At 43.1% G+C, this 122,749-nt stretch overlaps 8 protein-coding genes and 1 non-coding gene across 11 annotated transcripts; 7 read left to right on the top strand and 2 right to left on the bottom strand.

Annotated features, from left to right (window-relative positions):
• Positions 1-21,175: 21,175 nt before the first annotated feature.
• LOC113017459 (histone H2A.Z) lies at positions 21,176-22,928 on the bottom strand. Of its 2 annotated transcripts, none has more exons than XM_026160612.1 (5): positions 22,807-22,928; positions 22,430-22,507; positions 22,172-22,285; positions 21,965-22,094; positions 21,176-21,738 (listed from the first exon to the last, which is right to left on the bottom strand). In XM_026160612.1, exons 1-5 carry the CDS (start codon positions 22,915-22,917, stop codon positions 21,677-21,679), a joined length of 495 nt encoding a protein of 164 aa, XP_026016397.1. In that variant the 5' UTR covers positions 22,918-22,928; the 3' UTR covers positions 21,176-21,676. The 2 variants fall into 2 exon arrangements, with proteins under 2 accessions (XP_026016397.1, XP_026016401.1); XM_026160616.1 differs by having other exon boundaries at positions 22,790-22,874.
• Positions 22,929-33,152: 10,224 nt separating this feature from the next.
• lrch4 (leucine-rich repeats and calponin homology (CH) domain containing 4) lies at positions 33,153-61,482 on the top strand. Of its 2 annotated transcripts, none has more exons than XM_026160631.1 (18): positions 33,153-33,552; positions 48,332-48,476; positions 49,286-49,415; positions 49,610-49,715; positions 49,958-50,204; positions 51,059-51,155; positions 51,297-51,390; positions 51,466-51,557; positions 51,650-51,702; positions 54,367-54,522; positions 54,686-54,754; positions 54,885-54,948; positions 55,033-55,096; positions 55,392-55,493; positions 55,570-55,667; positions 55,824-55,961; positions 56,420-56,497; positions 60,946-61,482. In XM_026160631.1, exons 1-18 carry the CDS (start codon positions 33,381-33,383, stop codon positions 61,054-61,056), a joined length of 2,016 nt encoding a protein of 671 aa, XP_026016416.1. In that variant the 5' UTR covers positions 33,153-33,380; the 3' UTR covers positions 61,057-61,482. The 2 variants fall into 2 exon arrangements, with proteins under 2 accessions (XP_026016416.1, XP_026016409.1); XM_026160624.1 differs by lacking the exon at positions 60,946-61,482 and adding an exon at positions 56,688-60,298.
• Positions 61,483-62,054: 572 nt separating this feature from the next.
• senp3b (SUMO specific peptidase 3b) lies at positions 62,055-83,169 on the top strand. The gene is made up of 12 exons (XM_026160643.1): positions 62,055-62,291; positions 63,623-63,765; positions 65,294-65,968; positions 66,360-66,473; positions 68,511-68,622; positions 70,010-70,157; positions 72,714-72,761; positions 76,989-77,066; positions 80,195-80,332; positions 80,752-80,835; positions 80,962-81,012; positions 81,899-83,169. Exons 2-12 carry the CDS (start codon positions 63,678-63,680, stop codon positions 82,007-82,009), a joined length of 1,647 nt encoding a protein of 548 aa, XP_026016428.1. The 5' UTR covers positions 62,055-62,291; positions 63,623-63,677; the 3' UTR covers positions 82,010-83,169.
• Positions 83,170-85,437: 2,268 nt separating this feature from the next.
• eif4a1a (eukaryotic translation initiation factor 4A1A) lies at positions 85,438-90,180 on the top strand. Its single transcript, XM_026160652.1, has 11 exons — positions 85,438-85,518; positions 86,693-86,735; positions 86,835-86,967; positions 87,067-87,206; positions 87,321-87,489; positions 87,902-88,011; positions 88,115-88,258; positions 88,344-88,481; positions 88,569-88,658; positions 89,268-89,347; positions 89,501-90,180. The coding sequence occupies exons 1-11, from the start codon at positions 85,496-85,498 to the stop codon at positions 89,643-89,645; spliced, it is 1,215 nt and encodes a 404-aa protein (XP_026016437.1). The 5' UTR covers positions 85,438-85,495; the 3' UTR covers positions 89,646-90,180.
• On the top strand, positions 87,612-87,752 carry LOC113019819 (small nucleolar RNA SNORD10). Its single transcript, XR_003272124.1, has one exon. It is a non-coding gene; the product is annotated as a small nucleolar RNA SNORD10 (small nucleolar RNA).
• Positions 90,181-94,239: 4,059 nt separating the features above from the next.
• On the top strand, positions 94,240-98,689 carry sox19b (SRY-box transcription factor 19b). Its single transcript, XM_026160660.1, has 2 exons — positions 94,240-95,456; positions 97,021-98,689. The coding sequence occupies exons 1-2, from the start codon at positions 94,795-94,797 to the stop codon at positions 97,280-97,282; spliced, it is 924 nt and encodes a 307-aa protein (XP_026016445.1). The 5' UTR covers positions 94,240-94,794; the 3' UTR covers positions 97,283-98,689.
• A 3,437-nt stretch (positions 98,690-102,126) lies between these two features.
• Positions 102,127-107,598, bottom strand: mpdu1b (mannose-P-dolichol utilization defect 1b). Its single transcript, XM_026160670.1, has 7 exons — positions 107,387-107,598; positions 105,452-105,517; positions 103,972-104,104; positions 103,770-103,855; positions 103,348-103,466; positions 102,921-103,031; positions 102,127-102,742 (listed from the first exon to the last, which is right to left on the bottom strand). The coding sequence occupies exons 1-7, from the start codon at positions 107,511-107,513 to the stop codon at positions 102,623-102,625; spliced, it is 762 nt and encodes a 253-aa protein (XP_026016455.1). The 5' UTR covers positions 107,514-107,598; the 3' UTR covers positions 102,127-102,622.
• Positions 107,599-111,415: 3,817 nt separating this feature from the next.
• Positions 111,416-114,126, top strand: mblac1 (metallo-beta-lactamase domain containing 1). Its single transcript, XM_026151555.1, has 2 exons — positions 111,416-111,895; positions 113,361-114,126. The coding sequence occupies exons 1-2, from the start codon at positions 111,476-111,478 to the stop codon at positions 113,601-113,603; spliced, it is 663 nt and encodes a 220-aa protein (XP_026007340.1). The 5' UTR covers positions 111,416-111,475; the 3' UTR covers positions 113,604-114,126.
• Positions 114,127-115,753: 1,627 nt separating this feature from the next.
• LOC113011804 (lysophosphatidic acid receptor 6) lies at positions 115,754-120,009 on the top strand. The gene is made up of 2 exons (XM_026151571.1): positions 115,754-115,871; positions 118,486-120,009. The coding sequence occupies exons 1-2, from the start codon at positions 115,770-115,772 to the stop codon at positions 119,446-119,448; spliced, it is 1,065 nt and encodes a 354-aa protein (XP_026007356.1). The 5' UTR covers positions 115,754-115,769; the 3' UTR covers positions 119,449-120,009.
• Positions 120,010-122,749: the final 2,740 nt, after the last annotated feature.

Genomic DNA, 122,749 nt, shown 5'->3' on the forward strand with positions numbered 1-122,749 from the left:
AGTTGCCCAGCAGCTCCACTACACACTTCTCATCAAACCTCCACCTAGGCGAAGGCTTAGTTCCATTTGAAGGCTTCAGATGACAGTTAGTTCCTTTACAAAGAGGTGGAGGTGGTGGGGCCACAGCACCATCATCACTGAGTGCCATAGGACACTTAACCTTTGTTTCCATATGCTGGGAACTTCCTGTTGTTCCAAGGAGGACTGGAAAATGTGTGAAAATCTCCCAGTCAGTTCCTCACAGCACACTTCAATCATTTCCCTCCCACAGCATCAGGACCAGGGCTTTTTCTCTCTTTGGTCCCACTAAGAGATTTCCACACAAACACCTCATCAGTGGGACTCTCAGAGCTACCAGCCCTTCGCTACAATCACAAAGCTCTTCATTGAAATCAATGATATCAAAGCTGGAATCAAATGAGTCCAAGTCTTCTGCTGATTCAGCCATCACATTCATCTTTGCTCCTTGTTCTGCATCCCCACCATGGACTTCATTCCTTCCAAGCCAGCCTTGAGTGTCCTTTATTCAGCTCATCCTCTGCTTTACTTTTACACCTGATTTTAGCTGCTTTATCTCTCTTTCAACAAGTTTCTGTGCCTCAATCTTTTTCTTCTCTCCCTCATAACAAGACAGCTTCTTCTGCCTGAGAACATGTTGGAGTGATTTACTAATCCAGGGCTGCTTATTGGGGAAAATACTTCCTGTTTCCAAAGTAATCCCCATTTTTCCCAGAAAGAAATGTAAGTAGAAATCGATGATCTAAGTGAGAACATGAGCCTTTAAAAAGTCCCAGTGGGTGCAGTCAAAGCAGTCCCTCAGTCCCAGTATAGAGTCTTTGGTCCAGACTGGAACAACTGTGTGCCCAGTTTGAGCTCTCTTCAGTGCTGTGACCTGACAGACCCAGAGGGGCCATCACATCACATTTAGAAGCTCCCCTAATGGAGCCACAACACATGTCCAACACTTAGTCTGTCTTGTTGGACCAACTGGAAGAAATGATTCAAGGACTTAGTCACAGAACAGAGATTCAAATCTCCAAAATCCAACTGGCTGCATCAGGACATATAGTCTGAAACTCTGCACAGTTTCCTGTTTGAAGCTGCTTCCTGTTGGCTTCAGCTGTTTGGAGTTTCCATTTTCTAAACTTCTACATTCTGAACCTTCTTCAGCTCTGAACAGATGATGAAACACTGAATGATTTCAAGCTCACACTTTGTCTAATAAACTTACATCTTTCATTCTTTATACAGATTGTGGGGCTGTGGTTTGTCAAAGATCAGCTGTGATTATCTGGCAGCAGCACTGAAGTCCAACCCCTCCCATCTGAGAGAGCTGGAGCTGAGAGTAAACAACCTGAAGGATCCAGATGTGAAGCAGCTGTCTGATCTTCAGCAGAGTCCAGACTACAGACTGGAGACTCTGCTGTAAGTAGAGTGATGGAGTGAGTGGGTGGTGCTGTCAGCAGTATTGTACTAAACACAGTCAGTATGAAACAAAGATCCAGTGTTTCCTGTAAAGCTGCAGCTTCTCAGTGAAGCTGTGAGAGGAGAATGGTGACAGGCTTCAGGATTGGACACAAACACTTCCTGTTTCTGACCTTTATGGTCACCATAGTAACGGCTGACACGCTCTGATCAAACACTGTCAACAGCCAATCAGCTCTCTGAACAAAGCAGCACGCAGACCAATGACTGCATTCATTTCCAAGTTTAAAGCAGTGAAGAACACAGTCTGTAGGTGAGGAAGAATTTAGTGAGAGCAGATGTTTGGATGGAATTCCTCCAGTTAACAGCTGGAACCGTCCATCTGGATTGTTGGGCTTGTTGTTGGGGTTCCTACAGAGCTCAGAGTGGACACACCAAGGTTCTTCTAATGAATGAAAGTCCAAACTCAAACTAGGAGGGAAAAACATTTTCATCAACTTCAATAAAAATCCAAAGATTAGAAAAAGTGAAGCAACAATGAGTCCTAGTACAGTCCCAGCACTGAAGTCCCTGCTGCTCTTTATACTGGATGTGCTGCATCACTGACTGACAGCTGATGAAGAGTCTCTGGAAACACTCGTTTATCTCCTCTGCTCTTCCTTCTTCTCTCTGCAGGTGGAGGTGATGATGGTAAACAGGACGGTGTGTGTGCTGAGAGAGGAGGAGCTGTGTCCTGATGATCCAGAGAGGTTGAAGCAGCAGCAGCTTGTGTGTAGAGACGCTCTGACTGGGCCATGTTACTGGGAGGTGGAGAGGAGAGCTTCATCCAGCAGTGACTGACAGAGGAATGAGAAGAAGTGCAGATGACTGTCAGTGCTGCAGAGTGAACTGCTCTGAGAACAGCTCCACTGTCAGACACAATGTAGAGTCCAGCATCATCCCTGTGTGTCCCTCTGGATCTGACAGAGGATCATCAGTGTATCTGGACTGCTCTGCTGCTGCTCTGTCCTTCTACAGTCTCTGCACAGTCTCTGTCTGACTCTGGCTACATTTTTGGCATTTATATTCTTGGTTGCTCTCTTTATATTTTTCACATTCAAAATGTGCCCATCTTTGGCAAGATTCATACTGCACCTGGAAAGGAAAAATAAATGGCTCATATTCTGTTTGGTGAATACTATTACTCAACATTTTAATTATGATTGGCAAGTAATGATACTAAGACTTATGTGTTTCTTTTGTTTTGTTTTGTTTTACCATTTCAATCATGCTGCGGTCAGCGTTAGCATCTAACATGGAGCAAACAATGCAGTAGTCCTCAGCGTTCCCTGAAACACAATCATAGTTAGGTTTTAATCAAACATTATTTATTGAATAATTAAAAAATAATAGTACATTTTTTCCAAATATACTTCCTGGAAAATTAGTCTAAATTAGACTTTGAGAAGGGTCTTATCTGAAAGTGTTTGAAGAGCACTATTTGTACTGTGCTGTTTGAAAAGCACTATTTAAATTGGAAGTACGCACTAACGTGATAAGGACTTTACTGGACTTACCTCGATTTTCAAGTAGGGTGCAAGCTATCTGCATTCGCTCCAGCACAACTGGCTCTGTAGTGGTTGACACCTCACTGACCTCTCCAAAATCAAGGTAGTGTTCTGCAAACTGTGAGATTGATCATAATTAGAATGTAAAGTCTTAATTAGGTAAAGGATAGGATAATTATAAGCCACAAGGCTTCAGCCTATTCCTTTTTCAGTTACTGTATGATTAAGTACTTCTATGTAAAATGATCATCTTTGTTGTTGTTGACCGAAATAACTTTCACTTCACTTAAATTCACTTAAAGTCTTAATTCTAGCTAACAAGAAACGGAATCATTTGAATAAGGGTTACCTTTAACAGTAAAACTCCACAACTGCTGGAATCCTGTCGCTTGTTGTGTTGCATAGTCTGTAACTGCCACTCCATGGTGTCTTCATGCCCTCTCATCCTCAGAAAATTCCTAGTTGAACAAAAGTGTTTGTAATGAAACAAGATTTTTTTTTTTTAATCTAAGAATAACACCTCAGTATCATACATACCTCCAGTTGCGCAGAATTTTCCTGTCATAAACACCTTCATTCCCATGGGGTCTATGAGCAGTATTTTCTGTGCAGAAATGTTGACAATCTAAAGAAAAAGTTAAATTAAAAATTACAATAGTTTGTGCCACTGAAAACTTATTTAAAAATAACACTTTGTGCAAGAAACTGCTTCACAACAAATTATGCAAATTAATAACAAAATGAACACATACAACAAGAATCCAGTGTGTACCAAAGTTCACAGGGCACAGCCACGTCTTCAACTGGGAACTTCATCTGTGGGATTGGAAGTGCAGAGTAATTTGGATTTACTTAGGTACCATGCGTCTCAGGGTGTTTTCAAATATAGTCTTCTTTAAAGGAACCGAACTCTTTCCTCAGCAACAGAAAGGAGTCAACTGTTTGGACCACTTCTGAGCTTTCAACATACCAGTTGAGGCATCTGAACTGCCCAGAAAACAACGAGCTTGCAACTACTGAACAGAGCAGGTGTGCAGCATTCTGTACAAGTATACAAAAATGTTATAGAACAGTAAATAGGTTTTTTTTTTTTAATTTCAAAATTAGTAGGTAAATGACATTTCTTACTTACCTTTCGTCTGTCAATAACACGGTGCAGATATGCATCAATGACCTGTTTTGAAAAATCTGAGTTTATACAACAACAGCAACAATTTTTGAAGTAACTGCTTGAGTGCTGTACACAAAAACATCTAAAGGAATAGAATTGCTGATAAAGGTTCTTTCTGCATATACTGGAACTGGGTATTATGATGTCACAACATCTGTGTTGTGGTTGATAACATTTTTTCCTATTGAAGTGAATGGGTGAAACCTTATCAGAGTTTTGCTATATAAACCCCCCGACCTACCCGCACATTTTAAACTATTAATGGTCTCTGCACTGCAAATGCTTCAGAAGGAGCAGAACCTCGAAATCAGACTCAATAATGATAAGTTCTCTTACCTCATCAGAAAGCCACCGTGACCCCTGCAGTGTTCGAAAAATAACTTGTATGGTCCAACAGCTGCCTCCAAGCGCCCAGTATCCTTTGCACGCCATAGCCTCTTTACTAAAAGAAAAATATGATAAGTTAGCTTAGGCATGCATGAGATTTCTAGTGGATACGCTTGGTAAAGGCCGACGGGCCACAACAGGAAAAAGTCAATACAATAGGCATGCATTTACACGCAGAGAAATAGGAAAGGTACAGCGGGTGGGCAAAAGAGAAAATTACTGACAGGCAGATCCATTTCCAGACTTCCACAAGCTCAGTGCACGTTGCATGTTTCTTTATATCTAATATGAGTTGAAGACTTCAAAATGCAAACAAAGTCATGCAACAGTCAATTAAGTTGCAACGCCAAACTGGCAACAAATGACCAACTGGTCAAAAAGAGTTGTTCACTATGTCACCTTCATTTTCTAAGCTTTGTTTCTGGGAGGGAAGTTCTTGTTCACGCGTTTCTGGTCCTGGAACACAATTAAACTCCTTGTGTCAGCCGTTTTGGGTGCATAATGAATCCTCTGGACTTTGCTGGCACTGAGGGTTAGCAGTAGGATGGCAGGGAGGCATCTTCAGGTCTGTGCTGCTGTTCACCGTCTGACTGCGAGTTGGGTATTTTTAATTGTCACTGATATTTACATGGTGGCTTCTTCTGTACGGCTTGATATGGTCAATGCTGTAGTGATTTCTTAAAGTTGCTCCTTCTGTGTTTTTTAATCTCACACATTTGCCAGCGATGTCTTGAATGGTGTAGGGTCCTGAAAAATCTGGATGAAGTCTTCCTCCCTTCCTTCCACGTTTCGTGTTCAAGAGAAGAACTTCATCTCCAACGCTGTACACAAGGTTTCTGTACTTCTGGACTCGTCTAGCATAAGCTTCCTTTTGTAAGTCTTGGGACTTTGCCATATTTTCCTCTACAGTTTTTTTTTAAACTTGCTCTTGTGCGTCTCTTGTAGAAGATACAAAGTCACCGTAACTCGACTCCTCAGGGAGAATGATGGAGGACAGCTAAAATTTTCACATTTTAAATTACAATTAGTCCACCACCAGCACCTTTGTTTTGGCCACATTCAGTTTCAGGTGATTCTCCTCACGAACCGACCAATCAGTCCTCTGTACTCCTCTTCCCTTCCCATTCCCTCTTTAATCCAGGATCTCAACCAGTTTGTTATGTTCTCTCTTATAACTCAACTGGTAAAGTAACAACACATTTTTGGTTGTTAGTAACTTACTTTATTAACCTTGTTGTGGAACGGCACAGGCATATCAATGCGCACATACACCACGCTTGGTGTTCTCTACTTTACCACAAAATATAGACTGATTTTACTAAATACATCACAGTTCCTCCCATCCAGCTTTGATGAACACATTAAGTATCAAACAATCGAGATATTTTCAGGTAAATGCCGTAACCCAATAATTGTACTTAAACTGAAATATGACACCTACTCAGTGATTTACAACATAGAGGTAGGTTGTTTCCTCTTAAACATTTTAACTGCTTTCCTTACAAAATGAACTGGAAACCTATAAGTTCAGTCTCTGAGGTGCTCTGCGATTTCTCTCAGGGTAACGTCTGCCTGTTTGGTCAGAGTCCATAGTGCTCTGTGTGGAAAGTTCAGGTGTTTGAACATTGGTGGTTTCACGTAAACCCTGAACCTCAGGTGGTGAAGCGAGGGCAAACTCTTCTGAATCTTGAGGTGTAGATGTGTCCTCTCAGGTTGCTCTGGAACCACGTGACATTCTGCATCTAGAATCTGATCAACATGTCTACGCCAGACTAAGTTGGCTCCAACATTTATGGTGTATATCAGCGGTCCGGTCCGTGAACGAATCGTGCCAGAATGCCATTTCTGACTTGGGTCTCTGTAGTCTCTGGCGAGAACTCTTTGTCCAACATTGAAGAACCTGGTTTTGTTTCTTGTTGCTTCCACCATGGAAGACTGTTTATCTTGGACATCCTTGCGAATGTCTGGTTTCAGCAAATCTAGATGTGATCTCAGATCTCATCCCATGAAGAGCATTGCAGGTGTGTGTCCAGTTGTTGCATGAGTGGTAAGACAGTAAAAAAATTGTCAATTTTCTGTTGTAGCGGTTTCCCCTCTGTGCGACTGGCTGGTTCAGCTTTGTTGCAGGATGATGGTGAGCTGAAGTGATATGTCGTATGCCGTTACTCCTAAGGAAACACTGGAACTCCTCTCCAGTAAACTGATGACCATTGTCACTTACGAGCTGTTGTGGCAGACCTGTGCGTGCAAACGGTGACCAAAGACTATTGATCGTGCTGGCAGCTGTTGCTTGCTTTACGGGGAAGATTTCTGGCCACTTTGAGTGGGCATCAACCACAACCAGGAACATTTGGTCCATAAATGGGCCAGCATAGTCTATATGAATGCGTTGCCATGGAGCGGATGGCCACTCCCACGCGTGTACAGGTGCTGTTTGAGGCTGGCGCAGCGTCTGCTGGCAAACAATGCAGGATTTAGCCATATTCTCCATTTCACAATCAGTGCCTGGCCACCAAACATAGCTTCTAGCAAGACCTTTCATCTTAACACCCAAATGTCCATCGTGCAGTGAGTCCAGTACCTTTGTACGTAGTTTGGGTGGCAGGATGACACGAGTTCCCCACATGACACATCCTTGGCAAACGGATAGTTGGTCTTTGTGGGTGGAGTACGCAGAGAACTGAGTGTCACTACAGGACGGCCAACCATTCACAGTAAGATCGTTTGACAAGATTGTGTTTTGGCTCGTTTCTCTTTTCACCTGAGCACTTGTGACAGGTAGGGGTTCCATTTGTGTAACATGAAACACAGTAGCTGGAGCAGTCATTTCTTCGGTGGGTTGCATGTGTGGAAGACGTGAAAGTCCATCTGCATTTCCATGTAGCTTTGTCCCTTTGAACTCAATGGTGTAGGTGTGTGCACCCAGGAACAAAGCCCAAGCAAGCGTGCCGCAGCCATGGTTGGAATACCTTTCTGAGGGTTAAAGATGGACACCAGCGGTCGGTGGTCTGTGATCAGGGTGAAGTGTCGTCCATATAAATACTGATTAAACTTCTTCACTCCCCACACTAGACCGAGTGTTTCTCTGTCTATCTGCGTATAGTTGCGCTCGGCTGCATTTAGGGACCTTGAGGCAAAGGCAAGTAGTCGTTCGGATCGATCAGGCATTTTGTGAGATAGCACGGCACCAATGCCATATGGTGAGGCATCACAGGCGAGGTGAAGTGGTAGCTTGGGGTCAAAGTGTGTCAGAATCTCCTCTGATGTAATGAGCTGCTTAACTTAACTAAATTAAATGCCTCTTCATAGTTTGTCCATTTCCATTTGACATTTTGTTGCAGCAGAGAGTTCAGCGGGTGCAGGACTGTTGAAAGGTTTGGTAGAAACTTGTGGTAATAATTAATTAAGCCCAAGAATGAACGTAGCTGACTCACATTTTTAGTGTCTGGTGCCTTCAGGACTGCTTCAACTTTGTCCTCGGTTTTGTGGAGCCCATGTCTGTCGATCTTGTGTCCACAATACTCAATGGCATCCTTGAAGAACTCACATTTGTTTTTGTTTGCTCTCAATCCATATTTTTCTAGCCTGGCCAGGACTGCTGTTAGGTTAGCCAGATGAGTCTGACCGGCTGGAGCAGCATCTAATAACCAACTCACAAAATAAAGAAAAATAAAAACAAACCAACAAACACAAAAACACCAGGCATCATGATACAGACTTATAATTTGCACCAATGTTTTTTCGAAATTCTATACACGAAAGTGAGCGCGAGAGCCCTCGGTGCGCCTGCTCGCTGCCAAAGTCAAAGTAAACTTTATTGTCATCTCCGCTACAGACAGTCCAGTATACAGAGATATGAGATGACGAGGCTCCAGTTACAGCAGTGCAAGTAAACAAACAATAAGAAGAGTAAGAAAATAAATATACACTTCAGGACCAGGGGTAAAGGATCAATAACAATTTAAATTTACAGTTTGAGGGGAGGGGGCCCCTGCTGCTTCCAAAAAGAGCACATTTCATTTATAATGTTGTAAATCCAAGTCCATTATGTATTCATGATTTGAATCCTGGGTTGTGTGAAATCTCAGAAATGCACCCTAGATGAAGTGAATCTGTGAACTAAGGTGTAGGTCTATTAGATCATGTTGTGGTGATCCTTGTGTTGGGGGATTTGTGTTCATACTGGAGTGCAAAATTAAAACCAATGGAAGATGGACAAGAAAAGTTCAAAGCCATCATGGTGCTCAACTTAGAAAAAATAGAAAAGAAGAGGAGGAGAAACGAGCAAAAGATGCAGGTAAGCAGATGTGTGACTGGATAATGGCAGGTCATCCTGAAACTATCAGAATCAGAGTGAGTCAGAAATTATGTGCGTTACAGTTGCTCCAAGAAGAAATGGTAAAAAAACAAACAGTAACAGACTAAACTCCAAACAATACATTATGTTACAGATTTAAATATTAATTAGTCCTTGTCAATTGTTGATTTGTCCTGTTCTCATTGTATGACGAATTATGATGGCTGTTTGGTAGCCGTCTGCATACAATGCATACTCTCTCTCTCTGTGTGTGTGTGTGTGTGTGTGTGTGTGTGTGTGTGTGTGTGTGTGTGTGTGTGTGTGTGTGTGTGCAGCAGCTTTATGTTAATGTGTGTAAGGATTTGTGTCTGTGTGTGTGTGTGGGGGGGGGCGCCAGAGGGATTGTTCGCCCAGGGTGCCAAACAGGCTAGGACCGCCACTGCCTGCAAATAAACAACATTAACATCAAAAGTTTTACATTTCCTAAATGTATCCCACAATCTGAATATAACACCCACTTCCCCACGTTTGATCCGCTGTGTTAAATATGATTAAGAACAGAATGCAATCATTTGCAAATCCTATAAACCAGTATTTTAAACAAAGTGAGAAAATGAAACATTTAAAGAAAAATATTAGCCCATTTTGAATTTGATGGCAGCATCCTCTCTCCATAAACTAAAGGCTTTACGATGTTTAGTGCTGGACCATGTTGGTTAATGTGTAAACTCAACAGTTTCCATTTTGATTAACCTGACCAACATCTAACATAGAACACCTTTGAAGTGGACCTCGCACCCTGTGGATAACTTCAAACACGTCGAGGTCTTCAGAGGCTGAACTTTGACCCAGCATCACAAGGAGCGCCATAAACACTTGTTACAGTTATTAGAAGGAAGCCAGCCTTTAGACATCCCCACAATGACATCGTGACCAAGGGTCTGTTGCATGATTTTTAACATGGCTACAATGTGTCGTCTGCTGAGTCATCGTTTAATACAACAACGTACTGAAAGAGAGCATTCAGCATCTGACTGAGCTGGACTAACCTTCCCTTTCAAAAGTGAAAACTGCAACATAAAACTGGAATACAACCAACTTCTAATGAAATGTAACATTTTATAACATGAACACAGATTCCAGGTGAGCTATGTCTTCCAGGACTGGATTTACCAGAACAGGTATGAGGACGGTGCCTGACGGGCATGTACGAGCTGGAGTGGATCCCAGCTAACACAGGGTGAGGAGACAGACGACCGTTCACGCTCACACTTATTCACCAGTTAACCTAACCCCACTACCTGAATGTGTGTGAACTGTGGGAGGAAGCCAGAGTCCCCTGAGAGGACCCACACAAACACGGGGAGAACATCCAACCTCCACAGAGACTCTCTCTGCACTAAAAGCACAAAATAAAAATCACACCGTCATGTAATTCAAGAAACTGGTCTTAAAAACAGTTAATCTAATATGTCCACATGGAGCCCGTGTTAAGGTCCGTACTGGGCTTCAGAACATCAAGTGAACAACGTCAGATGGGACCTGGGTGCGTTGTCTCCTGATAGAAAGTGCTGAGGATCAGAAGGACTCAGGGACAACACGATATCTGTCCAGCAGAGGGCGGCATTATTCCAAACGGCTCATCGAACTATTAAACAAATGCACAGACTGCACAAACACAATGACTGCAACTCACAACGAATTACACCAATTACTACACCAAACTACAACATCGGCCTATGGCATCAATTAGTGCATAAAACATACATCAAGTTACAGCCAAAAATGCATCAAAATGACTCAAGCTGGGGTCAACAGGTTTCCCCTCATGCTCACCCGACCTTTCTGCTCATCAGGTGAGTGCAACCACATTTATCACCTAACACGCCCACGAGTCACGCCCCACACCCGTGCACCAATACAAGGTGTGCATTTAAACCAACCCTCTTAATCCAAAACAAAAAGGAACAACTCATATGGCTCCTACACTTGTGCTCAAGAACTCAGTCCTATATTTTAGGTTATTCTGAATAAATCGTTCATGCCCTCTCTTGGGAAAGAAGCTGTCGTGGTTCCTGGTCCTAAATCTAGTCGTCCAAAAGTTCTAAACCAAATCAAATCAAATCAAATCACTTTTTATTGTCACATCACATGTGCAGGCACACTGGCGAGTGAAATTCTTGTGTGCGAGCCCCACAAGCAACAGAGATGTGCAAACACAACAACACAAATGAGCAAAATACAAGAATGGCCAACCTGAAACTAATAAATATATGTACAATATATAATAGTGTATGCATTTCTGGATGTGTATACTAAATATTTTCCTACGTGTGTGTGTGTGTGTGTGTGTGTGTGTATGTATACACATTTTTACAAATTAAATAGTAAAAAAATAAAATAAAATAATAATAATAATAATAAAATATATAAAATAAAATATACAGAGTTGAATATGTGCAAAACAAGTGGCATTTATATACAGTGTGGAGTGCATAATGTTGAAGTTCCAGTAGTGAAGCTGAGGTGTCTATGACGTGTTCAGCAGTCTGATGGCCTGGTGGAAAAAGCTGTCTCTCAGTCTGCTGGTACTGGACCGGATGCTGCAGAACCTCCTTCCTGATGGAAGCAGTCTGAACAGTTTATGGCTGGGGTGACTGGAGTCCTTGATGATCCTCCCCGCTTTCCTCAGGCAGCGCTTCCTGTAGATGTCTTGGAGGGAGGGAAGCTCACCTCCAATTATCCGTTCAGAGCACCGCACTACTCGCTGGAGAGCTTTGCAGTTGTAGGCGGTGCTGTTGCCATACCAGGTGGTGATGCATCCAGTGAGGATGCTCTCAATGGCACAGTGATAGAAGGTCCTGAGGATGCGGGGGCTCATGCCGAATCTTTTCAGTCTCCTGAGAAAGAAGAGGCGCTGCTGCGCCTTCTTCACTGTTTTGTTTGTGTGTACTGACCACGTAAGATCCTCAGCCAGGTGTACGCCAAGGAACCGGAAGCTGCTCACTCTCTCCACAGCAGCGCCGTTGATGGTGATGGGGGTGTGTACTTCTCTGCACCTCCGGAAGTCCACTATCAACTCCTTTGTCTTTGCGACGTTGAGTGTGAGATGGTTGTCTTGACACCAGTGGGTCAGGGCGCTGACCTCCTCCCTGTAAGCCGTCTCATCACCGTTGGTGATAAGACCCACCACTGTAGTGTCGTCCGCAAACTTCACAATGATGTTGGAGCTGTTAGTGGCTGTGCAGTCGTAGGTGTAGAGTGAGTACAGGAGAGGGCTCAGTACACACCCCTGTGGAGCACCAGTGTTCAGTGTGATGGGGGATGAGGTGATGCTGCCCAGTCTGACCACCTGGCGTCTGTCAGACAAGAAGCTAAGGATCCAGCTGCAGAGGGAGCTGCTCAGTCCTAGATCCTGCAGTTTCCTGTCCAGCTTCGAGGGAACGATGGTATTGAATGCTGAGCTGTAATCTACAAACAGCATCCTCACATACGTGTCTCTCTTCTCCAGGTGTGACAGGGCAGTGTGTAGTGTCAGGGCTATGGCATCATCAGTGGACCTGTTGTGGCGGTATGCAAACTGTAGAGGGTCCAGTGAGTCGGGTAGTGCAGAGCAGATGAAGTCCCTGACCAGCTTCTCGAAGCATTTGCTTACGATGGGGGTCGGGGCTACAGGTCGCCAGTCGTTCAATGAGGAGATGGTGGAGGATTTGGGTACAGGGACGATGGTGGCCATTTTGAAGCAGGCTGGGACTACAGACAGAGAGAGGGAAAGGTTGAAGATGTGCGTGAACACTCCAGCCAGCTGAGCCGCGCATGACCTGAGGACGCGGCCGGGAATCCCGTCCGGACCAGTAGCTTTGCGTGCGTTCACCTTCCTGAAGCACCTCCGCACATCCTCCTCAGACACAGTGTGCGCACTGACGTCATCCGCGGTGCGCACACTGTCCGGTCTCATGGTGTTCGCTGTGTCGAATCTAGCGTAGAATACGTTTAGATCCTCACACAGAGAGGCCGTGGTCTGCGGTGTGCTGGTTTTCCCTCTAAAGTCTGCGATCGTGTTTAGTCCCTGCCACATACTCCGAGGGTTGTCAAACTGTTGTTCCACCCTGTCCCTGTACTCACGTTTGGCTGCTTTGATCGTCTTCCGGAGTTGGTAATGTGCGTGTTTGTAGTCCGATGTGTTCGCGGAGGCAAAGGCGGTGTTCCGTGCCGCCAGTGCCGCGCGAACATCTCCGTTAATCCAGGGTTTTTGATTTGGGAAGGATTTGACTGTTCTGGATGGGACGACATCTTCCACGCATTTCCTGATAAATCCACAAACTGAGTCTGTGTACTCATCAATGTCTCTGGCGGCCACGTGAAACATTTCCCAGTCCGCGTGATCAAAACAGTCCCGCAGCGCAGACTCCGATTGGTCCGTCCAACAGTGCACCGCCCTCCGGGTTGGAGCTTCCAAACGACTAAACGACTTCAGGCCTGCTGCCCTCACCTCAGTCTTTGAACAAATCATCAGAAATGTGATTATGGAAGACACTGAACTTCAGCTTGATTCAATGCAGATTGCACATGAGCCCAATAGAGGAGTGGAGGACGTGCTTTTGATTCTACTTCACCTGATTGTCAAACATGTAGAGAGTAAAGGACTTCAGTTCATCGATTTCTCTGCTGCTTTCAATAACACAGCCCCAGATTTGAATCAAAAGACTTTTAGAACAGTTTGAAATCCGGACAAACCTGAGCAAGTGCAGTCATATAAATATCTTGGGGCCATTGAGTCTGTTTTATCATGAGAATGATGCAGGACAAAGTCTTATAAAAGCAGCTTTGTCCCTGCTGCCGTCACTAAACTTAATAACTAATAACTGTTTTTCTGATTTGATTAATCGCGTCTAATTTCCAAATATGTGTCTGTCAGGTTTAAATCGATGTGTGTGTTTGTGAAGGGATGACAAACGCTATTATTTTTCTGTAAAGCAAATTTACGTAAAAGTAAAGTAACCTTGATATGTCAGGATGTAGATGTCCCTCCCAAAAACGTCATCAGCCCTGAAACATCGGTACTGTTCCAGGCAGCATTGCTGTCCACACGTCCATCAGAGTGTTAGAGGTGGCTGTCACAGATGTTGCAGTCTGCTCTCTGTTTCCATGAAACAACCACACTTGAAATGATCATTAAAGCTACCTGTACTAAAGGAAGCTGAGAACATGGCAGACGTGGGACTGACTGTGATCAGACTGTGACGATTGTTCTTGAGCAGATCTACAGGTCAGCTGTTCCACATCATGTTTCTAGGATGGAGCCGTTTGGAATAATGCCGCCCTCTGCTGGACAGATATCGTGTTGTCCCTGAGTCCTTCTGATCCTCAGCACTTTCTATCAGGAGACAACGCACCCAGGTCCCATCTGACGTTGTTCACTTGATGTTCTGAAGCCCAGTACAGACCTTAACACGGGCTCCATGTGGACACATTAGATTAACTGTTTTTTAAGACCAGTTTCTTGAATTACATGACGGTGTGGTTTTTATTTTGTGCTTTTAGTGCAGAGAGAGTCTCTGTGGAGGTTGGATGTTCTCCCCGTGTTTGTGTGGGTCCTCTCAGGGGACTCTGGCTTCCTCCCACAGTTCACAGACATTCAGGTAGTGGGGTTAGGTTAACTGGTGAATAAGTGTGAGCGTGAACGGTCGTCTGTCTCCTCACCCTGTGTTAGCTGGGATCCACTCCAGCTCGTACATGCCCGTCAGGCACCATCCTCATACCTGTTCTGGTAAATCCAGTCCTGGAAGACACAGCTCACCTGGAATCTGTGTTCATGTTATAAAATGTTACATTTCATTAGAAGTTGGTTGTATTCCAGTTTTATGTTGCAGTTTTCACTTTTGAAAGGGAAGGTTAGTCCAGCTCAGTCAGATGCTGAATGCTCTCTTTCAGTACGTTGTTGTATTAAACGATGACTCAGCAGACGACACATTGTAGCCATGTTAAAAATCATGCAACAGACCCTTGGTCACGATGTCGTTGTGGGGATGTCTAAAGGCTGGCTTCCTTCTAATAACTGTAACAAGTGTTTATGGCGCTCCTTGTGATGCTGGGTCAAAGTTCAGCCTCTGAAGACCTCGACGTGTTTGAAGTTATCCACAGGGTGCGAGGTCCACTTCAAAGGTGTTCTATGTTAGATGTTGGTCAGGTTAATCAAAATGGAAACTGTTGAGTTTACACATTAACCAACATGGTCCAGCACTAAACATCGTAACGCCTTTAGTTTTTGGAGAGAGGATGCTGCCATCAAATTCAAAATGGGCTAATATTTTTCTTTAAATGTTTCATTTTCTCACTTTGTTTAAAATACTGGTTTACAGGATTTGCAAATGATTGCATTCTGTTCTTAATCATATTTAACACAGCGGATCAAACGTGGGGAAGTGGGTGTTATATTCAGATTGTGGGATACATTTAGGAAATGTAAAACTTTTGATGTCAATGTTGTTTATTTGCAGGCAGTGGCGGTCCTAGCCTGTTTGGCACCCTGGGCGAACAATCCCTCTGGCGCGCCCCCCACACACACACACACAGACACAAATCCTTACACACATTAACATAAAGCTGCTGCACACACACACACACACACACACACACACACACACACACACACACACAGAGTATGCATTGTATGCAGACGGCTACCAAACAGCCATCATAATTCGTCATACAATGAGAACAGGACAAATCAACAATTGACAAGGACTAATTAATATTTAAATCTGTAACATAATGTATTGTTTGGAGTTTAGTCTGTTACTGTTTGTTTTTTTACCATTTCTTCTTGGAGCAACTGTAACCCACATAATTTCTGACTCACTCTGATTCTGATAGTTTCAGGATGACCTGCCATTATCCAATCACACATCTGCTTACCTGCATCTTTTGCTCGTTTCTCCTCCTCTTCTTTTCTATTTTTTCTAAGTTGAGCACCATGATGGCTTTGAACTTTTCTTGTCCATCTTCCATTGGTTTTAATTTTGCACTCCAGTATGAACACAAATCCCCCAACACAAGGATCACCACAACATGATCTAATAGACCGACACCTTAGTTCACAGATTCACTTCATCTAGGGTGCATTTCTGAGATTTCACACAACCCAGGATTCAAATCATGAATACATAATGGACTTGGATTTACAACATTATAAATGAAATGTGCTCTTTTTGGAAGCAGCAGGGGCCCCCTCCCCTCAAACTGTAAATTTAAATTGTTATTGATCCTTTACCCCTGGTCCTAAAGTGTATATTTATTTTCTTACTCTTCTTATTGTTTGTTTACTTGCACTGCTGTAACTGGAGCCTCGTCATCTCATATCTCTGTATACTGGACTGTCTGTAGCGGAGATGACAATAAAGTTTACTTTGACTTTGGCAGCGAGCAGGCGCACCGAGGGCTCTCGTGCTCACTTTTCGTGTATAGAATTTTGAAAAAACATTGGTGCAAATTATAAGTCTGTATCATGATGCCTGGTGTTTTTGTGTTTGTTGGTTTGTTTTTATTTTTCTTTATTTTGTGAGTTGGTTATTAGATGCTGCTCCAGCCGGTCAGAGAATCCCCCGCCCTCTCCTCTCAGTGCCGCAGGCAGCAGGCGCACCTTGCAAACGGAGGGCGCCCTTACTCCCAAAACTGATAGGTGCGTATGCAGTTCCCAATATGCGCTGGCTGACGTCGGGGCAGCATGAGTACGAGCAACTTTTTTTTTTTTTTTGCCGATGCCCATGATGCCGCCCCGGGCAACCGTCCGTGTCGCCCGTATCTGAAACCGCTACTGTTTGCAGGGTTTAAAAATGTGTTTACTGTTTGAAACTCATACTTGGCCTTCTACTCTTCATGGCTGCTTAACGAAGCTAACAGGGTGGACAGTCTGAGGAGCTGGGAAAGAAAAGTGTCTGAACTGCTTTAAATTTCTTGAAGACGTTTTATCCAAGAAGTTTCTTCAGTTCTGAGAGCGACTGTGGAGAATCCCAGGTTTAGGTCCGGTGTGAGTGTCCCCCTAAGAGGGTCATGGACTCCCTATTGATCCTCTGCCTAATCACGCAAGCCAAGGTGTGAAAACGGGTGTAGGTCACAATCAGCCAAGGGCTGTATCCCAATTCAGGGTCTGAAGCCTCAAAGGCCGCATTTTAAGGACGATTACGTCACAGCGACGCGACGAAGGCTGTCCCAATTCAAAGGCTGCTCGAAATGCGGCCCTCAAATGCGTCCTTCATTTCCCTGAATTTTAAGGATGTGGCAGTGTAGACTTCATGACCCAACATATCCCAGACTCCATAGCGCGGCGGTGGGTGTGGATAATTTTGCTAAAAAAACGGCGGAAGAGGGGCGGCTGAAGAGTAAACTTTCAGAAGTAAGTACTGAATATTATGTCACTTATTTATGTGCAAATGTTTAATAATGAAGAACATTAAAACATTCCTGTTGGCCACATGTCGGCAAAGTTATGTGACATTAGCGATGTTTGTACTTTCAGCGTTTACTTGGTTTTAAAGCCTTTACTTTAAAATATACGCCGTTCAATAGATGATTTTAATCTTACAGAGAATGTGATGATTTTATGGATAATTAAAGTCAGTCATATATCCACAAACACAACAAGCTGAAAGTCAGTGATGCTGCTCGGTTTGCAGTCCTGAACATCACGGCACAAGCAGGATTCACTGCACTGTTAATGTTAGCTATGTTATATTGCTGCCTCTGTTCGGTGGTGTCGAGCCAAACGGACTTTAACGTGTGTTTGAACGAGCTGACGGTTCACTCGTTAAGCTGAAAGAAAGATGCTTTAATCACAGCAGTCACACATGTGTCCACTGCACCATCTGGGAACTCTTCTTGTTTAGCACTCATAATGACACAAACACTAAATCCTCCTGTTTGTAGCAGTGTGTACACCTGAGACTGTCACCTGTCTGTCTGTCCTGCACTCTCTCTCTGTTTCTTTCTCTCTGATTGTGGAATAAAAGTATGAACATGTGTTTATAAGTTACACTTGTGTTTGAATCCTGCAGCTTATCACACATTTGATTTCCATGTGTGACGACTGCAAGTGTCCAGAGTGAGGACAGACTGAGGGACCCACTGCTGCACATCATCTGTGAGGCTTTGCAGCCCTGATGATCCACCAGGACAAACTCAGCAGTGTGTGAGGAAGAGGAGGAGGAAGAGCCAGCAGCAGCTGACAGATGGAGAGAATAGACAGACTGTTCCCTGTTTGTGAAGGACTGCTAGGAAAGTTTAACATAACTGTCTGTGCTGAATCAGTCTTATTAGGTAATGTTCAAATAATGTTATCCTCCCAGTGTTTTCAGTGTGGGAGAAAGTACTCAGGGCCTTCAAGTTACACACTATGAAAGGCAGCAACAAGTTTAATGTTCAGAAACCTAAAGTCTGTATCAGCAGCAGAATGGAGCTAAAAATAAATGTTTGTTTCAGTTCTATGAAGCTTTGAGTATATCTATTCTGTGTGACTTACAGCAGTTATGACATGGTCTGATTTTCTCACCCAATAAAGGAATATTTCATTTATCAGTCTACTCTTCATTCTATCAGACACAGTTATCACAGCTCGTACATTTGCTTTTTACACATATATGTAAGCACTAGTGATGGGACGTTCTGTATCGAGGCTTCGAAGCTTGTGTCGAGTAATGGAGGGGGCGTTTCCGCGAAGCGCGTATCGAGGCTTGCTTCATTTATGGGAGGAGCTGAAAATGATGACGTCCGAAGCCTCGCTGCCCGGCTGTACCACGTGACTGGTTCATGAAGTGGTTCGAACTTTGCCGCGAGATATGACAGCGATATAAACCCCTCAGACTTCATTCAAAAATGTGGGTGTTTGATGGAGAGTTGCGGTTAGTGAGAGTTTGGAGACAGTTTGGAGGTTTATGAGAGTGAGGAGAGTCAGGAGAGAATGGAGCCAGCTAAGAAGAGGAGGATGTCCTCCCCTGTGTGGGAACATTTTGATTTTATTCCTCCCAACAAGGTATGTAAATTTCTACAGAAGATGTATTTTAATGATACTGATGGTGCAATACAATTTATGTTGAGCTGTCTTGACTTTTGTACAAGGTGAAGTGTTTGCTATGTGCCAGGGAGCTGGGATATAACAACAACACTTAGGCACTACAGAGCTTTGCATGAGAATAAGGGGAACACCGATTGTGGAGCAAGACCAGGTGAGCCATCAAATGCCATGATAATATAGCATGCAGTAATGTTACTAAATGATATAACAATATTATACAACTGTAATAAGTTACGTGTGTGATATTTATATTTGTGCTTTGTCTTTATTGTCTTTCCTCAGGAGAACAATCTCCAATAGATGAAGACCTGGTCAGCATGGTGATTGAGGACTCCCAGCCATTTAGCATTGTGGAGGACAAAGGATTCAAAAGATTTGTTAAATCATTAAATCCTAGCTATGTTCTCCCCACTAAAAAGGTCGTAAAAGCAGTGAAAATTTAGTTTTTACAGAATAAAATGTGAACAGTCAGGACTGAGGCTCAAAGCCTCAGTGTGTAGCTGTCCATACCTCAACGTTACAAAAGCACAACTACTGTCCACACCCCAACCACACCTCACCTCACAGTAAATGATCATTTCCATTTCAAGCATTTCCAAATAATCATTTCCCATACTGCCAGTATAAATATACACAGTATACTGCCATCACTACAATATACATGTTTTACACACTCCTTTTGTTGTTGACATTTACAGGCTGTGTGCAAAATGCCACACTCTTCAAATTCATGCCAGCTATTATTTTTACGTCCAGTAGGTGTCCTGCTAGAGCAAATGAAGCTTCATGAAGCTTCGCGTTGGGGTGAACCAATTGGATGAAAAGCTTCAGTGTTTCATGGGGCTTCATCTGCCCATCACTAGTAAGCACTGAGCCACATTTAGTAATGCCAACATATTAAAAGAACAATATTTGTCTCTTGTATGTAATACATCTATATACACACTGTCACAGACACTTGTCTTTGAGTGAAGATTTAAGGTGATAGGAAATATAAATAAATGCAACTTGAATCTTTACTGAAGCTCAGAGTTCATGTTCACTGCTGTAATAACTAATAATGATTAATATAGTGACTATAATATTGGCCATATTATATTTACATTACCACAGTGAGATGACTTTAGTCTCATGAACAACATTAACTAATTGTTATTTACTAGCTAATCTTAAACGACTGTTCAGTACAGAAATGAAGCCCAACAATCATGTTTTACAGTCCTGTGGTCTCAGCCTCAGATACTTATCACATCACACAGAGCTCATGTAGAAAGAAATGTACAAAATACGTCCTCCTTCATTTCTGTCAAACAAAGCTGTATGAAACGTTTTCAGCTGTTACTATCATGGTTGCTAGGCAACCTGGGCAGCGCTACGAAGGTTAGACAGTACTTTAAGGTTGCAGACCCTGAATTGGGATACAGCCATGGTTTCAGGTGAACCCACTGTGAAACGTAGCCCCACCCTATCATGTGACTTACTGAGGTCAGAAGGCCCAGGATGTGAGTGGGCAACAGTGGACAGTTCAATTACAATTAAATGATATCTTGCTGTTAGCTTTCTGTTTTAATTTCTATGAACATTTTACTCAGTAAACTTTAATGCATTAGAAAGCATGTATTCAATATCAGGTATGGGTGCTGCATTGAAGAACCTTTTAAATGCAGCAGAGACCAGTCTAATATGTTTGCAGTAATGGGAAATGTCCAAACGCTTCTTTGGTTTCTAAAAGTAAACTTGAGGCACCTTCAGTTTTAAAAACAATCAGAATTCTTAACATTTCAGTGAAATGAAATAAAAACGTGGTCTCCCAGTTGTTTCTATGAAGTGAATCATATACTACAATTGGGTTTATGATGTTACGCCTGCAGTATATCATTTTAAAAACTCACATGTACAACACTCCTGTAACTCTGAACACAGGCAAAGACAGAAAACTCTTGCGTGTTGGCACTGCAGCACTTTAAAAAGCCACCGAGTGCACTAGACCACAGATGTTTAGGTCACTGCAGTAGGGACGTCAGGGGGATGAACCCTGACAGTTTAAAACTTGGCCGTTTATGCAATGAAAATAAAGATGAAATCTATAACACTGCGTGAAGCCACCTCACCTAACTGGTCCATTAGCATTCCTCCAATTTTGTGTAAAACTGAACAAAGGTGGAATGAAAGTCAAAGCTTCACATTACACCACCTGTAGTCATACATCACTGCATGATTAAGACGAAAGCCACAGCACTCTGTTCAAAGAGAATAAGACAAACTAGGGGAAACACTCAGACTGTGCCAAATCCAGTCTTTATTCAGGAATCCAAAAATACCAACAAGGTTATGAACCGGTCCATGACAGTCCAGTGGTAAAGAGAATGAACATGCTTTGAAATACAAGTCTGAAATGGATGGTCTGCATTAAAGGTACATACAAAGCACATAAGCACATCTTGAGTTTTCACAAAAGCTATGCACATCCTGTACTCTGTATCGACTAGGTTTGGTGGCTGTGAGCTCCTTTCAAAGCTGTGAAGATTAAAAACAGAAAGGCCAAATACACGTATACATCCAAGACAAGCCGGCTGGAGCCGCCCCCCGCCCCCAAAAACCTGCAGGAGAGGGGAGGGGCCCACTATTAAAAAAACAAAACAAAAAAAACCCAAAACAGACCCCACCCAGAGTAGTAAATGCACACTACCATAAAATAATGTAAGATTACTAATCTAAGACATTTAACCACTTGATGCAGACTTCATCCTGAGATGGCACAACTTGCTGAACCCTTCAGGTTATACAGTCTTCTGCTGGCCCTTCTTCCCGATCAGAGACTTGTGGATGTGTGGGATCACGCCTGAAAAAAATCAATGTTATAACAGTTTATATACTTGAACAGTTAAGTTTTAATTTCAGTAACCACTTTCAGCTGCTCCCTTGTAACAAAGAGTTGCCACAATAGTGTTGATGTTACAGTTTTACACCAGATGCAACACAAAAGGGATTTGTGCCTCAACAAAATGTGTAAACCCCTAGAGTACGAGAGTATAAGACCGTAACACAGTTCTCTGTAATGTTCGTACCTCCGCCTGCAATAGTGGCCTTGATAAGTGAATCCAGCTCTTCGTCTCCTCTAATAGCCAGCTGCAAGTGGCGTGGGGTTATACGCTTTACTTTAAGGTCCTTTGATGCATTTCCTGCCAACTCTAGAACCTGAAAGAGAGACAGCCTTTACAAAAAGATCAACACTTCAAGCGACGAAGTGCAAGATAAACGGAGCTTAGGGTCACCTCAGCAGTAAGGTATTCGAGAATAGCCGCGCTGTACACCGCCGCGGTGGCTCCTACTCTGCCGTGGCTCGTTGTTCTGGACTTGAGGTGTCTGTGGATACGGCCTACCGGGAACTGCGGGGATAATGACACGAGTGAACAGAAGCAAAGCCGTGCTGGCCGCCCGATGAGAGCCCGCCACCGACAAAGAGCCACTGACTTTTGGCTAATAGCTCGTGCTTGTGCAACCGAGAAAATGAATGAAATTTGGGGACAAACCTGCAGTCCTGCTCTCTGAGAGCGCGAAATCGCTTTGGTCTTGGTCTTTCCAGAGTCTTTACCAGCTTTACCACCAGCCTGTAAAACACCAGTACTATTAGTGTGCCTCCGCCGAAACGCGCCTTATTGTAGCCCAACATTAACTTAAGGTCCGCTTAATATTCGCTAGCCATGCTAGCGCTTCCCCAGTGAAGCCAGTGGGTATTTAGCATGCTAATCCACTACACCAGCCAATGCTAGCGGCCAACTGTTAACTAATAAAGAAAACGCAACGCTACCAAATAAAGATTTATTTCAAATAAACTACCTAAACAGAGTGTGTCGTTATAATATTTTGTTAATACGACATATAATACGTACCATATTTAAAAACTTACAAAGAAACTCTGACTCGGCAGCCAAAATAATATCCTCCGTCTACACTGAATATCGACTGTTGTTTGAACTAGACCCCCTCCCCCCCACCGCGGGTCGTTATATACAGCCATGGCTACCCGGATGACGGCAGTCACGTGATTACCGCTGAAGCTTTTCAGCCAATGAATGAGCTCTCTGTGCGGTTCCGTTCTAAGAGCTTATGGGTAATGTAGTTTATGTGGCGTATCTCTTTCCCATTTTATATCGAAATGAGCTGGCTTTAGTTTTTCTTTCACATGGCATTAACTTTTAATTTAGTATAGATAGAAGTCCCCACATACATTCATCTTCTTATCTGCTTATCCAGTTTAGGGTTTAGCAGGCAGAAACCTATCAAAGTTGATGGTAAAATTAAATAGCCCCATTTGGTCAAGCCTCGCCTCAGTGCGCCCCAGGGCAGCCGTGGCTACAATGTAGCTTGCCATCACCTGTGTGTGAATGTGTGGATGACTGAATGTAGTGTGAAGTGCTTTGGGGTCCATAGGGACTAAGTAAAGCGCTATACAAATACAGGCCATTTACCATGTAGTTTAGTATATGAAGCACAGCAGAGTGCTCACCCCGCCTCCCCCACGTACCAATTATCAGGGTCTTGCACGTTACCTCTTTTCTAAAAACACATATGTACTCGAGCAGAGGTCAGTGCAATAGCCTGGAAATCTAATTGCTCTGAATATCATTTAACTCTAAGGTTGGGAAATTGCTGCTATTCTTGTATAACTGGAAGAACTTTGCTGTAGCAGCATGATCAAATGTTTAAAATAATGGGATTCCCTGTGCTGACTGGGACAACTGGCCACACCATCAACAGGATAAAGCAACCAGCCACAAGCAGACAAAGAAAGCAAACTGAAGAAAAAGTTGGTGCTCTGTGTTTGAAGTAATTTAATTACAGCCTGCATCAATCCATCCATCCTAAATGAATGTTGAATGAATCTCTGTGTGTTACATAGATGTCACAAGCTACCTGTAAAAATTCCCAGGCAGAAAGAGAGAGAGACAGAGCAACGGCCACTCATAAAGATCAGCCAGAAATCTATCACTTCCTACAGCTGTGGCTCAGATATGCAAGATTTTAGCCAAAGACTGGGTGTAGACTCTGTTCCACTCAGCCTTGATAAGGAAATGGCTCGAGCATCATAATGATCTTTTACACCACTTGTTCCAACCACCCCAGATGATACAGGAAGAGGTGAAAAGTCTGCTGTGAGCAGGGATATACTGTAGATGATATCAAAGTCTCTGCATGTTGAAATGAATATGCCCACAGGGTATGAACTTTGTCTGATCCAGAAGTATGATTTTGGCAGTATAAGTTTTCAGATGCTTAGATCTTGGTTAGTCGTTTTGCTTGGACTGAGAGGAGAGATACAGGTCTGTACTATGAGATGAAAGTAGGGTCACAGTTCTGTTTCAAAATCAGAGCGATCCTGGCCAGATAAAGTGAATCCAGTACGATGCCCACTTCTTTAGACTGATTTAACATTCAAAGGACCGGGGACCAATAATATGCTCTATGCTTGTAACAGAAGGACCTGTCAGTCTGTTTGTGCAGCTTTCCAGCTGTCACACTCCAGCTCAGTCCGGCACTGCTCGCAACAGCCGGCTAAAAGAGAGGAGGGATGATTAGCTGATGGAGATCTGCTGTGTTGGTCAGCGTCCTCTGACCCCACCCCCACCCCCCTAAGCAGGAGAGGAAATCAGCCATGGGTCTGCTGGGGGATGTGTGGTGTCAGGGGAGGCTGACTAACACAGCAGATGGACTTTGAAAAAATAAATAAATAAATCATCAGAACTTTTTGTAAAGTCATAAGAAGAGCTGTCTTGTTGGCTCTTTGTTGTACATGGCTGCATCACAATACTGTAAAATCAGTAATATTGTAGTGTGAGCCATCATGTCCTGGTTATGGAGAGATCACATCCACATGAGGGAAATACTGAGTGTAGGAGAGAAAGAGAGGGACAGCTCAGAAGAAAAAGGCATAAAGAGCGTGAGAAGCGCTGATGTCATTTTTCCTGCTGGGACTTGAGCGGAAGCAAAAATAGAAAATAAATAAACAAAATCTTTGGTGGGAAAATAGTGCAGCTGGAGAGTAGCTGACTGGGTCACTGATGAAAGACAAAAATGAAAGACAAAAATAGCTCAATGTGTTGAGTGAACTAATCCATTGCGCTAGTTATTACCAGCCAACACGGGAAATTCAACCTTTAAAGAGTGCTGAAGGAATGAGCTTTACAAACCCAACGTTATTATTTGGCATTGGTTCAATATCCATCCATCCATTCGCTTCCGCTTATCCTTTTCAGGGTCGCTGGAGCCTATCCCAGCTGTCATGGGGCGAGAGGCGGGGTACAACCTGGACAGGCCGCCAGTCTATCGCAGGGCCAACACACAGGGACAGACAACCTACTGGCAATTTGGATTAACCAATTCACCTATCCCCACAAACTGCATGTCTTTGGATGTTGGGAGGAAGCCAGAGTTAACCCACGCAAACACGGGGAGAACATGCAAACTCTACACAGAAAGACCCCGGCCTGATGGTGGAATTGAACTCAGGAACTTCTTGCTGTGCAGCAACAGTGCTAACCACCGTGCCACCGTGCTGCCCCTATTTTTCAATTATTACTGAGCACTTTTTCTCTGACTCGACCCCAAGCAATATCAAAGTAAATGGTAAATGACCTGTATTTGTATAGCGCTTTACTAGTCCCTAAGGACCCCAAAGCGCTTTACACATCCAGTCATCCACCCATTCACACACACATTTTACAAGTCCTTTTACAATTGTAAACTTTTATATTTCGGTCACTAAAATGCCACCAAAGCCGACTAAATGAGGAAACCTGATCCAGCCTCGCCTCCAGCTTCTCCTGATGAGCCCTTGACCTGTCCTGAGTCGGGGACTGGGGCCCAGGCCACCGATAGTAACCGTGTCAGCGCTCTCAAAGTAGAGTAGGAGAGTTTCACCTAACTAAAAGTAACGGTTACCGAGATGCAGCAATCCCTGTCCACCTGTACTGACGACATCATCAGCCTCCAGAGAAAAGTGGACCATCTAACTAAGGCGGTGGCCAAGTTGGAGGATAAATATGAAGATTTGGAGTCCCGGTGTCAAAACATCCGCATCATTGGTGTTCTGGAAGACGACCAATTGTCAGCGTCCACGGATGCCGATTCGCAGTTGCTAAATGTTTCCGGTTTATACTTCACGTTTTGAGGAGTGTATTTTTCTTTCTCTTGGGTAACTTTATCTTTGATGTTCAAAAAATGTAGACTTTAAATGTTAGTTTCGTACTGGTTTACCTCAAAGCCAGTATTTTCACCGCAGGCATTCTTGGTTCCTGAGAATAGTGCCTAATGTATATTTTCATTCTATACTGCATGTCTAGTTCTGTCGGATTCACCCAGTACTTAGAGGTGTTTTTTCATTGCGCTATCTAGCTGTAAGCATAAGTTTGTCAGTGACTCCCATAGGAGTCTGCAGTGTTCCTTTGTTTGAGGAAAGACAGAGTGAAAGCAAGGGGAGCTGAGCTCCTGGACCAGGTACGCACTGCTCGTTTTTTCACAACACTGGATTTGACCACGGGCTGGCTGGGTACTACTGTCAGTTCATGCCAGGCTTCACGGAACTGATCAGCCCGTTGACTGATCTCGCCCCAGGTCTGGTCCAGTGGACGAAGCAGTGTCAGGCAGCGTTCGTACAGAGAAGGCTGTGGCGGAGATGTGGTCCCTGCCTCAGCTGCAGGGGAGGGGTGGTGCAGCGAGCTCAAGGGGCAGTGGCAGTAGGGTTGGAGGGACAGGTGTGCATGATAAAACTAATGAGGTTTCTCTCCTTTATATAGTGAAGCTGGAGACCACTGTACTGGGTACTGAAAGAACACTCCCAATGTGACAAGCATGACAGGGTGTCGGGTCGGTCGTCACATTACTCTGTGGGGAACCCCTGCTCTACACTCCAAGTAAAGGGGATCAGCTGCCCGAACATTTACATGAGCAGGAAACTGTCAGAGCAGGAGGCCAGATACACATCAACTCTCTTTATTATTACCTCCTGGGCCGCCCTCTGTTCGGATGCACTGGCTCCACTGCATGAAGGATGCCAATGCCCAGAGTCTATCTGTAAAATTAGCGGTAAAGTAGTGAAATTAGGATAAAGTGATGCTCGTTTTGGCAGCACGGTGGCACGGTGGTTAGCACTGTTGTCACACAGCAAGAAGGTCCTGAGTTCAATTCCACCATCAGGCCGGGGTCTTTCTGTGTGGAGTTTGCATGTTCTCCCTGTGTTTGCGTGGGTTCTCTCCGGGTACTCCAGCTTCCTCCCACCGTCCAAAGACATGCAGCTTGTGGGGATAGGTTAATTGGATAATCCAAATTGCCACTAAGTACGAATGGTTGTCTGTCTCTGTGTGTTCGCCCTGCGACAGACTGGCGACCTGTCCGGGTTGTACCCTGCCTCTCGCCCCATGACAGCTGGGATAGGCTCCAGCGCCCCCCGTGACCTTGAAAAGGATAAGTGGAAGCGACTGGATGGATGGATGATGCTCTTTTTTATTTTCAGGCATTTTCCATGTTAGTCAATGAAATGTTTCAAACTTGTCCACAACTTTAGCCTCATGTGTGCTTTCCCTGGCAGTAGTAAATGCATAAAAATAAAGCTGTTATGATAACACTGAACAAAAACTTGCTTCCTTAAAAAGACATAAAATAAACTATATACAAAGTGTCTTTGTGCATGTAGCCATGGTTCATTGTCTGGGTGTTTAAATTAGTCTATTATTATATTATAATTCCCAACTTGTTTGAGCTGCTGTGCACCACAAACAAGTACAAGCAGAATGGACTTTAACAGCGTTTCCTGCTGATAAAAACCTCCCTTATTGGCCTTCATACTACAAAAAGTCATTAAGCTATAAACGGGTAAACGACAGAAAAATGTCTCTTTTTTACTTTCTACTATACAATTAAAAAAAAAATTCACTGTAGTAATTTTTATGACCACAGTTACACACAGCAACACAGCATGATTGAAAGATGTGCCCTCAGGCCCCCTCCTCGATTCAGAGATGGTCTTTCCCTTTTCACGTAAATGGCCTCCTTGACTCCGCCCTCAAACCAGCGTTCCTCCCTGTCCAGGATTTTACATCCTCATCATTGAAAGAGTGTCCACTGGCCTGCAGGTGTAAATAGACTGCAGAGTCCTGGCCTGACGAGGTGGCTCTGCTGTGTTGTAGCCAAAGGTTGTTTGGTTTCCCCGATGTATAAATCCTGCCAATCGTCCTGCACTTAACAGCTACACTATGTTACTCTGTTTGTGTCGGGGGACCCGATCCTTGGTGTGGACCAGTTTTTGGCGCAGCGTGTTTTGGGGTTTAAAAGCCACAGAGACCCGGTGTTTAGAAAAAATGCGTCTCAGTTGCTCCGATACTCCTGACACATATGGGATAGCTACAGGTTTTCGCTTGGGCAGCGGTTGTCCTTCTCTCCTGGATCGGCTGGAGCTTTCTTTAGGCGTTTTTCCAGCTTTGACAAAAGTCCAGCTGGGATAACCACATTTACTCAGGGCCTTCTTGCTGTTCTTCTGCCTCCCTGGCTGCTGTGTCTGTGGGGATGGTGTTCGCTCTGTGTTGTAGCGTCCTGATGACACCCAGTTTGTGGGTGTCCTTAAATACTGATCCGTATATGTAGGTTTATGGTACACGTCAGCTTTTAGATGTCCCCCATTACTGATGGAAATCTCACAGTCTAAGAAGGCTAACCTGCCACTTTTCATATCTTCCCTGGTGAATTTGATGTGTCGGTCCACAGAGTTAATGTGATCCATGAATTGTGGAACATCCTGAGATTTGATTTTCACCCAGGTGTCATCCACATATCTGAACCAAAGGCTTGGTGGTGTTCCAGGGTAGGATAGCAAAGCCCTCTTTTTTGCTTCTTCCATGTACAAATTGGCCACGATGGGTGAAACTGGGGAGCCCATGACACACCCATGTTTCTGCCTGTAGTACTGACCCTTGTATGTGAAGTAGGTGGAATGAAGACACAGTTCAAACACACTTGGTCGATGCTGAGAGTGGTCCTGTTGCTGAGGTTGGGGTCATCCTGTAATCTCTTACGAACTACCTCCAACACTTCTGTGACTGGGATGCAAGTGAAGAGAGATGTAACGTCGTAGGAGACCATGGTTTCATCTGCCTCCATCATGACATCTCTCACCTTCTCAACAAAACCCAGGATGTTCTGGATGTGGTGTTCAGAGCTGCCCACCAGCGGGTTGAAGATCGAAGCCAGAAAATCTATCACCTTCTTCCTGTAACCACAACCTGGGTCTGGTTTTAAGGCCTCATAAGTATTTTTGTCTATTTCTCAGGACAGTCTTTCTGGTTTAGCAGAGCTGTGCACCTACCCTTGTCTGAAGGATGATAATATTGTTGTCATTACTAAGTGATGTGAGTGCCTTCCTCTCCTCCATGCTGCATGGCTCTGTCTTCTCCATTTGGATCAGTTTTGGGTGTCCTCTACGGCGAGATTGGTGATTGCGTCCATCCACCGCTTCTTCGGTCTTCCTTGCAGTCGGCAGATCCAGGGTCAAGTCAGAGGGCTGTTCTTGACACCAAATTCTCCTCACTGCACATGACGTGTCCATACCACTGTAGGTGCGCTTGCCTCATCTTCTTTTCAATTGGGGCAACTTCGAGTTGTTTTCAAACACCTTCATTCGTCACATGATCCAGGCGGGTTACGCCCACCATCCACCTGAGCATCTTCATCTCCATCTTCTGCTCCTATAGGGCCACCGGCCGTATGACTCTCTTGTTGATCTTAGCTTTGAGGTGTTTGGGCATCCTCTTAACGCACTGGATGCCAGTGGATTCGCACCATTTAGGCCATGCTGTGTAGGCTCGTGAGCCTACATCCGGAGGGTCTGGTGAAACCCCAACACCACCTCCTCATGGTGCCAGCTGGAAACAAGGATCCTTGGTCCTGGGCCAACGGTGTGGGTCCCTGGCGACACATGACGTGACACATCGGTCAGGGCATCTTTTGTCACATCACATGGAACGTCAGCTCGGTTTGGATCAACATGCTAGGGTGTCCCCCCGAGGCGACTCGCGACGTGACTAATATACAAAGGCAGACAAATGGTTAGTATGACACAACAAAGAACTGAAGTGAGACAAAGGATACAACTCTTATATGGCGCTTTTCTACTGTCACTGAGCACTCAAAGAGCTTTATACAACTCGTGCATCCACCCATTCACACACTTTATCTAAGGTTTTTAGTGCTTCTATCTAACATCCACTCACATTCATGCTCTGATGAATGCATCGGAACATGGGCGTTGCCCAAGGCATGCAGACTAGAGCAGACGGGGATCGAACCACTAACCTTCCGGTGAGTAGGTGACCCGCTCTACCACCTGAAATGAAAAGCACAATGTGCACATTTTGTGCACAGCTGGAACAGGTAAAACAAAACACAGGACACAAAGCTAAATACAGTGCACAGGAGGGAAGAAGCTATAATAAAACAGGAAATAACGAAACGTGAACATCTGACACCAAAGCTGACTTAAGAACAGGGAACAGGGTAAGAAGATTGAAGAGTAGGGAATGACTTTAACTGTGGATAAAAGTAGGGAAATCAGAGAGTAGACTCATGAAAAATAAACTCAGATTTAAACTTAAATACAAACTTCAAAGGATGTAAATGAAGAGCAGACTATGTGGAAAACGTCATATTAAACAGAACTAAAACATTATGCTATGCTCAGAATCCAGGACCATGACAAAGTTATGGTGGAGAATAAACAAACATTATTTACACTGTAATTATCAACGATCAGTCAGAGAACTGAAACAACACATTGCCAGCAGAAATAAAGGGATAAGAAACTGCATTTCTTTAATAATGTAAACTATTTTACAACCATCACACTTTAAAATGGGGACATTGAATGTAGATTAAAGAAGGACAAACCTATGATTCCTGCAGGATGATGAATCCTCCATATCAACTATTTATAAACCCAAACAACCCTCCAACAAGAGCCACACACTGCAAACCGGAATGCATCCGAATCACAAACACACAGTGAATCACTCTATAACTATAGCTATAGTATGTCTCATATGGATGCTTAAAACATGAAAATACTGGACACAGTAATATTGAATTTAATCCCGACGGTACTACAATGAAAATGAAAGATTAAAGAAAATTTCATTAACTTCTGCCTTCGTTTGGAAAAAGCTTGTGTGTGATTATGATTGTGTTGTAAAAAGTTTACACTCTGAAACTTTAATGTAGATATAAATACATTTATTATATTAACAGGCTTCACATAGTCTCCGCCTCCTCAGTCTGCCTCAAAAATACTTTCATTGAGGCGACGCCCATGCTTCCCTCTACCCTCGCGTTGGCCGCACCCCTTATAACCCCCGTGAAAGCTACGTCGACAAACACAGCGTTGCTTCACTTCCGGTCAATCCTAACAAAATAAAACCCAGAATAGGCAACATAACTGCGTTCTAACGCTTAATAGACAAAGTTAATTCAAATGGCCATTTCATCTGTCTTAGCTCAAAGCGATTAGTTTTTCAAGACTTTTGAATAATTACAGATTTAACCAGGAGTGCTGTGACTGCACAGAGGCTTTAAATTAATCCTTCATGGACACTGATTTGACTTTTGTTTGGCAATATTAGTAAATGAACACCAACAGGCACGTGATTTCTGTACTCATTAATAGGGGTCAACTGGCAGATAAAGTCTGCAGGGATATTTGTGAACTGAGCAGTGTCTACATTAAATTTCCCAGCGCTGCTGACCAAGTCGACCACGGTGTGGGAGGTCGCCAAGAATGAGTATTTGTGTAGGTGGCTGTCATGTTTCCATCAGCTGCCCATCAGCACCTGGTGCTGAGGGTTATGCAACCATACAACTGGATTTCAGTCATCACGGTGAGCGTATGTAGTCGTAATTTCTACAAAGATCATTCTAGTTGGAAAGGTGGAACTTGTGATTCAATATTTCTTTTTAAATTCTACGCTCGGTTTCAGAGAGGATTAAATGGTCACAGTAACCTTTTTACTAATTCTATATCTCAGTTCAACAATGAGCAGCAAATATTCAACAGAAATCATTTCTGCACAGTTTTCATTTAATATATGTATTTTGAACCCATGAATACTTTCAGCACTATGTATGATTACTTATCCTTATGAGGTTTAACCCACGTGTTCTAATTTAACCTTACTTAACTCAGTCCTGATTATTGTAGAGTTTAAGCCACATTCAGGAAGGACACTTAAATATTCTGTAATGAGTATAGATTAGGGCCTCCTCCTGTACTCCTGGACCAAACCAAGCCTTGTTCAGCAGCAGCTACACTTCCTCCGTGTCCTGAGGAAGAATAACCTGGACCAGAAGCTGATGCTGGCCTTCTACTGCATCCCTTGCATCCCTCTGGCCATTCAGACTGTTAACAAACACTATCCCTCCCACACCCCACCCCTACCCACCCACTTACCAATCTGAGCCATGGTCTGATTAACCTTCATCAGTTTCAAAACTGTAATGTGCGCCCTCCTCCTGTTTTGTATATGGTTCTCTTGTTTGTATGTACTCCTCTTGGCTGTTATTAATTCTTTCTATACAACTGTTTATATTTTATTCCACACACACATTCACCAGTGTGTGAATGTGTGTGTGAATGGGTGGATGACTGGATGTGTAAAGCACTTTTACCATTTACCATTTCATGCACAGTTAGTGTGGAGCACCCACAATTTCACCGTACATGTACAATGACAATAAAAGGCTATTCTACTTTTCATGTAACCTATCAACATTTATTTCTCTATATATTTCTTTGTGATGGACCGTACATCATTTGACATGTAAAGCGAATAGATATGTGCTGTAAAGCCAGTTCATTCTAAACTGAACCCTTATGATAGTGCCAGTGTTACAGTTCCCAACATTTTGCAATTCTTCTTCATGTAACGAGGAGCCTAGAAGTCAAAATCTGAACCTAAAATTATCACAACTGACGATAAAATGTCCAAACCATATCATCTATCGCTAAAAATGAGTTTAGTTAGTTACTTAAAATATGCACAGTTGTCAGGATTGTGAGCTCTTTTATTGGTGCAATGTTATTTTTCTGTTTGCTCTGCTAAAAGCCTGCCACATACAGAGCAGCACTCATAACCGTCGGAGGTTTACTACACTATTTTATTTTGGTTCTGGTATTTTATTTTGAAGGAGAAACCCGGGCTTCCCGTAAAACAGTTGCGACATTTTGTAGCTTGGCGCGACTTCCTGGAAGATTGACAGCCCCTGGTTCAGTAACGGAATCGAGAGCTTCCGTTGTTGAGCGAAGCCTGCGTTAAAAAAAGAAATAATTCCCTGCTTTGAAAGTGTCCACGAAGAACGCCCACTCTGGATTTTACACGGACCTAGAGGGTATGAACGTGGAGTGGACGCTTCAAACAAAGTGTAAGAGGAGGTAGACCTGTACGTTTGATGGCTGCTGGGGATGGAGCCCAGCTGCCTGCCACAGTAGCGGCCAGTCGTAGCGTGGAAAAAGCGCTCGAGGAGGCTGCCACGAGCGGGGCTCTCAACTTGTCAAACCGTAAACTGAAGGAGTTTCCTCGGAGCGCCAAGAACTATGACCTGTCCGACATAACACACGCAGGTTAGCTTGTTTTTCACTTTTCTAAGTAAGTTGAAAAAGCCTGCCATCATGCTAGCTTTAATTATGAGAGACGCCTTTTGTTGTATCGCCACCTGCTTCTTTCTGCTCAGGGCGAACACTCATCCTTCCCCTCCCCGCCGCGTTGCACAACACTGTTTTCAAAGTTTCCCCGATCCTGTCCTAGCTACATGGCCAGCCTCTCTACGTTTTAACTGACTTGTTTTATATGTTTCATAGCGACTTCTTGCTTCGGCAGGTTAACGTGACTAACCGTATGAACGTCAAGTATCTCTAACAGGGATTCAGCCTCGTACAGCTGGCCCGTCTCCCACCGGCCTGAGCGGCGCCGTTAGCGGCCAATATAACTCCCAAATACGTTTCTGCTTAAGAACTTCAAACATATGAGGTTGTAGTTCCGTTTCTAGTTGAGCACAGTCATAAGTATCGCTTTTAAGAAAGCTGCTATTCTCAGGAAGCTAACTTCCAACGAGAAAAGGAAAAAACGCCAGACGAGTTCCTCTTCCTCAACTTATCATGTGAAACCCTCAACGGGGTTTAGACTTTGTGTTTACCGGTGATTCATGCTAGTTATCATTATCAAAGCAGAGTGCTGTTGGTAACAGAGTAAAAGTAGTAAAAACAGTGAAGTAGGTGTGGATTAGCCTAGCGATGGTGAAAGAGGATTACCTCATCCAAGCGGGTGAAATTAGTCTGATCGCAGTGCTGCTGCTGCTGCTTTGCATATTGTAACCATCTGGCTCTTTGCTTTACGGGCATGAGTGGGGCACTCATGACTGTGGGGGATAGCTGTGTACAGCATTAATGTTGGGATGTCGTGGTTTTACATTAAAGATCAGTAGTGGAAGAAGTGTGAACCTGTTCAAGAACCTGTGTTGGATGAAAGAGTCAAGCACAGCATTTAAAGCCACTACTCTGTTGTGAAATGGTCCCTCGTGGCCTGAAGGAGAGGCATCTGAACGACATCCTCTGCAACAGTGACTTGATCAGCTTGCAGCAGAGAAACTGGACTTGAAACTGGGCTAGCTGGTTAGCAGCATCTGATCTTTCAAAATAAGAGGTGGGATCCAGTAATCCCCAACAGTAAAAATCTTTTGTAACATTTTTTGGGCGGATTCGGTTCAGTGTATATAGGCCCAAATCACAACAGTCACCTCGGCACTTTAGGTAAAGACTTAACGCTAATACAGATAAACCCAAACAACCACATTCCTCCTGATTGTTGGCAACAGTGGGAAGGAAAACTCCCTTTTAACAGGAAGAAACCTCTGGCAGAACCAGGCTCAGGGAGGTCAGGCATGTGCTGTGACAGGGTGGGAGGCTAAAAAATAAAAGCTAAAATAAGCTGCAAAATATACCTGGACATCTATTAGTTACAGTATCGCTGTCCTAATCTTTATCATTTATCTGGGTGTTTGAGTTTATCCATCAGCTTAAGCTCTGCTTTCTCTCACTGAGTGGTGACTGTGATATGAAAGAGGCTACGATGCTTGGATTCTGATTGGGTGTTTATGTCCCAAGGCCTCGCTTAAATGCCTACTTGACACATCATTTTTCCTGTGTGTCACTCAGTCAGTGCTTTTTGATAATAAAGGATGAGGAAGTATTTCAGGCTTTCATCACTATATCATCAAAGTGAATGCCGCTGAGACTGTTAATGATAATTCTGTTTACATACTCTTCACTCTATAAGGTTAAGTGTATGAATTGAACATTTGGAGACTGAAGTCTTAGCAGAGAATTAAATTTTCAGATGCAGTGGTGCACAGACTTTCATATACTACGCGTTTGTGGCTTGATTGGAGAAGCGGTGACACACAGCCCTTTAACAAATGTGTTAGTTGCTTAATAAAGCATTTTTTATTTAAAGTTTAATACATTTGCGAGGCATGTGGCAGAATCTTGAAATCAGCGTTTCAGTTGTCCTCATTAACAAGGCAGCTGCTGACATCTGTCATTCACACTGGCTCACAGTGACTCAGTTGTTGTTTAGCAGGAAACAGTCAGTTTTGTAGCATCTAGCCTGTATTTGAGTGTCTTGCCTAATGAGATGCTTTGAGTTTCACAGAAGTACCTGGTAGTTGTGCCTCCTGACACAGACGTTATATCAGCAGAAAACTGCACCCACTGATTCTGTGATTGTAAGGGACGTACTCAGCTAGTGCTGATTCACCAAGCTGTTCTGGAGCTATAGTGCTGTGAGGTTAGGTTTCGGCTAATCCCCAAGTATGCTTCAATGCAGCAAGCAGATTAAATGGACTGCTGAGAAACTTAGGTAACTTTTTCTTAAGCATTTTAAAAAGAAAATTGTTGAAGAATTGAAGTTGTCCTGTAGTGTCGTTCGCCACGTCTCCAAATTCCTAATAAAGGCTGCTGGGGTCCTGCTGGTCGTACAGCTATGCTGAGAGCACGAGGGGATTTGGACAGCCGGCACTGAGAACCCCAGCTGCTCACTTGGTGTGTGTGTGTGTGTGTGTGTGTGTGCATTTGTTTATGTTTTACATTTGTCATATAGATACAGTTATGTGCCAAAGTCTAGAGACACCCATCATGTCTTCATATTTGGAAATGAAGCGTATAAGGCAAAAACAATACGATAGAGTACTGGTATTACCACCTCTGTCCCATACTGTTATTTATTCTAATAAATCCTCCTCGGTCCTGTCCCTTCTGGTTATTGACAGCTTCTGTTTGTGAGGCTCACACATCAACATCAGAGCTGATTCTAGACCTGACATCTCAGATAATGTTGGAGTAATTATCTTATCTTGGCAAATCGACCGCAACAACATCCTTGCTTTAAAAAAATCTCATGTATTGCATATTTGGTGATACATAAACAAAAGTATGTTAGAACGTACTTTTTGGGACACGTTCCTTCACCATTGCTCCTGGTGATCCTGTTTGAAATGCATTCTGTGATGACTGGCTGCCTCATGTCCACACCACCACCCGTTCAATTGACGGACATCGTTCATAGCCACCAACAGCTTTAGTGAAGGTTACAAATGATCTTCTTATGGCCTCTGACAGTGGACTCATCTCTGTGCTTGTCCTGCTAGACCTCAGTGCAGCGTTCGATACTGTCGACCATAATATCCTATTAGAGCGATTAGAACATGCTGTAGGTATTACAGGTACTGTGCTGCAGTGGTTTGTATCATATCTATCTAATAGACTCCAATTTGTTCATGTAAATGGAGAGTCCTCTTCACACACTGAGGTTAATTATGGAGTTCCACAGGGTTCAGTGCTAGGACCAATTCTGTTTACATTATACATGCTTACATGTATAATGCAGCTGCAGCAAGAGTCCTGACAGGGACTAGAAAGAGAGCAGATTTCTCCTGTTTTGGCTTCCTGTTAAATCCAGAATTCAAAATCCTGCTCCTCACATACAAGGTCTTAAATAATCAGGCCCCATCTTATCTTAATGACCTTGTAGTACCATATCACCCTATTAGAGCACTTCGCTCTCGCTCTGCAGGCCTACTTGTTGTTCCTAGAGTATTAAAAAGTAGAATGGGAGGCAGAGCCTTCAGTTTTCAGGCCCCTCTTCTGTGGAACCAGCTTCCAGTTTGGATTCAGGAGACAGACACTATCTCTACTTTTAAGATTAGACTTCAAACCTTCCTTTTTGCTAAAGCATATAGTTAGGGCTGGACCAGGTGACCCTGAATCCTCCCTTAGTTATGCTGCAATAGGTGTAGGCTGCTGGGGGACTCCATTGATGCACTGGGTGTTTCTCTTTCAGTCACCTTTCTCACTCACTATATGTTTATACACCACTACATTCAATTATCAGTTATTATTAATCTCCAGCCATCACACTGTCAGCAAGGGGCAGAGAAAGGGTGATGGAGACCTTATTGATGTACTGCTGACCAACTAAAGAAGTCAATGATATTAGGCCACATGTGATTATCTTATTTTCTGTAAACAGCTCCATAGTATATCTTGTTGAGTCTGGGTAGAGACATAAATCCCTTGGGGGTTCTTGTCCACACTTGAGCAGTTGTGTGTGGGCATAATGTAGGTATGCTAGCACCAACCCCTGCAGGGGCCCACAGTGCAGTGTGTGTCTGCCCACGGTGCCTCCACAGGGGATCCAAGGGAACATATTTGGGAAGTGTTGCTAGAAGCTACAAAGCTATTCTGTACTTTGTGAACTCGGTGAACACACTTTAACACACAGTGGGTAAAATAAGTATTGAACAAATTAAATATATTTCTAAAGATGCTAATGAGATGAAATTCTCACCAGACGTCTGTAGCGACCCATTCAGCCCACGGATGCTAAAGAAATTAATCACAGAGGTCCATAAGTTATGTGTAATAATGAGATCTGGGCCAAAATCACACCTGAGCAATTCGTGCTACTACAAATATATGTACTACGAAAATTGGTGATGTGTTCAATACTTATTTTACCTGCTGTGTGGCTTCAGTATGGATTCTGTATGGCTTCGAGCCTTGTTGTCAGTAGCTGGCATCTGCTCTGTGAGAGAGAGGTCTTATTTCCTTTACTCTGCGGATGTGGGCGGCATGTTCACTCAGTCTTTAGTTCTGCTTTTTCTTCTGTGAGCCTCCCTGCTTTCCCTTTCCGATTACCGAGCAGGTTCTGTTAGCCAGGCACCATGTTTCCATCCAGCTGTCATGTCAGTGTAAGAGACTAAAAACATCACAGTGAGTCAATGAACCAACCAGCAGTTTCCTCAAACATATCCATGGGAATACTGAAGGAGCGTCTCATGAACTGAGAAGACTGGATGGGACATCTCATTGTGAGGAAAAGGCTTTTCTTTTTTGTTGGTGAACAGGGCAGCCTGGTGGTCTTCATGGATGGCTCTGTTAATCAGAGTCTTTCACTTTAGTTCAGAGTGAGTTTTCAGTATGACATCTTTTCATGGTAGTGCTTTTAGTAACAAACAGCTGTTTGCTTTAAAGGTTGCTGCTGTTTTTTCTCTCTGATCCAGAGTCTGTCTTCAGCCTTAAGGACGATAACTAGTTTGGGTCTGTGGCCTGTGTGTGTCTGTGTGTAGTCAGAACTCCAATGTTCCCATAGCTGTTGGTCTTCAGTGTGTAGGAAGTTGTGAGACATGTTACTGTTATTTTGATCTGTTTGTAAGGACTGACAATAGTTTATGGTTTGTCCCATCTTTCTAAGCCCCGCCCCTCCCTGAGCCTGGTTCTTCCAAAGGTTTCTTCCTGTTTAAGGGGAATTCTTCCTTCCCACTGTCACCAAAGTGCTTGCTCATAGGGGGTCGTCTGATTATTGGAGTTTTCTGTGTTCTTGTGGGGTCCTTTTCTTACACTAGTAAGTGACTTGAGGTGACTGTTGTTGTGATTTGGTGCTAGTTTAAATAGAGCTGAACTGAACGTTCTATTTGGAACTTGAATAAGTTTCACGGTATGTGAGTGTAGAGTTTCCTCCTGCTGATATGTTTTCTTTCCTTGTTAAAGCTGTTTGTTGTTGTTTAACCACATTGTTTTAAATGCATTAAATTCCAACAGGTCCGGCGTTCCAGGCTACTTTATTATTCAGGAAGTCGTAGCCTGCTAACCACTACAAACTGGATGTAAATTCCAACAATAAGTTTCCATTTTTCCAGTTAAAAGTTTAAAGTTAACCTGTTTCATTAAAAAAAATATGAAGTAATCTACCATCTTCAATTCCCAAAAAGGACAGCTTTTACAACAGGGCAATAGCCCTGATCAGTGCAAATAGCTGACCTGACTGGCTACCTCCCTGGACTTTTTGGGGGGGGGGAACGATGTTTAAAACAATAATAATATTTATATTTATAACAAGGTGCAATTATAATTAATGTGCAATAATAACAGTTTGCAATACACATGCACTTATTCTTCTTTTTTTTATTACTAAGTTAATATACTGTGTTGTGTTGTTTGTGTTGCGTTGTGATGTGATGTCTCATATCGTGTTGTGTTATATGTAGTGCCGACGTAGGACAGTTTTCCAATCTCATTGTACTATGTATGACTGTGCAATGACAATAAAGAGAGTTATCTGATCTTAAATAGTCCGGTATAGGAGAAAAAATAACACGTTCTGTGTTACGGGGCCATGACAACACACATGAGCTAGAGACCACATGATCCATAAACCCAGGTCACATAGTCCTGTGTTTTTCCCTGAAACACAATCTACTACTATTGGTGTGTAAATAATCGAATTGTGTGGAGAGGACCGCCTCCTCTATAATGAAAGCTGAGGCCGTCCCTCTCTTACGTAACAGCAGATTCACTGTGCAAGTGGGTAGAAGACGGGGCCTCGAGGGGTTGAAGTAAATACTGTATGTGCACATATACCCATTTATTATTATTATTGTTATTATTGTAGCAAACGTCAAAGTTTTTACAATTTGATAGATGAAATATGTGCTTCTTAATAATGTGGCTGTAGGTTGTTGGTGTCTTTAATCAAGAGGTAGGTTCAGGCGAGTTTAAATGAAAGGAAAGTAGTTTAACAGATTTATACGAACTGTAGTTTAGGTCAGTTATGGAGCCTCCCTGTCCTCAAACTGTGCAACTGCATTTAAGACATAAGTGCTCAGAGTTTCTAGAACACGTTTGGTGCCAGTACAAACCTTTACGTCACTGGGTTTGGTTGGTTGGTAGCAGTTAGTAGACTTACAATAGTTTCTGTTAGCTAACCAGTGACAAAGCTGATAACTCAGTGGAAAACAAACTAAAACTAAAAAGAAGTCTTTAAACAATGTTATTTATATGTTTTTACCTCCAACCACCATGGGACATTTATTTAGTTAGATTTAGTTTTTCATGCCCATCATGCATTGTGTCGTATTATTTGTTTGTCAGTGTGCTGAGCAGCATGTTCTGCCTTTTGCATGGACACACTGAGCTTTGCATATGGAGCTAAAGCAAAACCTGCAGTCTGTATGGCTTTAACAGAATGAAGACGGGAGGTGTGACAGGATAAAAGATAATGAATAAAATAATAAGGGCTTCAAATAATGAGGCAACATTCTCAGTCTGTTTCACATGAGTCAGACAGAGCTGCTAGTTATACTGCTGGTAGGAAACACGCTGCTGGAACACGCTGCTGGTTAAGATCGGGTCATATCCAAACATCTCGCTATGATTTAAATGGTAACTTGCTGCACGTCTCCATCACTCACAGAAACATTTAGATTCCCACCTAATGAAATAGTGCAGTTTCTGTCTACTCTCACACACGCTGTACCGAACGCCTTTAGCTTCTGTCTGTAGTGCTGCTCATCGGCTTGCTATCACTAACACTGTAACAGGAATCCACACAGCCACATCCTGTCTTTCAGCAGACACAGAGTTGTGTTGTCACTGGCAACATTGCAAAACAAACAGCATCAGAACAGACGTTGTGGTCTGATGCTGTCTTATGAAAAAGAGCCAGGGTGAGGGGAAGAGGTAGCTGGTTGCTACATGGCGCTAAATCGAATGTATAATAAAGCTTGATGTCGCTCACAGCAGCAGGAATGCTTGTTCAGTGCATATTTAATGCTGTAAAGTAGTCAAACGAGGTCATTTCCAAGACGCGTGGTTGGTCGAACTCTAGTAAAGTAACTTTAGTCTATAACTGTCAGTCAGTATTAGACGTTCTGACACACACGAATACAAATGTAAGGTTGTCTCATATGTTGAGCACTTGTTGCTAAGTTGTTTCATGTTATTACAAAAAGCGACGCACACGTTTGCCTACAGCCTCTCCTTGTGACTCATTTATTTGTGTCTTCTCAGTTCTTTTGTTGTCTCCTGGCAGTGGTGCCTGCCCACTAACTCAGGCTCATGTTGTTAACGTGAACACACCTCAGCACAGGCAGGTGGAGAATGTGCAGGAAACGTGATATGGGACAATCGGTAATGGAGCCAGTTTTTCATAAGATCTGCTAAACAGATCCTGCAATGACAGTTTCAAATCTGGATTCATCACTCTGAACTGTGTTGCTACTGATTTTCAGTGCAGTGTTTGTGTAATTGGATCCACCTCAGTGTTTATCTCATTTCCCTTCCTTAGAGATGGCTTCTTGACAACACATCTTCCAGTGAGAGTTTGTGATGAAGCGTCTGCACACAAAGGATCAGATTTCATTTTAAATGTCATTTTTAGCCCCGTCACGTCTTTGAGTTATCCGGTTCCCTCTAATTGTTTTAAGCACAGCATGCTAAAGGTGCCAACATTTTGGCTAATAGCTTTTTGGGAATCACCTCATTGGTGCAGAAATACTATTTTTATGATGTCAAACTGTAATGTTTGTGTCTGTTTCACAAATTCAACTAAAGAAATATTATTTTATTTTGTTTGTAAAATGTGCTTATGTTGTTTATATGATATCAGCCACCGCAGTTAAAGTGAACAACAATGAAATGCTATTTCTATAATATGTCATTCACAATGTGGTCTTCACCTGGTCAGTTTCATGCAGAGCATCAGTCGCATCCTAGAAACGACTAAAGCTGGTAAATAAATGTACAGCAGGGGTGGACAGCATAGCCAATGGATTATATAATGATATTTATATTTACATAAATACTCGACCAGGTACTCGCCCAAGTACTCGCCCAAGTACTCGCCCAAGTACTCGCCCAAGTACTCGCCCAAGTACTCGCCCAAGTACTCGTGGGAGACACTGCTGTGTTTTGTAGTAGTGGTGACTTTCTCATGAAACATAGATGCGTTTTGTGCAGATGAAGTCCAGGTTATGTCCATCTGTCCATCTTACCTGGATAAATATTCAGACTTTGAAGGCTGTAATGTTTCAGTGTGTCAGCTGTGATCAAATGAAGCTCATAACACAAACAAACGTGTGCTGAGCAGCTCCTCAGGCCCGCTGTTATGCAATACAGGGTGGAACATAAGAGGGCCGATGACTTCATTTGACTTTTTTCTTTTTTAAACAATGAGTTTAAACCTGTTTGATGTCTCGAGCTCGTGTCCTGTGTTATCATGCTGTAGGTGTTTGGAAGCCCTCCACAGAGTTCTGTCTGATCAATGTGTGAGAGGTGACGTAAGTGTCCAGGATAAAGCCTCCTGCAGAGCCTGTAATTAGATGCAGAGCTTTGCTCTGACAGGAAAATCCTCCTCTTTCTACTGATCTGTTTAAAACCTTCAGCCCCCTTTTAAGCCTCATGATCTGCTTTCATTGTTCCAGTAAATACACCTTCCCTACTTTTACATTTTGGAAAACTTGCAACTCTATTTAAAAGTAAACGTGCTGCCATTGTGACCGAATGTCAGTAATAGCCATGCAATCCACACATGCAAAGAAATGAAACTATAGATGTTGACTTGTGTGTAATGACTAGAGATGGCACGATACCACTTTTTTATGTCCGATACCGATACCGATATCATAAATTTGGATATCTGCCGATACCGATATGAATCCGATATAGTGTTTTTTAATCAACAAAACTGTTTTTTAAATATCTTGCTGCATTTTGTATAAGTTCATACTCAAGTTTAAAACAACAACTACACTAAAGCTATTCTGTTATACCTGTATCCAAAAAAAATATTTATAGTTCAGCAATACTGATCAATCTAATAAACTTAAACCTACACCATCCTCCCTATTCTGGTATTTTAAAGAGTACTTAGCATAAATATTAAGCAACCTAACTAATAGGGTTCCAACTCCCAGCAACAACAAAAATAAATAAATAAAAAATAGGGAACCACCCCTCACGCTACACCTCATGATGCTTAATCGACGTAATCAACCTTAATTTGATGCAGTGTGAAAAAAAATGCACAGAAATCAATTATTTTTCAAGAAATATTAAATAGATTCAACATCTTTCTTCAACAAAATTGCAGACTGCACAGATGGTACCTTCCCAAAGGAAAAAGTACTATAGCTTACTAGGGTATATATATTAGACTTAATAGTTACTATATACAGTAATGGACTTCTATTCATTTTAGATCAAATTAAAACTTTGTGTGTCAGATAATTATTTATTAAAAGCTAGACATTTTAAATGAGAATAAGAAAGAAAAGTATGTCTTTGTGCCCCCTTTTCCCAGTTAATGCCCTATCGGCCCCCCTGGCTAAACTTTGCTAGATCCGCCCCTGCACAGTTACCAGCGTCAGCTACGTAGAAAAAGATCCTCGAGTAGAAAGTAATAATAAATACATTCTAACAACAGCTGATCAAGCTTAAACGTGCTGCTGTTGTTCAGCCGCTGGTTTCCTCTTTCTGGTGCAAAGTGGGCCAAAAGCAAACAAGAGAGACGGACTCGCGACAGAAAAGCCGATCAGCTGATCGTTAAGCAGTTTCATGATTGAAGTAGCAGCCGCTCCATATATCGCTTGGTAAGCTTAACGCAGGAATGCTTTACAAACATTCAGAGATGGACTTACACACTTGCTTTACTTCTCTCGGGGATAACTTTGTCGGAGATGAAATGCCGGGTTGCTAGCGAAGCTCCAAATGCTATCCAGACCACCGACAGGTCCGGCATGCCACAGCCGCTCTATCACGTGATGCATACTGCTCCGACTGCTAACGTTCTGAGGCGAGTTACGGCGTGTTGCAAGTTTTGCGAGGTGCTTTCGTGATATTTAATGGATCGGATTACATTTTTTATTTTTCTCCGATATCCGATCCAGTCATTTAGGTCAGTATCGGACCGATACCGATACGTAATATCGGATCGGTCCATCTCTAGTAATGACACAGTGAAACAGGAAAGTATTGAACAAAAATGTATTTAATACTTTGTACAGAAGCCTATTGATGAGGTAACGTCCTGTATAGAGAAACTAGTCACATGACTTTGGCCCATTCTTCCACATAAACAGTGCTCCATAACCTGCTCCATAAGCCCCTACTTTGAACTCTGACCTTTAGCTCTTTCCACAGATGTCAGATTAGAGTCAGGCGATTGGCTGCGCCAGCTTTATTTTCTTAACCAATTCAGAGTCTCCTTGGCCGTGTGTTTGGGATCATTGTCTTCATTTCATCTTCATCATCCTGGTAGCAGAAGGTCTCGGTACGTCTTCCATTCATCCTTCCTTCAGTTACATGAAGCGTGCCCAGAGCGTGCTGGTCCTACCTCCAGACGTGTCTCATTTGACCAGTTATTCACATCCATTGCTGATACGGTTGAGAACAAAAAGCATCAATGAACCTGATGGATGCACAAATGCTGTGAAATGTCACGTTCCAATGAGCTTCACCATGATGTCTGTAGTTAATGGCATTGACAGTGAGACGTTATGGTTAATCTGACAGTGTTTATATGTATTTAGGTCCCTTATAGCAGACGTGGAGCTTCAGAGCTGCCGTCTTACTGCTAACAGGGTTCATTACCCTGTGTTTTACTGTGCCCTCTGGCCACAGCACAATCATTGATCCACAGCAGCTGTTAACGGCTCTCTGCTCACTGTCAGAGTGTCTGCATATGGACCAGGGCTCAAACTGGTTAGGCCTGTGACTTTTACTGGAAAATACCCACAGAGTGTGACGGTGGCACAGGGCAAGTGAGAGCTTGCTATAACCTGCATACTGTTTTTTCTTGTTGTGTGCTTTTCCTTGTTTATATTTTTGATCCAGTTTCTCCGAGCTAATAATCGCTGACCCTGTTCTTAAGCCTGGTGAAACATCTCCACACCCACTGTGGTAATTTAACGGGAGTCGATCCAGGTCAGCAGGTATCCTGAAGTGGCCAATAATCCTGTGAGACAGGGTAACACTGAACGACCTGTGACATGAAGGTAGAGGGTTACTCGCCACCCCTACAGAAATGAATATATTCAGGTCTATATTTGTACACATGCATTACTTACCCTTGATATTCAAGACGCAGAAAGTAGCTCTGATGATGTGTTAGCTTAACAGCGATCCAACATTTGTTCCTGCTTGGTTAGATTTGAACTTTTTCCAGAGTGTGCAGCAGCATGTGCAATGCTTAGCAATGAAAGTCGTTGTTTGAAAGTAATTACTTCTCATCGGGTGAACACATACAGATCTAGCTGGTCTGAATTTTCTTTGATTGAAATACAGCCAACAAGGAGGAGTCATTTAATAACCATAAACATGATATATATTTATATTAACAAAGCATTTTTATATCTAAGTAATCGAACAATGACAGGTAAAGTGAGTCAGGGAAAAGAAAACGCGTTTGTAGCATCGAGTAACACAAAAGTACAAAGTTGCGAAAGCGAGTGAGAATTAAAGAATTTGAAGAAAAGCTCTCTGGAGCATGTGCAGACTGATATTACTAGATAGTACTAGACCACATTTATTTCAAGGCTTTCATAACATTTTTAAAGTAAAATAATAATAAAATTTTGTAATTTCTAAAAATATGAAATTGTAAAGTTTTTCACAGGCCCATAAAAAAAGTACATGGACCAGTAAAACTGAGCCCATGAGGGTGTTGGGTGGATTTTAACATGTGCACCTTCATAACGTCTCGTTGCCTCCTATTAATGTCAGAAACAACACAGAGCATTTTTTAAGCCTTAGTGCAGTTTGCATATTTATCTTATTTACTCTGTATTTGACTGTACTTAAAATTATAGATTTTTTTTCAAGAAAATGTTTTCTTTAGATAATGACACTTTAATGTAGCACGTAAATACAAATGTGGTAGTTAAACATTAAAACATTGTTCATTTTGTCTTTTTGCTTTTGTATAATCACTCGATTAACTAATAGAGTAATTGATAGATTATTACAGCCCTACACACTATGTGGACAAAGTTTTTGTCATATATTTGAGTTTCTGTTCTGCTTCTTCAACACGCGTTTTACTTTTTTCAGTTCTTAATGTTTTGTCTTTTGGGTTGTGTGCAGCTGAACTGCTTTGAGTCCCAGAGTGGGAGCGAGGACTAAATAATAAGAGAATAAAATAAATGTAAATAAAAAGAACATTCAGGTTTTTTAACCATATATTAGATTTTATAGAGTATCGTGGATTTGTTCTCTTCACCTCTACTGTAGACACTGAAGGAAGTAAGAAGCTGCACCGTGTGTCCTGACGAGGAAATCCAATCACATTTCAGCTCAGCTGAATGTGAGCTGATTCCCCAGAGAGGACAGAGAAAACAGCAGTGTTTGAAGAGAGCTGGTCTGAGTCAGCTTTGACAAAAGGTTTCAGTTCTTATCATGGTGACGTGCTGGGCCTCCTCCTCGCTGTGGAGCGTTTCTGCTTAATGCCAGGCTGAAACACAGCAGGACACTTTCTAATGTGAAATCAGTCTGACTCTGCTAACAAGGTCAGCAGAGTTTGGGCTGGTGAGGTTTTCTTGGGTAAGGTTAGGGAATAACTAGCCGACTAATCATCGGTGTTGTCACTACCTGGTACCAGGCTTACTAGTCATTTAATCTATTTCTTAACTAAACTGAAAGAGATTTTACAAAAACTCCACACCCACACAGTGACGGTGTCCTGTTCTCACCAGCCGAGATCTTTGATTTAGGCTTCAGCAGGAAATATTTGTAGACCTACGACCTGCTTGTGCTGGTGTGTTTGGTGCTAATTACTGTACCGTGTGTTTGTGTCCCAGTTAATTATCTATTTGTTTTTATGTGTTTCTGCCCATGATAGAAAAAAATTACATGCAGTAACCTTTTCCCTCCTTAGTCTCTACTCTTTCGTGAGGTCAGACATATTTGTCCCTCCATTTCTTTTTATGTTCCCTCATGTCCTTTCAGATAATGTCAGCAACCTCCCTCTGGGAATTTGCTGACATTTCTGAGTCCTTATATTGGTGATTGTTATCGTCTCACTCATAAATGAGGAAACTTGCATCTAAAAATTAGCCATAAATGCCCAGGAGGATCTGATGGTATCGAACGGCCCAATGACAATAGTTGGGACCTGCACTGACCCAACGTTAAGTTACATTTTTAGCCCTCGGCCATGAAAGGCTGATGTGATATCGTCGTCATTATGCCAGGCAGGAGGTGGGTGACTGGAATACCCAAAGTTATGAATGCAATAACTCAAGAACGAAGCAAAGTAGGAGTTTTACACTGATCCCATTGGTGTATCTCTTAAAAATCTTGGAGTTTGATGAATCTCAGTGACCTTGACCTCAAAGTCAGGGGTCAGAGGTGCAATAATTCCAGATAACAATGCGATGTAGGATTTTGAAATCAATGCAGGGGTGTGCACATCAGGATATACCTCGGGTCACAGTGTCGGGTTTCAGGGGTGTGTGCGATTACATAGACACAGCTACAGCACAGATGTCCTGTTGAAGCATGAACATGTCAGCCTCTGACCTCTGACCTGAGATTTAACCTTGTTTGAGATTATTAGTGGATACACTCGTGGTATCAAATGCAAAGTGCTAGGTGACTTCTTTCAGGGTTATTGCATTCATGAGATTATCAGGAAACTTGACCTTTGACCTTTAAGTTTACCAACACATACAAAATATAAACAAATAAAAACAATATTGTAAAGTAATTAAAACAAAAAAAATGTATCAAGTTGATCCTTTGACTGCATTTGTTCATTTAAATGTCTAATTTGAGCTGAGACGTGACTGCTGCGCCACGCTGTCTTCATGGTGACTGACAGTGTTGTACAGTAATGTGAAAGGCAGGAGGCGGTGGTGGTTAAGTCTATGCTGCAGGTTTTACAGTGCAAGCTGCTGTATGTGCCATAAAACAAAGATCTCATTCATAAAAACATTTAATAAACATTTGGTCCATTTTAACATTTGTATCAATGTATCTACAACTATTGAAGTTTGGGCCGTTTGATGTTTTCCAGATCTGTCAAAGAACCGCCTGTGTGAGCTGCCAGAGGAGCTGTGTCAGTTCATCTCCCTGGAGACACTGAGCCTGTACCACAATGGGATGCGGTCCCTGTCCTCCAGCCTCAGCAACCTGCAGGCTCTCACCTACCTCAACCTCAGGTAACTCCTACACACCGCAACACGTGACTCTGATTACTGCACTGCATTGTTTAGCAGTAGCGTTGTATTCTGTTGTAGTAAGTAATGTTGTGACAAATGTAGACCTCCAACAGTTCTTAGAGCCGTGGTAATGGAAGAGCAGAGGTAACGCGCTTCTGTCGTAACGTCAGATGGAGGCCAGTCCTACTTCAAAAACAGTGAGAAACACTGTTACTGCAGCTGTTCTGCAGCAACATTTGAACATTTCTGGCAAAATGGAAACAGGTTTAGCTTTGGTCCTGAACTATTTTAGGTGGACTGTTGGGCCACGTTCAGTCCAATAAAAATGCTGTTTTTGTTCATATAAAATGATACATTTTAAAAACAAACTTACTGAGTAGTCAGCAGTCATAGTTTGGTATCAGTGACACAAACAGTGATCATTCCATCTGTACACTGTTCATCCAGTCTATATAAAACAATCATGGGCTGATCACTAATCCAACTGTTGATAATAATCAGAGAGCACACAAATGCTCTCAGTAGGCTGGTAGAACCAGGCGCTGGTTAGTGCAAAGGCAGCAGTCGGTAATCAGGTTCACCTCTGAGGCGAGCCTCTGTGTCTTAGTGTTTGTTAATGTGGGCCTGGACACTTTAATTTTGCTGTTGCTAGGAGACAAGGCGAACCCTCCAGGTTGTTGTTAGTTGGAGCAGGAAAAGTGCAGCTCACAGCAAACACACTGTGTAACGTAGTAAAGCATCTAACTGTGTTTGTGTGCAGTCCCAGGTCACACCTCCTAAACTGCATCACTCTCTCTGTGACTCCACAGTCGTAATCTCCTGTCCAGTTTACAGCCTTCGGTCTTTCAGCTCCCCCTCCTTCGAGTGCTCATCATCAGTAACAACAAGCTGTCTTCACTGCCCGCCTCCATATACTCCCTCACACAACTCAGACAGCTGGTACGACACACTCACACCGTCATTTCTCCTTGAAATGTTCTGTTTGTACTGTGGAGGGTACAGTGGTACCCCTCACAGCATCCCTTTCACCTTCCTGTGATTCATGGTCAGACGTCCAGTCTTACAGTTTAATCACTGTCACATTTCTGTGTTGCAGTTTTCCTCTTGGTTTATTATAGTTTTTTCTCTCTCAGGATGTAAGCTGTAATGAACTTCAGCGTCTGCCAGCAGAGCTCGGGCAGTTGGAGTGTTTGAGAGACTTGAACCTAAGAAGGAACCGGCTCACCACGTTGCCTGAAGGTACAAATAAACTTGGAGCCCTTTGCCACTCATGCTTACTTGAAAATCCACAGTAGGAAAAGAGAGTGCTGAACAGGCCAATCAGAGAGGGAATGTAGATAATATAATATAGAAGTGAATTCTTATTGGATCGACGTCCAGTGGTGAAGGAGTTGAGGTTTCAACTGTATGAAGTCAGTTTAATGTTTACGAAGCTCCAAGCCCGGAGCGACTGACTCTTACCCTCTCTGTTCCCCACACAGAAATATCCGAGCTGCCCCTCGTTAGGCTCGATGTCTCCTGCAACCGAGTTTCCCATCTGCCTTTGTGCTACCGTCACCTCAGGCATCTGCAAAGCATCTCACTGGATAGCAATCCACTGCAGATGCCACCAGCGCAGATCTGCTCCAAGGGCAAATACCACATCTTCAAGTACCTCAACATGGAGGCCTGTAAGAGGAGCCAAGAAGAGCTGGAGAAACACCTGAGACCCACTGGATTTAACAGCTGGTAAGGACAAAGGTCTAAGAGATAGTCAAGACTTCCTTAACTGGTTGGGTTAAGTCAGTGAAGACGCTGTGTGCAATTTCCTGCTGTAACAGTCAGATCCTAAGAACACGTGTGACGATACATATTTCTATGTGGAGGTGCTACGCCAGCGTGTTTGGATTGTCTGGATATTATAATCCTGTAAATTTACCTCTGTGAGTAACAAATACTTTGGAAGTTGATTTCCTAAGCGAGACAACAAAATAAAATGATACGACCAAGACACAAACTGTGGGATTTGGTAAATATAATAATAAATGCAGATTCACTGTGTAACTTTATTAGCAGCGTCCTCCTGAAATGCGCCAACAACATTTAGCGTAACTTCCTCCTCTGTGCCTCTTAACGCTTTAAACCCCAACCCCAATGTTCTCTGGTCGCTATGGTAACGCATAAATATTTCTTTCAAAATAAGACGCACAACTGCAACACGAGAAAAGACCCAGGGAAGCCGAGTTAACGATAAAAACCCTGAAAACTGTCAATTTCACATCCAAACCTCAACTCTCGCGGCCCCGTACCGGTCCGTGGCCCGGGGGTTGGGCACCGCTCAGTATCCATCTACACTCAAATGAAAATAGTACCATTGTAAATCAATGCATTCCATTTAGCCGCCCAGTAACATTGTAGTACTTGAACCAAGGACAGAGATAAGAGGAGTAACTCTGCTGTGGGAAATCCACTCTAACACTGCACCAGAGCCTAAAAACATGAGTCACTGCCCTTTAGAGCGGCGCTCTTTCACAGTTTGCCCCGACTAACACAATGTTTGCTCTTCTTCATTTTAATGGGTGCTTATGGTGTTTTCCCTGCAGTCTGTCAGACCAGGAACTGTTTCCAGGTCAGTTAGGAGGGCTGGACTCTGGCTTCAACAGCGTTGACAGCGGCAGCAAACGATGGTCTGGGAACGAGGTAACGTTACAGGATACACACTGTCACATGTGACTGCATTATATATTCTTCTATTAATATCTATAATAGTGGATATAAAAATGCATTGTGTAGTATTAGATAAACAGATCAGTGTTTCACTGACATGTGCTGTGTGTTCAGTCTGCTGACGACTTCTCAGAGCGCTCCCTCCGCATGGCTGAGGTCAACAGAGACCAAAGTAACCTGGCGGAGGAAGAAGAGGAATCCAACAGAGGTGAGGAAAGAGGCACAGGCCATAAATCATTGTTTGTGCTGTGAGACGTGTTGAACACCATCGTACTCTTCACAGTGAATGGAAATGCGGAGCAGGTTGACTTCATTGACAGCAGTGTGACAGAGGAAGAGGACGACATCAGGACCAATACATCCACGCCTCCTTCGGTACCAGTCATCCTCACGCCGATCTGCAGCTGTCACGCAGTGTCGTGTCCTGTGTTTGTGTTGATTATGTTGACCGCGTATTGGTTTTTCAGGATCAGAAGGACAGATCGTCACTGTTGCAATCCCAGGAGTCAACAACATCCAGGTCAGTGGTGTGAAGCACAGTCAGAGTTTTGCATGGCTGTATCACCTGCAGTAGGTTCAAACCTCAGAGCGCAGGGTCTGCTCTGTAACACCACAAGCAGAAATCTGAATTCAAAATTAAAAGAGGAATATTGATTATCTGCACAAATCTCACCTCCCAAAGTGTAGCTGCAATACTTGCTTTGTGCAGCACAAAAGTTCTCCAGGTTAAATATGTTGCAGGTTCACACAACATGAATCCACTTCATACTGTATTATAACACTAGAACCCAGAGTGATACATGTTATTAGAAGAAACTTTAGGCCTTTAGTGTGATTGAGCAATGCTGATGCATAACTTTATATTCTGCACACAGCACACTAAACAAAACAAGACTTGGCAAATATATTAAGACTGTTTGCATTTAGTTAGCTAAAAGCTAAAGCTTTGGTAGATGTCGGTGGTGGAAAGTGGTATTAAGGTGCAGTGGCTGATGTCTGTGGTGTAGAGAGTGAAGAGGCCCCCTGTGGTTCCCTGTGTTGCTGATCACCTGGTCAGACACGCAGTGTTGAAGACGCACATATTCTAGTCTTCCTGTCAGGTAATCAACAATCCAGGACGAGCGAGGCATCCACCTGCATCGCTGTCAGATCATCACCCAGCAGGTCTGTCTGATGCTGCTGAATGCACCAGGAAACTGAAACAACATGACGCTCACGCTCCTCTCCGGCTGGTCCAGGGCGTAGACTCGATTGAGTAGGTAGATGCTGGTGTCCTCAGCTCTGGTGTCAGTCTAATGTCAGTCCACATCTGGACCCCTTCAGTTCATCTTCAGTGTCGGCTTGTTATCTGGGTAACAATGGAGGGACAACAGAGTCTGTGCAGGAGGTTATGCGCTCAGTGATACGCTGGGTGAGCCCACTGATGTCCTCACCGTGGGTCTCAGTGGGTGCTTGTCACCTCAAAACAGCCCTCTGACCACCTCCTGTGGTCACACTCTGCATCTTCACAGTAGGCACATAGAGCTGAAAGGAGGAGAAACTGTATGCCTCCCTGACATTAGCATGCAGTCGGTCCGTGGCACAGACCACGTCCTGTGTGAAGGGTGGAAGTGTCATGTCCAAGGTGACGTGGTTGAAGTCACCCGAGACAGCAATGGAGACGCCAGGGTGCTGATTCTGTAACCACGCTGTGGCCGAGTGGATAGTGTCACGTGCACTGTGGGTTAGTAGAGGAAGGAACATCCACAGTCACCAAGGTCACGTGGGTAAATTCACTTGCAAATGACACAACTCGAGTCCAGCAGCGCACAGTTCAGGCACGCAGTGGGCTCTGTGATGGAGACGTGAGCAGGGTTACACCAGCTGTTAACAAGAACAGCCTCTCTCCTTTCTGATGATCTGAGGGAATGTTTGACTCGGTGTGACGATTGTCGTGGACCTTTGCTCGCGCTGCCGTTGTGATAAAGCTTTTTGTATTTTATGCTGGTGGGTGAGGAAAACTGGAGCCATAGTGCCATGTGTGACTTTTTAAAATCAAATATTTGACATCGACGGGGTTTTTGCTGTTTCTGATCTTGGACTTTTCCTACAGATTTCACTGGATCAGCATGATGTTTGGGAAGTTCAGTCCAAAGACCTCTGCAAAGCTTTTGAGTTGTGGTTGAAGGGTCTGTCTGTGGTGGTATGTCCAATTCCAGTCAATCACCACAGGACCAGTCCATCCCAAGTTTGAGATGCTTGATGAAAGTCCGGGTCTGGAGGTATCAGACCCTTTCATACCTGTCACTTGTGCTCAGGGTGAACCTGCTCTCATCTGTGGAAAGGACGGAGCACCGCTCCTGGACCTGTCAGGCCCCAGGGCAGGCAGTGAGCACAGGGCCCAAAGTCTGATTGTTGGTCAGAGACGGTCACGCTCGTGGCTTGCTGAAGGTCATTTTCTAGCTCATGGCACAAAGGAGCAGATCCTGGTAATGCTGTTGGGTTAAGCACCTTCTCTGGCAATATCAAGCTAGAGTTAGCTGTGTCCTTCATGCTTCTGAGACTGTGCTGGGAGGCAGCAAACCTTGTGTCAGTGGCACGTATTGATGTGCCGTCCTGGAGGAGTCGGACTACCTGTGCAGCCTCTGTATGATCCAGGTGTCAGCCAGTCAGCAGTAACACTGACCAAACTCAGCGGCTTTCACCTATAAAACCATTTTATTTATTTTGGACTTTGTCTCATTGTTGCTCCTGTTAGTTTAATTAATAGCAGAGCAGCTCCTTAGATGACCAGATCAGTATCTCACATGTTGAACCGACTTGATGCCATTCTCTGATTAAAACGATGTTTGGAACAGCGTATGTGTTTTTCTTTTGTTTAGTTGTGCACGTTTAGCCCTCCGTATTTGCCCGACTTCCTTTGGATAAAGTAAAAGGTTCAAACGTCTGTGAATGTAAATCGTACGTAAACATCAGTAATGGGAAACATTTGGATATGAAAGTTTGTGTTGTTGAAGAGGAATCAGGGTTTAAATGTTGGAAGCTTCCTCTCAGAGAGTCCTAGTTTAGTTTGTATGTCAGCAGCGTCTCTAACAGACAAGCTGCCAGTGATAAGTAATAAGAAGTCCTGGAAGTCTGCTCACGAGCTTGGAAACAATCGGATAAAAAACTCTGATTGTATCCATTTTGTGTCTGTCACTCCCAGATCTAGCCTCCACATCGAGCTGGGCTCTTCATCTTCAGCCTCCTCGTCTCCTCTGTCCCCCTCCAGCCCCTCCCTAGAGGAGCGAAGGAGACCTGGTACCTTGTTTATCTGGCAGGAGAGAGAACGGCTTCAGCAGCAGCAAAAGGAGAAAGCAAGGTTGATACTGACGGAGATATTCTGCTTTTAGCGTCTGCACATTTCTTTTATTTTGAAGATGACTCGGCGTTTCTGCTTACCTTACGTGTCCCTCGAGTCAACGCTGTAACTGTGCTCTCATCTAATTATACGCTGTTGCCTGTCTTAACCTGTTATTTTGTAGTTCGCTGAAGTTCTCCACCAAAACAGGAAGTCATGTGGCCACTGCACAGCAGATGGGAAGTAGTTCATGGTAAGGATGGCGTGCAGATAAACACACGTGAGGCCTGCCATAGAGACAAACGCCTGTTCAAAAATCTATGTTAAAGTGGTAACAAAGGGCTGAGGTTCTGCTGCTGATAGTGGCGTGTGTCTCTCTCTAGTGGTACATCACCAGAAAGCAGCAAAGCAGAGAATGGCACATCTGGCCTGCGACACAGATGTGCAGTGAGTACTGTCCTTGTCTTCAGTTCACTGAGGTAAACGGGTTTGTGTGTCTGCTGTTTTAAATCACACTTGTTTCTCCCTCAGAGCGCTGACCAAATGAGCACAGGCGCTCCTTCAGTCTCTCTGCAGCGATCGAGCAGCAAGACAGGTAACACAGGAGAGAGAGTGTGTGTGGGTGGAATGTTTCACAATTACACGCTCTTTTAAATCCCACTGTGCAACATGTGCTGTAACACATCAAAGTGTAGTTCCTCAGAAGCGCACATTTCAGTGAAGCAATCAAGTCTTCCACATACGAGTGGTTGCAGTCACGCTTTGATGAAGAGGAGCCGTGTTGTAATTATGAAATATGTTCGATTCAGTTTGTATGTGTGTGTCATTTTGTGTTGTGATGTGAGTGAGAGTGCGTCTTTAACACTTTGCATTGTTGACGTTTGCATCAGATTTCCCGTCCTCCCCCAAGACGTCCCCTCCTCCTGGTCAGGCCCAGAAACCCAGCAGCTTCCTGTTTCGGACGTCCTCTCACAGCAGCGTCAAACCCACAGGTACCCAAAGAACACGCCACAGCGTCACGCCACAATCCACACACCTTTACACCTTTATTTACCTGTCTGCTTTCAGGGGCCATCTTTTCTCTTGGGGAGTCTGGCAGAAGCGAGTCTCGCACGACGCTGCGCTTGCCTAAAGAGGAAAGACCGGACATCACTCAGCTACGCAAGGTCAGCCCCACAGACCAACACTTCCTCGTGATCTAAACGGGAAACTGGACGCTTGGTGTCACAGTCAGGCTCCTCATAGGACGAACTAATTGTGTTAGTGTCATGGCACCTGAGTGGGGTCTACTTTAAACCATGACGCTCTGTGTCCTTAATCAGACTCTAGAGTCCCGGCTGAAGATCACTCTACCAGAGGATATGGGTGAAGCTCTGGCCAATGGCACCATCCTCTGCCAGCTGGTGAATCACATCCGCCCACGCTCTGTGTCCATCATCCACATTCCTTCCCCAGCGGTGGTGAGTCTGGAAGCCTTGAAACGAAATATGACGCTGCTGTTAGCAGTAGAGTCTGTATGACTCACCTGGTCATTGTCCACTCACCTGTCGGTCGCGTCACCTTTCTTTGTAAAACAAGCAGTTTGTGAGAGCTGCAGCGCGTCTGTGCAGATAAAGTCGGCTCGCTATGATCAGAAACACGAAGTGCTCATACAGGCAGAACGATTCATGTCACAACTAACACTGCTGTTACATATTTGTAGCTTCTTCCTACTTCCTTCTCAGATTTCACATTAAAAGCTTCCAGAAGATGTTGAATGTGAAACAGCAAAGAGAGTGTAAAAGTACAGCTGCAGCTTCCTGCTGTGATGGAGAATAACTCGCCTGTGTGTGTGTGTGTGTGTGTGTGTGTGTGTGTGTGTGTGTGTGTGTGTGTGTGTGTGTGTGTGTGTGTGTGTGTGTGTGTGTGTGGTTCGCAGCCCAAACTGAGCCTGGCAAAGTGTCGACTCAACGTGGAAAACTTTGTCGCCGCCTGTCGCCGGCTGGGAGTCCCCGAGGTAACGTGTGCATGTCCCGACGCTGTCCTGGTGTAGTCTGCTGTGATGACAGTGCTTTGAATCAAGTCTAAATCTGCTTTTTGCTGTTCTGCCCTTTGTCCTGTCGTCTCTGATGTCCTAGCTTTAACAATATAACTACTCATATTGTCTTTCTGTGCGTTTGCGTGCGTGTGTGTCCTCTCCTGTCCAGACTGAAGTGTGTGTGTGCTCTGATGTGCTTCTGTGTAAGCTGCCCAATGTGCTGCGCTGTGTGACAGCCCTGCTGGCCGTGGAGGGGGAGGAGAAGGACCGGCCCCGCCTCCACTCCTCGCCTGAGGCTTCGTCGTCCTCCACCTCGCTGCTGTCCGCAGACTTCTTGCTCTTCTACTGTGCAGTCATGGCGCTGCTCTACGTCCTCTACTGCTACCTGCTCCCTTAAAGCAACGACATGTGACACGGAGTACGTTCGCCATAGCAACAGGCTGTTAGCATAGAAAGCAAACGGTGCTCGTGTTGTAAGACCTGTAAGTGTGCTGCTTTGTACTGGTGACTGAACAGAAGCGCTCCGTGATGATTGTCTGTGTCACAGCTGCCTGCACCATCACCAACCATCTCCTGGAAGTTCGTTTAAACCTGGGTCGCTCCATTAGTGACAAGTGAAAGGTAACTGCTATCTGTCCTGATGACACTGGTTATACTGGTGGAAGTCTGAGGGAAACAGAGCCCAGCTGTTCTGTGTATTTGAAATCTCAGGTTAACCAAGTGTCTCATTAGACATGCAGGAGGATGTTCCAGCTCACAGAGAGAAGCTGTGACCAAGTCTCACTGTGTGTGTTTGTGTTGTTGGGCTCGATGCTTTGCATGATTCACAGTTCCTGATGTTTCCTACGCTGGCCCTTGCTGCAGCCCTCTCCCCTCCAGATAATCCTCGCTCTTAGCCAGTCTGTCTGATTAGCTGTACCTGACAGGTGGGCGGGGCCTCTATGCCTGACACACCCATCTAAGGGATCTCTGCTTTTGCTGACCTCGTGAGGAGCTCATAGAGAGCATCTGCACCTCATTATTTAATACAAGAATACACAAAATAAAGGATAATGTTTCCGTCTTAAGCGCTCATGTTGTGATGTTTCCTGATGTGAGCGAGTGAAACATGCCTGCGCTTCAGCAGGGGGCGCCGTTACTGCCTCAGACCTGAGGTTCAAACCCCTCCAGGACGCTCTCTGTGTCAGCTCCATTACTGTCAATGGTCTGTTTGACCAATCACGGTTAACCCGGACTCTAACCTGTCTGTATAAATGTAAACAGGTCATTAAATTATTGCTTTATTTATTTTGTTCTATGTTTGGTTGTCTCGGTGAAACAAGTCCAACATCTTAGTAGTTTTAAAACTTTGTGAGATTAGTGTGCGCACTTTAAGTCACTCTAGCAGGTCAATTAGATGTATCCAGGTAAAATAACCCTGTGACAAAGTTTCCTTTGGAGATTCACAGATGTGATTGGCTCAGCGTGGAAACTTTGCTGTTTCTACTCAGGGCCAGTGTGTGCAACCAACATGACACACTCGTTACTGCAGCTGTTTAACCCGCAGGACGAGACATTTGGGAGATTCAGGCTACATTCAGTGTTTGAGCAAATATTCAAACATCTGAAACTCTGAGTGTAAGCGATAGTGTTTCACTGGGAGAAATAGGAAATGAAAACAGTTTCCTTTTAGCTTCATACACGTCGTCACTTCAACTTCCTTAAAAAAGTTGCTGTGCTTCCTTTCATGTGATGAGCCCTGATTAAAAGTCCCTCTGTGTAACTCTGGGCTTTCTTTATGTGCTGACTTTATTATTTCTATAACTTTCTGTTTGGCTTTACAGCAGTGTCCTTGCTAAGTGAGTGAGTGTGCACATCACCACAGCCTGGTGTTGATCTCACCTCAGACCTTCTCGTCTTCCACTTTAAGGAACTCTGAGGAGCCGGTTTAGCCCGTCAGCGTGGTGTAAACTTCCTGTGATGTCACTCTGCTGAGACACAGTTTGTTGTTTATTCATGATGAGTTTGGCACTGCTGTTAGACGTAACAGCAACTGAATCAGCCCGCTGACTAAAATGGGACATTATTCATGTAAAAACCATTGATTTAAAGACGATGGCTCTTTTTACAAACGATTCATTTCCATCACTGTTGTTGTTGTGGGACTAAAACTAGACGCTGCAGTCTGGCTTTTGGCTTCAGGGCCACTTTACCTAAAGGCTGCTTCAGTCTATCAGCTGTATGTTGTGGGCCAGCTGATTGGATCAGTTTATATAAATGGCACCAAATATGAAGCGACAGTAGCTGCCTCGAGCCTTTAATCTGACGAGATGAGAGAGCAGCACGGCTCAGAGCGGCGAGCAGCGCCTTCCTGTTACACGTGTCTATTGTTTCATATGAACTTTGGTTATCCCAGACTTACATGGGTCCACCTGTAATTCTCTATGTAAATAGATTATGGGCTCATTTACATGTAACACACTGCATTCATCATTATTATTTAATGTGAAGCACTCGGTACCTGAATCAGAAGCTATTGTAAATTTAGTTGTGTAACAAACGTCTAAACAAACAGTAAGTGTGCACATTTGTGTGTGAGCACTTACTTCTGTGCTGTAACTGTGCTGCTTGGCAGGAGCCGCTGTTTCCCCTTAAATGTGCCACATTTGTGAGGAAATAACAGGACAAACTTGCCAGACCTTCTCTGCTGATGCCAAACAGCTTATTCTGCTTGTTGGATTGAAACACGACTCATCGGCCTGTGGAAGAACCGTACGCAGGTACAGCAGCCTGGGTTCATGCAGCTCACACACTGCGGTTGGACGGCCTCTGACCAGCATGCGTCACAAGTCAACTGGTGTGATTGTGTTGGTTAGTCTGGGACAAACAGGCTGATCCTAGGAGTGTTTGATGGGACTGAGGTCAGCACTGTGGCTAGGCTATTCCAACCTCACCGTCCCCAAACTCTGAACAGAGCACCTTTGGCGCATCTCCCACCAAAGGTGCTTTCTTACCTTATCATGTAAGAGTCCCGTTATGTCACCTCCACACTTTGACCTGTTCAGGCTCCAGCCAGCACCTGACTGTCAGCACCACATGGTCAGTGTAAGAGTGTCAGAATAGGCTGCTTGGTGCTGACAGAGAAGCTGTGGCAGGTTTTCATGGTGAAGGACGCGCTGTGTGAGAACAGACGCCTCGTTGCAACAAACAGCGTTTCCTTACTTTCTGTTTAAAGCTTATTTAACAATTCTCACTTTCTGGAGTTCCTGTTTCAACAGGTTCTTCTGAAGGAAATTTTATTGTATTTATTGTTTTATGGTGTTTAAATTTCTATTTTTGTAGTGGTTACAGACCAATGACCGAGCAAAATCAAGGACACAAGTGTTTATTTCAGTTTAGACATGATATATGAAGTAGGTGCAAGTGATAGTTGTAGAAGCTGAGCTCCGTTCACGATGGCGATGTTGGCTCTGCTCCGCCCCCTCAGTGTGAGTGCAGTGGGATTGATTGGCTCTGGTGTGAGGACGCTGTTTTATACTGATTTAGATTTTTGTCCATTGTAAAACCAAAATAACTGCTTCTTATATCTGACAGTTTTATGAGCACTCTGCTGTTGTTTCAGCTCAGATGTATATTTTTGTAGGTCAAACTGGACGAACACTAACTGATAAAATCCACAATGATGCAGACATATTCTTTAATGTTAGTCCAAATGCATTTGTATTGTATATTTCTACACCTTTTACTAACGAGGATGATTTTTGACTCTTTGTCTGTTGTAATTAAATGATTTCAAAAGAACTTTTTGGTGCTTCTCTGCTGTGTTTGCTTTGCTGCTGTTGTCTTCCTGCAGCTTCAGTGTCTCATTTTGTGAAGCTTACATGCGTCCACCTCGCCTCCTGAAACTGTCTCATCTGTCTTCATTGTCGACCCGTCATGTGTGAGTTGTGACAAACCATCAAACTAATATCAAAACTGCTAATGAGTCTGAAACCTCTCGGTTCAGTTTTTTCTGTTAGAAGAACAAAAACCTTTCAGAGTTTCTATAATACAGTGACAGCAGCATCTGTATTTCAAACCCATTTAAACACCTGCATTAGTCCTGAGGCAGCTCGTGCTCACACAGGTAAGTACACACAGTCAAATGCATCATCTTCAGTAAAGAATGAATACGTCAGTAAAAGTCATGCTCTGGTATTCAGGGGAACATTTGCACTGTGATGTAGCTGCATCCTCTCATTAAGTGACAGGACTCCTTGGTTTTGTCTCATTAGCAAAGTTTTTCAAATCTGATCAAACCACACTTAGAAATATGCAGCATTATCAAAGTTATAAAGCTGGACATACCCTGTTACTTTGATATTAATGAGTGACTGCTTACTGGTGAATGTGTAGAAGTGTATGTTTCTTACTTGGATCTACTTCCTGCTCTTTCCGTCCCCTTCCAGGATTCTTTGTGTTCACCTCAACTCATCATGGAGGACGAAGGCCTGAGTCGGTTGGCCCAGACTGTCCAGACGTTGTCCGATCTGGCAGACCAGCGAGCCCCAAAAACATGAAGCCTTTGTGGCTGCTAGCTCAAAGCAGTCTCGGCACCCCAGTGCCACGCCAGCAGTATCTCAGGGCCAGTGTTTTATTTTTATATGCTTCATATTTGATCAACTTTAGAGAGTTTGTATTAAGAACAGCTTTCAAATTTCATAAAAAAGGTAACGGTTCAAATAGATCTGTAAATCACTCAAGCGCTCGTTGTATCCGTACCATTTTAGAGAGTCTGTGACGTTTTTGTGTACCTGTAGTCGTACTGCAGTGAGTTCAAAACAAACACAAGTGGTTAATGAACAATAAAAAATATATCAAAGCTACAATTTGTTGATGTGAGCGATGGAAAACGGTTTCTATGACTTGAAATATGAACTGCGAAGGATGCAAGTCGTCAGTTCAGCAGGAACCAGCAAGCTGCTCTCACTGCCAAGCACGCTGGGAGGGTAAGTTCAGCTGAACATTATCAGTGAGTTGCTGCAGCTCAATATTCAGTCCTGACAGCACAGTAAACAATAACTTAATGTCACTGCTTTCGCCTCAGAGTTCAGTTTGAATGAATGTGGGTCACTCGACGCGTTCCATCTTCTAACCGTAGACATGGACAGAACCTGTTGCGTGTGAATCTGGTTTCCTTTAGTTCCATGATGGTCTGCACGGCCTGGAGCAGACCAACAATGAAAGAATCACCTGAATAATTTCTAATGGTTCTGTTTGCACAGCAGCTCTAGGACCAAAGGCTTGTGCCATCCCTTATTTCTTTATTTTGCCAAAAAAAAAAAGCAAATGAAGTGATTTATTGCAATGTGCAAACATAAATGGGCAGTACATATGGAAAAAAGATTCTAAAGATAAATTATACAGCCTGACTTTTTTTTTGCTATTACAAAGGCTGTCTGCAATGTGTAGACATAATAATGGTTCATCCCCTGGGAGCAGACCAAAAGTGGCAAAACAAGCAGGAAACCGGTAAACGTTGAAGTCCGAGTTTGAGTCTTTCCAACCGCTATACCACACCATACCACGTGGGGGCGGTATAGTGCCTAACAGCTAATGGCCAATCGTCTTCAAACACAAGAAGAAGAGAGGAAGCGGAGGGAGAGTGTGGAAACAGCTACCCCACACTTGACTTCATTGAATGAGATTCAACATCAATTAGCGTTTGTTTTGGGTCAGTGTTGTGCACACAGAATACGCTCACATTCTGTCAGAAGAACGCGGATAGAGATTTCTACACCCCTACAGATCAAGGGTAAGCATGCAGTGGCAACATTTAGCTAGGAAACAAACACACACTGGGCGGTTTATTTTTCTGCTAGCATGGTATCTGCCTACAGTCCGCTTAGCTAGCTGAGGACAACATGGTTATAGCTCAAAGGTTAGCCCGCACACTCAACAGATAATTAAAGAACTCGGCAAATTTGAATAACTTCACCTTATTCCTTATGTTCGTGTTGATGCTTTGGTTGTCAATAGTCATGATATATTATAATAAAAAGGAGTTTGCAGTTGGTGTGAGCTTTATTCAGTCTAATTTGATGAAACAACGGTAAGCTAGCTATTAGCATTCACGAGATAGCATTGGTGTAGACTATTTCCTGCAGAAGTGTTCATAATGGAAGAGTTTTATTGAGAAGAGGATTTATTTAGTAATTTATTTTTTTAATCCTGCACGTAAACAGTTAAGTCCATAACTACGTGTAGTTCCTGTCGCTTTTTGTCAATGCCGCTGTCATCACACAGTGGTCGGAGTGAAGCTAGCAAGACAAACTGCAGGACTAACATCAGTGAGCAGGATAAGTGAAGCAGCGTGGAGGCACCGGGACGTGTATTCTGTCTGTGTAGCAAAGCCTGTGGCTGCCCACTGAAACGGTCCCACGCGTTAGTTGTAAAATTACGGCGTGGGGGTTTTAGGTCATTATTACTGCCTTTATATTCCTAGTAGTTGTTTTGTAATAATTGTGCCAAAATTAGCTTCAGTACTTCGTAACAACAAGTCAAGACTATGTAACGGCTTGTTTACATTCCAAGTGTTCAGTAAGATTAGAAAAGCGCTGCCATGTCAAATTAATGAAATTTACTAATACTTCTACTTTTTATTGAACCATAGGCTTTCATTCGTGTGAAGTTGTCTTTTATAGGCTACTTATGAATATGTTTTGTAACCACCCAGTTCTTATTTTATTGTAAGACATGGCGGGTCCACGGTAGCCCTAAAGTGTTAGAGACTCCCCTACAAAATACAATATCCCAGGCTATCCCAGGGTCCTGAGTGTCCTGTACTGCCTATGGAGCACTGTCTCAGTGTTGGATCTATGCTGAATCAGATCAACTCATGTATAAATGCTGTGAAAACACTCAACTGCATATCGTTGTAATTTACAAACTAGAATAATCTGCATGGAAATGTGTACTTTCATCTTTACATTTTGGTATATAACACTGCATCTCTATGAAGCAAAGTGATTCATAGAGTTTTCTTTTTGTCACTTAAAAATCCAAACAGACAGAAGCAGCTACTGTGTTATTCTGATGTCCACTGTGGACTTCATGAACTGACTGTATTCTCTCCCACCGTTGCAGACTGTGTTTGTTTGTAGGTGACGAGCTGGCGCAGGTTGTGGGTTTTTCTTGGATAATGCGAGACAGTGGTGGTAGCCTAGCCCAGAACCGCTGGCAGAGAGACCTGGGTCTGACCGCTGTGGGGCAGAACGACACAGGAGGAGGTTAGCACTCACTGTTTGTGTGTAAAATATTTACCCCCCAGTAGGGTGGACGTTCAGACCACTGGGTCAGGCATCTGTGGAAACCCTAAGAGGTTGATGGACACGAGGTCACTTCCATTTTTGAAATGAAATGTCACAACACACAACACTTAAAAGTAAAGAGGAACAACTTTACGGAGTTACTTGTGGCCTTCATCAGGGTCATCATCACCCTGATGACGTGTTGCTGGAGTCCCTGCACTGACTTTCTCATCCTCTCTGTGCCCCTGAAGTTAAATGTCGGTGATAAATGAGTGAATATTCAACAACAGTGTGGTGTAGGTTTATAAAACTTGCCTCAATTTGTTTTCCTTTTTCTTTATTGTGTCTCATGTATGTTTTAAGAACTTGCTTTTTATGCCATTTAAAAAAAATCGATCTAGTAACCAGTGAAGTCCAGCAGTGAGCTGTGGCCCTCAGGGGCCCCAGAAAGTCTTTGATTTCAAAGTCTTCATCAGGGGTGGGGAACTCCAGGCCTCGAGGGCCTGTGTCCTGCAGGTTTAGATGTGTCAGCTGATTTAAATGACCTCCTCAACATGTCTTGAAGTTCTCCAGAGGCCTGTGAATGAACTCGTTTGATTCAGGTGTGTTGACCCAGTGTGAGGTCTAAAACCTGCAGGACCTGAGGCCTGGAGTTCCCCACCCCCGATCTACTTGGTATCTAAAACGTGGACGTGGGTGGTGTGTGAAACCAGCATGCAGCTTAGGTTTCCCACCAGGATATTTCATTCATTTCATCGAGGATGGAGTGATCACAGCACACATCGATACCTTAATAAACACGGACTGAATGTATGCACACATGCTCTCATCTTATTATAACTGCTGCTTTTCTATAGTGTCTTTAAGCTCTTTTTGGTGATCATACAACAAACACTAATCAGACTCTGGTAGTCTCTCTTTGCCAGGATACAAAGGATGTCGGATTAACCGATACTAAACACACAGACGAATGATTGAATGTGTTCCCAGGCAGAACGTTTCCTCGTGGTTTTGCAGGGTCGACCCAAATTTGGACATACTTTTCCAGATTTCGATTTTGACAAGATCCCCAACGTCACTGAGTGAAATGAGGCCAAAAACCAAACCTCCAAAAATAAAAAATTAATGATGTCCCAAGGAAAACTGAAGCAGCAGCTAGAGCTGTTACTTAAGGCTGTGTTCAAATATTCAAAGTAAGCCTGAGGGGGTGACTCAAGGCCTTTGGACAGCACTGTGGGGTAGATGTTATTTTTTAGTGAAATGAAGACGATACGATGCTTTTTTTAATGTGTCAGAGGTCCATGCTCACTACAAATGGGATAGTTTGGCCTGTTGGTAGGTGGTTGCTAAGTAATGTGATACAGATAAGTACAGATAAGTGTGCCTTGTTTATATTGTGTAGGAAGAGCTCATAGATACATTGTTACCTGTTGTAATGAGCTGCAGCAGTACTTTTGGGCTGTCGTGATGCCTGATTGGTCGATAATCACTGCTGTTTGTTTCATAGGTGGGATTCCAGCGGACCGCCTCATAGTCCCAGTGTCAGATCACAGTGTATCCACCCCCATGCACCTGAGACTGGAACATAAAGAAAAGGTGTGGACGGGTGAATATGTAGTGGATGAGGAAGATGGCATAGGTGGGACTGAAGCTGTAGGTGACGATGAAGTTAACAACTTTGATGGTGAAGACATGGGTAAGTTTGACAGCAAGAGTTTGGAAAACAACGAGGATGAAGATGTTGAAGAGGATGGAGACCAGGAGGTGGAGGAGTGGGGAATCTCAGATTTTTCTTCCCAGTCTTCCGAGCACCTTCATTCACAGCAGCACGATCATCAGAGACCAGAACAGAAGGCTGAAGAGATCGGCGAGGCCCCCGTAGCTCACGCACTAAGCCAGGCTGAAGCGGGAGACTTGTTTAGGTCCCGCCTAAGCAAGTACAGGGCTCTGAGAAGACTCGGGCGTTTGCGATGCCGTGGAGGTCTTGGATTTCGGCTCTCTCAGCACTGGAAGAGCTGGCGCCAGCAGGCCCGGTGGATGTGCTCCGTAAGACCCAGGTGCAGCCACAAAGGGCAAAGGAACACTCAAAGAGAACAGAGGAGACTGAAACGGTATGAGGGCCCCCCGTACGGGCACGAGGAGTATGACGGCAGTGATGACGGGCACACAGAGTCTGACAGAGGTACGTATTCGTGTGGGAATGCTAAGTAATGGGAATAGCAGGCATTTAAAATGATATGTTTTGTCAGTGGCAACAATCAGAGTACCATAACAAAAGTAACAGATGTTTTCAGTCTGCTTCAGTCGCCAGTTTTACTGCTTTTGTGAAAAAATCCCCACGAGGCATTTGAATAAGTGGGAATAATAATACATTTCCATAACCTGCAGTGACACCAGCTGTGATACGCTGCAGCGTCATGCTTAGTAGAGTTTAGTTTAGCCTCCCTGTTACTGTTAAAAGTTGCAGTTAAGTTACCTTTGACCCAAATTGATTTAACTGTTATTTTTGGAATTTGATAAAAATGCCTGAGTCTGCAGATTCCATAACAAATATGATTTCTTTCCTTTGGCAGATCAGCAAATAAACGGCTCCTCCTCAAGAAAGCAGGAGGACCGAGTGACCCTGGAGGCAGAGGTCAGGCCGGCAGAGCTGGCTCTTACTGAAGAACACACAAGTTGTGTGAATGGTATGTATCACAAATACTTCTAGCCTTGCCTTAAATGTTTGTGCAGTACCAGCGTGGGCAGCACGGACGCTCAAGGTCGTGAATGTGAGAACGAGGCGACGTAGGCGCTTCAAACTTCTACAGCATGGGCATCAAGTCTTGGACGAGTTTGAATATCAGCGAGCTGAAGAGGTCAGGTTTTCTGAATGTGAGAGCTTGTGAATGAGGCGACGTAGGCTTTGAAAATGAAAAACATCGGTGTGTCTAGCAGGAGGCTGACGGGCAGCAGCGGTGATTGCCAGCTCGCATCAAACATGACGTCTGCTCTGTCTTAATACCCAAAGACTTGAATCAGTCTTGGAGTTAAACACGTATCCTTACTGAACAGTCTGAGCTGCAGATGCTGAATGTGTCGTACTGATAGTGAGGAAGGCTGTTTCCACATAACTGTTTTCATGTTCCTTACGTCACATGTCTGAGTCGGGGGGACACTCTACACGGCAGCCCGGGACCCCATAACTCGAGATTCATCCAGCTGTCATTGCTTTTATCTCATATATATATATATATATGGAGGCACCAATCAGTCCACACACTTGTTGCTCCTCCATAATGTCCTGTTATCCTCAGCTGTAAACCTCACGTAACAGCTGCTTTGACTGCAGCGATCCGGACTTTACGTCCAGGGTCCGAGGTGTCCGCTGTCTTTGTTGGGTCTAGAGTTTGTCTTTAGCTGTGAGTCTCTAAACTGCTTTTAGACTGACACGTGTTTCCTGTAGTGCGTCCCTTCATTGTGACTGGGTGACGTCCTGGTTCATGTCCGTCCTTGTGTACCTCCCTGTTGTGTTTCAGTGTGCGCTGCTTCTCATGTCAGCATCAATGTGAGGTCCTACAGTGTTCATGTTACAGAGTGTACTGTAACACATGCTCACACATGTGTGATGCATCAGTAACAGTTCATGCTGTGTCTGTGGCCTTGTATGTCTCGTGTGTAACTGTGTCAGCAGTGCCGTGTCGGTCCAACCTGGTTCTGTAAAGTCTTTCTGGACCCGTGTAAAGCAGAGCTGTGTCTTTGTACCCACTCGTTCCCTGTTGTTGCCTCTGTGGCAGGTGGGTCAGATTATCCTAGTAATCGAGTATTCCACTGATTTCCATCATTGGCCAAGAAATATTTGGATGTCATTAATGAGCCGTGATAAGAGGAAAAGACGTCTCAACATGAACTGCTCGTTGGTTTCATCTTACAAATGTTTTTCATTTAAAGTTTGACATCTGTCAAAAAACAAATGAAACCTTTGTGTTCATGTTCTCAAATAAACTGTTTTCAGCTTAGCGGTATCGTTTTCATGAATGTGGTTTATATGAAATCTAAATGAAGTACAAAACTAACGAGTTGCTGTGCTTTTGTGGAAGACTGACACTTCTGTTTAGTGTGTGTGGACATTAAACTATGGCAGCATCATCTTCACTGGTGCTTTTTGTTTAAAAACTGGGAGCTGTGGGGCTTAACGTTGTCACTCGCTGCTCCCAGATAGTTTGAAATGTGGGTGAAACGCTGGCATTTACATGGTGACAGCTAAGAGTTAAAGTGAAGTATTGACACAAAGAATATGAGTTGAATATAGACTATAGCTCGACTGCACTAAACACTGAACATGAATAATGTGGCGTTTCCACAGTGCTGCAGCTGCACACTGTTATTTATCCAGAGGGTAGCAGGGAGACCGTTTGTATGGTTAACATCATGTGTGATGGAGGCGGAACATGTGAACGTTAGCAGCACGTGAGCCAGAGCTTGTACAATCTCACAGGTTTGTAACCCTGCTGCGTCACAGCCTTGTGCTCTTCATGGAGGAGCACAGAGTGTGTTTCAGTTTGTGCTGGACGTCCTCTGTTGTTGAACATCAGCCAGTATGAAACTCACTGCTCGGGTTTGCTCATTGTTGGTGCTCGCAAATGTAAATGCATGTATCTCAGCTGGACATGTTGTATGATGTTACCTGTATTATACCTGTGTGTGGCGCAGCCCTCATTCATGTGGCTGTCATCTGTCTCGAGGTATTCTGGAAGAGTCGCTACGGCAGTACGGCAGTTTGATCCCCATCCACGTGGATGATGTTGTGGAGAAACTTCAGGACATCTTCAATGAAAACTTCTCACACCCACACAGGTGAGACGTAGTGATACTGTTGTGTTAACAGTGTTCTGTGTTGTTACCATCCTTCTCTCATCCTTCTGTGCAGTAAAGGTTAAGCTGGTGTCCATATCTACGCTGTAATCTGCAGCACTACTCTGAGGGCGGTTGAGACCACGTAGAGCTTCAACACCATCACTTACTGATGCATATTTGAGACATGTGTGCGTCTCGTAATCAAATGTGTTTTGCTCCTTCAGGATTTTCTGGATAACTTGGGAGCATTTCCCACTATTAAAGTGTGTTTAGCTCCAATTTCAGCCATGTTGCATTTGGGAATGAAGCAGTTGATAAGGGGCCCCACCGCCTGACGCCTGCTGTTAAACAGGTTGTTCCCTCCTGGGACTTAGCCGCAGTGTCAGAGTTTCAGGGCTGAGTTTTGAGCCTGTGGAGTGTGTGGGGATGAGTGAATTTTATGTAGCAATACTTCCTGTGGAAACTTTCCCTCCAACCACAGTGAGGTAGTTCTGCTGTGGACCTGCTAAGTCCACCAGAGGAAGGTGGACCCTTTAGGGGCTCTCTTTTTAAGGGTGTTGCATCCCCACACATGTGTTAGGGTGTTGTTTTTGGCCTTGATGTGACTGTGCACTCACTGGACTCTTGATGCTTAGCATGCTGTTAGCTCCGTACCGAGCTCGGGCGTGTCCTCGGTCGAGGTGTTATAGTCTCTGGAGCATGCAGTCTCCTGTAGTGAGATACACACTGTTTGGTTACACGAGCAACCCCAGTTCTCTGAAAACCAAAGCCGGTATCTCACCATGCTGCCGGACTTCATGGTCACATCAAAGAAACACTTGCCTGGTGTGGAGCCAGGGGCTCCTATAGAGGGGGTCTGGGGACCCTGTGTGCTTGAACCATCTTCTTGATGTGGTGGAAGCGGAGCTCCCGTGATTGGTCACACCAGGATGGCATACTTCATAGCTCACTTGGTTTTCAGAGAACCGGGGTTAGTGTGGCTGTGAACGTAGAGCAGGTCATCTACTCATCGGAAAATTGGTGTTTTCTTTATCCATTAGCTTTTCCAGGCTGCATGCTTCAGTATCCTTGGGGAAGCTGCAGAATCTTGAGTTGCTCGTGAGGCATTCAGCGGCGTGTGGAGATGGATAAAAGCTCTTAGATGTACAGAAACATGCTTGCATGAATGTTTGGGTGAATGAGACGTTAAGCTTTGTTTTCACAACTCACAACTTAATGTTCACAGAATCACTATGTAACTGCAGTTGTTTTGTTTTTGCAGCAAAGGTGTCCTCTTTCACTTGCTGTAGCGATCCTTTGATTTGGGCTGTGTAGTGAAAGCTTTCATTAGCGATGTCTGAATACATGGAGCTAACTGTACATCTGATTTTGATTCGTTCTTCCTTAGAAAAGCAGTGGTCCAACATCTAATACACTCCTTCCACCGCTCATCAGGATCTGTTGTAGCTAAAACCTTCAGAGTCAACTACAAGCGGCATGTTCTGACCATGGACGACCTGGGCACTCTGTATGGACAGAACTGGCTCAATGACCAGGTATGCTAGTACACTCTAACTGTACACTTTAGGCTTTTGGGGGGAATTTTGACTTAATCTTAGGCTTTAGTGCACCTAAGTCCAAAGGGAGTCATTAAAATGTGATTCAGTACACCTGTGTTGTTCCTGCGGTGGCACATTTTAGAGATACTGCTGTTAATACTTCGTAACTTGTACGTGCTGTAAATGATGCAGGTGCATGGCATCGGCTGAGTTAGGTACGTCAGTATATGTTCTCGTTCTCCAAAGTCCAGATGTTACAACATCCAATGTTTCATCATCAAGAAAAGCAAAACAAATTAAAGCTGTGAGCAGTGATGACAGGACACTCACTCTTTGGTTTATTGTAGAGTCTTTACCTTCCAGAATAAAGTGCCATGAAGCGACTGCTGTTGTGCTTTGGGGCTATCGAAGTTAAACTGAACTGAATTGAAAATTTCAGTTGGCTGGAGGTGGAGTGGTGCAGTTGAGCCATTTCCTGTAATCATATTTAAATCAAACTCCTCAACGATCACGTCAAATATGCAGGTTTGTGCTTCCTGTCGTAACTTTGAGGCAAACTGTAAAACAAACTACTGAAGACTTTCCAAACCAAGGTTTCAACATTCCTTGTCAACCACAAAGTGTAATATCTGGAAATGACAAACGGCAGACTTCCTGTTGGGTTTGTCTCAAAGCTTCTCTGAACTGGGCCCTGTGCTTCGTACGTCGCTTACTACATCCAAGATCAAATGAAACATCCAAGATCAAATCATCGCGCTAACCGTGAGCTCGCTAATCCGGTTCCCCGAACACACCTGCTGTTGACGATTAGTATAGCTGGATGAAGTAATGTGCGATCACTGGGTGCCGTAAAAGGGGATACGCATCGATAGCAGAAACATTGATCGGCAACCCGCTGATTGGTTGGCGAAAATGGCGAAGGAGCGCGCTCGGTATTTTTCGGCAGCAGAGCAAGAACTCTTGAGTGAGGGATTTCAGGAGTTTCAGAGTTTAATTAAAACGCAAGGGAACACTGCAAAGGCTGCAAAAGCAAGGAGAGAGGGCTGGCAGAAAGTTGCTGACAAATCAAACTCGTAAGTAATCCAATAATAACAATAATAATGGATTGGATTTATATAGTGCTTTTCAAGGCACCCAAAGCGCTTTACAATGCCACTATTCAGTCACTCTCACATTCACACACTGGTGGAGGCAGCTACGGTTGTAGCCACAGCTGCCCTGGGGCAGACTGACAGAAGCGAGGCTGCCATATCGCGCCATCGGCCCCTCTGGCCAACACCAGTAGGCGGTAGGGTAGATTTATCATATCACACCATATTATCCAATATTATATTACATTATATTATATTATAATATGTTATATTATATCCCCTTTCACATTAGAGCCACAACAGGACCCACTAGAACATGGGAACAAGTAAAAGTGAAATATAAGAATATTCTACAGAATGGTAATATTTATCACTTATATTGCTTTTAGTCTCTTGGAAAGAGAGCCTGAAATAATCTGTTTGTTTGTTCATAACAGCAACCAAGAAAAGGGCAGAGCAAAAAAAGACAGGTGGTGGTCCTGCACCCCCTCGTCAACAAGTTGGTTAAGTAAATAATATCCTCACGGGAAAATCGATATCTCTCTATGAGCACACTGTCGCGCTGAGCTAAAGGATCCTGTCTATCCCGCAATATACGCTGAATTCTGAGGACTCTCCTTATCAATCTTGCACCTTCCCGCAATAGGTGGCTCGCATATACGGACAGGACATGGCTGCGACAGGCTTCCCAAATCCACCTTCGCTTTTATAGCCGTGGTCTCTCATCTTGATTACACGAAGTAATTTACAATTACTACTCTGAAATATGAATTAAATCTGTAATAATCACATACATGTAATAGAATGTTAATAGTACATTTCCCTTTTTTAGGAAATGACCTGTATGTATCTGTGTGACATCAATAAAAGGATCAAGTGCTGCATTATCTTTAGTTACATTGATGTTATTTATTTATGGTGAAACAGTGGTAAAATATCGCTGTTGCTTTCGTATGAATGACGCGGACATACCTGCGTGGCCACGATCTAATCCTGTTTACATAAAGTAAACCTGCTCCCCAGCAGGTTTACGCTTACGGCTCTGTTGCTATGACAGCAAGTCCCGGATGGGCTTCGGGGAACCGAACGATCCAGGATCACGCGAAATCGTCAACAATCTAATCCAGCTAACTTACTTAGCGCGGTACGAAGAACAGGCCCCTGATCTTGGAAAGTTGCACACGTGTACCAAATTTCACCCACACAGGTGGAACCATGTATGCAGAATCATTTTGTACTGTCCACATGCCAGACCCATAAAATATGTACGTTTTCACCAGAGCAGATGCGTGTGCAAAGTTTAGGCCCTCAGCGAGGCTTTAAAATCAGACTGTGTTTATGAAAACGGCTGCTTGGTTTCACACTCGGGCCTTAAAAGTAAAGAGAATTGTATCAAAAGTGTTGCTGCCTGAGAACATTTCTCTTTGCACTTTAATTCTTACATTGTTTTTGTGTTATTCAGGTGATGAACATGTACGGTGAGCTGGTCATGGACTCTGTGCCAAAGAAGGTGAGGAAGCTGCAAACGAAACTGTTGCAGCTTGTGCTGTGGATGGTTTACCTACCCACAGTTATTATTGTGTCGTTGCAAAAGCCATATGTAACATCTTCTGAGATTCTTCAGCCTTGTTTGAACCTTCTGTGCTGAACACACTGAAACCATGCTTCACTCGATACATCAGTGCACAAGATCAACTACATCAAATACTTGATGTATCATAATGAAAACAGCCACTCAGAATATATAAACTGAGTATACAAAGATCTTACAGCTGTGATATGTTCCTTCGTTTTTCATTGTTATTATGGTAAATATTTTTGTGGAGGGTCTAATAACTGAATAATAATAATAATAATATATTTAGAGCAGAAACTATTGATTATTTGAATTGGTGTAGTTCAATTCAGTGTTAATTATAGAGCACCAAATCAACACAGTTGCCTCAAACCGCTTTATATTATCAGGTTGGAGATCCTACAATAGTGCAAAGAAAACAGAAAAGCCAACAATCACATGACCCCCTATGAGCAAGCGCTGTGGTGACAGTGGGAAGGAAAAACTCCCTTTTAACAGGAAGAAACCTCCGGCAGAACCAGGCTCAGGGAGGGGCGGGGCCATCTAACGGGATCTGTTGGGGTGATGGAGGAAGACGGGACGAAGACAAGCTGTGGAAGAGATTAACAGTAACTAACGATTCAGTGCAGAGAGGTCTACTAACACACAGTTAGTGAAGAAGAAACACCCAGTGCATCATGGGAATCCCCCAGCAGCCTACACCTACTGCAGCATAACTAAGGGAGGATTCAGGGTCACCTGGTCCAGCCCTAACTATATGCTTTAGCAAAAAGGAAGGTTTGAAGCCTAATCTTGAAAGTACAGATAGTGTCTGTCTCCTGAATCCAAACTGGAAGCTGGTTCCACAGAAGAGGGGCCTGAAAACTGAAGGCTCTGCCTCCCATTCTACTTTTAAATACTCTAGGAACAACAAGTAGGCCTGCAGAGCGAGAGCAAAGTGCTCTAATAGGGTGATATGGTACTACAAGGTCATTAAGATAAGATGGGGCCTGACTATTCCTCATCACTTGATGTTTGCTGTCTGTACTGTATCACCCTCTGTTCCTTTTCAAACATACACTGTTGTTTTTGTGTAGCTTATCTGTGTAGTCGATTTAATTGGAAACTTACAGATAACGTCTTATTTCAGAGTGTAATCTTCACGTGGTTTGTCCAGAGCACTCTCTGATTCACACACTAGTTATTTTCAGTTTTCACTCACTGTGTCTTCAGCGATTCACTAGCTTAGCTCATAGCCGACTTGTTAGCAGTGTGGCCTCTTGACCTGTTCCTCCTGCACTTTCCTGCTCATTAGGTCAGATGTTAATGAATAAGAAATACATGTAATAAATGTAGCCCGTTTGTGGAGGCCAGGATCACTGATTGGAAAAACCCGTAACTAGCCAGGCCGCTGTAGCCGGTGCAGTCAAAGGTAGCGTAGGCTCCGTTAGCTCTCCCCTGGCAGATTGACCTGAGAATAAAAAGATGGCTGGGTGACGGGGATGAGGAAGCATAGTTCTAAACAGAAGCCCCCGGTACACCACCAACACCTTCTTGTGTCTAATCGTTCTGCTGCCAGACAAAAACAAACCAAACTTGAGCAAATGATTTAAATACAAATAACCAAGAAAGAACAATATCGTGTCCTCAACAGCACCAAAGAGTAAAACAGTTAAATGTTAAACTTTAAACATTGCGTCCCTCTCTTCTAAGTCCCTGTTAGTACATTAATTAATAAACAAATGGATTTAGCTGGTTACAGCAGGATGATTATGTTAGTTTAAAGGGAACCCCGGTTATTAAGACATGTTTGCGCTAAAATGTGTACTGTGCTTTCAATAACACATGTGGTATTAAAATATACTAAATGTTTTCCTTCTAAGCACATTTTATATAAAACCGATTTACCAGTAGGTCGCCATTGTTATTTACTTCTCAATGCACTCTGGGTAGTGACGTCACACGGTTGCACCGCATCCAGTTCACAGTTAGCAGCGCACTGGAAATCACTTCTGTTCAACCTTTCCAGTTTGAACCAGAGCAAACCGAAAACAGTCAACCAGCACTTAGTTTAGATGAAGATGAAAACAATCCGTCAAACGATGACGAGAGAGTGAGGGAAAACTACTGGTGTCTATGCGGCTACTGCTTGCCAATGGCAACGGCGTCTCAGAGCGTTTGTCTTAATCCAGATGTTCTTTGGGCAGCCCTTGTTAGCCTCCATGACCGGTATCCGGTCTTTAAGTGATAACGTGATGAATCCTGCTTCCGGGCCCAAAGTAGTCTGCCTTTAATAAGACTGTTGTGTTTTTAACATGTTTTAATGTTTTGTATCTTGTTCGATTTAAACTCAACAAGCCCCTAAAAACAGTCAGTGATCACTGTCGGCTTCTCACGGTTTTTATTACCGCCAATCATTTTAAAGCTCAGATTTTAAACCCTTACGATGTAACTGCAGCCCAGCCCATGTAGCAGCAGTATATTAATGACTAACCTGGTATTGTGGATGGATTATCTCAGTCCTGACTGAAGTTTGGTCCGTTTACAGCATCCTGCCATGCGATTACATTCGTCCCTAACCATTGGGAACTCTCATATGAACTTTTATCAAGTGGGAAAAAAGTCCTCAGTTTGTTAGCGTTCATCCTCCAGCTTTACTGTTTATGTTATGCTAACATAGCGTTCACGTAGCACATCATTATATACCAGCTAGCCCAACTTCAGTAACCCTACAAACGTCACTGCTGTTTAGTCTTCATTTATGTTGGAGGAGATAGCAGAGCTGTACGTTTGAATTTGATAATAAATCTCTCAGTCAGAACACAGTGGTACAGGTACAGTGGAACCCCGGCTTACAAAGACCCCATTTAACGAAAAATTCAAGTTACGAAGGCACTTAACGGCAATATTTCTGCCCGTGGTACGGCAAAGTGCCCACGTAACGAAATGGATAATATAGAAAATTTTAAAAAATTAAATTAAATTCCATAATGTTATGTACATGTACGTATGTATGCATGCATGCGTATGCTTTCTTCAACCTCCTCCACCAAGAACTTCGTCTTCAGCCAGCATCGCCTCACTCAAAAGGCGATGGAAAAAGGTGCTTCGACTTAGGAAAATTTGACTTACGAAAGACCCTCTGGAACGAATTAATTTCATAATTCGGGGTTCCACTGTATATTATATTTAGATGGAAACTAGTGAGCTAACTTCCTGCTAACTCCTAATTCAGTTAAATGTCATAAATTCAGTTTTCATGGATGCCTGGATATTAAACTTAATTGATACACCTGGCAGAGCAGCCACACTGATCATTTTATTACAGATTGAACAACTTTAGACAGTTTTTTAACTCTCAGTAATGCCGCAGTGATCATTTGACTTTTGCAGCTGAGTTTGGGCCCAGACATGGCTAATAACATCAGACTCAAAGACCGCATAGTGCTGGTCTACCAAGTCGTAACCAGGTAATAGGCAAGTTAATTAATACGGTTGCTACACTTTAAAAAACAAAACAGGTTAGCTGAACGAAAGCACCTATACTACCGACAACCAATACACGTCATCGTCCCAGAATGCATTGTGTGCGAAAAAAGATGGCTGCTCCCACGGCTCCAAGATAGTTTCAACCAACAAAGATTTAATGAATAACAAATTTTTTTTAGTTTTTCTCAAGTATGTCTTTATGTAGTGGAGATAATTTGTAACATGTTTAGAGTAACTTGTCATAATAGTCGGGGTTCAACACCCCTGAGTCGTTCTAACCATCGGAAACCTCGAAGCACAGGCCGAGGTTTGAAGGCCTGATGCTCAGCCTTGTCCACCCCAGCTGGAAAAACCAAAACCAGTCTTATCTGTTGTTCTCGTCCACCTGGGCCTCACAGAGTTTGTCTGAATGCTAATTGATGTTCTTTTTATAAAGTGTGGAAACACGCCTGGCAGGATGTGTGGCTATCAGCAGACGGGTATAACGAGCTGCCAATTATGGATTAAGGAGCTTTTTTCCTTTTGCTGTCATGTTATGATGGTAAAAAAATAAAAAACAAAACGTTGGACTGTGCCGAGTCCTGTCTCTGGCTGCGATGACTGGAGCCTTGCTGCTCCCGTAGTAATGGTCTGTGTAATCCCATTACTACATGTTTACTGTCATCAATCAAAATCATTTTTTTTCTTTTTCAGGTCCATTTTTTCAACAGCTTCTTTTACGATAAGCTAAGGACAAAAGGCTACGAAGGAGTCAAACGGTGGACAAAAAATGTAAGTGAATGTGGCCAACATACTCGGAGTAGTTTAGCAGCATATTAACACTTTGTATCAATATGCAGGAATAAAACAATGAGGAGTGTCGTTAGAGCTGGATGATAAAAGACATTCAGTCTTGTCTTTAAATTACAATGTAACACAAATTTATGAAGGTGGTCTAAGTAATTCAGACCTCTCATGCAGACAGTTGCAACTAAGAACTTTCTGAACATCAGTAGCACATTTCAAACGTCATGACAGGCTGCACACGAGTGGAAACCGTGTTTCATCTGCTTAGAAGAGTTTGAGTTTTTCATTAAGTCGGTACATAATATCAGAGTCAAAGAATCTCTATACGACTCTGTGTGTGATGCATGATTGTATGATCTGCACTGGTCTAGGTTAAAGCCTCACTGTCCGTGGGGTTTTCTTACACATCTGGAGTAAGAGTGGGGAAAACCCTCTGCTTTTAAAACTACACAGATTAGTCTTCTCACTTTACTAACTCCACAAAGGTCTTGAGCCAGCCGCCCATTTCTTGAAGTCTTTGCTTCCAAGGAGAAAGACCCGAGTGGTGTTGAGCAGTAGTTTTTTTTCTGGGGGATGAAACATTGTCACAGTTTCGAAACACATAATTGGTTCAGATTTCTTTTGTTTGAACACTGCCGTGTAGTTCTGTGACCAACACGGTGACAAAAAGAGCTTTTTCCTGTAAACTCCTGCAGATGTTGGCATTGTATGCAGTCAAGAAACTGGACAAGTGGAGGACAAAAGTAGTAGTAGCTGTCTTAAATATCTAAAGAAGCAGGGTAAACTGACAACAAGCTGAGGAGTGCCAGACAACTCAACAACTACACTAAAAATTGGTGGCAACCAGTCTGATAGAGTGATGCGTCCAAATGTGAGATTTTAGCTTCAGATTGTAGATGAACAGGTGCAGTAACGGTCTCGTCTGTACAACAGAGACTGCATGTCAGCCAGCTCAGGATCTTCTTAAACCTGAAGTAATACTGAATGCAGAACAAACTGAGATTTTGCGCCACCCTTCAGTTCCAGCTGGAAAGCATCTGACTGCTTTATTTTACAGCAGCGATGTCAAACACACAGGTAATGCAGCAAAGACCTGGATAGAAAAACAATGAAACCTGGTCAGTCGTAGAATGACCCACTCAGGGTTTGGACCTCAGAGATGTTGAAACTGGAATCCTCAAGATTCCTCCCTTTGTTCCCTTTGTTCCCTTCTCAAGGGAACAAAGGGAACAAAGAAGACCTTTGGACTGATCTTTATTCAAGCTAGAAAGTTTTTACTGAACCTGAGAGTTCAGGCTGGTCTCACCAAATGTATTTTTGCCTTAGATTTCCATGTGTGTTTGCATGTTTCAGTACATTTCTGACCGTTGACCATTTTCTGATGGCTCAGTGCTGTAAATGTCAGTTTGCTTCAGTTTGAACTTTCAAAGAACGTTGTGACATCAAAATGAAAATGAACATATATTTTTATGTCTTAGTTTTTTTTTTTAGATCTGACTGTTTATGTGCTCTTTTCATTCAAACATAACAAAGCCTGAGCTGTACGCACAGTTGTGTCTGCTCTGTGCTTTGGCTTTAGATGGAAATCAGCTGTTTGTCCAAAAACCACTGTGGTTCCAATGGACCATTTTGATCTTCTCTGGGATCTTTAGTCAAAAACAAGGCGTCAGACTAACTTTGGTTAAGACAAAAGTCTAGTTTGTATTTCAAACATAAGAGCTCTGCAGCAAGCAGAGCACGGAGAGTTCATCTGAAACTGAGTCCAGTTCTTTCAAACTTCAAAGGTTCTTTGTTACAAAATGAACTTAAACTGTCTCCTGTATAGTTTCAGATAAGCATGTTGTCTTTACATGATTACTGTTACAGCTTGTTACAAACCCCTGAAAGGAGCCATCCTGACTCGCTCTTTTAGTGCTTGAATAAAAAACAGTCAACTTTATACGTTTAGTTAGCTGCTTCTCCAAGTTAAGATTTGAAAGCCCGTCCCAGTTTTCATGAGAGGAATAATATAAACAGCACAATTACAATTTATTTTTTCAAAGGTTTAAACAGAATATTTTTTAACATTTAAATTGTAATTGTTTATCCACAGTTCCAGCTCATTTGTAAATATAAAATAGTTTTGGTTTCTAAATCTCATCCTAATATTATACACATAGAAGGCACATCATCATCATCATGCAACCTTACGATCTGATGACTAAAAAGATCCCACGAGTGTCTGGAGATTAAAGTTTTACTTTTAAAGTTTTTTGTTGAGATAACGTGTGTGCCTCCGTTTCTGTTCGACCCTGATCATCCAGCATTGTTGAGCAAGGATATGCCCCGTTCCTCATTTCTTAGTTTCCTGCACGTTTGTCTTGTTCACACATTTTAAGATAATCAAACATAATGAAATATTAGACAATATTCAGTCCTGCTGCATTGCCCACCTGTGGTTAAGCTTACTGAGTGACCTGATGGCTGGACATGGTCAGAATTCATGGTTGAATCAATTGCAGTCGTCCAGGTCCCGAAGCAGCAGAGCAGCCATGGACATTACTCCGTCCTCGTCTTGTTATATTAATATATCATTGTTTAATATCACATGTTACCATATATTATCATATTCAATGCTGTTAGTTTTTTGAGAATATTCTGTGTAAAACTATCTTTGATCATCAAGGTGTTTTTGGATAAATGTGAGTAAAATTAGTTTGGTCTGAAACGTGTAACAAATATACACCAAAGCAATGAAATACTTGCATGTGGTTTATCTGCAGTACCTGTAAAATCCCATGGAAAAATGTTGTGACGGGTTTTTATAGAACTGAAAGCGATGATGTGATGACAGCCTTACTCATCTGCTTGTCTTAGTAGGAAGAACATACTTCTCACATTGTTAGCGTCTGGCTTTGTTTGGTTCATAACTGAATTAGCTCTTGGCTAGCAGCCGCATACACCACTTTACAAGCTTTTCCATCTGTGTGTTGGTTACATTGCTTCAGACCACATTAGGAGCACTGCTGGCTTAGTGTTACAGGGTGGGGGCATCGTATAATTGAAAACCGACAGCTTAACCAAGATTTTTGTTACGTCTCTCAAACTCTTGTTTATTTCTGTTCATTTATCAGGTCGACATCTTTCAGAAGGATCTGTTGTTGATCCCCATCCATCTTGAGGTCCACTGGTCGCTGGTCAGTGTTGACATTCCTCGTCGAGCCATCACCTACTTTGACTCTCAGAGGACTTTGAACAGGCGTTGCCCAAAGGTAGGGATCAGGCAGCTTTTGGAAAAGGAATGAGTGGATGATTGAACGGTTTTTGAAGAAAGGTCAGTGGGTATAGATGCTTATTCTGTCAAAATGATTAATAGTAGCAAATAAGCAGCTGCGTGATATTTCTGGTAGCTAATATTGTTGCTTTTTAAAAAAACTTAGTATTTTTTAACACTTCAAATTTGTTGTAAAAGACCAAAGTTTTTGTAACCTCTTCAGTTGGGTTGTGTTAAACCCAAATGTTCGGGTCCAGAGCTGCTGCTCTGTCTGTCCTGCCAGTGATTCAGTTGCTGATAGGAGAGGGCGGGCTGTCACACCTATAGTGTATCCATGAATCTACTGCTCAAAGTCAGAATCCCTGTTTTTGGAAACAGGTGTCTCAGTCTCTTTGAATGTGTTCATTTTGATTCCAGCACATTTACAAATACCTGCAAGCTGAAGCCATCAAAAAAGACCAGCAAGACTTCCTGACAGGATGGACCGGCTTTTTCAAAATGGTAACACGACTTTTCTTTATAACACTTACCAAAGCTCTGGTGAGACTTTGAGTAAAAATCAAACGAGAAGTAGACTTTAGTTGAAATGGTACCATTGCTAATGCTAATGTATTTGTAATGTTGCAGAATGTGGGCCGCCAGAACAATGACAGTGACTGTGGGGCTTTTGTGTTACAGGTGAGTTTTCTACAGTGTGCATGAGGGCTGGGTGATATGAGGAAACTCTAATATTGCCATATTGTTTGGCTATATCGCGATATGTCTTGAGCAGCAAAGGGGGTGGGCTGCAGTGTGAGCCTCAGTGAGGTCGGGTTTTTTATGTAAATATCAACATGTGTGGTATCCACAGAAACTTTCAAGTCTCAGCCACAAGCTCATAGAAACCATTTCTGCAAACACCAAACGGCCAACACAACAATTAATTGTCTAACATCAAAGGTTTCGTCACTCTCCAACCAAAACGATCTGAACCAGCAGCAAAAGAAGGCCACAAATATGCTTCAGGAACGATAAACAATAACGTGAACGGTTTCCTTCAACAGAGGCCGTCGTAGCTCTAATCACAGCTGGTGTATTTAACGTTTCCTTTGGTGTGTGGGGAGATGTTGACATGCAGAGTTTATTCATGTTGTTCGACAACCTTCTCGTGAAATCCAGACGACAGCGAGTCCGAAACTCCCGCTGTCACCATATTTCTCCCATCTGCTAGCATATAAACACGCATGCTCAGCACAGTGTGGCAGGTAGAACATTTTCCAGCTAGGAGGGGGGATTGATGATGCATTTGCAGCGTGCGGGAACCTACACTCGATGGTTACGATAAAACCATTTTAACCATCGTACGTATCAAATATACTCGATATATCGCCCAGCCCTGATATAAACACGAACTCTCGTTGTTGAGAGCTAGCCATAGACAATTTGGATTAGTCTGTTCCACTTCTTTATAGCATTTATGAGGGAAACATGTACCTACTGCATAGATGGTAATTACCACACATCAGATTGTTTTAAATGTGTTTCAGTATCTGACCCTGACCTTTCCTTATCTGCTATCCTGCAGTACTGCAAGTGTCTGGCACTCGGGCAGCAGTTCAACTTTGGGCAGCAAGACATGCCCCGCCTCAGAAGACAGATGTACAAAGAACTGTGTCACTGCAAGCTTATGGTGTGACCCTTCATTTCCATCGTTTGTGGCCAGCTACACCTGCTCCGTCCCTGAAGTCTAACAGGATGGAGGGACAGTGTTAAAACAAGAGGAAAATGGGAGCAAGTGACTGGGGGAAAATAAACATTACAAACCTAACTTTTTCTCTTCCACCATGCAGAGAAATTCTTCTAGATGCGAACATTGTTTGACTTTATTTTTTCAGGTTCTGCTTCCCTCGGTTTGTTTGAAAAACACTGATTTAAATATCTGTCATAGTTCTTTGTGGTTGTGAGAGGCCAAGACTAGCTGTCTTATTTTGGGGATGTGCTAGTTATCCGTGTAAAGATAGTCCACTAGTTTTCTGGTTGGAGAGGGAGCACTGAGGTACGGAAAAGCCTGCGTCCAGGAGGTATGAAGGGAAGTCCCACAGTGGAGTTTGTGTTTAGAGGGCTGCAGTGACTTTTCCATCCAGCCAGTCATTACTTGACATCTTTGCAAATGAAACGTACCCCATGCAATGGCCACCGTTGTGGACGAGCTGTTCAGCACAAAATGTTTGCCAGTGTATTACAGTGTGAAACTTCCATGTACAATATTTTTAACCGTTTCCTGCGGTCTGCTCAGCTGGAGTTTAGTGGGAATCCATGGTTATGTTGGCAGGTAAAACTTTTTTCTGGTGAATCTCAGGGAAAGTTGGATTTCTGCAGCATCCATGAGTCCCGCCTCATGCTGGCCCACACAGTAGAAACTTTCCCCCTCGATCGCTTTCAAGTCATAAACCTTGAAAGCGATTGAACTGAAATGGCTCAAAGAAGTATATTTACAATGCATTTAATTTTTAATGTGTTTCAATCTCTGTCAGTAATTGTGGTAACATGTTTGGGTTTCATAAAAGATCAAGAAAAAAGACGATTTGTTTTTTTTCTTGTTATTTTTGTTTTTGTTTAGATTTTCTGGTTAGTATAAAAGCCATTTTGTTGAGGACCACAAATACACACCAGGCATATGTCCACAGTGGAGATACAGTGCTCTCTTATTCTTTTTATAACAAAAGAAAACTTGTGAATAGTTGTTTTTGGCTTTGCTTTTTTTTTTTCCAAGAAGGAGCTGATGCAAGAGAGCTGTTTTATATATCTTCTACAATACGTTATGACTGCTAAAAATAAAAATATGTGGCAAACGTGTGTGTGTGTGTGTGTGAAGGTTTTCACTCGTCCACATCATAGTAATGGAAGGACTACGTTCAGTTTCTTCAAGACGTTTCGTCTGAGAATCAGTCCCAGATTTTAAGCCCTGTTGTCCCTAAGAGGGCCGTTGACCCCCTATTGATTCTCTACATAATCACATGAGCCAAGGTGTGAAAATGGGGTGGGTCGCACTCAGCCAAGGTTTCAGGTGAACCCATTGCCCCCCATCATGTGACTTACTGAAGTCAAAAGGCCCAGGATGTGTGTTAAGGCGTCTGGGAAGGATCTCAAAGCTGTATCGTAGATGGCAGACGCTGTCGGTGTGAGACGCCACGTCTGTTCAAAGAGGGTCGTTCACTCCTCGTCCAAAATGTGGACATTAGCATTTTGAAAGAGTGTGTTTAACCGGCACGCAGATGTAGACAGCTATGCAGTCTCCATCAGAACCACTGTTTCTTCCTGCAAACGGGGAACACCCCATAAGCTCTGCAGATGTAATTTAGTCCTAGTCAAACTTTCTAGTCACAAACAGCTTGTGGGAGATTGAACTGAAATGACCTGTTGGCTCAAAGAACTATATTTACATTGCATTTAATTTTTTCCTGTCTCTGTCAGTGATTGTGGTAATATGTTTGGGTTTCATGAAAAGTTAAAGTAGTTAGAGGTCTTCTTGGGTCATTTCTTCATCACATTATGGTTTGTTCCTCGTGATAGTGATCCCAGTTCTGAACTGTCTGCTTTGAGCTTCCGTGCTCTGTGGCTGCACCAAACCAGACTCTTTCTCTGGGGAAGCTGGGGGTGCACAGCTGACGGCCTTGAACATGTCGCTAAACTAACTGCATCTAGATATTATAGGATATCATTCAGTCCCATATTGATTGCATCATCCACAAAGTACAAAGGGGGCCTTGCAGTGACTACTACCAGGATGTGGTGGGTGAGGGGTGTGAATGCGTGCCTCATTAACCTGCAGTATCAGGTATTCAGCCAGCTCTTTGCAGAGGGGATGGTTGCAGACCCTTTCACACTGATACCTGCTGTAATGGGCGCTTCGATCACTGCCACAACACCTTTTCACAGTCCCTTTCTAACGGCTGTGAAAGTGAGGAAAGCCACTGCAGTATTTTTTGTGATAGGTGTCGACACTCAGACGATACATAAGCACTGAGAGAACAAGTCGTAACCAAAACCCAAGTGCTTTTTTGTTTTTGCTGCCCACATGGTGTGAAGTCCAAATCGGCCCCATACAGAAAAGCAATACCTGATGAGGGAATCCACAAAGAAAAAGCATCAATCTGTGTAGAAAGTGAATATTAGTACAGTGGTACAATCATCTGATGATCTGGTGAATTTGTAAGTTTGCTCACAAAGAAATGAGCAGCCTAGTTGTTTATGGTAGTTTAATTTTAATGGAGACAGAATATTAGATCAAGAAATAAAAAACACATTACATGAAAGTAATAAAACCCCATTTCAGAGCAAATATCTGAATGATTCTCAGCACATGTAGAGACTAGAAAGACACGATGGGTTCTTCATATATATGATAACACTTAAAAAGTTCTAAACCAGGTACAGATGCCACATTATTGTCACTGGGACAATGTTCAGTTTAATTTCATGGTGTCATTTTGTGGTTATGGTTTTTTTTTAAAGCATTAAAATGTGCCATTATAGACATTAGTTTTTCAAGCTTTATTTATTTATTTACATTTATGGAGCTAACCTACTGCACTGTCATTAGATTTGTCCATTATCCAGATTCAGCACGAAATTGAGATAATCAACAGAAATAGTTTTTTTTAACTCTTTCCCGTGATAGAGTATGAGTGAATGTAAAGAGCAGTGTGTTGATGCATATTACACAGGAGCCTCATTTCTGATAGGCTGTAAATACTCGACGTAATGCTGGAACATTAACACGTTGCATGACCCGAATTAAAAATTGTGTTTATTTTTAATTTTTTAAAATTGTGTTTATTTTTAATTCGGCGTTTTTTAATGTCTGAACAAAGCAGCGGGGACACACCTGGGCAGGCGGACTGAAGAAACCCGGTTGCGTCACCAACGGATTCCGTAAAAACTGAAACCCCGCCTCTTTGGCTAAAGAACTCGGGCACGAGCGTGAATTACGAGCATACTGTAAACGGAAACGGTCCGCCCCGTGGGTCTGCTTACTTTTACGTGACGTAGAGCTCGTCCAATCGCAAGTGCCTGTGGGCGGGACCACAGCTAAGTGACGGTGAGCTTTTACAATGAGAAAGCCTCTTTGTGCGCATAACCTATATAAGAGATTTCTGCTGCGGATTCTTTCTTTGAAATAATGTCGGCTGAATATGATAACAGGTAAGGAGGGCTACTTTTGGTCGCATAAAGTGTGAGTTCTAGGGCGTATTTTCTTCTTCAATCCGTCATATTTTACTTGATGTTCTCAAGAATGCAGATTTTTAACCGAGTTTTGTAGTCGAGTAACATTCGGGGACTTTTTGTCTTAGATGAACATTAGGACTCTGCGCGTTTCAGGAGACGAGTGTGAAATAAGATTGAATGTTTTAGATCGTTAAAGTCATGCTAGTCAGAAGTTATATTAGTCTTAATGCTTCAGATGTGGATACAGACTGCGGTCGTTATCGGCATCCGGCGACAGCACGTGAACAAGCCTGATGTAGGCCTTTAAAAATTCTTCCTCTTTTCATTTGTAGTAACTTGATATTGAAGCCAAAACATCGGAACTACGATATTTTCGGGTGTAATACACGTAACGAACCTTATTTTGTCTGTAAAGGTGAATTAATGCCGTTTCGTGCTGTTCGATGGAGTCACATGGTCTTAGTACGGATGGTCGGCGTTTTAAACAAAGGCCGCTTTAAGGCCGCTGAAAATGGTCGTTTTTCCGCTTACACACGCTGCATGTGGTGGAGCTGTGTGCTGCCTCCATAAAGCGCTGTGCCTTACGTGTCTAAATGAACAATAGCTTTCGCCGACTTTCGCCGACAGTTACAGACTAGCAGGCCCTGTTGCTAGCAGCTAATGCGGAGCAGGCCGCGGCGGAAAGCCGCGAAGCTTCTTCTGCCGCTTTCTTCATAGCATCGCGGACAGCTCTAAATGATCCGAACGCTTTGAACACAAAGATGTCGGCGTTTGTCGACTACTTGGCCACATTCGACGTGGCTGTGGCTCTGTTTCCTCCGTGAAGCGTCCACCCGCCCCTGTCTTTTCCTCCCTGAATGGAGAAACGACCATCTTGATTGTATGTAGCAAAAATGGCGGCCTCTCCACAAGGCCGCGCGTCACAGCACAAGGGGCGAAGGCTTCTTTTTTCATGCCAAGTTTGGGAAGAATGATATAACGGCGAGCCTGGTAATGATTATATCAGCACGTTTACTTAAAGGGGGATATTTTTGTGCCACAGAAGATTCTTTTTATTCTCATTATTCGTGGGCAGAGAGGATTTAGTGCATTAAGGTCATTTACAAGTGCAGCTTGAGAGGAAAGATAACTGAGTTTCTGTCATTCACAGAGACAATGGCCCTGAAGGCATGGAGCCAGATGGGATCATTGAGGTAAGTCTCCTATGAAACTCTCACCAACACTGTGACGTTCTTCACAGCACAGCATGTAATGAACTGACAATAAACCTGTGCTCTTTCTAACCTTTACAGAGCAATTGGAACCAGATTGTGGATAGTTTTGATGAGATGAGTCTACGTGAGACCCTGCTCAGGGGAATTTATGCCTATGGTTTTGAGAAACCTTCAGCTATCCAGCAAAGGGCCATTATGCCTTGTATCAAGGGTAAGCGTGCTTCAATATGTAATGATGTGTTTCTAACACTTAGCAGTTAACAACCCCAAGAATTCCCTGGATACTAAATTGCACATGTTTTAATTTCAGGTTACGATGTGATTGCTCAGGCCCAATCTGGCACTGGGAAGACTGCCACCTTTGCCATTTCCATCCTTCAGCAGATTGATGTGGAGCTGAAAGGCACTCAGGCTCTGGTCTTGGCTCCCACTAGGGAGCTGGCTCAGCAGGTAGGCTTCCACACCCGCCCTCTTACACTAGTGACATATTGTGCTATTGTTTCTTAAGGATCTCTCATGTAGCCTTTTGCATGGCTTAACGTCTGGTCTTTGACTTTCTTTCAGATTCAGAAAGTGGTCCTTGCCCTGGGCGACTACATGGGAGCCAGCTGCTATGCCTGCATTGGAGGGACCAACATCCGCAGTGAGGTCCAGAAACTGCAGGCTGAAGCCCCACACATCGTGGTGGGAACTCCCGGACGCGTCTTTGACATGCTAACTCGCAAAAACCTTTGTAAGTCTTCCTGAGAAGGAGTTAAATCAGGCTTAGTTTGAAATGTGTGACCACAAAGAAAGAAATTAACACGAGTCTCTGGTGACTTTGATCACCTCAGAGGTCAGTTATTGTATAATGCTGTATAATGATGAAACCCATGCGTGTCAGCTGACACTGTAAGCCCCTGCTGTGGTGTAGCTGTGGTCGGCGTTCTGCTGGCTCGAGCTTTCATGACAACAGAGGTCCAGAGGCATGATCATACGTTCATTACTTCTGAATACGGCACCTTTACACCTGAAGACGCTTCATTACCGAAACCTCATTAGTGGCACGTGATTCCTAAATCCAACATGAATCAGTTGTATCGGTGTGCAAACGTATGGCTGTGTTATGTGCCCGTATGTGTAACATGGTGGTTCCCTTTTTGCAGCTTCTAAATACATCAAAATGTTCGTGTTGGACGAGGCTGATGAGATGCTTAGTCGAGGATTCAAGGATCAGATCTACGAGATCTTCCAGAAGCTGTCGAGCAACATCCAGGTTAGAACTTTGGTGTCAGCGCCGTAACGGCCGAGCCAAAGATCCTTGCTTGAAATATGAACTCTGCTTGTAGCTGACGGATATCTCTGTAAATCTTTTTAAGGTTGTCCTACTGTCTGCCACCATGCCAGCTGATGTTTTGGAGGTCACAAAGAAGTTTATGCGTGAGCCTATCAGAATCCTCGTGAAGAAGGAGGAGCTGACACTTGAGGGCATCCGCCAGTTTTACATAAATGTGGAAAAAGAGGTGAAAAACGTGCACTCGCTTTCCCTGTAATCAGGGTGTTCATGCTGAGCTTGCTGTGCTAACAGTCTGACCTGGTGGTCCTCAGGAATGGAAGCTGGATACCTTGTGCGACTTGTACGAAACCTTGACCATCACACAAGCTGTGATCTTCATCAACACAAGGAGAAAAGTGGACTGGCTTACTGAGAAGATGCATGCCAGAGACTTCACAGTTTCTGCTCTGGTACGAACCTCTTTGTGTGACTGAAACATTTGGTACAAGTGTGGAAACTTTCAGTGCATGTTGTAAGACTTCATTCTGTCTTTTCAGCACGGTGACATGGACCAGAAGGAGAGAGACCTGATCATGAGGGAGTTCCGCTCGGGCTCCAGTCGAGTCCTTATTACCACTGACCTGTTGGTATGTAACTGCTTCTTATTAGTGCTGTTTGCAGTCCAAGGTTCCCTCTCCTGCCAGCTGCAGTGTTGGTAAAGGACTGAAAGTTCCTTGGTAGAGCAGACATCTGCCCTCCACTGTAGCTGGGTTGAAATCCCTGACTCACAACTAATTGGCAGATTACATTTATTCCTGTAGCTCACCTGTGAGAGTTCTGGGTAAAGCTGTGGTGGGTCATAGAAACTGGACCCACCACCAGTTTGTATGTGGGGTTAGCTCTTATTCAGGACATGAGTGCAAAGAAACATCCAGTTTACGGCCCAATTTTAATTGATAGATGGCCATAAAGATCAAACTGAGGTTATTGTGCTCGGCCCTGACAGCCAGATTCCTCTTGGATGGCATGACCTCGGCCTCCTGTTTGACCAGGACATATCCTTCAATGCACATATTAAACAAATATGTAAGGCTGCTTACCATCTCTAAAATATCCTGTCTCAGAGTGATGCAGAGAAACTCCAGGGGAAGGGGGGAGCAGTACATTTTCAGAGACCATCCTTCTCCTGCTTTGGCTCGCTGTTAGATCCAAAATTGAGTTGTGCCATGTAAGTAAAGGTGTTTGTTTCTTCTCAGGCCAGAGGTATTGATGTTCAGCAGGTTTCCCTTGTCATCAACTACGACCTGCCAACCAACAGGGAAAACTACATCCACAGGTGAGGACATAAACGGTTTGCAGACATGATTGGCAGCTATGCACAACAGGCAAATGAAATGTTCACGTCAACTCTTTGTCCAACGTGAGCATGAGCAGCAAACCCAAAGAGATGATATCTGCAGTGACGGTGATCCCTTTTTGTTTTTGACAGGATCGGTCGGGGAGGTCGTTTCGGCAGAAAGGGAGTAGCCATTAACATGATAACCGAGGATGACAAGCGAACACTGAGGGACATTGAGACATTCTACAACACCACCGTGGAGGAGATGCCCATGAACGTGGCCGATCTTATCTAGAAGACTCCCCGCTTCTGTTTGTCCACCCATATCCGATTGTTTTAGAAGTAAAAGCTTGTTTCCTACAATACGAATACTAAAAACTTCCTTTTTCTAAATTCCACCCTGAATTTACTCAGCATTTGACATGATTTTGGAAGAATGACTTGCTGACCCGCTCCATTTGCCATTGTCTTTTATCGACCCTGAAATTTTCCCAGCGGTTAAATACTCTGCTTCACGCCAGAACTGTTTCCAAAAGCACATTTAAAGTCCAGTGATGACATTATACTTGCTGATTGTTGGCAAAGAGACACTGTTGATTTGCAGCTTGTGTGAGGTTTGGCTGTTGCAGCGTCGGTCGGCTGACCCGAGCAGTCTGGACTCGACGGTGTTCTGAATGAACAGCGGTGTGATTGACTAGCTCAGTATTTAAACAATCTTCAGTGTATTTGCACAACGCACGCCCACGGTCATGTTTACAGCAGGTTTTGGGTTCTGGAAGTAAACAGGACATGATCAATAAAATGAGCTGTACAGTGGCTGACAAATTTGATCCTCTTTACTGCTGTGCTTCTCTGCTTTTCCTCCTTTCCCATTGCGGCCGTAACCCTGTTCAGCCATTTGTACAGTAGAGTTCAGATGAGGAGTGCTTGCAGGCAGAAACGGTGAGTTGTAGCGATTTGGCCTCCTGACCCAGATCCAAGCGGCTTTTTGGTTTTTATTTTTTTTCCCCGTCTCCAGTTAGTTGAGATTGGAGGTTTTTCTTTTTTTTTTTTTTGTTTTGGTTTTTTTTTTTTTTTTTTTTTACAGGGAATATAAGATTTCAAATGGTTGTGGTCATGTTTTGTAACCTACCTCATCCAAATCTTATAGATGAATGGGGAGTGTCATCTGGACCAAACTACAAATATAAAAGTATATAGAGATTTTTATCTTGCTTTCCACTCCACCAAAAGTTTCTGAGCTCTCGTATTATGAGGTGTGTGCTATCAGTGCTAATATTTTTTATTTTTCCCCCAAATGTATGGATTGTTTCCCCTCTCTTTTTTTTTTTTTTTTTTTTTTGAGACAGTGTATCAGGTTTTCTACATTGGATACTGTATAGTATTTATTTTATTGGTCTTTAAAAGAAAAACAATAAAAACATCCTTTTCTTTTCCTTTTCTTTAAAGCTGTAAAGCAGCCCTCTGTTGGCCAAATCCTGTGTGGTGTCTACTTTTGTGGCAAAGCTCACTCAGTGACGTGGGCGATGGAGTGGAGCAGTCAATGTTAGAGCTGGAACTCTTATAATATTCACATCTTCAGACACGTTTGTGTCCCATCAGAGGAGAACGTGTCAGTGTCTCTGTTGCATTTCCCATCATTTATTTTCCCGTTGTCTTTTTTTTCTTTCTCCCAATTAAAGAGAGCTCATTAAGATCTGAATCTTCATTAAAAAGAGACAGCCCTGAGACAACAGGAGCGTCATAGGACTGAATTAATTTGCTCTTATTCAAATATTTGGTGTTTGTGTGAAACGGTGTTGAGGTTGACTCACCCACCGTGGGTGCAGCAGCTACAGACCGTACCAGTTTACTGAGGCTGCGGCTGGTTGACGGACTCTTGCATAGAGTGCAATTCTTCATAATAAAGTACTAAACATGTAACGGCATAAGGCATGTCTACGATAAGGTAAAGATACATGTGTGCATTTGTAATAAAGCTGGAATATAAAATGATGAAATAGAGACGCATACAGTGTTTTTCCTGCTGAGCAAATAGAAGCTGTCTGAGAAGCAGCACCATCAGCATGTCCTTCAGGAGGCCAACAAATGTATGAACGATAACGTCTCCGTCCACTAGAGGGAGACGTCGATTCAGCCTTGCTAACATAATCAGCCCTGTACTCTCTGTAGCACACATGCACACTCTTGTGGATTTGCATTTTCTTTCTCTCCCAGCCTGCTGGAGGAGCGACACTGACAGTTTATCCACAGACTAATTTCCAGCTCACAGGCACAGACGTAAGATAGAGAAATGTTAGCCCTGGGATGGACGGGCAGCCTTATTCCAGCTTCCCGTGGTTCTATAATCGTGTCTGCACAGCCTCAAAACATGGTGCACAGCTCAACTTTGTGGCCTGCTTCTCAGGTTAGGTGGTCCCTTTTCCAAAGGCGCTGTTTGTGGTGAATGTACCCTGTGCCCATCCCCCAAATGCCACATGCACACTGTGGGTACCAACTCGCTCCCTGTTGGGTGTTGGATCGCAGGGTTGAGAGATGGTGGGATGGGGTGGGTGGATTATGTGAGTGTGAGGCTTGTAAAAAGGCTGCCATGGTCTTTCTTTGTGTGACGGATGGCTGGGAGGCTGAACGGGCCTGTTTTGCATGATAAGAGAAGCCAGCGTAGGGAAGAATAGAGGTCTATTCAAGCCCTGTCATCCAAATCCACCCTCCTGCACCAACCCATCACCCACCCCTTCATCATCCATCCCTTCATCATTGCATCCCTCCTCCTTTCTTTTCACCTTCATTTTCTGGCCTTCCCTGTTTTCATTGGTTATTTCTCCCCCTATAAATCTATAGCCTTTACCCACTTCTCTGACCTCCAAACCCCAGCGTATTTTATCCAACTTTATTTCTGTTCATTCAGATTTCCCCTCCTTTCCATCAAGCTGTTTGGACTTTGATGCGTTCCAAAACATTTGAATCTCATCATTATTTCGTGGGTCTGCTGAATGAGGAGATATAATGGAAATGTCACGGTCCAAGCTCTTTAACATTAAAAGAGTCTCTGATTCTCTGACATGTTCACAAAGTCAGCAGGAGATAGTACGGCATAATTAAAGTAATCGAAACAGCCACATCGTACTCTATTATCATTCTTTAAGGCTCTGATTGTGAGTACTAATCAGAGCTGGCTACATTGTAGAGGTCTTTACCTTCCAATATAAAACACGTTGTTGTGATTTGGTATAAATAACGTTGAAGTTCTTGGAACTAAATTCGACCCAAACTCTCATCTGAAGCTTCTCGTTATGATTGTCTCATCAGTGTTGGCTTTAAGGACACTCTGATAACTGATGTTAACACATGATTTGGTTACGTACCAACTTCACTTCACGGTGATAAAATCATTTTACAAAACTACCAGGGTTGTCGACATTGCTGCAGTCGTTTGCTGTGGTTCAACAAGACTCGCACATCTCCAAAGTAATCCCAGTACATTCTTAGCAACTTTCAAGCTCCTCCAAATTAAACTGTCAAGGACTTTCAATGGAATTCAAGTCAGAGCTTTTTTACTTGTTGTTCTGAAGGTGGTTCACCATGAGGGATGTGTGTTTGGTGTTGTTGTCACGTTGGAAGATAAAGCAGCGACCCAGACCCAGCTTTGCTGCCGACTGCTTCAGGGTTCCAGATTTTCCCGATTCCTTCCACTTTGACGACATTCACAGTTCCAGACGCTCCGAAGCATCCCTGCAGATTAGTACTCTCGTCATTGTGTGTCACTGTGGGGATTGTGTTCTTTCTCCAAACATAAGCAGCGTCTCTATGGCTAGTTCTCTCTGACCAAAGGACGGGCTTCCAGTGTGCATAGTCTTTCTCCAGGTTGTCTTTAGCGTATCTCAGTCTGACTTGAAGGTGTCTGCACAGTTTCCATTGCTCTGCTTCCTGTGCAGGGTGCAAGTAACTGTCTTCCTTGAAATAACAATTGTGACTGTCCTACTGGGGTCACTTGTGTGTCGGCAGTTGTTCTGGGATCTTTGGATGCATCTCTCACTAGTCTTTTACTTCCTACCTCTGTAAGGCTTGTTCTGGCTCTCTTTGAGTTTCTCGATGACACTTCCACTCCAGTTCTTGACAGTTGGAACTTTTCATATCCACCTCCTGAGTTATGAACACCAACATATCTTTTCCTCAAGCTAAACTGATTTCTTTCACTTTTGGCATGAAGCTTTCTAAAGCTGCAGCTCAAACTTCTGTTGGATGTAAACTGGAAGATAAGCCTCAGTCAGATTTTACCAGCTACAAGTTTTACAAAGCCATTGCACACCCATGGTTTGTGCTATTACTCAATAACATGGTTAGTTTTCAGGAGCTATTTTTACATAATTCTGTTACTGTGTGCAAATAATTTACTCTTTCTAGAAAAACTTTTAGGTTTGAAATGCTAAGTTGAAAGTCTCTTGCTCTTTTAAAAACTCTGGAACCAGAGCTGCATGTGTGAAACAGTCCCGACAGGCTGTGCGACACAATATGTCTCTGTTGAAATGAAATTATTGGATCTTTGATGGTTTTTCTCTTGCACCTCCCTAACCAACCAGCGGCAGCATGCGCTCCTCTCTCAGCCTGGCCCTGGCTAACAGTTAGAGGGAGTTGTGTCCCCCGTGTTGCCCACAGAGGAGCTCTCATCGTTGGGGGTTTCTTTGTGATATTGTGGGACGGTTACCCCGCAGTTTCAAACACTGTTGTTGTTGTGCTTTATAAATGAAATCGAACTGGTTATAAACACAAAACCCTGTTTACTCTTTTAGTTTTTGTTGTTTGTACTATTTCAACTTTCATGATTATAGATACATTTATATTTGCGGATCTTTCGAACCATATTTTAAGCCGCGTGACAGCCTGCGTGGCTGCCTCCACAGACAACTTTGCTAAAACCTCGTTTTCAGTATATAGTTTACAGTTGCCCGGGGATTATTAAGATCGTCTTGTCTTACTGGAATGCTTCCTCTCACCAACTCCGTCATCAACAAGTGTCTCACGCACCCCCGGAGCCCTTTCATTTGCAAATGCACACGCACAGAATGAAGCTTTTTGCCATTCCCATTGGTTCATGCCTGACTGCACGAGAATAGGAGAACTTTGGGAGTGAACAGACAGATGAGTTCAGTGTGTGAGCTGGCTGTCTGACAACAAGTGGTTTTCCGTAAACTCTTTCACTGCACTGAAACCGCAAAACTTTACTGTGAAAGTGTATCTCAGTGCTAGTTTAATGACTGCCTCGAGAGACTTTTAATTTAAGAAAGGGGGGGCAGGTTGTCCGCTGCAGTCTCACGGGTGTGTCGTGCGTAAGCCCCGGGGAAACGTGTAACTAAACCTGGCCAAAAGTCGCCAGATTGACGGCGACGAAGGCTCCTGAGTGCTCGATCGTTTATTTGTAACTCAACTTTCCTACTTTTCCCAGCATGTACAGCATGATGGAACACGAGCTGAAGCCGACTGGCCAGCCCCCTTCTCATCAGACCTCCCAGGGAATGTCACCGGTCACCGGCACCATGACCGGGAGCATGGGCAGCAATGGAAACTCTCACCCGAGCTCTAAAACGGCATGCGCACCTGGAGCCGACCCCATGGATAAAGTCAAGCGGCCCATGAACGCTTTCATGGTCTGGTCCAGGGGGCAGAGGCGCAAGATGGCACAAGAAAACCCGAAAATGCACAACTCTGAAATCAGCAAGCGGCTGGGGGCCGAGTGGAAACTTCTGAACGATGCTGAGAAGCGGCCTTTCATTGACGAGGCCAAGCGGCTCCGTGCGGTCCATATGAAGGAGTACCCTGACTACAAGTACAAGCCACGACGCAAGACAAAGCCTTTACTCAAAAAAGACACTCAGGTAGGCAAGTACCCACTGACAGCGGGAAACCTGCTGGTGGCAGCGGCACAGAGCCAAGGTGGGAGCCCCAGGATGGAGAGCTATGGCTGGGGCCCCACCGGAGGATACGCCGGCATGCAGGGCGAGGCACTGGGCTACACACAGCAGCTCCACCGGTATGAGCTGTCAGCTCTCCAGTACCCACCTGCAATGACGGCGCCGCAGACGTACATGAACGGGGCCAACTCATACAGGTGAGTGTGTGTCTGCGTTTCTGCAAAACAACAACCGCGCATGTTCCCAGCGCTCGTTAAAGATGGCAAAGCGCGCAGATACGATACTGAGCAGCAGCGTTTAAACTGTAGGTTACTTCTTCATTGAGTTCTCCAAACTCAGGTCAAAGGTGTTCAAATCTGGTGGAAACGGAGCGTGCAATCCTTCGTTAGTGCGACTTCATGGTTCCTTGGACTTTCACTCGGTGAATTTATTTCTCTGTGCTGAAAATCCCCTCACTGCTATATTGTTTTACATAATTTCCTTGGGGATGTATAAAGTATCCTGATTCTGATTTTAAAAAACGAGTCTGAGAAATGTCTTTTTTACTGAATGAAAATTAAGATACCAGAAATAAGTAATGCTGGATGTTCTCAAACTGCCACAGGACTCATCATGCTGAGTTTATTCAAATGAGGCACATATGTTGCATCCATTCCCACCGAATCACAAAGAAGTCTACATATGATTGAGCAACGAGGTTTGTCTGCATTCCTCTGCCTGCAGTCTTTATCAGTATAACTTGTTGGCAAGCAGGCTTGCTCCGTGTGTGGTCCCCTGCCCACAGACCCCCGTCCAAACCATTGTCCTGTGTTAGGGGAGATTTTGCCTCCTAGCACAGATCTCATGACCCTAAACAAAGTCTGAACACTTGATAAATTTTCAGGTGTAAGGATGGATGATGCTGCAATTTATTGCAGTAGTTCCCAGTTTGATTGGTTCTGCTGACTGGTCTGCAGCTGTATCTGTCACTGCATTTTTAATACAGCAGTGGAATCATTGAAGCTTGAGATTTTTCCTTTAAGCTTTTAAACACAAGTCGAATCCAAATTTTAAAAATTTTCTCAGACAGTATTTTGAAGATTTATCAGGAACACGTATCAACTTTATAATCCATCCAGTCTCTTCCAACACTGAAAATATCTCTCTACATGTATTTAATGAATGCATTGTAGTGTCGAAAATCAAGACAAGTTTGCATCAGTGTACATTAATACACATTTAACTATGATAGAGGATTCAGATAGAAAAGCAGATGTACTGAAAGAAAACAGCTGTGACACATAGACCAGTCAGTTTTCCTACAAAATCAAACATAGTCTGCTGTGCGCTCACTCATGTCTGTTGTAGAGTTCACGCTGTGGTTTGTTAACATATTGGGAATTTTTATACGTGATGATAGCAACAAAATCCCCAGTGCAAGATAAAAATATGTATGTATAAATTCTCAGTGTAAGAGAAGTAATTCTGTATTTCGCTCTGCGGCATTATTATCTATGTTACACAGAACTGAAAATATCTGGTGCTTAAAAGTTAACTGGATATAATTACTACACCGGATTCAAATAACTATTGCAGAGTTTCCAGTAATGCAGGAGTGTGTTTGATGATAAAGTGCTGTAACTAGCTCGGTGCACACTGGTTTTTATGGTGGACAAAGACAGGACAGAATTGTAGTTCAGCAGTACATCCTGACGTTTTTATTCCAAAATAATTACGTTGTTTTGATGTTGTTTAACTTGTAATGCCGTCTTCACCCCACAGCCCCATGTCATACAGCAGCAGTCCACAGCAGCCCAGCCCTGTCACTATGTCCATGGTGAAATCAGAACCGGTGTCCCACTCTCCTCCCACGGGAACACCAAACCACCATCGGGGGGCTTTGCAGGGTGACCTCAGAGACATGATCAGCATGTACATTCCTGGACCGGGAGGAGATGCCAGCGACCCTTCGACAGCACAGAGGGGCTACACCAGTGTGCAGCAGCACTACCTCACTGGAACTGTTCCTCTCACACACATCTAGGACTGACGAACGGTTCACGAGCAGCTAGAGAGGAGATGGAATCGGGTGTGGAGTACTTCAGAATGTCAGCATAAAGAAGTTGTGAAGTTTTTGATGATGTGTCTGCAGTACAACAAGTATCCGAATGTACTCTTTGGTGCCACGACGCATCCAGGCCACACACGCAGCGCTGAGACTCCACCCACCACCCTGCCACAGACGTCTCTCACTGAATGTCTGGAGTGAAGCCGGGGTGTCTGTTGTACATAACATGTAATATTTTCTAGTGTTTTGTGTATTATAGAACTTGTGTTTTAGAACCACCCTAAATACTTGCGATACTGGCTTTCATTATGGTTCCAGCACAGTCAGTGCTGGTTGGACTGGTTCCCGTGGCCACGTCTTCGAATGGCGACTGTCACTTTCTGCCATCTGAAATCATGTGATAGCCACATCACCTGAGCTGCTGGCCATTCGTTAGTGCTGCTGTGACGCGTCAGCAGGAAACTCGAGAATGAAATGCACAACTTGAATAACAGAGCTTTTTAAAATCTAACTCTTTGCCATGTGGCTTTGGTTTAGTAGCCTTGTGTTAGATCTGGACTTCTACTCTTCAGTTACATTTGAATGAAATGAAACAAACTTCTGTTGGACAATCACCACCGTGTCTACGAGGAAAAGGACTGGCTTTGTGCAGTAGTACCTCCTACATGCAGTAATACAAGCAGCCTCAGTCAGAATCACACTTTCGGCTCTAAGATCTGACTGTGTTCACTGTGTGCAGGTGTTTTATTTGCTATAATTTAGTTTTAGGACATTTTCATGTTTCGATGCATCGATCTGAACTGAGCATGCTGAATTTATATTCATGTCCTCTTGCGCTAGGCAGGTGTAGTATTTCTTTTTCTATGCTTTTAAATAATTGAAAGGATTTTTATGTGAACTGCTAGATTTTCAGTTGGTCTTTCAAATGTCTCCATACAAGGACGCTGGATTGGAAAAAGACCAGAGTTGTTTTTAAATGAACTGTCAGTTGTATTTTTATAACTTTTAAAGAGAATGGATGCGTGTTCCTGATTAAACCTCAGAAAACCTTTATTCTTGTTTCTAAACTTTTTGCAGTAACAAACGTTGAGATAATGCTAATTTCTTTTTTAAGTTTAGTCCTGGTTGGATTCAAAGTGTGATCTTCAAACACAAGCGGGACATGTCAGTCACGTACTGTGATATAATTCTGTTCTAGTCATCATAGCTGAACTATGTCCAGCATTCGGGGTTTAACCTGCCCAGTGTCATGTGTAACTTACCGTAGGCAGCATTTATGCAAACAGTATGTATATGAAGCTCTTAGACTAAGAGTCTGATTCCTTTTTGATGGAAAAGATTTGTGGCTTTCATAACAACATTAATAAATTAGGTATATGCCAACACGTTTCATGAAAATGAAATTACAGCAGCTCACTTTGTCTCCAATCCAATAACTCACTAATCCAGCCTTCATGCTCTCGCCGGCTTCTTAGTTTATATTGTAATCATTCATCCATTTGCACAGTGCTGGGCTGGATTAGGTGGGTAGGTTGTGGGTTAGAATACTACAATTATATAGTGAATACAAGTAATTCTGGAAACGATTTCCCCTTAAAACTACTCAAGAGAACAATCATGAGCCACATTTACACAGACTGATGATTCTGACATTGTTTTAATACAATTTGATTTTTCACCATTTTAATGTCGGCCTAGTATTTACCTGCTTTGACACTTGAACTTTTATTGAATTATAATATTTGCATTATGAATGCAGTATGAGTGTATCCCACTATAAGCCTTAATGGAGGGTTTTGAGTACGAACGGCGGTCAGGATTTAAGTCAGCACTTTGTCCAGGCCGCTCCAAAACCATTGTTTTGTTCACTTTTCCCCTTTTTAAAGGGGACTGGTGTGTTTTAGATCATCATTCTGCTCCATAACCTGAAACCCTGAAGGCCGAACATCATTTCATGCTTCAGGGCACAAACTGACATCCGACATCCTCCTTTGGGATTTTCTGGTAGAGAGCAGAACTCATTGTTCCATCAATTTGCAAATTCGTGGTTCCAGCAAGTCATCGATCCTGAAGCACCAGAGCAGCCCCAGACCGTCACGCTGCAGCCATGTTCGACTGTTGGTAAGGTTTCATTTTTATGAAACGTGTCGGCTCCCAAAGTTGACACCAACAAACACTAACACATCCCTGATGGATGGGACAGAGTTATATTTCTGTATCAGACTCCTGTGATTTTCCCCGAGACTTTTTAGCTCTTTTTCACTCTGAAATCTATGAATGCCATTTTGTCCCAGTCTATTTCTCCCTGTTGAATCATGAACACTTAGCTGAGGTAAGTGAGGCCTGAGGTTCTTTTCATGTAGTTCTGGTTCTTTTATCGCCTCCTGGACACGTCAGCGACACAGGCTTGGAGTCATTTGGTAGGCCGGTCACTCCCGGGAAGACAGCCGCTCTGCTAAGTTCGTTGATAATAGTTGTCACCGTGGTCCGCTGGAGACTTGGACATGATATCGATGATTTTGTTTCTGATCCGTTAGTGAGTTTCTTTAGATCACAACATAAAGTGTTGCTTTGAGATGTCTTAACCTTCACTTAGCCCGGTTTAAGTGATTTGTTGTTCATCAGTTCTGGCAGTAATCAGGCCTGCGTGTTAATTTATGATTTAAAAATGGACAATTCCTTTTTCACTTTGGACCGCAGGTTTGGTAACTTTGTTCCTCTTAATAAATGAAATTGTCCTTCAACAGAAGGACAGGACTTTTGTTTTACTTGGGTTATTGTTGCCTAATATGAAAATTTGTTTGAAGATCTGAAAACTGTTACAAATATGCAAAAAAAGAAAAACAGGAAAACCTTTTTTTCCTGTTGTCACAATGTTCTGAGTTTATCAGTCGTAAATTTTTGCTTTGCATCAAAAAAAGAGAATCTTTGACTTTAAAGCTGAATTGAACAAGTTTAAATTGTGTTTCTCAGCATTCCAGAGACACTTTTCCTCCTACCGGGTGGAGCCATTAGCTCTGCCCGAGGCAGGATAACACTTGGGACAAAAATGAACTTAAAGCGGGAGAACACAGGGGATCATGTGATATGGGAGGATGAATTTTGGGGGCTGGGAAGGCAGGACAGGGTGTCCTCTATTGTCCCCAGAATTATTTAGAGCTCGATTATTTACTTTCTTATCTTTACCCTCTTTAAAAATTCACTTTCCTTAGTCTCTTCCTTCCTTTAGACTCGTCTTTCCTCCTCCCCCACGTCTTTCCACAGAAAAAGCGAGTGGATGGCCCGTTCGTAATTGGCCGTTTCAGAAGCACATTGTCCGTGGCTTTTCAAGTCGCAGGTGCATATAGTAAACCCAGAGTCCCCGCTCCTCCCCTGGGCGTCTTTGTTCCCACTCCCCGCTTTCCTCACTCCCCCACCGAGCAGAAAATTAGGGTTGCTTTTTAGGACTTAGTCCACAGGCTTAACCCTTTCACCGAGCAGCGCCTTTCTCATGGAAATGGGAGGGAATCACGCACTGGCTAATCGGTCACTGAGGGGAGGGGATAGGATCCTGAGGAAAGGGAGAAAAGATGAGCGCACCGAGACCAACAACAGGAGGGGCATAACAACATAGAGCACATATAAGAGACTGCAAAAACCTATAGCTTCTCAGCCCTTCAACATGACATATTTTAGGGTGACACACATCTCTATATCCATCCATCTCTTGGAAGGCGGTATGGACCCTCCTAGGATGTGGACCTTTAACACTTTCCCACAACACTCTTGATTCTTAAAATGTAAAACAGGGATCTTTTAGGGAGTAGCTATAAAAATATAAAAACCAAGAACAGCAAACCATGTGACATGACAACAGAAGTAGCACGGGAACAATCGTTGACCATTTGTTCTAAGTGGGAGACGTTGAAGCACACACGTTGGTGTTTTTGCTGAGGTCCATGGGACCATGCGAGGATAGGAATTGGATAGAAGGGGGAGAAAGAGTAGTGTGGGAGGAGGAGGAGGTGGAGGGAGTGTCAATGGAAGGATTTTCTGGTCCAGTACATCTCCTCACCTAGCAACAAGCAATGAGGCTTCAAAAAGTGGTTGCCATGGATATGCCAAGAGTGACTTAAAAGTCTTTACAAAGAGCTGCAGTCATTCTCTGTTTGTGTGAGTGTTGTGTGTGAGCATCAGGTGGTGGTTACCAACAGAGCTTTAAAGTGTGATTCAGTGTTTACATTCAAGATTCAATTTAGTTTTATTTAAATGACAACAAATCACAACAACAACAACTCTTTATTTTGTAAGGTAAAGACCCAAAAACCTGAGATCCACAAACTCTTTGCAGGACGTGGACGTTCTTCAAAGTTAACCGGCGAGTAAATATGCACACGTTCAGCTCTCAGTCTCTGGTTTCTGCATCACTTCACTGAACTTATAAGAAAACAGGAAAAAAATATGTACACACACACACACACAAGCCCGTTCAGCTATCTTAGTGAGGACCTTCATTGACATAATGGTTTCCCTAGCCCCTTACCCTAATCTTAACCATTAAAAATGAATGCCTCACCCTTACTCTAAACCTGACCATAACCTAATTGTAACCCTGACACTAAAACCACATTTTGAGCCTCAAAATGGCTTCACACTTGTGAGGACCGGTGAGTGCGTCCTCACAAGTGCCTGTTGGTTCTCACAACTATAGTAGAATGCAGATTTCGGTCCTCACAAAGATAGCTAGACAGGAACACACACACACGCGCACACACACGCACACACACACACACACACTCTTTATGTGATGATGCAGAAAAGAAAAACTGTAAACCTCCAACTTAGAATCACAATATTTTATTTCAGCTGAAGAGAAATTCAATATAAGGATATGTTGTGTCGCTCGCTGCTGTTACAATACAAGTCAGTGGAATATATATGATAAACAAATGTGCAATGGTTACTCGGCGTGTTTCCTCCACAGGGCCTACAGATTTAACCCTGTGATGATTAAAACCAGTGTGAACCACAATCAGGGAAACTGCATCAAAAGGAATGTAAGGACAGTGCAGGGAGGGAGAGGACTAGAGCAGCAGCTCGACCCATAATTTAACCCCACCACCAAAGCTGTTCATCATAAAAGCTGAATGATCAGCCTGGCTTGTTACAATTTCACCTGTACGTCAGTCAGGTGCACATCTATAATACCATGTGTCCCAAAGGCTTTGTACAAACATTTCATGTGTAAGTTTGGTCTTCCAAGTTTAAAGACACACATAGTGTCTAACGAACATGTAGATGGCTCTCTGTTATCCACGTTTAGTGACGGTTATTTGTCTAATCCTCTTTTTTCTTCTGAGGTGAACTGTTCCAGTAGTAAAGAACCTGCAGAGTAATAATGCCGTTACAGGTTGAGGATATGACGTAGGTGAGCGCCATCAGTGAGTCTCCAGTTTCCTGTAAAAAGACAGCATAAAGCTCAATAATTTACTTTTTGCAGAATGTGAACCATGTCCTCTATAATGAGATCTTAGTTCAATAAAGAGCTAACGCTCTGATGAGGAATGGTCCCCGTAAAAACTGCTCAAACCAGGGCAAAGACACGGAGGTGTGCATTGTATTTTAATCGTCTCACCTGTACTGAGGTAAAGATGCGTGCGAGGGACCCAGCGAACAGCAGGAAAACAGACACGGCGGAGAGCTGGCCGGTGTGACCGTTAGCGTAGTTGGTGGATGCCTGGATGAGCTGAGAGAACCGGACAGATTATCACGTGTTACTCAAGCTCGAGCGTTTGTTTGTGGAGGCTGACACGTTCTTCTATCTGCATGTTGTTAGTGGACACTGTCGGTGTAACTGTAAAGATGGATTCATCTGATGACACGTGTTAGCTGACATATCATACACACAATGAGGTCTTGAAAATGTATTACAAGCTAATCACTCTGAGTACTGTCAGTCTGTCTGGATGCACTGTACTGTGTTACAGGAATGCCTGAAAAGACAACGTCTGAAAAAAGCTACAGATGATTTAAAACCACGCGTGTGACGTGTGCAGGCCTACCCTCCCAATGATGATCGCCGGCATGTTGAAGGCCTGCAAGGAGGTAACCACTGACATAGGAGTCACTGGAGACAGCAGCAGGACCAGCAGGATAAAGTATATAACCATGAATAGGAGACCTGCAAGGGAAGCAACATGTCGATGTAACAATGTTAAACTGAATGATTCGTCTCATGTGGAAGCACGTTTCTGCCACAAAAACAAACAAACAAAAAGGTATCCGTTCAGTTAAGACTAGCTGTGAGATGTAAAATGTCTTTTTCATGTATATTTTGGTATTTAATAACATCAAGGGGAGAAGTCAAACCATTGGTCACAGTTATACGCCACATGAATACATGCTCGAGGCGACTATAAGCTTCACAAAATTCTACAACGACCGAAGCAGTTCTGGTAACAGTTCAGTTTGCATGAAGTCTTACCTGTGCTGGTTCTTTTTCCATAATGCTGAATGAGGAAGCCAATGGTGACTGTTTGCAGCATGAGGAAAAGAGCCTCACCCCAGGAACTGCAGTGACATACGGCATAAAGAAAACCTGGACCCTTAATAAACACTGATTACAATAACATGCAGAATTCAGAGCGCCTTGTGTCCATTTCTACTTCAACCAAACATGGTCCAACCTGAAAGGGAAGTTGTTGGCAACACTGTAAGCCATTGTCCCTGTGATCGCCAACAGCTCCAGCAGCACAGACTTGAAGCTCAGCCCCTCAGCGTTCTTCGCTCCAAGAAGCTTTAAGATCTGAGGAAGCTTCACTGTTAAAAAACAATTGGGGAAAAAGTTGTAAAATAATTTAACACACAGTACCGTACAGAAGTCCTGCACCGCCCCTCGCCTCTTTATGTTTTCAAGGAAAATAGGTGGAAGATGGGTGCAGCGATTTACTGAAGCAAACAATGGGTTTTGGATTTGTATACAGTGTATACACTACCAGTCAAGAGCTTGAAATGGTACAAAGTGTTGAACTGTCAGAGGTTAAACAACATAATGCTCATTCACAATGATACAAAAAGCCCTTTCTCAGGGACAACATGGGCTAACAGTTTGAAGCTGCTGTGCAGCAGTGCAGAAGCTGCTGCTCCTACAGCTCCAGCCCCCTCTGTCTGCATAAAGCAGTGCTGGACACACTGTGGTACCAAAGCCTCGTCAGCATCAGCTGAACAGTGCTGTACTGCAGAAAGTAGAGTGATGTGAGGAAAAGGCGATTAACAATGAAAGAGAGACAGAAGATCACAACACTTATACATGCAGGTCTGAAAAAAAAGAACAAGATGGAGAGCTTGGAAACACGGAGTGTCCATCACAGCCTCCAGACTGAAACCCCATCGAGCTGGTTTGAACTGGACAGAAGACTGAAAGCAAAGCAACCATAAATTCCCACATTCATGGGAACTTCTGCTACAGATACGGGAGAAGATTTGATTTCTGTTGCAGAAAGAAGCCACGACTGTGTTCAGCTGTTACATTTTGGTCCATAAAGTGATCCCATGATTTCTTTTTAACTCCAATTGCTTATTAATTATTTTATTTATTATTGGTCTGAAAGGTCCCTTCATAAACTCCAACTTCTTCAAAGTTCTGCAGCTCGGGTCATAACTTGCACTCCGTTAAGAGCTCATATTAGCCCAGCTCTTCAGCAGCTTCACTGGTCGCCCATAGAAGCCAGGATAAATTTTAACATCTTACTTCTTACGTACAAGTGTCTCCATAAATCTGCTCCTTCATATTTGTGTGAGCTGCTCCACTGTTTCCCTCTCAGATCCTCATCTGCTATTCATCTTACTGTTCCTGACGTCTTCTCACAAGCTGGCTGTAGATAAACCTTTACTCAAAAAGCATCTCTAGACCCAGCAGTCTTAGCTAATTATAGGCCAATCTCCAACCTTCCTTTACCTCATGATATAAAGCACCTTGAGGCAAATATGGGCCTATACTACATAGGATATATGACTATAATTAATTATTTCACTAAAATTAAATGAAATTGATGTTTATTTATAATTAAAAACAAATAAGCCAAATAATATATTCTATCTCTTGATTGACTAAGGCAGCAATTCAGATAACAGCAGGTACAAAGAGAGGTGGAGGAAGCATTTTACCCATCACTGATCCCAGTATGATGCCGATCCCCAGGCCTTTGCTCAGTACAATCTTCAGACATGGCACTGGAAGAAAACACAGGCTGAATGATTATCAGGACCTTTGGAATGTAATGTCTGCAGCAATACATTCATTATTTATTATTATTTTATTTATTATTTTTTTATTTGCAGTAAAGGAAAACAGTTAAGTGAAGAAAAAAAAATCACTGCACTGTTAAACTGATTTTGAATAAAAATCGTAAAGTTGCAAAACAAACCAAACAAACAGGCCTTTGTTTCTACAGCAGGGATATTAAAGTTAACTGAACCTATTAGTGAACAAACATTTAGGCATCTTTAATTTCATATTTAGTAATAAAGCCTAAACTAAAACCAGAAAAACTATTTTGGAAACTAACCGAAAAGGAAACAACTCAACTCGGTTCAAAGCATCCATCAGAATCAGAAATACTTTATTAATCCTGAAGGAAATGATAGAGTAATTTTTCTGCTGTGTATCTGGGCTCAGGTTGCAAGTCTGACTGAGGCCAGGCAGGAGGTAGGACATGGCTGGAACACGTCACCTAGCTGGTGTCCAGGATTCATCCTAGTGGATGCCTCCGCTGGCTCCTTTCAATGTGGAGGAGCTATGGCTCTACTCTGTCCCTCTTCAATGACCAAGCTCACCATTTCTGTAAGGGAGAGCCCGGCCGCTCTTTGAATGAAACTCATCTCTTGGCACTTGTAGCCGTAACCTCTTTAGTCACTACTCAGAGCTTGTTCCACAGGTGAGGTAGGAATATAGACCGCTAAATCGACAGCCTTGCTCTCATACTCGGCTCTCTCTTCACCTCAACAAACTGCGTCCGCATCGCTCCAGATACCGCCCCAATCCGGCGTTCCCCTCGCTCAGGAACACGACCCCGAGAACTTCTGTATTTCAGGCAGTAACCTATCCCAGATTCAGAGTGGGCTCGCCACCCTTTTCTGTCTGGGAACCATGGTCTTTGACATGGAGGCGCTAATTCTCTTCTCCACAGACAGCTCCAGTGCAAGCTGGAGGTCATGATCCCAAGAAGCTAAAAGAACCGCATCGCCCGCAAAAACCAAAGATCAGATCCTGAGGCCACCAAAGTGAACAAGAACAAAAACGAATTTAAATATTAAATTATAATAACTCTGTACCACAGTCTGTGTCGTAAATACATTTTCCTCTCTCAATAAGATTCACTTCTAACTCCAGTGAAACAGAACACACGGCAAACAGGATTACACTAAGTTTACTTCAACATTACAGAGATTGGAACTGCCAGCGTTTCGATTTTGTGAAAAAGAAATCACGGAGACATTTGCTACAATTCTTTTATAATCTCACGAAAATGAAGCCATCTGCTTGTAAACCTACATTTGTGAATAATGAACTTGGCAAAAATCAGCATGTGATTAATAAGAGAAAAGGTAGCTAGAATAATCAGAGCTAACAAAACGACGTTTCTACAGTAAATGACATCGTGACTTAAATCTGTGAATCAACTTTAAAGACATTTCCTTCACCTGATTTTTTTAAATGAACTTTTTGAAATAAATTGAGAGAATAAAAACACAAATATTCCTCCAATAACTTTTTCCTGTTTGCTGTTTTTCTGACTTTGTAGTTCGTAGTTGGAGTAACAGAGTGGAACTGACACGGTGTTGCCAGTCGTGTCGAGCCCGTGTTCAGGTACATTCGTGTCGTTACTTTGTAGCAGACTGCTGGTTCAAACGAGCTCCCTCATTGTTTGCATGCAGCTGTATTCAAATATCGTTACATTTTAACTAAGCGTTCCGACACCACATGACTCTCACTTTATTTACACCTAACGTGGAAACGTCGCTCGTGTCCTGTCATCAGACCCTCAGAGTTACACTTTCCGGGAATAAACTGCGCTTGTCAAACTACGACGAGCCTCTTACCGTCTAGAAAGTTGAACTTGAGGAAGAACTCGTCGTAGCATGATTCTGGCATAAAATATGTCAACAGAAGCCCTTTGAAAGGATCCATGAAAGACAAACCCTCAACAACAACGGCTTCTTCCGCCATTGTCAAGATGTGACGTCGCCGTTAATGTGTAACAGAAACAAGATCCCACCGGTTCAAATGACATCACAAGTGTTCCGCTAACAGTGTGCTGTCATAAAGTGCTCGACTCCATCATGTAACATTACAGTACGTGTTTAGTTAATTTCTTACATATATATCAGTTACACAGGTACCACCTAAAAGATAAAAACAACATTTCTAGAAGCTGAAAAAGTGTCTTTTACAAACGATGGAGCTGTAACTAACTGTAAGGGATCGGATAGCAATCAAATTCACCGCATTATTACAGTGGAATTAAAGTAAATCACACTTATTATGGTTTTAGGTCGATTACTATTTCAATTCAATTTCTATAGCCATAGTTCACAAGAACTAAGCCTGACGCTTGGTGACAGTGGGAAGAACAGGAAGAAATCTCTGACAGAATCAGGCTGAGACATCAGGTTGGCCATCTGGCACGATCGTTTGGGGATGAGGAGAGAAAGCCAGAGATCAACTAATAAATAAATGCAGAGTGGTGTATAAACACACAGTGAGTGAAAAAAGTACGTGAAGAAGAAAGACTAAACCTTTTGTAGTATAACCAAGACAGGATTCAGGGTCATCTTATCCAGCCCTAACTATGCATTTTTTAATAAGGAAATTTTTAAGTGCAATTCTAATAGTAGAGACGGTGTCTGTGTCTGAGCTGAAGGCTCTGCCTCCCATTCTACTTTTAAATACTCTATGTAGTTAAACCACAAGTAAAGCAGCAGGGGCCTGAAGACATTGTGTGTGATGAGAATGATTATACATTTGATTCTGGACCTAACAGGGAGCCAATGAAGAGAAGCCATTATGGGCAAAATACACACACTCTTTCTAGTCCCTGTCAGGACTCTTGCTGCAGCATTTTGGATTAGCTGAAGGCTTTTCAGGGAGTTTTTAGGACGTCCTGATAATAATGAATTACAGTCGTCCAGCCTGGAAGTAATAAATGCATGAACTAGTTTTTCAGTGTCACTCTGAGACAGGATATTTCTAATTTTAGAGATGTTGCGCAAATGGAAGAAAGCAGTCCTACCAGTGGGATTCCATTAGGACAAGCAAGGGAAGCAGTTTGTCAAATCTAAAACAGAATTTAAGATTTAGACCAATCTCTGTCCTTTCAGAATCAGAAAACGTTATTAAGCCTTACGAAAATTATGTCTTGGTTTTTGAAAAGAAAGCTATTGAAACAAACGAATACTCTAAAATACTGAGTGAAAGTCAAAGAAAAAAGTGAGGAGAAAAAGTCAGGAGCAGCTGAAACAGATTTGATCATAAAGCTCCTGTCTGTTAATATGTGCATCCAGCCTTTCCATTACTACCATCTTGTGGCTGCAGTTAGCTATTGTTGCTGAAAGCTGTATTTAGTCTCATTACAAAGTGTAGTCGTCTTTCTCTCTGAGGGCTTTTGGTGTTCTGAGATCCGTTATGATCTCCACTTTCATATGGAAAGGAAGCTAGAATTAACAAATAGATGAGCTTCACTTATTTAGCATAGTAACAGATGAGTTTCCTTTTAGAAAACATGAAATAAGACAAAAAGTCAGAGAGATCAGATAGAAGCTCAGAGTATGGGCCAAGTGAACACAAATAAAACCGTGTTTGAGTTTTCCAGGGTAGACAAGCGTCAGGCTTTGAAACGAATTGAAACACTGTCTGTGTCTTTGGTTGCTATGCTACAGGGGGTGATTGCTGCCATTTCCTCGCTTCAGCCTGTGCGGCAAGTATTCAGATAGTTAGTATGGGTCGGGGTGGTGCTTAAACTAACATAATCATAACCTTTACGTTTCTGTAAGACAGAGTCAATCAATATATTAATTCATCATTAATTTGTATACTAACAGGGACCTAATGTTTCACTGTGTTACTCTGTGGTGGAGCTGTGGACACTATATTGTTCTTTCTGTGCGATTTCCTTTATGTTTAACTTGTTTTTTGGTTAGTTTGCTCCATCATCTGTCTACACTTAGCTATTCTGTCCATAAAAGCTATGACTAAAACTGCTGATAAAGGGTAACAAAGACACAGTCCAACACCTACTGGAAGCTAGTTGAACTTACTGCTGGCAATACAAACCAAGCTTTATGGTTGTACAGGGATTGAATGGCCCCTAACAACAGGCCAGACACCTCATACTCCAAAAGCACCCAGAGGATACCCTGAGATACCTGGTTAGATGCCTTCTCCTTAAAAACACGTGTAGACTGGTTGGGCAACCTCCCACACCCCCCCGAATATCCTTGAGAGGATAACGAGCTGGTCCAGTGTTTCAATGACCAGGATGAAAACCACATGTGTCCTCCTGAATCCAAGGTTCAACTAACAGATAAACTCTCTCTTCATTACCCTGGGATAGACTTTATTGGGGAGTATAATCCCTCAATAGTTGGAGCCACATCCTACAGGCCCCTTCTTAATCAGGGGAACCATCACTTCAGTTTGCCCATCTAGAGGCCACCCCAACCTCAACGTTGCAGACACATGTCAGCCAGGACAGTCCTAAGAGATCTACGAGAAACCCAAAGTCACCTTACAAAGAACAAAATTAATAAAAGGAACAATAGTCATAAAATACATAAAATAAGTTAAAATTGCAAAACAGAACTTGACAACAGATCAAATCAGCACTAAAGTGAATAAACCAGTTTGAACAGATGTGTTTTGAGCTGTGACTTAAACACAGAAAGGGAGTCAATATTTCTTATGGCTGGAGGAAGAGAGTTCCAGAGCCGAGCGACTGAAAGCTCACTGAAAGCTCTGTGATCCACAGTGATGAGACCCGAGGATCTGAGAGGGCGGGAAACAGTGGAGCAGGTCACACAAATATGAAGGAGCAGATTTATGGATACACTTGTATGTGAGAAATAAGATTTTAAAATTTATCCTGGCTTCTATGGGCAACCAGTGAAGCTGCTGAAGAGCTGGGGTAATATGAGCTCTTCACGGAGTGCAAGTTATGACCCGAGCTGCAGAACTTTGAAGAAGTTGGAGTTTATGAAGGGACCTTTCAGGAAGACCAAACAGGAGGGAATTACAGTAATCAATCCAGGACGTAATAAAACTTCAGTTTTATTACGTCCTCATACTCCAAAAGCACCCAGAAGGCATCTTAACAGTAATAAAACTTCAGTTTTATTACTGTTAAGTTTGAGAAAATTGGAGGAGAACCATGAGCTTCAGCTTCCCTTGTAATGCAACTGAAGCTTTGCTTGAGGTGGAAGTCGAAGAACTGGCAGACTGGGGCCTCAGACATTCCCAGTGTCTCATCCAGAAGCTTCTTCAGTTCCAGGCTTCTCGGATATGAAGTGACACGTCTTCAGGAAACTTAAGAAGTCCAGTTGCTCTTATTTCTAAACTCTAGATTCCCATGACCTAGATGATGGTGAACCTACACAGACCACTTGACCAGCTGTCTTACTGTGTCTTGTGAAACAACATACATCGTCTTTTTTCACGAGGGTGTAACTATCTGTATGCTGGCATCTGTCTTATTTCCAGCCATTTCATTTCCTGCTTTCTGTTCCATCTCTTCATTGTCTTTATTCTTATCACCACACTGTGTTTGTGCTGAAAGAGAAATCATTTCCTATGACTAAAACTGACTCTGAAGTATGATCTCATTAACTCATCTACAGAAGGCGTTTTGCAGAGGCCGATAATCACCACAGACTTTTTTTTAATAATAAAGAGAGTAAAGTCCAGAGTATTATTTCAGCTTTATTCTCAAACTGATCAATAATATATTTTTCTGAATAAAGCCCTAATACTCCTTCGTGCTTTGCTCCAACCCAATGACTATATAAAAGATGCTTTCAGTCGTCGGTTTAAACCCGCAGTAACAGATAACAACCATTAGAGGGCAGCAGACTTCTCTGTTTATTCCGCTTTTTCAGGAAGAAGAAGAAACGCTCCACACCACTTCCGTAACTGCAGTGATGGAGGTAACCTCTGGTGGATGTTGTTCCCTTAAGAAAGTCCCTCTGTCAGAGACGCAGTTGGATTTCTGCGGTCAGGCGTATTCCGTGTCCGTCCTGAAACCCGGATATTGTTGTCCGGAGACTGACGGGAACTTCAGAGCCGACGGGACCATCACTCTGATAACGGGACTGAAGAATATCCTGGTCGACACTGGGGGGCCGTGGGACCGGGACTTCCTTCTGACGACCTTAAAAAAGAGAGGTTTGGACCCAGAAAACATTGAGTTGGTCGTGGGCACCCACGGACACTCAGACCACATTGGAAATCTGAGTCTTTTCCCAACTGCAAAGATGATTGTAGGATATGACGTCAGTGAAGGGGACAGATACAGTCCCAGCGAGCTGGCAGAGGGACAGACTTACACCGTTGATGAACATGTGAGTTTTTCATTTTTGTCACAACACACACTGAAATTTAAAGGTTGAACCGAGAGATTTATTTCTTATTTTGATCTTCATTTAGCTGGAATACAACACACTGAAACCACCGCGATGCAAACACGGACTGTGTGTGTGTGTGTGTGTGTGTGTGTGTGTGTGTGTGTGTGTGTGTGTGTGTGTGTGTGTACCAGTTGTCATTACTATTTACGCAGTAATGAACTATTACACTATTTACATTTACATAATTACCTTAGGGATTAATAAAGTATTCTCATTCGGATTACATTAATTCTCGCTGAAGGCATCAGAACTATGAATAAACACATGAAATTCTGTAGTAAACAAGAAAAGTGTGAAATAACTCAGGACATGTTTGATATTTCAGGTTCTTCCAAACAGTCTTTGCTTTGATTCCTGCTTTGCTCCCTCTTGGCGTTCTCTCCATGAGCTTCATGAGGTCGTCTCCTGAAACGGTTTCCAACAGTCTTGAAGGAGTTCCCAGAGATGCTGAGCACTTGTTGGCCCTTTGCCTTCACTCTGAGCTCCATCTCATCCCAAACCATCCACACTGGGTTTAGGTCAGGTGACTGTGGAGGCCAGGACCCATCAGACCAAAGCACAGATGTCCTCTGGTCTAATGTCCACTCCTTGTGTTTCTCAGCAGCTGTTTGACCATAAAGGCCTGATTCCCACAGTCTCCTCTGAACATGTAGAGATGTGTCTGCTACTGGAGCTCTGTGTGCATCTATCTGGGCTCTGATCTGAGCTGCTGTTAACTTGTGATTTCTGAGGCTGGTGACTCGGATGAATGTAGAGGGGACTCCTGCTCTTCCTTTCCTGGGGCGTCCTCATGTCAGACAGTTTCATCGTGGTCTTGATGGTTTTTGTGACAGCACTTGGGGACACATTCAAAGTTTTAGCAGTTTTACAGCCTGACTGACCTTCAGTTCTTAAAGTAATGATGGGCTGTTGTTTCTCTCAGCTGATTGGTTCTTGCCATAATATGAATTCTGACAGTTGTCAAATATGGCTGCCAGCTGTGCACCAACCTGACTGCTGCACAACACACCTGATGGTCCCAACCTCATTAAGAAGGCAAGAAATTCAGCAAATGAGCCCTGACAGGCTCACCTGTGAGGGGAAACACGTCAGGTGACCCCATCATGAAGCTCACTGAGAGAAGGCCGAGGGTTTGCAGCGCTGCCAACAAAGCAAAGGGTGGAACCTAAAATATAAAACATATTTATCACTTTTGTCTTTACTACATAATCCCATATATCTTGCTCCATATAGGTGACGTCTTCAGTTTGTATCTACAATGTAGAAAGTAGTAAAAATAAAGAAAAACTATTAAATAATTTCAACAATAATCTCAAAATTTGAGTCCTGTGACAGAGTTGGTGATCTCGTTGGTTTTTCTAAATGTATGTAGTGTTTTTAAATAGTCTTGTTTCATCCACAGGTGTCTATAGTTCCCACTCCAGGCCACACAGGACAAGATATCAGCGTGCAGGTGAAGGGGACCTCAGCAGGCACCGTGCTGATCGCAGGAGATCTGTTTGAGTGCTGCTCAGACGAGAACAGCTGGCGGGATCTAAGTATGAACGCTGCAGTACACGAGGTCAGCCGCCAGGAGGCCTTACGTACTGCCGACGTGATCATACCAGGACACGGACTTCCATTCAGAGTTCTCAGGAACAAGTGACTCCAACTTGTGAATTGAAGGGACTTTACTGAATACTAGGAGCTCGACTCGGATCATTCAAGCCAAAGTTAAGAACTTCTGGCAGGAAGACAAACGTCCACATACACCACTGTGACACTGAATGTAGTTTTCTGTGAATTGCTGTGGGATTTTCTACATTTCTGCCTTAATTCGCTTACCTTTCACAGTGGACTGAGAAAAAACATTCTCTGGTTAATGTTAAATGAACTCATAATAAAACTTGTATGGACTTTTCAACATGTAGCTGCAAAGTTGTGGTGGAACCACTGACATCAGCACACGACACAAATGAGGTCAGTGACAGGAAATGTTTATTGTTCCACTATTAAAGCCTCAAATATCAAACTGGTGTCTACAGAACATTTGTTCACAAAGAAATCTCCATTGTTTCTTTATCACTGTTGGTCAGCAAGTTTATAACCGATCCTGAACTTCCAAAGAAATCCAAACTCCGTTGTCTGTAATCATTAATGCGTCATCTAATAAAGACTATTCAAAATGAGCTGGGTTTTGAAACGATGTAATGGATTAAAGACGAAGAAACAAACTTTTCTGTCCCACATGTGAAGTTAGTCTCGGACATACAGCTAAACAAACAGGTGAGCCTGAAGCTACATGTATCTGCTCGTGTCTGGTTAAAGTCATTTCCACAGCCCAAAGACAAATTCTTCTCTGAAAAGATCAAAATCATCGACGTACCCTCACACAGACCCACAGCTTGTTATCAGTGTGTTATCAACACAAATGCATGGAGGTGCATCTGTGACATGTGACTCAGCTGACTTAGGGCTCGTGATGAGAAAATACATTTTCTTTTTTAAACATTTAGTGCTGTTGACCTTTAGAGGACTCGATATCAAAGAAGCAAGGATCGATGAGTTAAAGAGAACTCCTTTGAAGGGGTGATTTGTTAAAGCCCCACCTTTAGCTGCATCTGAGGACCCATGAGAGCTAAAACACAAACATGAACATTTTATCTGTAAACTTGAAAATGTGGACACTTGGTGAAAAGCAGAACTCTGCAGACTCAGCGTGTACAGGAGGGTGTGCGACGAGCCTCCTACATAAACTGTCTGCAGACTCAGTCGTTCGCACCGTCGCGCTCTTCCTCACTGATTTGAAGAACTGTGGGAAGAACTACGGCCCACTCAGGAAGTCAGATATGTGGGAGGGTTGATAGGAGGAGGAGGACCAGCCAGTCTGGATCCTGACATGCAGTTTTGTGTGTGGTTGATATCCGACTCTGATGAAAGGTCACGTGTTTGACGATTTTAAAAAAAACAGCAGAAAAAGAGAAAAAACAAAAGAAACTTGAATTAAAAAATTTCTTTTTACATAGTGAAAATATTTGACAAACACGAGAGAGCCGAATTAAACTCTACAGATTAATATGTTAATATGCCACAGCATGTCTAATACTGAAACACTCTTTAAGCCTGACACTTGTTCTGCTCCTTCAGTCACATTTACATCTACATAGTTCTGCCACTGTAGAACTATGTAGCCCCAAAACGATGCCAGTTTTGGGGCTTGTTTTGTGTTTTTTCCTGTTTCCGTTGTGTTTTGTGTTCTTTTGCAGCTTTTTTCTATTTGCTGTTGTTTTCTTAAGTTGCAGTCCACTTGACCTCTCAGGGTCACTGTTAGTTGGGGTTTGGGGAAGGTTGGGGTAACATCCTGTCAGCTGTGACTGAAGAAAGGTTTGTTCCACTGATGTTTCCTCCAACATCCAGATGAACAGAACCCGGGTGATTTGCTCGCCTCTAGAGGGATCTCTCTTCTAAGATATAAATATGATGTAAATTTAACATCAAGCTAGAAGTAAATCAAGCTCAGCATTATTCATGTAAGCCAGTCAATAATAACTAAAACTTAAAAAAGACAACGAGCCTCGTCTGTTTTGTCACATGACTTTGAATTTAGAAAATAGTCATTTTTATTTTAATACAAAGATTTTTAGATCTGCTTGGAGATGACCCAATAACATTTGTAACATAATTAATTTTGTTTATGTTTACACAAACAATAACGATATGAGAGCAAACTACAGACTGTGTGTGGATACATTTCCATAACACGTACAGAAAATGTAAAGAAAGTATTCGTACCACACACACGTGTGAAAACTGAGCAGAGAGAAGCTGACCAATGTCAGCACAGGAAGCTGCCTTGTGGCAAAGATATCAGCTCAACACAGAAGTGCTCTTCTTCTGCTTCCACTGGATCTTTATAAATTTAATCATCAAACAGGTAAAACTCACACTATCAGCTCATTTACAAATTACCTTTAAACACTATTTTATACTATTTAACACTATTTTAGTACTTGTCACTCAGCTCTACAGAGGGTAAAACCAAACCAGAAAATTGTGGGGAATGTTATTTGTGTATCTTCCTGTCCTTACCTTAGTCTGTGTGAACGACATGAAACTGAAAGAAATGTACTGGTTTGAAAATGCACTGACTATTTCATGTTATTTCAAACATACACAAATAATGTTTAGAAACAGAGATACTGTTGTACCTTTGCATGTCTTCATGGTGTGAAATGTTTTACAAATTGTCAAAAAAACAAAAACCCAGTAAACTAAAGTAAAGCGCAACATTTGGCCAAACGTGGATTTTCATTTACAAGCTCTCAGCTAAAATCTTCCAGGTAGCCAATGACTTTTCAGCTATTTGTTATAACCAAATGGAAATGTTACAGTGAATGAGCTGTAAACCCAGAGCACTTGTATGATGTGTAATTATGAAAGGTAACATTAGAAGTACTTTTAAGTACTCTGCAATAGGCTCTTATGGTGGATTTGGGATCTTGTAACAAAAGAATACATAGGACGACTAATTTTTCATCATGTCCATTCATTTCTTTTCTCACATACATATTTGAGTAGGTTGGGGGATATGCATGGCAACATATGTGATAGACTGTTTTACATTCGTCCTCCCAAACTACTTAAGGACATATGCCATTTAAAGTGCTATCTTTCCTGATAACGTGTTAGTGAAGCAATAAGTTTATACTGTGTATGTACTGTTGGAGCTACAATGCCTTTTGAGTACAGCTTTTACAGATTATGTAGCAAAAACTCCACAGAGGGGGATTATTTTTCCACGATTGCACCCTGTGGAAACAGCTTTGCCAGACTCCAGATTTTTATTTCCTGTGCGTACACGCAGCATGATGTGCTGTTCTGTTATGAATGGTTAAACTGGAGGCATGCAGACTAAGTGCAAGTGCAAGGCCTAGACGAGAACAGGCAAGAGAGCAGGACTGAGTTGCATGTTCTCAGTTAAACACATGCACACACTTGGGCCATATGGTGGTGAGGGTTTAAGTGAAGCCAGTGGACTGTGACTCGAGGAACAGATATGGTCTGGGGGAAGGAAGACAGGAGAATTAGTCCATGCATCATTTTCGAGTAATCTCTCCACAACCATAATTTACTCAAATGAGAGGGATACACTGAGTCCAAATTCCTCGGAGTCATGCAGAGAGGCTGAGAGGGTGAGCAGGCAGGAGAGGAGAGGTGGAGTTTTGAGAAGGAGGTGCTGTAAGAAAAACCATTGGGTGCAAACATGTCAATCTCCTCCCTCAAAAGCTGTCTTACCTTCTGCTGCTGTGCTGGAGAAGGGGAACTGGCCACGCCCATCTGCCTGTGCTGCCACCAGCATGCACTCTTCTCGCCTCAGCCCCCAGCTCCTCACTACCACTGCCCGAGCCTTCTACCAAACTCGTGACAAATAAGCTCTCCAACTCTATTACCTCACACAACCCTCGTCTTCCTCTCTCCGTGTCCACTAGAGTTGGATGTCTTAAGACCTGTCTTGGTCTCGATACCAGTCTCGAGACCACTTTTACGTGGCCTTGGTCTTGTCTCGACTTTGTCTTGGTCTTGGTTTTGGTCTCGATACTTTGTGGTCTTGGTATTGTCTTGGTTTAGGCGGTCTTGACTACAAGTCTAGTGTCCACTCAGTAATCTCTGCTCCCTTTTCTTCCCATAGACCGTTCAAGTCCTCCGCCAGTTATCCCTGCAATCCCAGAACTGTTATTGTTACTCTGTCACTGTAGATAAGTCATTTACACTCTAGCTAAATGCGTACTGTGATCTGCTGCTGGGGTCCGCCTGAGTTGCTCCTAACAAACTCACCTTTAAAAAGACTTCCGCTTTCTTACAGTCAGTGGAGAATACTGTGCTAACATCCTCCTTCACAGCACGAGGCGGCTCTATTCCCCTCTCTAACATGTGTTCAGTCACATTGAAGCCAGTGATTGGCTCCTCTGCCACCCTATCTTCCTGAGCTACTAATACTGGTACTAGAAGCTTTGACTGCGGAGCCTCTTCTGTGGGTAACCTGAATGTGATTTCAGCCCACCCAGCAAATAGCCAATGATAGAGCTCAATCATCCTTGTAGTGTCCCTTCAGTGGTATGAAGCTGTGCGAGGGCGAGGTCTGTTTTAATCACTAACATATTGCAAAGACTTAGACCTGACGACGGCTTCAGTAATTCCAGCTTCACTGTGATTCGTTTTAAGTCCAGTTTCGATTTGGTGAATCAGGTTGGAGTCTGACAGTTTGTCTTTCTTACACCAATTCAGAACTGTGTGTGACTGTGTGTAGTCACTTCAGTGAGCTGCTTCACTTATGGTTCTGATCAGCGTGTGCTTCTTTGACTGTTTCCCAGCTGAGATAGTAGTTTGTAACATTGCTGCCGCAGTAATCAAAGAAGCTTTATGTTGACATGACATAAGTTACAGTTATTTGATTGACGACATCTGAGCTGAACATGAATTGTTCTTTGATACTTAAACCTGCAACAAACCTGTTTTTTTCATGCATTATTTTTTCTGCTTTCTCACAGGTCACGATGTCCATCAGCAACACCACTACCTGCACCAATGACAGTACGAACCACTTCGACATCATCCACGTGTGCTTGTACTCCTTCATCTTCATCGTGGGTCTTACTTTGAATGTTATAGCTCTGGTATTTTTTTTTTGTCAAATCAAATCCAGATCCCCAACAGTTGTCTACATGACCAACCTGACCGTGGCGGACTTTTTACTCATCCTCACATTGCCAGTGAGAATCTACTACCACCTTGGATTAGAAGGCATTCCTCTGGTGTTGTGTGATTGCCTTGGCTTGATCCTGAAGGCCAACATGTATGGGAGCATCTTATTCCTCGCTTGTATTTGCTTTGACCGCTGTGTCGCTGTCAGCTTTCCTATGTCTACAAGAATTCAGAGAGCAAGACAGAAGTCATGGTTGATTTGTCTTGGAGTGTGGATACTGTCCTTTGGTCCAAGTGTGCCAATCTACATCCTCAAGCGTGAAAATGTTTCTTTAAATGTTACTAAACATTGCTTTGATAACCCACCGGTTTATGCCACACAACCAGCAGTAGTTTTTTCCACTTTATTTCTGGGGTTTGGGCTCCCTTTAGCAATTATGCTAGTATGCTCCTGGATATTGGTTCATACTGTTCAAAAAAGCACTGTGGCTCAGACAAATCTGCTGAACAGCAGAAAGATCCGGAGGATGATTGCTACAAGTCTGCTTATTTTCCTATTCAGTTTCTCTCCATACCATGCTACCCTAGTTGTCCTCTCCCTGCACAGAGAGCCTATAACCTCTAGAACTTGTAGCGGTATGCACCCCATGTTGGCTGCATACCGCTACAGCCTGGTGGTGGCTTGTCTAAACACAGTGCTTAACCCCATTGCGTATTATTTCACCACAGATACCTTCAGGAAGAACATGGTGATAGGCACTGTTCAAAAGATGTTCCCCCTGTACAATCTGAGTTCAGGGCAGAGATAGCTGAGTGCTCACAATAGCTGAAAGATGTTGGAGGATCTCTTAGTCCCACTTAGCTCCATGGGTCACTGTTATCCTGAAAGGTGCATTCTGGGCATGTTTTCCTCAGTTGTCTGTATCTGTCTGTCTTTGGTTTATGTTCTCACCAACATCATCACCAGCACGAGTTCTGTTTTTCTCCTTTGTGCTCTTTCCATCACATTTGATGAAATACAAGCAGACTGTGAAATGACTTTTGCTTTTCTCTATATTGCTACTCAACCTTTAACGTCTTATTTATGAGGTGTTCTTTAAATGAGGGTCCTTCCAAAAGGTTCTTAACTCACTGGCATTAATTTTAGTTTTAATATCAAACCTGCAGCACAGCACAGTGCAGCCAGAGACACTGTTTCATCAACCACCAAGGCACGTATTATGCTTGCACAATACTAAGCCATCACAGGGAAGTGTACGGTGGTTTCTCCACAACAACACATCTTGCATAATCTTGTATATACTATGTCTTCACAATGGTCATAAAGGTTTTTTTTTTGGTTTTTTTTACCATGCAATAACAGATTCTAAAAACAAACAATGTAATGCACAAAGCTCATGGAGATGCAATAAAATAATATTCTATTATAAAAAAGTAGAAGATAATATCTTTTATTATACACGTTTGAACTACGTAAACATGAATTGCTATTGCTCTGCAAGGGTCCATTTATTCTGTTCCAAATTTTTTTAGTGCTGTCCGCATTAATGCGGCAAATCTCAGCGAGTTAAAGTGGATCGCCCCGTGCATAGAGCTGCATGGCATCAATGCGTTAGCGTGGTTAGCTCGTCAACACGTTGATGCCGTGCAGCCCCACGCACGGGGAGATCCACCTTAACTCGCTAACTGAGATTTGCCGCATTAATGCGGTCATGGCGTTAACATCATTTTAAAGAGATTAACACTGACAGCACTAAAAAATTTATATAAGAAGCACATAAACAGATTATCTGATTATTAGCAGCTAGTGGCTACGTGACTCCCGCTGAAGCCGTAATATTGTATTTAATTTTTCACACACTGCTTCTGTGTGTTGGCTTCGTTTTGTTAAATAAATAATTATACGATGTAAGATGTCTGATTTTGTTGTTCACCTGAAATTGTATGTGCATCATCTGAAGACCATATTATTTATTACTATGTTCTGTTATGTTGGATAGCACAGGGGCCAAGACTTGATTATATTCTTTCATCATTTCTAAACCTGTTTCCAAAAAAGTCAGGACACTGGACACAACAAATCGAATGTTGTAACTTTATCTTGCAAGTTCAGCACCTGGACTCTTTTACCAGAAAGCAATGCTGTTGGAAACTGTAGATAATGCGTCTGGTTAAAAGCCCATCTCTGAAACAGAGCTTGTCTGTACACCAGCATATTGCAGCTCCAAAACATGTATAATGAATAAATGAAATGATATTCTTGTATTCTCTGTGTCAAGTCGCTAAATGAAAAGTCCCCTGCTGTTATCTCCTGTCTCTTTATTGTTGTCTGCCCACTTTGAAAAGGTCACAAAACTAAAAAAAACAAACAAACAACAACCTGGTGGCTGTTTTATTTTGCATTCTGATTGGATGAGGACATGATGATAACAACCTTCAATCATCCTCCTCATTAGGTTCCTCATCGTGGGAGTTTCAAAGGAATATCAAAATTGGACCTCTTAGGCTTCAAGTTTGCTTATTTCAGCCTTTATGGCCAAACATTTTGTTCCATCAGTTTACTGGGGAGTTCTCACTAAAGTAAGATTGTTGGGAAGTTGGAAACTTTATCCTGGCTTTTCATTGTAAAGCAGTGGCTTCTTAGGTGCTGAGCAGCCTTGGAATTGTGATAAAGTGAATTTAAAGTCAAATAATCTTTCTATAAACACATTTTGGACTAAATGTATGAATGCATGATGCATGAAATAGATGCAGCAGTTATGCGATAAATCTAAAGAAATCAAACCATCGATGTGTAACAATAAGAAAAGATGCGGGGAAAAAGTACCGAACACATGAAGAAAGGGAAATCACATGGAAAGTCATGACATCAGCTGAAATCTGTCAGTAATTAGAAAGCAATCCTGTCACTTAGTACTGATTATTATCAGCTGGTTCAGGCCTAATTGATGGCCAATAAAACGTTGTGTCATTACCAATGTGCCACACAATGGACATTTCATGATATATAAAACCAGTGAGCGTCTAAGGACTGTTGCAATCGTATTGCTGCGAAACATAACGATGACATTGGTTACAGAAGAATGTCTAAACTACCGAAGCTTCCACTGAGGACTCTGGGAGCTGAATTTGCATGAATGGAATAATGTACTGAGACATTCCTGACAAAAATCTACCAGGAGGATGAACAAAGAGTGCATGTTTCAGCAAGACAATGATGCCAAACACACGGCCAAGGAAACTCTAAACTGGTACCAGCCAATCAGCTGCCCTGAATCCAAATCTATGGGGAGTTATAGCACGGGCCACGGGACCTTCAGGATTTGAATGTGTGGGAGAATGGGCCAAAGCCACACCTGAGCAGTGCCTGCAGCATGTTTCTTCATACAGACGGTGTCTTCAAAGGTCATTATACCTCAGCATCATACAAAGTATTCAACTTAAGAATTTACACAGCGTTTTTCTTGTAATTACAATTGTTTGCTGAAGTGAATAAAACAGTGTGCTCTGTAATTGAAGGGCAGGAACAGCTTTGGTGTTTCTGACTGTGTGGCCACCCATGGCTCCAACACCATTGTGAAGTTTGCTGACGACACAGTGGTGTTGGGTGCCATCTCCAACAACGATGAGACGGCCTACATGGATGAAGTGAAGAATCTGGCATCGTGGTGCCAGGACAACCACCTCCAGCTGAATGTCTGCAAGACCAAGGAGCTGGTGGTGGACTTCAGAAGGGGTCAGCACAGAGACTACAAGCCCATTATCATCAATGGAGCTCCAGTGGAGAGGGTGCAGTCCTTCAAGTATCTTGGTGTCCACATCTCCTCAGACCTGACATGGGCTGCCCACATTCAGGTCCAGACCAAAAAGGCTAGGCAGCGCCTGTATCACCTACGACAACTGAGGAAGTTCAGGGTCTCTCCAAAGATCCTCAGGATTTTCTATACAGGCGCTGTGGAGAGCATCCTCACACAGAACATGACATCGTGGTTTGGGAACAGCTGTGTGAAGGACCAAAAAGCTCTCCAGAGAGTGATCCGTACAGCAGAACGCTGCTGCAGGATTGCTCTCCCCCCGCTTCAGGACACCTACACCAGGAGATGCCGGACT

Source organism: Astatotilapia calliptera, chromosome 3, assembly GCF_900246225.1.
Source record: "Astatotilapia calliptera chromosome 3, fAstCal1.2, whole genome shotgun sequence".
NCBI lineage: Eukaryota > Metazoa > Chordata > Actinopteri > Cichliformes > Cichlidae > Astatotilapia > Astatotilapia calliptera.

Bases quoted from the DNA above. Each gene is read 5' to 3' on its own strand.
- LOC113017459 (XM_026160612.1), bottom strand. From the start codon at position 22,917: ATGGCTGTATATAACGACCCGCGGTGGGGGGGAGGGGGTCTAGTTCAA. The intron at 22,508-22,806 runs GTAAGTTTTTAA...GGTGTTTTACAG, and splicing joins TGCCGAGTCAGAGTTTCTTT to GCTGGTGGTAAAGCTGGTAA. The intron at 22,095-22,171 runs GTGACCCTAAGC...TCTCTCTTTCAG, and splicing joins TCGAATACCTTACTGCTGAG to GTTCTAGAGTTGGCAGGAAA.
- LOC113011804 (XM_026151571.1), top strand. From the start codon at position 115,770: ATGTCAGCACAGGAAGCTGCCTTGTGGCAAAGATATCAGCTCAACACA. The intron at 115,872-118,485 runs GTAAAACTCACA...GCTTTCTCACAG, and splicing joins TAAATTTAATCATCAAACAG to GTCACGATGTCCATCAGCAA.
- mblac1 (XM_026151555.1), top strand. From the start codon at position 111,476: ATGGAGGTAACCTCTGGTGGATGTTGTTCCCTTAAGAAAGTCCCTCTG. The intron at 111,896-113,360 runs GTGAGTTTTTCA...TTTCATCCACAG, and splicing joins CTTACACCGTTGATGAACAT to GTGTCTATAGTTCCCACTCC.
- sox19b (XM_026160660.1), top strand. From the start codon at position 94,795: ATGTACAGCATGATGGAACACGAGCTGAAGCCGACTGGCCAGCCCCCT. The intron at 95,457-97,020 runs GTGAGTGTGTGT...TTCACCCCACAG, and splicing joins AACGGGGCCAACTCATACAG to CCCCATGTCATACAGCAGCA.
- senp3b (XM_026160643.1), top strand. From the start codon at position 63,678: ATGCGAGACAGTGGTGGTAGCCTAGCCCAGAACCGCTGGCAGAGAGAC. The intron at 80,836-80,961 runs GTAACACGACTT...GTAATGTTGCAG, and splicing joins GGACCGGCTTTTTCAAAATG to AATGTGGGCCGCCAGAACAA. The intron at 81,013-81,898 runs GTGAGTTTTCTA...GCTATCCTGCAG, and splicing joins GTGGGGCTTTTGTGTTACAG to TACTGCAAGTGTCTGGCACT.
- eif4a1a (XM_026160652.1), top strand. From the start codon at position 85,496: ATGTCGGCTGAATATGATAACAG. The intron at 88,259-88,343 runs GTGAAAAACGTG...GGTGGTCCTCAG, and splicing joins ACATAAATGTGGAAAAAGAG to GAATGGAAGCTGGATACCTT. The intron at 88,482-88,568 runs GTACGAACCTCT...CTGTCTTTTCAG, and splicing joins ACTTCACAGTTTCTGCTCTG to CACGGTGACATGGACCAGAA.
- lrch4 (XM_026160624.1), top strand. From the start codon at position 33,381: ATGGCTGCTGGGGATGGAGCCCAGCTGCCTGCCACAGTAGCGGCCAGT. The intron at 49,416-49,609 runs GTACGACACACT...TTTCTCTCTCAG, and splicing joins TCACACAACTCAGACAGCTG to GATGTAAGCTGTAATGAACT. The intron at 49,716-49,957 runs GTACAAATAAAC...TTCCCCACACAG, and splicing joins GCTCACCACGTTGCCTGAAG to AAATATCCGAGCTGCCCCTC.
- mpdu1b (XM_026160670.1), bottom strand. From the start codon at position 107,513: ATGGCGGAAGAAGCCGTTGTTGTTGAGGGTTTGTCTTTCATGGATCCT. The intron at 105,518-107,386 runs GTAAGAGGCTCG...GTTTTCTTCCAG, and splicing joins CAAGTTCAACTTTCTAGACG to TGCCATGTCTGAAGATTGTA. The intron at 103,032-103,347 runs GTAGGCCTGCAC...CGGTTCTCTCAG, and splicing joins CGGCGATCATCATTGGGAGG to CTCATCCAGGCATCCACCAA.